Source organism: Echiichthys vipera (assembly GCF_963691815.1).
Source record: "Echiichthys vipera genome assembly, chromosome: 14".
NCBI classification, from domain to species: Eukaryota; Metazoa; Chordata; class Actinopteri; order Perciformes; family Trachinidae; genus Echiichthys; species Echiichthys vipera.
This window is the reverse complement of record NC_139839.1, coordinates 9,921,059-10,065,192: the sequence shown is the minus strand read 5'-3', so window position 1 is coordinate 10,065,192 and position 144,134 is coordinate 9,921,059. Positions and strand designations below refer to the sequence as shown.

Genomic DNA, 144,134 nt, shown 5'->3' with positions numbered 1-144,134 from the left:
TCTTTTCATAATGTCTTAGTAAAAACACCTGGCATAGGAAACATCTAAACACTTTGGAGATTTTGGAAATTGTAATTTCTGTCTTCTGTCCTTTAGTTTATGTGTCATTTAATTTCTGTCGTATTAGTTGATTGGCCATAAGCAGCAAATGTCAGCACCTTTATATGTTTTTAAAACAACTAACAAAGCTAAAAAAGAGTCCAAATCGCTGCCTGAATTGAGAACATTGTGGTGCCGCACAATGTCTAAATACCCCATTACATGTAAAAGTTCTGCATTCAAATTATTAGCTATACTCACAGTATAAAAAGTCAAAGTCTGTGCAGAAAAACAACTAGAGTATTGGATTATTAGTAATGTAAAAGCAGAATTATGGAGGTGGAGCTCGTTTTAATTTACGTACTGTGGGAGATAGATATAGTTAAAAGTATTTTCAATCATGAAATGAAGTATAAAGTGGCATACAATGATAATACCCAAGTAAAATCCAAGTATTTAAGTAAATGTACTTCGTTACATAAGTATCACAAATTGGAGTGTCCTGACCAGCCTTAGTAGCAGTGTTTGAGCTGAAGTATCTTTGCACATAGTGCTGCTTACATTATTTCGTTAACCCCATGTAGTGACTTGGTATAACAGACAACTGCTGACAACTCCCCGGCCTGTGCTTCACTTCTCACTGATTAAATTGCCACCAAGTGGTCATGAGTTGCTACCATCATTGCAGTCCAATCAATGTGAGCCTTATTGTCACTGGCTTGTTTGTGATATTTTGACAGGTTTCCTGGGTTGTAATATTGGAAGGAAGGAACGTAGAATCTTAAAATCATCAAATTATTGGTCTTTTTGTGGGCCTGTGTATGTGAATCGATATGGCCTCGAAGATATTACATATTTTGTTGTTCTACTGTGTCGCCATGCAAACAGTGCGGCTTCAGTTGGTGCTTAATCTTTCTGTGCATGAAACAAAGGTATTCAAAGTAGTTTATATAGCTTTGCATTGCAGAGCCTCTTAGAAATGATTAGCTCCTTTCAATCCACATTGTGCTGCCCTGAAAACATTAACTCTATATAGACTGGTGGGTTTTTTTCTTTGTTTTTTCACATGTTTTTGTTCCTCTTGTCAGTTTTACTTACCATATTTGAAAGATAGCATTTTTTTTTAAACATGAATATTTAATTTGTTGAACTATTCACTTGCACTACGTGTCTCTTTCAGTAAGTAACATGCAGTAAAAAAAAAAAAAGTCACTGTTTAGTTTTGGCTTGTGTCTCTTTCCAGTGAACTGAAGAACACCAAAACAATACAGAGAAATCCCCCGTTTCACACTGGTTTTCACCGTTCCGCCATTAAGACGGACTGACCAATGAGGTGTCGCCTTTTCCCCAAAGTGCCCGCCTCCCGCCTCATCTGATTGGTCGACACGGTCCTCTATTACCTTTCATCCGCTTGCTTTCCCCTCTCACCAGGGAATAAGGTAAAGCTAACTGCGAGCGAAGGAAAAGGAAAAGCTCATTACCGGGGCACGGTGAGACACGTTAGTCCAGAAAAAAAACAATTGTATCCGTTAGTTTATGTGTTTCATTAAATTGACTCGAGAAGAGGAAACACACCTGAGAGAAACAAGGACTACAAGGTGAAAACAGCGAAGTGAATCAACAGGTACGTGAAGGGGACTTTGAAAGCAGCAGGTGCATTTTAGTATCGCTGTTGGTTTCGGGTGTCAACTGTCAACCTGTAGCTTAGTATTTCTAGTAAAAAAGAAGCTTTATGGATATGTTTTATATTAAACTTCTCTTTATTTGTGTAGGTTTTAAAAGTTGTAAAGCTTCTAGTCCTTTAATAAGCTGTTCCAGGTCTATTCAGAGCAAACGGTAACGTTGGGTAACACATACCCCCTATTAGTAGGTAGTGGTTAATTGTATTTTTGAACATAGTATTGCTACTGAATTATCTGTAATATCATGTTCTGACTTAGTGGACATATTAAAATATATATAGAATATATATTATACTCTATATATAATATATATATATATATATATTTAAGACTGTCTTTATTCTCGTTTTAGAAATTCAGGCTGTTGTTTGGCTTCCTCATCTTTAACACTGCTTTTTATTTTATTTTATATCTTAGAATTATCTTTACCTATACACGTTCAGGTGTTCATACTAGTTTATAATGGATTACGTTTTAGGTATACTAAACGTATCTATTTTCCCCTTATATTTATATATTTACCTTGTATTTTTGTATTTATTGTGCTATTTTTTGTTGAACTAGGACCTTTCATTGTGTCCTGAATGACAAGTATTATTATTGTTATTATTATTATTATCATGATTAGGGCTTGCAGACTTCAGACTAACATCACATTTGGCTCTGACAAATGAATTGATGATGATGAAAATGATGGTTAACTGCAGCCCAATCATGAATAGTGTGCAGTGGAGCCAAACAACAACCCCAAACTACTGTTATCACCACATTTAATTGCCATTTTCATACTTTCTGTGTCGCACATTACTTATACGATGCCTGTAGTTTGACAGTATTGTGAAAACAACATCGTATTGTCCTTCCTTAACCTTATCTCCATGCCTCAAATTAATACCTGCCCCTAAATTATGCACAGGAGGGCTTTCTACCTAATGACTGGATTATGTTTTATTTAAAGTGGGAACAAAAGGAGCTGTGGCAGCGTTGCTTTGAGGGGAAACAGGACACTGTTGTTTTGTGCTGTAGCTGAAACTGAAGCACTCATGCAGTGCATTGGTCAGATGGTGGGAGCAGGAGGAGCACAGTGGATTCTCTGTGTGCCGCTGCTGGATGCCTTGCTCAGGCCGCTGACCCCTGACCCGGGTCGACTCCGCTGCACCCACAGAGGGTGACCTGGAGGCTGCAAAGAGACCCTTACAGAGATGTTTGTGCAGAGTAGATATGCATGTTGGTTTAATGCAACAGATACTCATGTCCACACCAAGGCAAGAGAACCCAAAAGCATGCATCCATCTTCTACAACAGGTGCCCACATCAACACCTGTTGGACTGAAACTCATCTAATGTTGCACTACTTGGATATCATGCATCGATAGATGGTTGTACTTGTCAACTCAGAGCGACACATGATAACTTGACACAAAGCCAACACATGCAAACACGTGGCAATGCATATATTTGGTGATTGTTGCATGCAGGTAGTTGTGTGGTAAGATTTTGTGATGTGTGTGTTTGCAGGAAGATGAAAGGAAGCCGGACACAAAAGATAGAAGCAAATAGAAGGGCAGGGCTATAAAATAGAGTAGGATCACGAAGCTGTGGGCCATACACATTAACCTACCCCGGGTGTTGAAAGATGAGCTGTTTCTCTCTTTCCCTTGTCCTCTAAGGTAGCAAGAAATGTGTTAACAGTTGTTAATGGTGGACTGCAGAAAAAGCAGTTAGAATTGCATAGTATAGCAGTCGTTTTAGGAGGTTTTTAGACTCAAATTAGCACTAGCTTAGAGTTCAGACTTCATGTGGTGTGTGGTCGTTTGACTTCACGAGGCTGCTCGTGCTTTTAACAGTGGAACATTTCTCTTGGTGTGTGTAGTTTTTTACTCGGATGTTTACATTCTTTCAGTGACCTTTCACTAGGGTTGCAAAGGGGCGGAAAATTTCCGGTAAATTTCCGGAAAGTTTCCGGTAAATTTCCATGGTAAGTTAAGCTCGGGAATTTTGGAAATATTCCATATTGGAAACTTAGGAGAACTAACTGGGAATATATTATTTCCAAGCATAAATATAAACAGAAGTCATAAGAAAAACTCCATGCAAAATGTTTTCAACAGATATTTCAACAGATTTATTTGTAATACAGTGGAATAGAACACGTTTCAATAACTTGTTTCATGGATGAACAAAAACAGAAATGTTGAGTTTAATAATACCATCCCCTAACCCCACTCCCCCCCCAAAAAAAATGCCCCCCATCCAGAAATCTCCACAAAGTCCCATTCAAAAGGTTAAATGAAAAATGCCACTTTTCCTCCAAAATGTCTCTTTAAACATGCAAATCTTCCTTCAAGCAATCCTCTTTTCTCTTTTTTGCTCAGTCAATAGACTCTTCCTGGACCTCATCATCATCCAACAACATGTCCACTTCCTCAATATCCAACTCTGAGTCTTCCTCTTCAGTGTCACTTTCCAGCCTTGTTGAGGATGGCTCTGTGTCAGGCTCAAACAGCCGTAGGTTTGCCCGAATGCCAACCAGCTTTTCCACTCTCACATTTGTGAGCCTGTTGCGAACCTTTGTGTGGGTGTTCCCAAACAGTGACCAGTTGCGCTCGGAGGCGGCTGATGATGGTGGGATTTGGAGGATGATGGAGGCTACAGGTGCAAGGGCCTCAGATTCACATAGTCCCTTCCACCAGGTGGCTGCAGATATGTGCTGGCATGACTGCCATATTCCATCCCCTTTCCAAAGGCCTTGCTTTGTTCGATACTTTGCCAAACTGCCTAGAACTTTGCCTTTATCGAGACCCAAGCGGTCAGACATGGCTGTAATGACCGCATAGGCACCGTTGATCTCTTCCCCAGAAAGTATGCCCTTGTCATATTTGGGGTCCAGCATGTATGCTGCTGCATGCACTGGCTTCATGCAGAACTCCCTCCGCTTTTCCAATGACTTGACCACAGCCGTTTCCTTTGCTTTCAGCAGTAGGGAAGTGGGCAAAACTGTCTGGATTTCCTCCTTGAGCTCTGCAAAAAGGCACTGGACATCCGATAAGATGGCACCATCCCCCTCTATCTTTGCTATTGCTGCTGCAATAGGTTTGAGGATTTTCTGACTGCTAGATACCCTTTCCCAGAACACATCATCCAAGATGACCTTCTTGATGTCACTGTCGATGCCTGCAGACTGGGAGTGGGCTAGTGTCATCCATAAAATCAAAGAATCCTTTGATGCCAGAGGGACCAAGAGCTGATGAGTGGGTATCTGACTCTGATGCAGCTGAAACAGATTCATTTTCCCCTTGAGTGGAGCTCCTGGCTGCTGCATGTGTTGGGCCTTGAGGAAATTTCTTGCACTTTGCAATGTGCTGTTGCATTTTTGTGGCATTCTTCACGTAGGTCTTATCACAATACTTACACATATATACAGACTTCCCTTGTACATTAGCTGGTGTAAAATGTCTCCACACATCAGATGGCGCACGTGGCATTTTTCTGTAAAATAACACAAGAGCTTGTAAGAATGCTAATGCAATGCAAGAGATTGTAGTAATACAATGCAATATGATAAACAGATATAAATAGTAAGGCTAGCTAAACAACTGGAATGATCTTCAAAACAAAACAGCCAAATGAGGTAGCTAGCATCTGTTTTATGCTATAGCCTACTAGCTATTGCTTATTTAGCATCTAACTTATCAGATTGCTATCTACCAGATTAATACAGTGTATGTGATATTTGCAATTTAAACATTTAATGAATATATTTCCCCATAATATCATCAAAACTTACCTCACTTGTTAAGTCCACAGGCTCAAATGTGTGCCTTCAATACTCTTTGTCCTTCAGGCTCTAAAGTGTGGTCCATGTGTTCATGTGATGGAGGCATGCACAGTGCCAGTAGGGGGTCTCAATAGCCATGCAGCAAGCATGTGCTCTGTGCATGTGATTAAGGAATGGCATGGATATTCAAGTGTATTTGAATGGCATCTGTTTTTTTTAGTCAATATTAGGCTAAAATATACTTTGCTCAACTATATTTAAGTTCCCTAAGAAGAGCCAACCTTCAATTTTGAAAATTCCCAGTTTATTCCCATTAATTCCCGTTAATTCCCATGGAAAGTTTCCATCTTTGAAAATTCCGGGAATTTTGCAACCCTACCTTTCACACAGCCCACCTCTACAAGGATGAACTAACTGGTTTGGCTACGTAAGTAAGGTTAGATGAAGCTTAGATGGGTTCAGATTGATTCTGCCGCAATAAGGCACCTCATGGAGGCACTAGCTAAAAATAATAACAAACTAAAAACGTGTGAATATGTTGCTGAAAGGTGGAAATGGTAGGGTTACACAACACTTTTAAGAAGAAATAAAAGAGCAAACAAAAATGAAGCCGATAAAAGGTGGAGAAAAAAATAAATGACCTCGGCTAATGCTGCTGTAATTAAATCATTATCACTCTCTCTGAAATGTAATCAAGATGTCAGAGTGAGATAATAGTCAAGGATGTAGCAGGGAGGTGACAGAGCTATAAATCAGTTAACTGGTTGTTGTTTGTACTATTTTCACCTGAAGTTGTTTACATTTGCCTATAATGGAAGTGTGAACTTGTAGTTCCACCTCTTCATTTGTACCTGCATGACGAGGCTTTCACTGGCATTGTTGGTTTCAGGAAAGTAAATGCGTTAAGGAAATGTGAGTGACTCATTCTAAGGGACGGGGAATTCAGAGGTTTAATCAGGTACAAGAGAGAATTCCTAATGACTAACAGCATGATTTAAAAATAAATCAGCTGATGTAATCAAGAACCCCAGGGACAAGGACTCATTTTAGCCCTAAAGAATGAGGTTGCGCTTCTAAGGTAGAGCTACAAAGTGGAAACTACTCGGCTGGCCACAGTCCATCACCCCCGATATTATCAAGGGTTTAATGGGTAATAAAGTTAACACATTAGAGATAAGCGCAGGACATTATTTCATGCAGAAGTACCTTTTATGTTTCAGAAGTTTGGTACATGATGGGGACGCTATTACTTAATAATTCAACTGTATAGCATGGAGGCTAGTTAGCACAAGGTGTGGCATTCTGATTTGTGAAAGTCATCATGACATCATGATCTGTTTTCAAACTAATGCGCCAGGAAAGGTTGATAAGATGATTGATGCATGTTTTAGTGCATGGTTGTATACAGGTAGGTATGCTTAGGTTGTATGACATCATTGCAGGAAGGTCTCTTTAAGCGCTGATAAGAAGATCAGAGCACCAAAGAGGAAGAGAATGGCTTATTTAAGATGCCATATTCAAGTTAAATTTTCCCCCACAGGATTAATAAGTAATAGGAGGGAAAATCTCAGATTGTTGTCGCAACTAACAGGCATGACGTGAAAGGAAATATTAATAGGCAAATACATTGATGTTGAATAGTTAATCATAATTATGATAAAGATTGCTGGCTAGATACAACATAAGTTGGCATGGCAGTCATTTAACTCCCTCTGGCTTTCTTCTTTTATAAAACTGCTTGGCTAAAAGTAGCTTTAATGCTGATCAATAATACAGTTTGAGCTCTTTATTGTAGTATATGCTGTATCCATTTTTGGCTAACTTGCTAATAATGACAGAGCTTAGAAGTGGAATTTCTTCTTGAAGCTGTGACTAAAAAGTGTGAGATTCAGGATTGGCTGCTATAACTGCTCTAATCATCTAATTTTTATTACAATCACACACAATTATAATGCGACTGCTGTTTCTATTCACTCAGCAGAGCAGACGGACAGAGTTAGCATCTGGTTAGTGAACATAGTTGAGCATTTTGCAGCTAAAGAGACAGATATTTCCCTCAGGAGTGTGTGAAGAGCAAAACAGAGAGTAAGAAGTGTGAATATTGGCCTATGGGGAAAACACCCGCCTGCATAATTTAATGAACACGGTTGTGACGCCATCACAGTGACAAAATCTGGCTGCATTTTTTTTTGTATTATTATTGTCAAAATCTGGCTGCGTACACACAGCCAGACAGACATATAAACATCCAGAAGTGTTATCTCACGGCAGTGTATGTCTCCAGGACCACATTTTGCCATGATGACACAGACACAGACTTACAAGGTGAAATAAATACCAGCGTTGCTGTCTTGGCTGGTAATAATTCAGACATTCACAGCCTTTCGAGCTCTCTTTCACCACCTTTTGTCCAGTTTCTTCTATTCAGTTGTTACTTCTGAGCTTTTTTTTTCTGCAAGCAGGGCCGGGAGGCTTTTCTTTTTTTTTTTTTTACCTGGGTTTGACCGCTGACCGGTCTGTAGTTGTGAGTTATTGTCAGATCCTCCTTCCTTTGTCAGGGGAACAGAGAGGCCTGTTCAGGTCCTATAGAGCAGATGGACGAGAAGGAGACAAATGGCTGACAGAGGTTATCGCCGCTGGCTAATACGAGATCCCCTGAGGGCAAACTGGAAAGTGTGTATGGTTATTTGTGTCTGTCTGCCTATTCTGGTTATCTGACAGGACCACACCTACGCTATTGTATGGCCCTATACGAACTTCATTGGGATATGGCAGTGTCATATTTCACGTGGGTTTGTGTGTGAGTAACCTATTTGTTTAGGCAGCTTTTACAAATACATCCTTCTCCTTTTCTCTACTTCTTTGGGAAATATCTATAGACATAAAATACAGATGTTAATATAGTCATAGAGTACGAAAAGGTGCCATGTGGTGTTTTATTTCAAACAAACAAAAGTAATATTTACATTCAGCATTACCTTACCATGTATCCTTGAGGCCTAACAAACGTGCTGAATGTGTTCCCTTACTTCTGAAACATTTAATAAAAAAAAAAAAATTTAAAAACTGCAGTGTTTTAATCATCTTCTTCTCCCGTACATCTGCTGACACATTGCTGTATATTTTAGTGCATTCTCATCACATGTTGATCAGTGGAATTGTGTGAAACCATTGAGAGAGACTTACATGGTACCTGTTTTATTATTGCATATAAAAAGTAATGTTTTCAAATTAATTAATGTGACTTTTGAGTTTCTCCGTAATGGCAGAAGAATAGTCAGATTCCGCGGATGTAGGAGCCTACCATTGGCCGTCTATTTCTGATGGCATTCTCCTTCCCTTCTGCTATCTTCAGTCCAAAGTCGGATTGTTTTTTCCTCTATATCAGAATGATAGGCAGTGCAGCCAGACTTTTCTCTAGCAATAACCAAGCGCTGTGGAGATCGATAATGTCAACTGCAGAAAGTCCAACTGGAAAAAAAACCCTAATTCAATGAATTCAAGCCACATTGCTTGACTGTAATGCAAAAACACCACTACTCTGATCTCAGATCATAACTTAAAGTTTTAAAATGTCGATAGTGAGGGGCGGCCGGTGGCACAGTGGTAAGAGCAGTCGCCCCGTGTAAAGAGACACCCACAGCGGCGTCTGGTTTGACTCCAACCTGTGGCCCCTTGCTGCTTTGCTACCCCTCTCTCTCTCTCTCTCTCTCTCACCCCATACCCTGTCTGTCCTATATAATAAAAGGCTTGAAAACTGCCAAAAAAATAATCTTTAAAAAAAAATCACTGGTGCAATAAAAAAAACGGCCAAGGCAGAGAGAAAGAGAAAGACCTTTTCTAACAATGTTGCTGTTTCACTGCAGTTTTGGACTACAGAGCAACCCTTCATACTTTGTCTGTTTGAGAATTTGTGTGTGTACTGTACCTCCATAATACACTGCGCTGTCAGGTGTACTGGAGAGCCTTCTCAGGTTTCATAGCCCCTGATGAAAAGGTGTGGGTGAGGGGTTGTCAGCGATACTTAAGCGGGCCACAGACACAGTAATATGGCTGTGATATAGACTAATAAAAGAGGCATTTACAGCTGTCTGACATGGCTGGAAGTAGAGGCTTGTGGGTTTTTTTTTATGGATGTCTGTGTGTGTCCAGTCAGTGAGAGCTGGGACGACCTCGACACCTGGGTTGTGACGCAGTTCTATTTTAAGTCCAGTTGCTGAAATAAAACTCAAAAAAGCTTAAAAAATGAATGTCAGTGAAAAGCAGTGGGTCAGTTTATTTGATGAAATGACACAACTCTAAGTAATTCACAGCTGAAATGATAATTAGCAACTATTTGATAATCAACACATGTTTTCAATGTTTTTTCAAGCAAAAATTAGAAAAAAAGTCAAATATTCTCTAGTTACAGCCTCTAAAATGATGATGGATTTGTTGCATTTCTTTGTTTTCATATCATTGTGAACTGAATATCTCTAGGCTCTGGACAAAACAAGACATTTGACGAATCTGAGAAGTTGCAGTGGGCATTTTTTTCTTATCTTTATATTAAATAGACGATTAATTGAAAAACTTATCAGCAGATAATTCAAATCTGAAAAAAATTGTTTGTTGCAGCCCTGAAGTAATTTCAAACATGTTGTTGCTAGAAAGAGAGAAGAAGGTAAAACCAATGTTTATGTATATTCTTCACTTCAAGTGGATTAACATCATACAGTAGGAAGGAGTAACGTTCCCCCCAATAGTCACACCAATGCTTCCTTCGGCAGCACCACATCTGACTACCACACCATTTTTTTCTCCCAGGTTACAAAGTCCAGAGTGTGTTGCACTGTTTTCTGGTGAAGTTTAATCTCTGTGTGATTTATTTTACTGCCTAAAACCCCCCTTCCTCCTCTGACACCCCCCCCCCCCCCCCCTCCCCTGCTCCGAGGTAGGAAACCTGCACTGCCAGCAGTTAAAGGAGCCCATTGTGATCAGCTCCCCCAAAATTTACCACGGTTGCAGACTCAGTGCTGGGAAACACAATAAAGATTAGAAATCACTTGACTCCTGAGTGTGATGATCACTACTATTAGGTTGCTGTATATGTTTCAAAAGCAGGACAATTAAAAGTTCACACAGTGCTTCGTCTCTGCAGAGGCGTTGATATAATGGGCCTGCTACTGTCTATAGCCTGAGGTGTAGGTGGGAATCTGTAATTATCATCACATTAGACACACATTTGTTCTTTCAATAGAGCTCCAACATATGTTCTGTAGTCAAATATCCTAAAATGGAAGTTGAGATGAGTGCAAAATCACGATCCACGTGTTAATAGTGCTGCGGGTTAACAGGGAGCTCCTGTATTTCGGATAAAATAATCATTTACTTTTTCTTTGTTACATTATTTCCATTATATTGCTTTCTGCAGCATAAAGCAAACTTCTCAGAGGAAAAGCGCTTAGCCAGGATTACTCAGTTTGAGAGACTTATCAGCCTGTTCTGGGGGAAATTGTTGGCTGTGTTACACTGATCATCTGCTTCATAATGGCCTGAAGAGTGGCTTAATGCACACTCAGTGTCCACCTGGTTCTGATTAATTAAATGTGAAAAGCTGTTGGTGAAGCTTTAATGCCAGAGAGATTTTTTTTCCTGTCTATGGCAAAGCTGTTGTTATTTAGTGGTGTGATTTTGAAAATGTAGCAGCACTAGATTGTACGGTATGTGGGCATGGAAAAGTCATTGAGGAACATGTTGAAAGCTGAGCTCTTTGCACTCACAGTTTTTCTTTTCTAGCGCTCAACTGTCAATAAATCAAATTTATTCTAGTTTCACTTTACAGAAAAAATCCCCTGTAAACTTCATGTGGAGGTTGAGCGAGTGAGAAGCAGGAGAGAGGAGATAAATTCCTTGCTAGTCAGATGTTTGGCTCAAAGAGAGCCAGCTTACTCAAACTTTCCCTTTGTTTTTATGGGGCCCAAATTAAGACGTTTTATAGTTATGATGGGTAATACAAAGGCTGTTCATTTAGTAAGAACAGCTGCTCGGGGTCATCCAGTGCAATTTAAATGATCTTGTTCCTTTTCCCTTGATAACGTTTGGATAGTATTTGTTTGATGTAGGTTTTTAGGCTCAGTTTATCGGTTTATTTTTTTGTCTGTTTGTCTGTCAGCAGGATTACAGAAAAACTACTGGCCCGGTTTTCATGAAACTTAGTGTAATGCTGTGGTATGGACCAGGGAAGAACCCATTACAATTAAGAATGGATCTGAATCACAGGGCAGCTACAGTAGTTATTTTACTTTTGTTAACATTAGGGCATATGTTCTGCATGCATGTGTTCCAGAAGATCCTGACTGGGAAAAATTACACTACATTAACATTGAGAGAGAGGACAATCCTTGGCAGAGGTCTGCGCTGTCTGAGTGTCCTTCTAGTTTTTGTATTTATGGAAGCCAAAGACACAGTCTGCCTAAAACTAAGAATTACTCGTTTTCAACTGAGCCATAAATTGAGCTAAATCCAACAAACTCCACTTCAGTGAGGGTATGTCACTAGCTTTGCACATAAATTAAACAGCTCAGGCCATCAAATGGCACGTTTGGCTAAATTTGATACATGAGGGATGTGATCAAGCCATCTGTTATTTTGTGTGCTTTTTCCATGTCAAATGGTGCCTCACAAGGTGGGAAGCAAAAACATTAGCTGTGTTCTGCTCCGGTCCAATCACTTAATTTATTGAAATTCCCCGATGTCTCGGGATTCAGTCTGTATGAACAAGCAAATGATTAGACAAATAGAGAACGTAGAGAAAGTGATCTCTGGCCAATAACTGTGATACTGTGAAAGCAGTAAGTTGATTTGACCCAGTTCTTTTGTTTGTTTTACAGTGATGATTCACGAGATAATAAACTGAGTAGATAAAAGCAAGGTAAATATGTCCCTCAGTATTTCTTTAAGACTGTAAATTGGCAAAGTAGATCAGGAACTCATCTTTCTCTACAGGAGAGCTATCGGTACTCCCCTCACCTGCTTAAACTTTGTCTGAGGAATGAGTTGGAGAGAGACGTGTAAATAAAGGAGAAAGAGACTGAATGACATCTGATTCTAGGCTGCCAAGGCCAATACATTATTGAACTTTCAAGAACAGTAATATGAGACAAAATGCACGACACCCGTCACCCACAAGTCACCCTTATCTTCATCTGCTTGATGATGAATCATCACTTCCGCTTGGATTAATGTGCTCAGTCTATCATAGTGGGTGCTCCTGATAATTTGTTCACTATGCAAACAAAAATGTGGAGAATGTTGGCCACTTTAAATTAATCTAATTTCACCTGACAGTTGTATTCTGTTCTCAGCTAGATTAAAAATGTACTTTCTCAAGAATATGTCTTGGCACAGATCTGTTGTTGGCATCTTGGGGTCAGTGGGGGAAGTGAATATTAACCGTCCGCCCTCACACAGTGTCTCTGTCTGCCTGGCGGGTTATTTTGCAATTCAAATCTCTGGCGCAACACTGAGCAAATGTTTCGTTGTTGTCCTGCTGCTGCTGCTCTACAAGGAAGCGTATCGTGTATCTGGACTGTCCTTTTCATGCTTGTTAAAGCATCCTGGCAGGTATAAAAAGGAGGGATTAAAGAAATGTCTGTTCACTTTCATCACGCCTTGTTAGATCGTGGACAGTGACCCAGTTTTTCACACCTTCAATCCAGTTTATCCTCATAACTCTTTTTGTTTTTGGCCGTTCCTTCCTTCCAGCAAAATGGAATTTAGCCATCATTAATTATAGTAGTCACACCTGATCTTTCCGTACTGTGACATCGCAAACTATCTTCTGTGGAAAAGGCCTATTGAAATAAAACAATCCAGTGTAAGCCGCAGCATTATCCATGCATGGAGTCAATATAAGATAACCTAGTTTCCAGCATATATCCACCCACCATCTCGTGAGCAAGACTAATCAGGGAGAAAGTAAATGAAAACACCTGTAAGGGTGTGCCTATCAAAAGCAAAGAGTGTGGTAGATGTGCTGTCACTTTGCTTGATGCCTAAATCTTGCAGTTCTTTGGTAGCGGTGGGTTTGTGCATTTGCTGTTGGAGATAGGAATGTGTTTTTTCTTTCAAAAACGAGTCCCTGTATAGCTTCTATTACATTCTGTGGTCTAAAAATGTGCTTTCATAGACTGTAATTGCCTCATATTAGATGGGTCTAATACGGCCATATGAGGAATCCTGTTGTCTTGGTGCTCAGCAGGTCATTTGGTACTGTAACCTGACTTTGGAAACTCCAGGAGGTCGAATGACTCGGAGTGGAAAACACCCCCTTCTAATTATGTGTCTCAAAGTGAATAACATAGTGTGTTGCTCTAAAGATATAGGATTTGTGTGACTGCCTGCTGAAAGAGGGATATAGCTTTGTGTGTATTCCCATGAAAGATGTTTGTGTACAGTATAACAATCCAATATACTGATACACAGTCATATTAGTGTCAGGGTATATGTTTTCCGATATGCAAACCTTATTTTATAGAACATATAATGCATAAAATGATACTCAAACCCATTTATTGTATATTTATTTATTCTAAAGGTATGGTATTATTTAAATGGTCAGCAATGGTGACTGAAACTGGACCTGAATGTTTATTTAGCTATTTCTTTTTCTTTTTAATCTTTATTTTCTCAGTCTTAGTTTCTAGACTTGGTTGACAATGTAATGCACTGCATGTATAGTGTTCTGTATAATAATGATAAATATCCTTTAATAAAGTTATTACTTGTAGAAAGCAGCCTTCTGAGTACATTTACATGGTCATATCAGTGCAAAATCGGTGCACTGTCCACAAAGGAAAGGTCTGTTTTCATCCCAGTTCAAAAATCCACTATATTGGTGGCAGTATCGATATAATCAGTGAATTTTCCCCTCTAAAATGGGGCCAGATCGCAATATCTTAATAACCCAAGGCTAGACATAGCACTTCTACCCGTTGCAGCTAAATGGATGAAATATCAGCAGAAGACTTAGTGAAGTTTGATGAATTGAACAGTTAAGGCATACTCACTCAGTGTTATTGCATAACAGTTACTGGCAATTCATGCACTCATGATTGGTGTTTAGGCAACTGCAAAAATTTCCCTTGGCGTGTTATTATTCTGGCACTTCTTCCCTTACATATTCCCCTCACTGCAGGATTACATATCGAACATCATTATGCAATGGGTACAGGAACTAAAACTTGGTCCTTGCGATATAATACAGCCTCATGGTGAGAAATTATCAGGATGTTTTAGTGAATGTGACGCCCAAGCATTCAAGGTTTTATTTTGACAAAGCAAGACATTTGAAGATGTCACCTTCAGATGAATCTATAATGAAAATAACGAACAGTTGTAGAAAAATATATAACTTTCCTTTTCAACATGTCACCCTGTTGCTTTATTGAAAGTGACCCCACAGGTTTATATTTCTGTGTGATCTTCCTGTATGCACAGTTCTTTGTTCTACCAGGAAGTGTCCTGCAGGCTATCCTCTTATTGTTTTATCTTCACCTGCCATCTGCACAGGGAAATAAATTACTGGTGAGGCCATTGCACAGATGAGTATCTGTTATATAAGTGATGTTTGAATGGTGAACTCAATACGTTTTGAGCACAAATGACTATCCTAAGAGCGGATATGCTTTGTGTTGTGTTGTGTGTGTGTGTGTGTGAACAATCCTTGGTACATAGGAATAAAGATGTCATTACATAATAGGTAGGGGTGGAAAGGTTCACAAAATCCACTGTTCATATCACGGTTTTGGGGTCTCGGTTTTCGGTTCAGTTTGGTTGTTCTTTTCTATTTCTTTTAGATTCTAAAAATACTATATATCAGATCTAAAGCCTAATAATTAGATACATTTTTTAAATCAGATATTCTTAAGGACATGCCATCATGCAAAAACTGAAATAATGAGGCTGCTTGTCACTGGATTCCTGTAACTATCTTAATTTAAAGTGAAGTGAGGTTTTAAAACAGTAGCAGAGACATTGCTACATTTACACGTTTATATATTTATTTAGCAAAAAGGTAAACAAATTGTTTGCCTTCTAGGTAAGAATATTAAAAAAAAATAGGTTTTCTTTCACTAAAATACGCACAAACAGCAATCACTGAACTGACTGAATAAAGGCTACATCAGGGCTTTTCAATTCATTTGGAATTGAGGCCGGCTGACGAAAATTATCCAAAATGAGGGGCCGGAAAAAAATATGAGCATCACATTAATGGATATTGTAAAAAATGCAGCGACATAGGAGTACAGAGTCTTTATTTTATCAATGTAAATAGTAGTCATGACCTCAAAGTGCAACAAGCTTGTCAAAAAAACAGTGACATCCTTGTTAAATGAACATACCTTTTAACCAGGGGTTTACACTCAATTATTGGACTAATGTACAAGTTTGAGGCTCTTTTACTTTTACTTAAGTATTTTATTTACAGGCTACTTTATTCTTCTGCTCCACTACAAATCATTGGAAATATTCTACTTTTTACTCCAATACATTTATTTGATTACATCAGTTACTAGTTACTGTACCAGGCTTACAAGCACATATGAAAAATGAACGTAACATACAGTAAATGCAGAGTAGCATGATTTTTCTGAAAATGCCCCATCAATTTATCCTCTTTACACACTGATATGGCTGCAGAGTAAACACAGGCTTCCCAGTGACAGGAACAAAAACTTCTCCGTCCATTCTCTGGTGAACTGGCGGTTTTCTGTGACAACCTTTCTTTTTTTCAGAGTAGAAAGAGACATTGATGTGGTGTTTTAACCACAGATTTAACCAGACAGGAACGATTGAGAACAAGAACAGAGCGGAGCCTAGCGAGCTGTTGCCAAGAGGATTCAGAAACCCCCAAAGAAGAAGAGCGTAGCGGGAGCGTGAGTAGAGTTGTGGCCGAGCACCTACAGGGAGCGCATGGAGCAAGTCTCCCAGCGCTCAGGTATTTGACGCGCTGAGATGGATACGAGAAAGGACAGCGGTCATGAAGGCTTACGCTACGTTGCACCTCATTAACTGAACAGGTAAACACGTGTCCCGAACCGTGACAAGCGTACCAAACGAGACAGATTTTTTAAATAAACCGTTCCACCCCTATAGGTATTTGCCTAAAGTAACATGAGGACATAATATTCTCTGCGGCCCAAGGTGTCTTTTGTGAGGTAAACAGAGCATTACATAAGTAGCTGAAAGTTTTAACATTTGAATAAGATTTAAATATATAGTTTTTTTTGTCAACAAATTAAAATGACATTCAAATTTCAAATCAATATTGAAATTCTGCACAGCTTTTTTGCATGTCTGTTCATTCTGTTAAAACCTGGTATTTCTGCACAGTTGCAGATCAAGGTTAGGCTACATTGATATTATAAGTATTATAATAGTTGTAGAATTCAATTCCAGTGATGGCTGCGTAAGGTTGTTTCTGATTTGGGTAATGCAAATATTTCCAATAACACCAGAATATTGCAAAGTCAGAATTTCTTGGAAAAAATCCATATTTGTTGGGTTTTGCTCTCCCGCTGGCTGTACACAAAGCAAAGGCAAGTTTGTTTATATACAGTGGTACATTTCAGCTACAAGGCAAATAAAAGGGCTACACATAATACATTGAAAAGCTATTTAAAAATGAATTAAAAACAATACTTTAACCGAATAGGAAATGAAAAAATCAGCTAAAATAGAACAAGACATATCACTATAAAATACAAGAATCGAAATGTGTAGTGTGAGAAATCAATAACAATCTTATTGATTTGATAAAAATATCAATTTAATCAGATGAATCTCTTTATTCAAATTGAGGATTAACTTATTTTTTAGGTTGATAATGTTCAAAGCTTCATTCAAAAATCTTTTTATAGAAGCTTTATAAAAATGACATTTAGTTCAGCCCGAGTTCAAACAGTAAAAAACTGACAATACAGCACCCTTCTCATGAGATAGAAGTCACTGTGAGATTAATGGGGTATATTACAAGAACAATATGTACCATAAAGTTAGTGTCTCTATGGGAAGTCTTGACCTCTTGTGCTAAAGGTCATGTGCTCCTGGAGAAATCATGCGGTGTCATGGCTGCCGCAGTACCAGCTCAGGGGCCACCATGGGTGAATTCCTGCGTCTGTTGTGTGCCTGTGACCAGCTGGTCGGACCACAGCTCATTACGTAACAGGACAGAGATGGTTACTGCAGCTTGGCAGGGCACAGACGGCTATAGGCAAAAGATGACACAGGCTGAGCCAACTGGTCGGGACACTCCGATGATTAAGTTACTGTGGTGCTCTCTGGGACGAAGTAGTGAATTCGTGTCTCCACCATTCTGGTTTGTTAGACACTACTGTGGGTATTCACATTTTTATTTTCTGATATTTTATAGACTTAACAACTATTTAAGTATTGAGAAAATAACATACACAACTATGCAGAGGTAGTGGGGAGAAGTTTACAGATGTTGCCCAACGAAAAAAACAGGGCTGAGTATTAGGTGAAGACAAACCAAGCTTTATATTATCTGTCCTGCTTAGACAGCAGACAGTTTGTCTGTTGAGAGATGAGGCCTGAGCTATAGGAGACACTGGGGACCCAAGAACAATAGATGTTTTTTTTTGAAGGATAACATTTTTCCGTACTGATGGAGTCATTGAAACTTTTCCACCTTTGAACAGGAACTGGGTCAATTGTTATTGTGTTTTTTTTTCCTGTGGTGTTTGTCCTCGGCTTCCTGCTGGGCCGTCTCGTCTTTCTCACTTTCAGTGTTTTACTCCTTTCATACAGTCCTCGCACTGGCTCTTTTGTCACTGTGGCTCCCTTATTATTGGTGGTATCTGAATAAAGTATTTTTTTGCTTTGTAGAGACGTCAGATGCTGCCACTGCTTTGAGCCAGCGAAACGTATGATCCTTGAACCTTGAGGTCGGGTGTGTTAGTGTTAGTCATCTCTCTGCTGACATCAGAAGTCACCACCTGGCATTAAGAAAAGTTTGTTGGCTCCTGCGCAAATGGATGGTATTTCTTCTACAAAAGGTGCAAGACACATTGTTGCATAACTTTTATTGTGGGTGACATGGCACTTGGACAGCATTCACTTTGGTATCCAGTTCCCAGTAGTTCAATTGCTTCCATAATTGTCCTTCTTATGATCATTCCACATCGGACTTCGACCCAGATCAGTATGTTCTCAGATTTGATTACAAGACTGAACAAGATATGCTGCAGTAATGATGAATTTGCACGCCCCCATTTTCAGACCAAACACACCTACACAAAACTCCCATCCCCTGCAGCCTTGTACTATTCTAGTGCGGAGGAATTCCTACAGTATCCACCTAAACCCACCATGACTAGATCATATTGCAGCCTCCGGGGGGTCCTTAATACAAAAGTAATTGTCTTTTCAGAAGCCACTTGAAAGTAATAAGAAGTGTATCACTCGCAGAGGCCTGTGTTCAGTTTTAAAGCCTGAAGCTGCCAGGCATGATGCAGTTCCTGGTTAATGGTTGACCAAGGAGGATACAGTGTGCCCTTTTTTTATTAGTATTAATACACTCTCATTGACCTTGTTGCATTTTGTGTGCATGGGTATGTGTCATTGTGTAAGGATGAATTGTTCTAGTAGCTGCAGAGCTGCAAATACAGAAGAATAGGGCTGGGGGATATGATAATGTTATTGCTAAAACGATATAAAAATGTCCAAGGTGATGTCTTTTAGACGTTGTTTTGTTAGTCTAGAACACAAAGATATTCAGTTTAATATGATCTAAAACGGAAGAGAGCAGGAATACTCCAACAGCATTTTCTGCCATTTTTGACTGAAAAATTGTTTTAACAATCAATAGAATAGATTAAATAGTTGGCGACTATTTTACTGTCTAATCGTTACAGCTCTATTGTCTCTCAGACATCAGTGGCCAAACTGTGGTACAGCAATATTTGAATTTACACAGGAGTATACTTTACCATGTGGTTATTACATATAGACTATTTATTTATTGAATTACCAGAAAACATGCTATATCCCAATATATAATACATTATTGACATTTGAAATCGGGATTGAAGATTTTTGCCACATCACGCAGCCCAGCAGAAGATGCAAGTGTTGTAGTTAAAATGTCACTTGCATGCTTTTAGTTTTCAGTAGTATTTAGGTGTATGCAACTTTAAGTGAAAACATCAACATCAAATCAAGTCTATATGTTAATATAGTCAAGTAATTATTTAGGCCAGATCAAGGCAGGAATTCAGAGCTTATTAGAGTGTGACAGCTTGTCTTGGTCAGCTCGAGATTTTAGACACCAGTGTGAGCACTGCCCAGCAACACATAGCCACAGTTTCTCTCCCCTGCACACACTAAGGCATGCTGAACCTCTGTGTCTTTTTCTGTTTGACGCACACATACAAGACAAATTGCACTGCAGGCGTTGGTGATAACACTACATGGCAACACGTCTTTCCCTTTCCCGCTAATAGATGCTTAGCTCCGTTGGTGCTCAACGCACAGCCACTTCCACCTTTTCAAAAACGGCTTCCTCCCTGTTTCTGTTTGATCGGGGACAATAGGAATGATGTCTTTCAGGTCCTGTGGGACACTTGAGTCCAAAAGTGAAGTAATTGTGTGTAATACTGCCTTCATCCATGTTATACTCCCACATTTTAAAAGATCTCTGAGTTGAAGATCCACCAGGTAAAAATTTTAAGTATGTTTGTGTGGATGTTAAGGGCACCTCAAGCACTATACAGTACATTGTGAGTAAGTAAAGAATACAGTGGTTCACCTTTTTACACTGGCCTTCATGGGACAAAAGGTCAGTGGAACGATTTTAATCCTATACAGCGTGTCGCTTAAATCATTGTCGTAAGCAAGAGTGGTGCCTCTTGACTAAGACTTATGAGCATAGTTTTGTTTTTTGTTTCCCTGTGTGACGGTAGTGCTACCCTCAAGTATGATTTTATTGAAAGGATACTTTAAGTCAGGATATTTGATCTATGACTGATATTTGTTCATCTTACCTTGTGAGTTCTCCAAAAGTATTCAAAGTTGAATCAACTCAAACAGTCGTATGCCTCTGAGCTTATCAATGCTTGCAACACGAAGGAGTAATGGTGGAGAGGATGAAACAGTCAAAGAAAGTTAAATTGCGGCTTCATTACACAGTTAAAAATGACAAAAGTGACATTGTAATGTCTTTGTGTGGAAAGTGTGGAAACTGATGATCTTTCTACGCAACATGGGCTTCAATACCAAGAGTTCCATCTATTTGACCCACTATGCACAAGTGCCACTGCTACCAAACAGCACTTCTGTTACCCAAGACTCAAAGATAACTAGAACTTTGTTCCGCACATAAAGTTTATCAGGAATCAATAAGGGAATCAATGACTGAAAAGTAGTATCAATACCGGCAATGGTGTCAAGAAAACTAATCTATTACAATAAAGTCTGGCCCTAACCAGACCAGTCTAAAATATCTTAGTGAAACTGGTTTGTCACACTTACAGTGAATGTATTGCAGCCATTATTAAAGTCGTTAATTAAACCCGTGGTTTTCCTGCTTGAATGTGTCACACACACACACATTTTTCACCATCATCACTTTTATCAACAGACTTAACAGTGCAAGCAGGGCTAACAAGCTTATTGGTTTTGGCTTGCTATTTGGTTGGCTGGCTACCATGGCATCGGCCTTTAAAGTCCCCGAATTTCCTGCTTGTGTCTTTTCCCCCCTCTCTCTCTGTCTCTCTCTATCTCTCTCATCTGTGTCTTCCCTGTTTCTTAATTCATTATTGTGGTTCTGCTGCATCTTTTTATCATACTGTACTTCCTGTGTCTGTATTCTCTATCTGTCTATCCATCTACTTCTAAGTTTTCCTTCTCAGACGCCTGGTGGTCCAGTCTCGTGGCTGCGTGGTGAAGGTCACGCTGGAACACATAATCACCAATGAAAGACAAAAAAAAAAAAACTGAAAGAATTTAACACCCCCCTCCCATCCTTCATTCCTCCCCTCTCCATCAGTCTCACCCTGTTCTCTCTCTTAGACATTAGTTTTATGAATCCAGCCTTCTTTACAAAAATATGTATCCTTGCCTGACTCCCTCCCAGACCTTGTTGGACTTATATGGTCTTTAAATTCTTAGGGTTCTTAAGGCATACTCTCTCCACCCTGCCACCATGATATAGTACTTAGCTCAGTTGCCGGGCAGAAAGGGGTCATGAGCTTATCCTTGTTTATATGTCTCTTTTTAATGTTGACTGCCTGTTATGGAGCTCTCTTGTGTGGAAAATCACTTGATAAATGCTATACATTGTTTCAAAGCTAAACTTTAATCGGCTGTTCATTCATTTTACATTTTCTATTGTTTTTTTAGAGTATTTACTAAAGATGCACCGATCCGATATGTGGATCGAATATCGGCTCCGATATTGACGAATTAGCTGGATCTGATATCGGATGAATGAGGCCGATCCAGCATTCAGATCCAGTCATTTCTTTTTTTATTTATATCATACACAGCAATAAAGTTACAGCAATCTTGTCAGTTAAATTATTATTCATTATTCATTCAACAGTAGTATCGGCTCGGTATCGGGTATCGGCGGATACGCTCAGCCCAGGCATCGGTATCTGGATTGGTGCATCTCTAGTATTTACAGTCCCCTCCACTCAAAAATGTGTTTTTCTTATGTTTATGCCTCAAACATTGACTATACTGACTTGTGCAAAGTTTTTCACTAGAGAGGTGCTTTCACATTCTTTTTTGAGGAGGGGTTGTCTGAGCTAATAGAGGCCAATGCTCAACCACTAGTATGATGATTACAACATGAAATAAACGCAAAGTTTCTACAATAAATTACAGTGATGTTCACCTTTATCAGCCTAACTGCAAACTTGATTACTAGAGGTTTCTGCAGTTTGTAAATTATTATCTGTGTAACTTCTTTATAACTGTCATTAACGTGGTTTTAAAGAATAGTAGAACACAGGGGAGACTAATAGGAATAAGAGAGAAAATGAGGGTGATGGTGGGGGATAGTTAGTCTTTGTGACAGTTTTTTTTGTGTTTTTTTCGGGTGGAGGCTGGGAGGTCACCCATCCACCCACCAGCCCCACCACCACTACCCCCTCCCCTCCTCCGTCCTCCCTCTTGCCTTGGCTAGTCTCCATGCGCCGGGCTCAGGGCCTTGGGAATGAATGGCGCCCGGCCTCTGCTCCGTCTTTGAAGCCAGCCAGGAATGCGAGGCCTCTTTTTTTTTTTTCTTCTCCCCTCTCTCTCTGTTGTTCAGGCGGCCGGCAGCACTAGCAGCTATCTGCGGCAGTGAAATATTCCCTCCGCTGCGCTCATTGTGCACCGGAGAGCCGGACGTCATCGGCTGGCCAATCAGTGGCTCCTGCTAGGCAGCCTCGGGTCTCGGTGGGGGGAGAAGGGACTCACTAGAAGTCTTCCCTCTAATATCTAGCTCTCCGGGTTACTTGGTCTGATCCCTCTTTTAGAGGAAGATGTTCTGAAAGAGAAATAAGGACGGAAATCATTCTGCATATCCTTATTTATTATGAAACTAAGGACACGTTTCTTTGGCCGATGGAAATCAGAAAGGTCAGCAACTTAGACTCAAAGTTTGGGTGAGTTTTTCTATTACTTTCTTGCTAACAGTGCACTAAACTTTCATTCGCACCAGTCTGCAAGTGGTTGATCTCTGAGTAGTTCCCATTCTGCCTTGCTGCTGTGACTGTTGATCCAGCCTTCCAACTTGTGTTCGGCTTTCCTGCTGTCATTGTTCAGTTCTCTTGTCTCTTGTTGTTGTGGTTTGCGTGTGAGGGTATTTGTCTGGGCCGGTCACCCTCTGCCTCACCCTCCCTCCCTCCCTCCCTCTCTCCTCTCTGTACATTTTGTCACTGCCTGTCCCCTCCATCACTTCCACTTGAGCGCTCCCCTGTTTGGGAGCCTCTCTCTCTGTGTTCGCAGGGGGAAGAGGAGAGCTGGAAAACTCACACACACACACACACACACACACACACAGACACACCACAGATCAGAAGGCCCTTCATAAACACATGGAATCCCTCTTAATACTGTATGAAAGGCTCTTGGGAGGTGGGTTTTGTGTATGCAAAACGACCACCTAGGATCATCTTTGATTCAGGTTTTTAAGCTTGACCGACAAACATTGAAATACTTGGAAATTGTTTCTATTTGGAATTGGTTATAAAGGAGTTTTCCCTTTTCAAGTTTAAGTTGCTAATGTGGTCATTTACCCTTAGGATTTTTATATTTGTTGGATGTTTGTCAGGATAACACAACATTATTTGCACTTCCATCAGTGGTGAGGTACAAGCTTCATACTGCCATACTGTCAGAGTTGATTTGTTGGTTGACTTGTCTTTGTTTTATTGCCAACATTGAACTTTGTGTGTATGCATGACAGGTATGTAGCTTCATCTTGATGACAAAGTCCTGGCAAGGCTTCCAGGTCATGGGAGAGAGAAGCCTACACTTACTCTGTCATTAGAGTCCACCGTAAAACCTAAACCTATCATTAACTTGCCGGGGCTGGTTTCTGTACTGAAGATGAGTCTTTGGATAGCTGATGATGGCAGCAGGTTTTTATGTGTTACACAATTATAGGATTGTAATCCTTATAAGTTATCGAATGCTGTGTACGTTTACAGTGAATAAGGAAACATGAAAAATGTACAAGAGGGGTTTTATCAGAAACTCCATAGACTTCAGTCAGTGGGAAGTTAATTGGTGTCCGGTCATCCAAAGATTCATTCCAGCCAAAACAAATGGCCTGTAGATTATGAGTGCTGCAGCAGACTCAGTTTGAAAGGCCCAAAGATTATTGATCAAGTCGTATTTGTTATTTGTTGTTTGTTATAGCTTTACTGTCTCTCAGTTGGAAATAAATTGACAATCTCAAAAACGCTATAAAGGTCTCAGTCATATTGCTTGTGTAGTTAAGTGAAAGTTTCATCTGGCCCAAATTGTTACATTTAAAGCAGTTATTTGGCAAGAATTGGATAAAGCAAATTCCTCTGTCTCAAGAACAATAAGGGGAAAGGGTAGAAAAGTATTTACAGGTCACAGTCCTGTATAACAAGGCATTATATATTGGTCACATGACTAATCCTCACAGATTTCTGTAGCTCCATAGGGAATTCCTGACATTTTTCATGTGTGTGCTGCAACGTGCGCCGCCAACCTCAAGGCCCTTAATTAGGGGCCTCATTGATGCAAATCGGCAGACAGACCTCTTCAGCAGGTGGTTAAATGTACTGACCTACAAAACAAAACTGCAGTAAACTGTGATGGCTGTGAAAAATAAGCAATCTGAGAAATTGGATTTTTTCACTATTTTCAGACATTTTACAGACTAGATGCTTTATCATTAGTTGCTCACTAATTTGGCCCAGTCTTGTTTTACATTATATTGTACTAATATTTTTCTTTCAGTTTCAAACAGCCTTAAAACTGTAAAATTGAAAAATAAAAATACCAGTAACATGACCTTGTCACAATCCACAATCCCTTGGTGTTGCCAGGTACCAACACCTCCACTCTGCTGGGAAAACTTCGGTCAAGGGGTACAGTAAATGATTTGTCTTTACAACTTATAACAGATGGAGCATAATTTCTCACGAGAGGAATTTGACCTAGAAATGCCAGACAGATTTTTCACTGGTGACTTACTGTTTTCTGGCATTTTAATAGACTCTGAGCAGAAAGCACCCTGCAAAAAAAAAAACTTTTTGCAGGACAACTGATGCAGAATATTCTTCTATGCATACAGTGTAGTTGAGGTATGAATGCATTTTATTTGATGTGGGGGTGTAGGTGTGTGTGCCATCAACCTAGCGGACATGCCAATTGACACTGAAACAAGCATGCGTGTTTTGCGTGCAGTTAAAACAGCTATGCAATGGGATGTTTGTGGAGACCAAACAAAGTAATTTGTTATATTGAGTATCGGTTATTCACTACATGTTTACCATTGCTGTTTGAACACACATTTTGTCAAACCATTTCACTCTTGAGCAATAGTTTTTCACAGACGAAGTGAGTTCAGCAGTCAAGATTTCAGGCTGATAACCAGTTTTTGCATATTTGTGTTTTCTCCCCCAGGAGCTACTGAGCAGACTGTTTCCAAAGGCTTTGAAGAAACAAAAAAGAGGCAGGAAAATGACCTAATAAGCGAGGAGCGTGACAGACAACCTGGTGCAAATGTGTTTGTGGTAACTGCCCAGTTTCACCCACAAGGAAGGCACATGCATCATCGCACATACCTATACGGCACATTTACAAATCCTGCCCTTCCCTTCCTGCCATCCGCCCCAGTCCTCCATGGATTCCTACAACTTTCACTTTGAGAGAATGAGCAACGTGGACCTGCATCCTCTGAGCCTGCCTGTCAGCCGGCTCTCCCCAGCCAAGTCCAACAGTAGCATCGCCGACCAACTTACCCATCACCAACACGGCAAAGGAGACTCTGCCTATAGCTCCTTCTCCGGCGGGTCCACTGCCCCAGACTACCCTTCTCCCTTTCTCCCTGACGACCTACAGTCCAGCTCCTTCAGCCACTATGCTGATCTTAAGTATGTAAAGTCTATTTACCATCCGACCCAGGTTCTGCAGTCTGACTCAAAGACCATGGACCAGCTCTATCGCTCTGTGGAAGCTATCTCACAGCAGTTTCGCAACAATACCAGCACCAGTGTAAACCACCACAATCACAATGGCAATGACAGTTTGCATAACAACAACAAAGCGCTCTATAAAAAAGAGATGCCTTTGCGGGCTCCATCCCAAGGTGCTTACCCTGTTGTCCGTCCTCCTCCAGTCCCAGTACGCTTGGATAGTTTCATAGCCACAAAAAACTTGGAAAACAGTAGGGTCCACCATCAAGGTACTGAGTTTAAACCGCAGCAGCCACAGCCTCAACAACAGCCGAGACCTCACAATCGACTCCATGTTCTAAATGCCCCAAAACCTGAGACAGCTAGCCCAGATACATGCAAATCAAGCTTCAATCCTGACCCAGTGTATTCAGTTTGGAAGGGATCTCAACAGCAACAGCCACAGGCCCAGCAGCCACCAAGCTACCGCCCCCAGCTCCAGCCTCATGATCAGATCAGGGTGGCATTAAACCCAGAATACCTTATCAATGCAGATAACAAAGCATCAGAGCAGCAGAAGTCAACAAACATCCGAAGCGGGTCACCTCCCCAGCCTGAGCACCTGAAACCCAAACAGCCCTTGAGCAGTGGTGGATGTAATGGAGACCATCGCAACAAGCCCAGTGGTAGCAGTAGCCATTTTGAGAGTCAGCGCAAAAGGGCGCACTCGGCTCATGATTTGCTTGGTTCAGAGCCAAGCCGAGCTGCCAGTCCCTGGAATGCTGGCCAGAGTTTTATCAACAGCAGCATTCAGCATAAGGGCCAGTTCTACTTTGTCACGGGAGTGTGTAAGCTGTCTGAATCTGGTATGAGGACACATTCTGCATCTGTGTGTGGGTCTGAGGCTGGGAGTGATTGCTCCACTGCGTTGGAGACACACCGGCTAAGAGAAAAAGAAAGATGCCACAGCACAATGGACAATTTGTTTAGACCTCACCAAGAGACCTCTCGCTCTTCTGTTGGTGTCATTCCAAATGAGAGAGAGGCTTTCACTTCCCAGAGCAAGGAACTGTCCTCCAGAAGCCAGGATCAGGAGAATCACAGACTATCGTTCATTTCAACGCAGTCCTCTCGAAGCTTCGACGCTTTGGAAGAACTTGACATGTTGCAGAGTCGAGATTTTGGTCGCCACACTGCCAACAACCCTATATTCTATTGTGGACCTGACAGAAATGGCCAACCACATTCAACCAAACAAACAAAGGAGGTCACCTCGCTGATAAACAATGAACAGCTTAACCACCACAAGAGAGAGGAGCAGGCAAAGAGAGGGAAACGGCAGCCCTTGGGAGATGTAGCCAGCGAAAGGATAAACAAAGAAACAACCCCGCTTCTGTACCACCTCACCGGAGCCAACAGGGTAGCGTTACAGCCTAAAAAGGATGCTGATTTCAGTATAAAAGGCAAGGAAGCAATCCCAAACAAAACAAGTCACGAAGGCGTGTCTGTTGCCAACAAGGAGAGACCTCCAAAAAGTGACACGGGCAAGAATGATAGAGGGGAAGTTATCTCCGTTGCCTGTAACACCCTGGACGACTCATTTAAAAAGTACTACAAAGAGAAGCTGAAGGATGCCCAGTCAAAAGTCTTAAGGGAGACCTCATTTAAAAGGAGGGACCTGCAGCTGTCATGGCCACACCGAATCAGGCAAAGACCTGAGCTGAGGTCTGCGGTGAGTCACACCTTCTCCTCATCACAGGACTCTGAGACTTCCACAGATACACTCACTCCCTCTGTGACCTCTGAGGAGACGGAGAGGGGGAGCATAAAAGAAGAAGTCAGGGAGAGTCCGGAGGAGATGGACAATGAGACTGAAAAGGAAAACGGGAGACCAGCGAATGTGGCCCAGCCCCAGGTAGCACGCATCGGAGGCAGGAAACGATTGACTCAACAGCAGAAGAAGATGTGCTTCTCTGAACCGGAGAAACTCAACCAGATCGGTGCTACCCCCATCCACTCTGCATGCCGTTCCTTTGGCAATGAAAGTGACAGCCTGTTTGCAGTTGAATGCGAGGGAGAGGAACGTGTGCAGCAAGGAGAGCAGGGACTGGTTGCAGCACGGAGGAAGATGTTTGAGACAAGAGGCAGAGCCCTTTCCGCCTCTAGCGCTTCAAAGACAAACTTAAAACACTTGCAACAAAAGGCCCTGGTGGAGTACATGGAGCGTAAGACAGGCCAGAAAGTGGCTGAGCCACAGCAAGCAGTGCCTCAGTTACCATCTCCATCCAGACAGAGGCACTCTCTGGGGGAAAAACCCTTTGACTGGGGTCCCAGGCCTCTATCAGGAAATCATGAAGTCAAAACCTCCAAGAAGAAACTCCACAGGCCCCACTCGGCAGGCCGCATCCTTGATTCCTCCACCAGTTCTATCAGGTACGAAAGAGAAGCAAAGTCAAAGAGCAAGAAAGTTTGTTTGATGCTTTTTTTGTTGTTCAAATCATTTCAGTATGTTTTTGTATTTCTCACAAAACAGGTATGCCCAGTTCTTCTCAGCTCAGTCTTGTTCAGGCCAATATGCCAGTCAGTCAAATCAACCCAGATGGAGGGAGAGCCAAGGTCCATCTCAGGGGAAGTCTGCATCAGTGGAGAGTCTCTTGGACCAGCCCGAACCACCTACTTTCTTCAGGAACAGATCCACATCCACACCACATGCTTTTCAGGTAAGTCTGTTCAAAGTAAGACACTTAAAAAATTCAATGGATATTATATTAACTGTCTGATAAGCTTTCCATCACAAGTATATGAACTTAGAATTGGAAAACAAGATATTTATTAACCCTCGTTTGGCTTTCACTGTAGTACCTCACACTCATTTTGCATGCTTTCATATTACATTCAGAAGAAAGAAATATAAAGAGTGTACCGATTCAAGTGTAATTCATGTGTTGCCTTTTGCCTTCTGGGTCTATAGGCACTCGACTATAAGGAGGATCCATTACCAGTTAAAACTATGGAAACCTGGAGGTATGTAACAACACTGCAGACAATTTCTTATTGTTTTTAGGTCAGAAGAGTATTAGGTTAGTGAGTGTGTGCTGTGGCACAGACTATAAACCTCCCCTTGATTCATTGTGGCACCAGAAAGGCAACACCCACCTGCTCCAGAAAACCAGCATTCCTTTTAAGAGATTTATGTATGGGCTGTAAAAGAATCATTGACTCACATTGACTATTTTCAAAGAGTTGGCCTATTTCTCAAAAATAACATGTATATTGCAATTTGTGTGAGAATATCAAATTATTATTACCAGTCTTTGAAATAAAAAGTTCCAGAGCCCCTGTATGACTCAGATGTGCTTGTTAATGTCTTGATTTAGTAGTATTAGTTTTCATTCAAAGTTCTAATGTAATCATAGTTTGTATGAATCAATGGCTTATGTTACACATTTACACTGATTGTCAATGTTAGTCCCCAGATAAAAGCTGTTGAGGACACCTTAATTAAGCCAGCCCCTGAGGGCCAGCAGCGTGTCCGTGTGGTCGCACAGAGGGGGAAGTCCATGGAAGAGCTTGGTGCATCAAAATTAACAAGACCATCAGCCCTGAGTAAAAGTTCTGAGCAGCTAGATCAACTGTGGAGGGATTCGACTGGACAAGGAGGACAGGACAGAGACAAGAGGACTGTTTCATTCTTTGCAGAAGTCAGAGAAGCCCAGGGGCAGGAACGAGGGAAGAAGAAACAAAACGTAACGGAGCAAGCGGGACAAGAACCAGAGAAGAATACTCAGGGACAAACGCAAAACCAAACCCAGAAAAGGTCTTTGTTGAAGCAGAACTCAGAACCCGGGGAGGACGCCTCAGTAGGAACAAGGAACTCAAGCAGATCCACCTCCCCGGCCTCCCACTCCTCTTCGCGGGCCAGGGTTCGCTCTGGATCTCCTGGTTCTCACGGCCCGGTCACAGATGAGTTCAGGGTCAGTAGACCGCCCAGCGAGACTTCATCTGACCCACCTTCCCCCAGATGTCTAGAGACCAGTGAGAGGGAGATCAAGTCCACCTCGTCCACCCCCACCCAAACAAAGCTTCCTTGTGAAAGCAGGCCTAGCTCCAGGTAAGATTAGACTGACTGATTAGATCTGTGTCAATGCAGCATTTGTATCCTCTGTAAAATTATTTGACTAAATGAACGTGCCACTTTCTTCCTCAACTTCCTGACATTCACTGCTAGTCAACATTTCAATACATCACCCTTTAGCTAACTAGACTAAAACAAACTGATGCAAGGTGTGATTCTTAACCATCATTTTTTTAACTTCTGGTAGAGCGAGGACTTCTCCGTCTGTGGCTGGATCAGAGAGAGAGCAGTCGGTGGACGAGCCTAGCCTTGACGCCCTACAGCTTGATTCCAACCATGAAGTGACTCTGAGCTGCGGCGTCACCACAGACCCATCGTTGTGGATTCTCCCTCCAGAGGAAGAGATCAAAGAGGAAGCCCAGACTTTACCGCTGAAAGACAATGTTTTTGACGACGAGTCCACCAGCTCGGCCCCCCCAGCGCAGACAAGTAAAACCTCTGTGTCTCCCAGCACCTCTGTCTCTGACACAGACATCAGTCAGCAGGGGGAGGAGGAGAAAAATCCACAAACGGAAGATGAGAAGTCTGGAGAAAACCAGGTGATGGAGGAGAGGGGCACACCCGAGGGAGAGACAGAGAGCCTGGAGAGGCCCGCTGAGAGACCTCAATGGGAAGAACTGGTTGAAGTGGTGGTCAAGGCCGATCAATCACTGGCCAGAGTGCTCTACCCACTGGCCAATCGTAAGACGGCATTGATGCTGATGGAGCAGCTGCTGTCAGAGGACACGCTGTTGATGGAGGAGCACTACAAGAAGAAACAGGAGCAGAAAGGAGCTGCAGAAAGGTAAACATTAATATCCTGGAACATTTTCAGGTTAAACCCAGCTCTGGTAGTCATTAATAAATTCCCAGTAGTTTATCCTATTGAGAGCATTTAACTGCGAAAACAGCAAATTCCTGAGAACACTTGTGAAATTGTGAATATGATCAAAAAAGTATGATTATAGAAACTGGCATAGAAATGTGAGCTAACTAGCTTTGCTGCATACATTTCCCAAATCTGTGTGTTTTCATCCTTTTATGTGACTGCATGACACTTTATCCTGTATATACACAGCTGTGATGTAGATTGAAATAATAATCCATCACATACTAGTTTAGAGTTGAAATGGTGTTGAGAGTGCCAAGTTAAATAGGATTCCTGGTTTAATGTTTCTCTATGAAACTTAATCCTGGTTTCTCGTTACCGCAAAAGTGAGCGGCACCAGTCCTGTTTTACCTAACCCACCTGGCTATCTGCTTACTACGATACATACACTCACATTTCTGCTTGTGTAAGCACACTTTAGATATATAGAAAATGTGCTAATGTGTTTCAGAGTTTTGTAATTTCTAAATCAGAGTATAAGCGAAGAAAACATACAGTATGGGGCACATTTTAGGGTGCAAGAAAGCTAGCTTGACATGAAGGTGTGTTTATTTTTTCCAGTGCTGAAATGGTCCAAGGGGCTGAACCACCTCCTTGTCCTTCTGCCCCTGACAGCCTGAAACCTCAGGGTAGAGACCTGCAGAGCAAAGCTGACTACACTGAGACAAAGGTAATTATTAATTTTAAAAAAAGTAGGTGGATTTTGTCCAAAGCACCCCAGAGTACCTTATATTTTGCTGTGTAGCCAAAAGCGTATGTTTTTAGTGCTAACAAGACAATGTGTGTCGATGTAGCATGTACTGTACATTAAAAAGAACAAGAAAGCAGACAGGACAGCAGAACAAACAGGACTTTTAACTACACACTGTGAACTGTGGTTTCTTTTTAAAAATACAAGCTGTGGTGATTCATATTGATGCCATCTGGTTGCCATTTGGCCTTAAGTGGACATATTTCAGACTGAGATGCCTCTTGTCACATGATGTACTGTCTGCCTCTTATCAGTATCTCCCACTTGCCTAATGTTTGGCTTAGCAGATAGCCTCCCCCTGCTTTCTGACTGCCTCTCACATTCACTCTTGATACAGTAGGCCTTTATCCTATGACAGTAAATATGACATATATTTTTAGTAAGTATTAAAGAAAATTAAAGTCATTTTTCTCCACAGTTTTTCCCTATTTATCTCTGGTGTCTTTGGCAACACATTCCAAATGCCATGCCAATAAATCTCTCTGAAATCTCTCACTCATCACCTCCTCTGCTTGAATTAACAGCGTCTGTTAGCATCCTATATCGAGGAAAGTCTGCATTCGCTGGAAGAGACGCGTGGTGCCCTGCAGACAGAGATTCAGGACAATGTGGCCCACGGGGAGGCCCTGGAGGTGCTGGTCCGTGAGCGCTGTCTGCCCGTCGAGCTGGAGAGGTACAATCTGTTCATAGGAGACCTGGAGAGGGTGGTCAACCTGCTGCTGTGCCTCTCTGCCCGGCTGGCCAGGGTGCAGAACGCCCTGAGCACCGTGGACCAATACACGGATGCTGAGGAGAAGGTGAGCAACCAAAACCTTCTTTTGATAAACTATGATAAACGGCTTGCAAAAATGTTCCCTGCGTGAGCTGATCATTAACTTGGTTTGTTTATATGTCAAAGTCTGTCTAATAGTAATACACTTGCCACTAGGGACTGCTTCAGAAATTCTCCTTGTTGGTGCATTCAATGACCCTCCAAAATCCAAGATATCTGCAGCTAAAGAGAGAAACTATTTTAATGCAACCAAATTCACAAACACCTTTTCACAACATCTGTTTTTGCTTTTTGTCTTTGATTTCTGTCAGTATGGCTTACGAGTGCTGTGTTGTTAGCAAGCCAGTGCACTCCATATATTAGGCTCCCATTTACAGTCTTTCCCCCTGAAGTTGTTAACACGTGCACACTAATACATGTGAGAAAAAACACAGTCAGGGAGTGTTTATGTTATACCTTATGCATGTCATGATTAACTGCAGCTCATTTAGAGCTTTGGGGCGAAATTGACAACCACAAGTGTTAGAAATTGTGTGGCTGCTCCCATGCCCTCAGCGATACTCTCATTCTGTTTACTTTAGAACTGCAAACACATGCCACTTGGGAAACGTTTAAGGGCGACTTTAATGGAGTCAAGGTTTCTCACTGTGTGGAATTCTGAAAATGTTATCTGTTTAATTTCTTTTTAGCTTATCTTTGTTTTAGCCAAATGCTTTATCAAACATTTGAAGATTTTTTTTATGTACTGCACTTTTGGGTTTGATATATTGAGAAATAATTACTTACATTCCATCATGCTGCATCTAAAGGTAGCAACCATTCATTAAAATATGTTTAGTGTCAGACATTCAGGTCTTTCTTTTAAATATCATGAGTCGTGTCACAGGATCTGACTTGAGCTCTGTGCCTCGCTTTGTTTTCCCTCTGAATATCCTGTTTCATTATGCGTCCCAGTATTTTACAGCATCAATTTATGTTTGCATGGATGCATTAGATTCCTAGATTTATCCCTGAAAGGGTTCTTTGTCAGTTTGTCCATCTGTAAAAGCCAGGCTGAAAACGTGCTGCATACTGAGGGCTTGTTAGAGGCTCATTTGTTTTCTTGCTGTTATCAGCAACACTGGTATTTACACTGACTCACCGAAACTCCAGCCCGGTTTCGATGACATTTGTATCTACCCTGCCCTCTGTTGACACAAGGAAACACTGCACCTCCTGCCCTGTGGCTGTTTGGAACATGATCATACAACTTTTACAGCTCTCTCCTATATCGAACAACATATTAACTTTAAAATAAAAAACAAATTGATTAATTTTCAGGATTAACAGGATATTTCGTTGTGCATTTGATTTTTAAGCATGGGTAATGTCTGCAAAGCATGAATTCAACACCAGAGTAAGGTTAGAATTTCAATAACAGAGACAGAAAATGTAACTTTTTGACTGTATCAGGTATAATTCAAGTTCTTAATTCTCTGTCTCTGCACTCAGCAATCTCTGGACAGTCGCCACCGTCTGCTGTGCAAACAGAGGGAGGACGCCAAAGATCTGAAGGATAACCTGGACCGGAGAGAAAACCTGGTGTCCACCTTCCTGTCACGTCAGCTGTCTGCTGAACAGCTGCAGGACTACCGGCGCTTCGTCCAGACCAAGGCCTCGCTGCTCATCCGGCAGAAGGACCTGGAGGAGAAGCAGAGGCTGGGAGAGGAGCAGCTGGAGGCTCTTTCCAACAGCCTGCATCTGTGAAGGGAGGATCAGATTCTTCCTTTTAATTTTTTTCTTGACTTGCCCTGAAGGAGGATGGCTTATTCAAACGTACATCTAGGGAGTTTTGGCTGTACTTTTCACATGGATTATAAATGGTCCAACTGATATCCCCAACCCTTTAACCCCCTCTAATGACTTTTTGTCCTTTTAAAAGAGTTTTACAAGGCTACTGGTGAACCCATCATGCCTCCTGCTGCTCTCCTCTCATACTGCACAGGCTGCACATAAGATGAGCAATAAAGACTGTTGAGGCTGTCGCAGTCTGCACAATCTGCAGTGTGCACCTGAAGACTTTTCCAAATGTCTCACACATGTTTCCATAGACTTTGAACAGAGGGGCAAGCTGTTTTTCTGTGTGCCTTGATGTTGGTTTTGCTGTGGAACGTTTCCAATTAGAGCTGCTATGTGGAAACGTTGCGTCCTGGTTAGCAATTCAGCAGCTGTCCTTCACTTTTTCAATAAGATGGTAGTGCTACAGCCCTGCATCTGCACCTGTGGAAACCTATTATAAGCTTTAAGATTGTATTTTAACCTGTGCGAAGGCTTCGGTGAAAGGGCGTAGCCTGTGGGGGGGAGGCGCGGTGTACTGTATCATGTCAGTAAAATGTACAATAGGTGTAGTAGATTTAATCTTTATGTTTTGTAAATGTTCTTATTGTTAAATGCGTTTCAAATTAAGGCACTAAAAACCAAAAAGGGGTGAATAAAAAAAAGCACTTTGTAATGATACATAAATGCACAAGTCAGATTAAAGTAATTTCAAGTGAAAGCCTTACTCCATCCATTTAAACAATATTTCTATTCTATTTTTTTTGTTTAGTCATCATAGGAATGTTGAAAAAAGGTACATGAGCACACTCAACAACATTAAGGATTGTGTACAAATACTTTTCCAGCTAATTTCATACTTAATGTTATTAAGTCTTGGTAATTTCATGCTGGAACAGTTCCTCATAAGGAGGTGCTAAACCTCTTTAAAGCAGATTATAATTAAGCAACAATGAGTATTTTCTCCCAATGTCCCTTTGTCGCATAAGTGACACGTGATACTTGAAACACTTTTTTTTATTAAAGAGGAAAGTCCACAATCTTCACTTCAGGTGTCTTAAACTAATTTTGTATTCTCTACCTCCACTGTGTAGCCCCTTTTAGACATATGTAACCTTTATTTAAATGTACACAGTAGTTTAAAAAAATGCTATTCGTATTAGTCCTGAATGAAAACACAAACCCTGATGAATCAAACCCTTTTTTTTTTTTTTAAGAAACTCACATTTTAAGAACCGCATCTGTGTTGCTACATTGATATTTGTCATTAGTTTTTATAGTTGTATTCATTTCTTTTTACCCAATCTTCAACCAGACACAACGTAGTCTCGGAGAGTTGTTTTAAGAGTGACGTGAGTTGTCCCTCTACATCATAATATGTGCAGCGTGTTTGGATGTATTCTTGAAATCATGAATGTCTTAATTTCACGTGCATGTACGTATGTAGAGATTAGTTGTTGAGCAGAAAGACAGAACTCCTCCTGGTGTTTGCCGTTTTAAGTTTTCAACAAAGTTCCCATAAAGTCATAAAGTGATCAAAATGTCAGGTAATTATACTGGTTGTCTGTACTGAAAAAAAGTGATCCAATGTATGGGTTGAGTGTTGAGTGTATATGATATTTATGTAGCCTAATAATGATCACAAAGAAGTAGAGCATCATAAGCAGCCTCTACCCATAAAAACATTTAATTCAAAATGCGAAAAAACAACCCTGAAAACTGTTAAACTTTAAAAGATATTTTCAGTTTCTTTTTGCAAACAGTTTCTCCACCACCCCCGAAACATTTCTCTGGAGATTTACGACCCTGTCCGTTTCAGTTTGCTAAACAAATGTATGTTTGTTTTGGCCTTTGTGCTGACGCAAGGGCTGAAGGGTTAGAAAGACTCTCATGTTGTTCCCCGCAGCCTGCTGGAATTCCTTAAGTATGCAACGTTTTGGGGAAAGAGAGACGTGCGGGGGAGAGGATGAGGAAAACGCTCCCACAGAGGAGGAGCTGCACATGGATAAATACTCATTTTTTGTACTTGCTATGTGTACATACTAACAAACAATAAATTGTTTCTCAATTTAATCATAGTCATTTAATCAAAGCAATGTTTTGTTGAGGCCACGTGAAAATGGGCCTGTTTTTGAAGTAGGATTATATTTGTTTAGTTTGTTTCAATTCCTGGAAGCGTGTGACATTGATACGAACAGAATCTGTTTTAAAGCCAAGAAGGAAAGACGTATTTCAGTGAGTCCCCGCTGGTGGGATGACAGCAGAGACATTTCTAAATCCACTTTTTCTGCTCTATTTCACAACTGTTTTCTGTTGAGAGTTTGATTTGCATTTCTTGTGCCTGTTTGGAGTTGTAAATTCCACGATGTTTGTAATATTGTGAATAAATTAAGCTCTCCCTCTCCCTTTAGTGTACCACAGTTCTTTTTTTCTCATCTTTAGTCAAAACACTTCATTAACCAGGAACAGTAACAAATAATTGATAAAGGAAATAAGAACTACAAGTACTTGCTACTTGAAATATTTATGCAAAGAGTGATTTAAGTTTTGTGCTACTACTTCCGCATTTAAGCTGTGAGAACAGGTAACTGGACATTTTAACACGTTATTTCTCATAATTTTGTTAAATACTGTCAGTGGTCAGTCTTTCCTGGATTGGTTGTTCCTCACGGAGCTCGTCTCTGCCCTCTGCAGCCACATCAACACACTGCTGCTGAGGCTCCAGTGTGTACTGTCACTGAACTGAACTGAGTAAGAATGCTGGTGCCCTCACCCGCACTGATTGTTACCATTGGACAGAGCCAGGCAAGCTGTTTCCCTCTGTCTCTCTGTCTTTATGCAAAGCTAAGCAGCTTCTGTACATATGAAATATGAGGTAAATTAAAGATTAAGGGAATAGTTTGGGAAATATTCTTAATTGCCAAAATTTAGATGAGAAGACAAATCAGACAGAGCTAGGCTAGCTGCCAGGCTAGCTATTTCCTCCTGCTTCCAGTCTTTTTGCTAATCTAACCAGCTGATGACTGTAGCTCGATATTTTCCATAAAGATATGAGTGCTATCCATCTTCTCTCGCAAGAAAACAAATAAGTGTTTTCCCCAAAATGTCTATTCATTTAAGAAAAACATCACATTTTGGGGACTAAATGATGCATTGACGGGGTTACATTTTCAGCAGTCTTCCTCCTCTCTTCCATGCCTCTCTGCCCTCATTTGTTCACCCTCACCCTGGAATGCCGTCCAGTTTGTTTGTCAACAATAACAAATGCTTATCTGAGACTGAGAAAAAGAAAGAATTTCAAGTTTGCATATGGCAGATGAATCCCCATGAGGCCAGTCTGAGACACCAGACAGCACTTAGTGTACTTTACGAAGTAAAAAACACTTTTAATAAGATTCCCACTGAACGCAACACAACTCAGGGAATTCTCAACAAGTAATGTCTTTGCCAGACACTAATTGCATGGTAATTAGGTTCTTAGTCATTACAGTGTAAGTGATGGAGTGTTTGGTGGTAGTACGCTGCAGACGATGAACAGCAGGAATGGTCTGAACAATGCAGCAGTAGTTCTGTCACAGTGCTGCTGGGTAATGAGGAGCGTTTCTGCTGATAATCACTGACTGTGTTTTAAGGGTGAGGCAGAGAAACAGAGAATGGTGGATGAAACACTTGTTGGAAAGCACAGGTACTGTAGGGGCATGCAGTGTGGTTTTATTTGCTACATGCCACCAACTAACAGTTAAATTGACCATGATTTACAGGGAGGTTTGTTGATCATGTTGATGACTCAGTTATTACTCTGCCAGGTGCTCAGATAAGTGGCTCCAAAGCTCACTTTTCAACTTGAACTCTGAACTTTTCCGCCCGCAGGAATGTCAGCAAACCTTCACCTCAGGCAGTCATTACACAGCTCAGTTGTGAAAACTAACAAAGCCTTGTTCTCAAGCCAAAATACTGTACTGGTTTTAAATCACCAAGATGTATCACCTCTCCATTACAGTAGATGTTTTTGTTGGAGGGCTGCTCTAATTAAGCTACTTTAAGACCGGTTCATAACCACCTGACACACATGGGATAATGGTTTACAATGAAAATGCATTCCAGACTCCTCATTATGGGGTCTCTATCTCCTCCAATTTTATGACAAGCCATAATAATTAAAAACCCAGGTTCATGTGGAGCTTTCTTCACCAGAATGTGGCTGGCGGACCTAATTTATGTTCCGTTGTTAATTTTACTTTACAAATATGCACAGAGATGACAGATTTACACTGGATTTTTTCCAGTACTTGAGTAAAAGGAGAAGACAAGTTAAATACAATCCTACTCAACATCATCAGATGGTAATTAAAGTCATAGATCACTTGATTAGCCTACCCTTTAAAGGGATAGTTGGACTTTTTTCCTTATTCGCTTTATCGTTAAGAGAGATTTATGAGAATGTTGTGATGTTATGTACTAGTTACTGACAAGGGCTACTGTGCACTAAACGCAGTAATAATCTACTTTATAAGTCATTATACATATATATACAAGACATAACTCACCAAACCCTGTCTTTTAAACTAGCCCTACCCATCATAGCTAGCTAGCCGTTAACTGAAGTGTTGACGGTTGTGCAGTATGCCGGTAACTAGCTAATTCTAGTATCTACCATAGATATGAAGCAATAGACAGGAGCTGGATAGCGGTTAGAGGCTGGAAACGGGGAACCGACGGGAGTGTACCCATGTTCCCCTGGTCGCATAAGCCTATATGCCTTTGCTGATTTAATTCAGCATTTTGTTAGGGTTAGGGTCTACGGTTAGGGGGTAGTGTTAGAGTGTAAATAGGCCTATTTGCCATGGAATTCGGCTCTATTTGTGAAAAAAATAACAGACCGGGGAACAAAGGACCCCTTCTGTGAAAAGAGTCCAATCTGACCTTTTCTTAAAAAGGGGTCCGACGTTTCATACAAAGCGGGGAACACAGGACCTGGGGAACATAGGACCCGGGGATGACTACGAACCAGCTAGCCCATCTCTCTCGAAAGGTAACTTCATGGTTCTAGTATCTACCCTAAATATGAAGCTACAGTCTAGAACTACTTAGTTTAGCTTAGCATAGCAGGGACTAGAAACAGGGTACGAGCCAGTGTGGTATCAATCATCTCATCTAACGCTCAGCAAGAAAGTCAATTTCCAAAAATCATAATCAAACTATTCCTTTGAATCTCCATTTATCTTCTCTTATCTTAAAAAAACAACCCACTCTTCACTTCCATATTCTCCTTTTAACAAACTCTTTTTTTATAGAGGATTTGAGCACTATCTCCACCACTCTGGGTCTTGTTCCTGACCTTGATGACCTTTCTCCTCACAGCAGCAGAAGAAAAGAACATTTGCTTAATAAAACCCTGAGGCTCGGAAATGAAACATCGTCTTGACGCACAGACATTGCAAGCTGATGCATGAGGAAGTGACATTATGAGACACGAGAGGAATAAACAGAGGGAGATAGCTCGAGGTGGGGACAAGACGGACAGTCCGAGAATGAGGCTGACCACAGGACACGTGCCATTTCTTAACCCTGCTTCTTTTATGTCTCAAACAAGCTGCGACTAAAGATGTCATCTTGACACAGTCAAAGCCTTTTCTTCCTTTCTTGTCAACCATGACCAGGAACCATGATAGACAGGAAACAAGGCAGCATTAACACCCACATGCAAACACACCGTCATTCCCAGTCAGCTGCTCATATGGCTGAATCACCGCTGTCTCAACAAGTCAGATGATGGATCCAAGCCACATTTTAGAGAAGTTTTGCCACATGCGGGAACTGTAATGATTTATAAAGCTCCTGCGTACCTCTTTTATGAATGACACTCCCTTTGGTTTTTCTAGTAAAACGTATTGTAATCGGTTAAAGCCAGTGTTTGTTTTCTTCCAACAATTTTGGGGGGTTGTTGCTTCTACTAAATACTTCACAGTGTTTAATAATTAATCTGTGATCAAGTGAAGTGAAGAAGCAAGTCCTCTAAATCCTCCTCAGAGGCCCAGATTTTTTGTTATTTTTTATTATTAATGTATCTTGTTGCTTCTGGAGGTTTGATTCACCCACGAATCAGCACTTCCTCAATTTTTCAGTTTGGGGCATGTTTGCTGCTGTAAATCAAGAAGATGACCACTTCATTACTGATGCTCATCTCAGTTACTCAGAGGTGAAAACACACAAGTCCAGTCTTGATCTCTTTTGCCACATTAGTAAGAGAATTTATTTTTCATAGGTTGATTTCCTGTAAGTACTGATTCACTTTGATCAAACACAGATTAAGTTAGAGGAAGTATTTCTGAAGAGAAAATACAGTACATGTAAAGATCATATTACGGTTATGGAAGAAAAAAAAGAAGAGACATTTATTCCTCATGTTATGGAGTTCAGTTCATTCGAAATCACAATGTGACGCAACCTTACAGGAAGAGGAAGTGCTGGGTGTAGTTTTTTTTTTTAACTGAAATGCTAGTGGAAAAATAAACAAAAGACTCTTAAAAATAGGAATTCATAACTATCAATAATTAAACAGAAAATAAACATTATATCTGTTAGAAAAGCAGACTGAAGATGAAGCTGACGCCTGTGATGAGACCACAGACGCTGAGGAATCAGACAACTCACAGGACCCACAGGAATATTCTCTAAATCACACCTGTAAACTCTACCGTACTACACATTTCATACAGGTAACATCCCAAACTTGAGCACTTATATCTCTAACTCACAATCATCCATGCAGATAATAACTTTTATGTCAGAAAAAATATAAGAAAGGAGTCATCTATTCTTTTTTGTCACTATTTAAGACTTGAAGGCTTTAAAATCAGAACTATGTCAGTTCCTCTGGTTTTTGTCTTATATCCTCATGAATGTAAGACCAAAAAGTTTACATAAAAACATCTGATAGGACTCTGTTTCTGAAGCCGCCGCTGCTGCTGCTGTCTTCTCGTTCCTCACTGGGGTCATCGCTCAGGGAGTAAAGCCCTGCCCTCTGCTTGTGCTTCTTCTTGCTGCCCGTCACGTGTGGCTGGAAGAGACGGCTTATTGAGTGCAGGCCCTTGGGGAGATCCGGGAGCAGGTCCAGTTCTTCCTTCTCATGCGGGACCCTGTCCTGTGCCTGCTGGGCTTTGGGTTCGCCAAGCATCTCTCTCACTGTCTCAGAAACGCCTTTTTGCAGATAGTGGTGGGCCTTCTTCCCGTAGTTGTCCCTGATGCTTGGATCGGCCCCGCACTCCCCCACCAGCATGGCCACGATGTACTCCTGGTCATGTAAAGCGGCAATGTGCAAAGGAGTGTAGCCGCCATGTGTTTTTGCATTAATGTCAATGTCAACTCCTCCTTGCTTGGATAGGTCGATAATCTTCAAAAGCATTTCACTGTTTCCACATTTGGCTGCCCAGTGCAGAGCAGTGAACCCTGACATGAAGTCCCTCTTCTCTGCCAACTGGTTGTCTCTCAGCAGCAGGCCGTAAACTTGGCTCCATTGGCCAGCGGCACACTTGACCAGCCATTCGTGCTCCGATTGCTCCAGGGGAACCAAGGAGGGGCCCCTTGTCTCTCTGGGCTCCTCTGATGCCTTGGTGCTCTTCACTGACCTTCTCAGCTGTGGTGAGCTGATGCTGTCGCCCGTCTCCACTGAAGGGGGCCTTCTCTTGTTCCTGAAGGAGTCCAGTTTGGGGCTTTCAGGAGGGTCATCTGGGTCCACCCTCAGTTTATGGATCTCCACCTTGGTGGCGCTGGGTGGCATCCTCAGAGGTAATGCGTACGGTTTGCACTGAATGCGGCTGGGTTCATTTACTGCACCTCTCCTTGAACTGTTATCTCCATTTGTGTCCTGCGTTTGGATCTCGAAATTCAGCATTCTTTTAACTCGAGCATCCTTGTATTTGCTTCTCTGCAAAGCCAGCTGTATAGGGGAAAGTAATTCCGTAGGATTTTCAACACTTTCACTGGCTTGATCAGGTTCAGGAACAGCTGATCTCTCCTCTCCCGCATCATCCCAGCTCCCAGTTTCCTCACTCCGCGCAGGTGGGCGCTGCTGCTCACCTGTCAGCGGGATCTCTTTATTCTCAGTCTCTTCCACGCGGCTCTCTGCAGTCTGGGCACCGTCCAGCAAATGCTGATACATTTTTTTGACGACAACGTACCGGACTCCCTCAATGTCTTTGACAACGGCGACATTATTGACAAAAGTCTTGAAAAGCTCCCTGTTCCGTTCTTTCTCTTCGGGATCGCGGCAGTCTATTAAACCTTTGAACTTACCCACCAAGTCGGACTTCTTCACTTTGCCCCCCTCCGCTATCAGCACAAACAGGACGGATTCTTGCGTCAAAGCCATTATTAAAACTGTAAAGGCTCACCGCGGATGGAGGTTAAAACGTCCAACGCCACAGAGCTTCGCAGTATCCCTGTTACCTTTGTCCCAGTGACAGTACAGAAGTAGCCCTCACCTGGCCGCTCACCTCTTCTCTCCTCCCCACCTGGAGGAGTCCTTTTCCGGGGAGAAGCGCAGACGTGGAAACAATTTGAATAATATATGCATATTTTTTTTTCCTACAGGAAAAGTGGCTGCGACTTCTGCTTTTCAACTGAAGATAATGCATGAAGTTAATTTGTCACAATAAAAGTACCCTATAAATAGACTACTCTCACCAGTAGCTAGGGAAAGGTTTTTCTTTATGTCTTTTTAAAAATAGGACTATATTTCAACAACCTCAGTACTCCAAAAGACCTAGATCTACTATTAATAATCACATTTCAATTGAGAAAATAGGTCTATTAACAAATTTGAAATGGCCAAGAAAATGACATTGCATTTATTTACATATATATTATTTGATACTCAGGCTATACTTAAAGGCTATGCATAGCTATTACTTAATAAACCATAATAAAAGAACATCTGCACTACTAGGCCTTCTACTACTAATAAAAAATAACACACAATAACAGTAGACATGCTATTTCTTCTCTCTTTTGTGAAACACACACACACATAGAAGAAAGACATAATTTGTAATAAATTGTGTGTAGATCAGATTTAATCATGGTCACAATTTATAAAGTCTGAGCAGAACCTTTTTAACAAATAGCCTAACCACATTTAAGGGTTATCAAAAACGTTTTTTAGGCCAATCCATGTCCTAATAAAGGTTTATAAATGTTTAATGTAAACTGCCAGCATAAAGCTGACAATAGTGGCCGACAAGTCCCAGGGCATAGGCATGCACAGTATAATCCACACAACTCAGATACAGGTTTTATAACTGGAGTTAAAGGTTGACTATGGTAAATGAGCAGAGCACCGCCATCTAATTTCTCAAGATTGTAGTCACAACAACAAAATATAATTAAAAGCAGTCGTGTTGCCATGTTTGTCAGACCCGGCCCAGTAGCCTACAGGAGACAGTTACTGTTAGCTGTTACAGCTGAGTTAACATTAAAGTTAGCTTACTGATCAAGGAGAAACGTAGCCATTTCGGCGTGTGTTTTAATGCCGTTTAACTCCTTTATTTTAGTCCATCGAGTGACTGCTTGGCCTATATTGACTCTCGTCTTTGCCCGTCTCTGTTCACTCAGCTGCTGGGACAAATAAGCAGCTGCAGGATTGGCAAACTCCATTTTACCCAGTGCCAGCCTACAGTAGCTGCACCCAACAACAGACAACACTGGCAACCTGCAATGCCGGCTGCTATTGGCTGGTAAAATGTAAATATAAAGTAATCTGTCTAACCCGTCAAAAATAATTATTAATTCAGACAAAATATATATATTTTTTATGGAAAAGCAATAGTTTAATTCCGTACCCTTCAAGACGCCCTGTGTATTTTTCAAAAATATATATAGCTTTTAATAAATATTCTACATATTCAACCTTTAATTAGTCACACTATTGGCACAATATCAGATGTATTGCTCTGATTGGCTGAGTAGTAGACTAAATCAATCTTCAAAACACACACACACACACACACACACACACACACTAGACTGAAGTGATGATTTGCCGTTTTATTATCTCCCCCGCTAAAACACATATTTGTGCTCGCTCCTGTCCTGACTTGCAAAGTGTGCAGCGTGACATTCCTGGACCCGAGTGGGAGTTCCCGAGAAGTGGCCATATTGGAAATTATGTATGTGTCCCGCTCAAAGATGTAACCCGAACGTCAAGATAGTTCCCTTCCTACGTTAACGTACGGACAAACGTTGGCCGTTAAACCTCTGGAAAAAACGACTTTAAATTCACTTTATTCAAAATATATCTATGTTTATTTAAAAGAAAGTCTTGATGAATCATAAAAAACAGAAACCAATTCAAAATATTTAGCGACTTCGCCTTATTGAACGAGATAGGAGCGACATGGCAGTGAGTCCTCTTGTCGCCTGAGATGGTCGCCTCCCTGCCCAGTTACCAGCCCTTCTCCGTCTTGTGTCCCTCTCTTCCTACATCTGTCAGCAGCTCGGCTCGGTAGTTTAGCAGGCTAGTAGCACGGAGAGACGAGGGCTGCTCCCTTTCGCCTCTGCTCAGTCTGCCCACAACACCATACATTCCGCACCATGGCTGCCACGGACGTTGACGTATTTTCGGTGAGTATAAGCTTACGGGGGTTACTTGTTTTTGTTTTTGTTCGTTGCAACCGAGAACAAATGCAACCACGGGAATATTTATCAGTAAAAGTGTGTGTGTGTGTGTGTGTGTGTGTGTGTGTAAGCTGCTGTGTAGCTAAGCCTCCCCCGCTTTTGAAGCCTGAAATGTGGGCTCTACCTCCGAGATGGTGGAAGTGATTTCTGTGATGGTGACTGGGGGTTTGTTTCAGGTTAATTATGACAAATTAAGATGACGCTGCTATGTGTTTTACCATTTTGTGGTATCGTGTCTTGTGACGTTTATTTTCATGATTGCCTTTCCACCTCATTCAACGTTATGCGTTGATGTGCTTATGGGTGTGTGTGTGTGTAGCAGCGGATGGCACCATTAAACTGTTGACGTTATCAGAAGTGGCTGTAAACACAAAGCATTTAGCGAGCTTACTATATCATGTTTTTGACAGTGGAATGAAGTAACTAAGTACTTTTACTCAAGTACTGTACTTGAGTACAATTTTGAGGTACTTGTCAATTTGTATGCTACTTTATACTTGTACTCCACTGCATTTCAGAGCAAATATTGTACTTTTTACCCCACTACATTTATTTGGTAACTTTAGTTACTGGTTTCTTCACAGATTCAGATTATTGATACAAACTATTATCAACAAATAATATAGGATACCTTGTTATAGATTATTCTACACAGAAATCTATAAATTAATTCAAATTAGCCCAACCTTTATCAGGTGCAACATTAGGTATTGACTTTAATATCTCAATAATTATAATCTAACATTATATTATACTCTTTTATATAATATAAGCCAATTCTGCATCATGAGTACTTTAACTTTTTGTACTTTTAGAACATTTTGATGCAAATACTTTTTTACTTACTTACTTTAAGTAACATTTTGAATACAGGACTTTTACTTGTAACAGAGTATTTCTACAGTGTGGTATTATTACTTTTACTGAAGTAAAAGCTCTGAGTAGTTTTCCACCACTGGTTCTTGAATTGATTGACCAGCTAGCGTTAGCAGATATAAAAACTATAAAGTCTATTGATACTCTTACCTTACAGACCCACTTGGGGCCTCTATAACAGAGCTGATCAGCAGGGGGTCCGGGACCCCTGGGAGGGGTCCTCCAAGTTGCTCCAGGGGTCCGCCAAAATATTGTGTGGTCACTTTTTGAAAGTTTTTTCTTCTTCTTGCAATCATGAAAATATGCACAAACATGAATCCAACATATTATTAACAAATTAATAACCTGATAACAGAAACTACAGAGGGATGAGCCTTGTTCCCAACAGTGTGTTAACATGGTTTTATTTTAACTTCCTGTTCAGGGGTGTAAAATTTGACTTGTGCTTCACTTTCATGGCTCATAATGTTATATTTACACAAACGGCCATGTTAGTTTTACCAACCAGATGCTAAACAAGCTCTTGCTACATTGCTATAATGGCCCGTGTGTCTCTATACAGCACACTATCAGAGGGGGGTGGAATGCATCCGGCATTCTTTTCGTAGTGACAAGCCCTGTTGTCAGTCAAGTATAACCCAGTAGGTACAGTATGGTGATGCAATACAGGCTAAAGAAAAAGGCAATTAAAAAGTAAGCTCTCAAGCATGTCAAGAATTCACACAGTCACACAACAAAGCATTTGGAAAGCCAATATTGTAGTGACGAGGCGAATACACAGGAGGGGATTTAAATACTGTGATTAACTTTTTGGCAGATGCTTGAAGAGATCTTTGCGGTGGTGAATTGGACAGTAAGCAGCACTGAGTTTCAGGGATAAAGAGATTAAGAACACACTCCAGGCCACTCCTACCATTTTGTGGTGCAACACATGTCTGCGAAGAAAGGAAAGGATCCAAAAAGAAGGTGCATAGGATATTGCACACTTGGCATTTCCTAAATTAGGAAGGCGTCCAAGAGGGGGTGCAGACTGGCAAAGCTATTGCAGGCTTGCGATTTCTAAAATGTCTCTTTTGGAATACAATATAAGAAAATTGATTAATGAAAAAATGCTTGGATTGCAGTGAAACTGGCCAGGGGAACAACAGTGTTAGCAGCAGCAGTTGCCTGACTGTCTGTCTGACTTCCTGTCTAACTTTCTGAACTAAGTGAGACCATATTGAACAAACTGACAGACTCGCCTGGCAGTTTGTGTAAAGGGCACGCTGTTAATTATGTGCAGCTATTCATAGGAATGTGTGGTTGGGTTCATTGCTGGCCCATGTCAATCCCATCCAATGGACATAGTTGCTTTGGGATAACTTTCTAGGCCAGGACCAAATGAGCGGATCAATATACAACTATCCATGTATATGTTTCACTCACTCAACTCAACTCAACTCATTGATTGCATTAGAGTGTGTAGCATATAGCAAAGGATGCTGTTGATTTAAATGCTTATGTAATGAAATGCCCTACAACATATCTAGCATGTTGCTTACTGACCCTGAAGAGTATCGTCTCTCCCGTGAGGCTTGCATGCATAAAATGAAATTAGCTTCGTAAAGCGCTTAAAGGCAAGTGGCAGGGAATGAGGAATTATGGGGCTTGGTATGGTTGCTTGCACTTTAAAACTGTAGCTTTGCAGAGGGTGATGAACACAAGATCTACAGTATGTTCTGTATTCAGTCTATATTTGTTCACATTCTACGACTTGTAACCCACTGCCTTCAAACCTTAGCCTGTGCCTTCTCAATGTTGTTCAGCTGTGTGTTGCTCACGACAAATAGTACACACTTGGAGTATACCGACTGTTGTGTGTCAGCAGCGATGTTCGCTGTATATAGACTGTACAGGCGAGAACTGCCTAGAGGCGAGCTTGTCAAATCCGTTGTTGTAGATGTATCATGACAGCCAAGCTGTGGCCTCTATGGTGATGAGTCAATATCCATCTATAGGTCTGGATTTCTCAAAGACCTGTTTGGAGCCCAAGCTGTGATGCTCTAAGATTTGCAAATAATGTTGACAAAAGCGGAATGAAGATTTTTATGGCAGTGCCGTTTGTTTCGAGGTTGAAATACTATCGTGTTTTTTTCTTTTTTGTTTAAACAAAGAAAGGAAATTTCACCATAAAATGTAGTCCACATTGAACAGCTGTTGACAGGATGGCATGGAGATGCCATAGCTGCTCCATAGCCTCACACGTTTAATACTTGCAGCTCGCAGTGAATCCATCAGCAGTCATGTGTGTTGTTGAAAGTGCCCTAATTCTAATGTGTATTTCCTACACATGGGATATTTGTACCAGCTGCAACAGCGACGCTGGTATTGTTTCAACTTGTCATTCTGTGTTTGTGTATATGTGTATCATCGTGGTATAATGTGGTCATGGAGACGGCTACTGTAGCAAGAACTAACACAGAGGTGTTTTTGAGTATTTTGCCGGGTGAATATGTCTGTCTGTCTGTCTGTGGACAGATGTTGTTACTGCGATAACATCCCAACTGTGCAAGATATGTTCTCAAAACTTTACAGGTGTAATTTAGACCAAATTGAAGGCCGAGTTAAAAAATGGGTGTGGTCCGAGCAAGGCACAACATTGACAAAAAATATTTTGTTCGGATACTATTTTTCTTCCTCAGTTCAGTGATGGTGAGGAAACTGTATGAAAAGCCCTATGTAGATGAGTGAGCTGTACATCTGTCTCTTAAAATGGTTCCTGTCTCCCCCCACATTTGTCTCACTCATTTCTTTTGTCTTTCCTGTTGGGCATGGGGTTGAGTGATGCGGCTGAGCAGTAATGTGGCCATGCCGTTGTTGTTCATGAGTTTGAGACTAGAGAGAGCGAGGGAATTTGACGAGATAATAAACAGAAAACTTGTTTTTATCTTTCTGCTTGTGAATTCCTGATGGCACTCATGACACATCAGTTTTACCATTACAACATCACTGCGAGCACGTAGCAGCAAGAGAACGGCTATTGCAGTACATAAGGGTAAAACCTTAAGGTGTGGTTAGAACTGTCAATATTGCAAAAACATCTTATCCAAGTATTTTCTTTGTTTAATGACAGGGAGGCGGGAGGTGACACACATCATGCTTGCACATGAGACATACATAGTCACACACAATCTCACACTTGCACATTAAACTACGATTAAAACAGAACCTTACAATGAAAGGGAGGTTTTATATGAGCAACTTTAAAAGAAGATGCTGATTTTGAAAGTCTGAAATTCAAAGAGAAATGTAGCAAAACTTCACATTTGAGAAGATGGAACCAGCTTGATAAATAAATGATTGATTATTTGAATAGTTTGTGATACAATTTCTTTTTTAAGATTGTTTTTTGGCAGTTTTCAAGCCTTTTTATTAGATAGGACAGTAAATGGGGTGAGAGAGAGGGGGAGATATGCAGCCAAACCGCAGGTCAGAGTCAAACCCGCGGCCACTTCCTCGAGGACCTTCAGCCTTTTTACATGGGGCGACTGCTCTAACCACTGTGCCACCAGTTGCCCAGTGTTTGTGATACATTTTTGTGCACCTAATAACTGATTAATCATTTAGTCATCATTTCACAAGTCATGTCACTTAACTCCCCCATGCCCGGACACATAAATTCTTTAGAAACCTGACCCAGTATGTATAGAGAATGCCGTAAAAATAATGAATTTAAATAATACATACAGGAAGTGGAAAAGTCCCAGTGAATTGATCGAAGGGAAAAAAAAATTGTCAAGTATGGTTACTATCTAGCAGTTGATCTGACCTCCTTCAAATTTAATGTGAAAACAATACATTTAAGGGAAACTACGCAAAGTGCACCTCTAGTTATTGTAAATATTTGAAGCCTTTTCAAAGGCCTTCCCTTTGTGTCTTTCCCCACACACAAGCCTCAGCTGCAGCAGTACTGTGTGTTTTGGTCCGTCAGGTTGCTGCTGTTTGTCAGGTGAGCTCACTGAGGCACACAAGCTGCAAGTCAGACACAAGTCAGGTGGGAATGGAGGGCAGAAGCCGAGGGGTAAGCTGAGGAGGGAATATCAAGACAGCAGGAAGTCTGCAGCAGGAGAGAATGACTGATGGGAGAATTTCAGGTCATACTGTTCTCAGGAGTGATGGGTAAAACAGACATGTCATGTCAAGTTGGACCTGCGTTGCATATTTATTTAACATTTTGGTACGTTTACCGCAGATTATGTCTTATGAGCTTACTTGCTTACTCTATTCACTCATTTTTGTTATATTTAGAATGCTATTGGTTGCATTGCAGTTTAAAGACGAGTGCTGAAACAATTAGTTTAGATCAGGGGTTTTCAAACTGTGGGGGCATGGATGTGTGTGTGTGTGTGTGTGTGGGGGGGGGGGGTGAAGATGGGGAAGTGCTGGGAGAAAGGGAGGTGCACGATTGTTCAAACCCTGGTTTAGATTTAAAATGTTCTAGTCATTGATAAAGAAAAAATGTGGGAATTTGCTCTGGATATATTATGTGTTATGTATTTTGTTGCTTTTTCATTATTTGTCATTCTCAATCATTTAGTCAGCATCGTAATGGAAAGATGAATCTACAATGAAAATAATCCAATGAAAATAGTCATTAAATTTAGTCCCTGACTGAACGGTCCACAGTAACAGCTGACACGGAATAATTCATTAAGACCATTGGTACACATGCACGCACGCACGCACGCACGCACGCACGCACGCACGCACGCACGCACGCACGCACGCACGCACACTATTTAGCATAGTAAAATGCATACCATATTATGACCATAATAACTGGTCTGAATGAATTAAATTTGGTCACAGCGTAATGTTTGCTCTGTATACCTGGATATGTGCTTGACTGGAAAACTTAGAAAAGGCATGTTGTCATATGCACTGTGAAACACATTTTCATCTTAATTTGACTCGTCATAGTAGGAAAAGCAAAGGTGTTTTAATAACATTAAAGAGGCTATGTTCTATTTATTCCAAGTAAGCCATGAAAGTGTGACAGCGAGCCAGCATGCATAACACCAAGGCCCTAAAAGTGAAAAGACTGTGAAAAAGCCCTGTTGCTGACAGAAGAATAAGTGGTTTCCATCAGTCAGCTACACACACACAACACACATTGTGAGCTAGCTTATATGGTTTGTGCCTCATTTCACTTTGAGCCACCTGGGGCCCCACTGAGAAGCCATTTCCTGTTGGCCTGGTGATACAGTGGCCTGAGAACGGACTGTGTATTCCTCACCCTGAGACAGTTAACCAGAAGCATTTCATTCCTGTCATACTTAACGCTGCTGCTCTTCCTGAACTAGCTTGTGTGGGTGGAATTCCCTAAGCACTCTTGTCTGCTAGTGATGCATCCTTTGCTGATGGGTGTTGTTATACTGTAGACGTTAAATGTAAATGTTATAGGAGCTAAGGCACTTAGGTTTATCTTTAGCTGTGATGCATGGTTCATGTAAGCTACCTTCAAAAGATGGATAAGTCTATAGTGATCTATGCCATCTTTCAGCCAAGGTACAAAGAAGAAAATGACCATAAACGGAGTTGTTTTCACATTACAATAATCACATACTGTATTATGTATGAATATAGACTTTCATGCAAGCTCACTGTTTCATTTCCCTGCCTCTTCTGCTTTACTATACTTCAAAGACAAATAGCGTACTTTGTACTTCACATTTTTTGACAACGTATTTTTTTGAAGACTAAGATTTTTCATATAAAACATATGATTCACTTCTTCTTCCGCTTCTACAAGTATTATCTCCTTTTGTTTTTTAAACAACCCTGCCAGTGCAGCCAAAATATTGCAACCTGCCTTTCAAGGCAAATCAACTTGTTTCAAGTGTTTTCTAAAATAAATCTTTCCTAATTCTAATAACCAAATTCTGCATGATTCATTCTTGTTTCAAGCTACAGGCACTCATTTCTAAAATAATGTTGAACAAGGGGATTTTAATAAATAAAAAAAAACAATGAAATCTTACTGCACTGACACTTTTTTTCACTTGTCTCAACAAAACCTTTGTTAGGGCTCTAACAGCTTCATGCCTATATTTAATAGATTGAGAGAAGCCATTGCAGGACAATGAGTACTTCTACTTTTAACAGTACCTTTTGAAATATTGTAAGTATGCTTTGCTGATAATACTACTTTACTTCTTGTAATTAAGTATTGTATTAGTTTTACATTGTTGTAGTGCTACTTTTAGGCTACATCAGAAAAGGCTCTAAGTTTCTTCACCACTGAGTCCAGTACACACTCAGAAGATAAAGATAATACTGCTGTCAGGTCTGCATGCTCTTTGTAGCCCTCAGTCACAGACCCATCTGCCTCTTATGATTTGCACACTCTCACACAAAGAGTACGCACTACTGACAGCTAAGTGTGGTTCAGTGTAGGAGGTCAACCTAGAATTATCTCATGAGTCAAGATGTTTGTTATTTTTCTGAATCTGATAGTTGCACCAATGTGGTTTGGTACGTTTAGAGTGATATACACAGAGGTCCTAGAACTTCGACTGACTTTGGCCATGGTCCACTGGAGGCTCACATGAGTTTCCAGAAGCAAGCTTGTGTGAAAGTATAAATTTCCAGACTTGTGGTGTTAGACAAAAAAAATCCCCACTCGCACAAAAAATCTTGTCAAAGTGCCCTTGACGAAGATGCCTAATCACCAACTGTGTGAAGTCAAGCAGCTACCCCCACATAGAAACTAGAAACAAAACAGGGTGTTGATGGAAAATGAGCATGCAGGCCTTTATTTATCCTTCCTTGGATAAATAAAGGCTAAAATACTGTAAATCGTTGACTTCTCCTATTTTAAACACAACAGTGGAATCCAAATATTAATTGCACCGGTTCCCTTCCAGTTCCAATACCAGAGGTAACACCCTCCCCCTCCAGCAATCTATTCAAATATCTCTACAAGCTTCATTCAGCAAATTGAATACCATGAGAAGCATTAATGTTGTTTGACAAGATCTGACTTAACAAAAAATGGCCACAGCATGTTCCTCGTCCCTGTTAACCTGCTTCTGAGTTACATCACAAACATTACTACTTTCATTTGAAAGAGGCTTTTGTTCAAAGCAACTATCAGTAATTGCATCAGACTCAAAAGAAATAAGAGCTAGATGTAGTTAAAAATTGGAAGTGCGCCCTTCTATTTCAAGTTTGTTGGTGTGGCTATGCAGCTACCTGACTTGACATAAATCACATCCCATGTAGAAACACTTAGAGCATATTTACAGCTTGTATAAATATATATTTTTCATTTAACATGGGTGTTACTATAATGTAATTTACTTTGTAGTGTGCTTCAGCTCAGTATTGCCTAGCTCAGCGCTCGTCAGATTACTCCAGTGGTGTTGCCTGACACATTAAGCCCCATTTCACACACACGCACACGCACACGCACACGCACACGCACACGCACACGCACACGCACACGCACACACAGCTAATCCTTTATTGTGGAGTTCAGTCAGGTTTATAACTCATCTACCGCGTATGCAGAGCTCCCCTCCATCTCTTAGTTCAGTACAGTCGGTTGCGTCTAGCAGAGCTCTCAGGCTGCCTGTGCTCTGTGACATCACCCTTCAGGTATGCAGTCCTTCGTGGCTGAGCCAGACGAGCTCGGGTGGCCCCATTCATCTCAAGGTGCTGTGTGTCTGTTCCTCTACAGCTCTAACACACTATCTATTGTCACTGACTGTCTCGCCTTCAGATGGGTTAGATAAGAGCTTAGAGGTGAAAACGCTTACAACCCAGTAGTTTTGCCTGTCTTTCTTTGGTGGGTTGTATCAGTAATCTTTGTGCTTTTCGTTCCACGATGTTCTCGCCTAAATGCACATTGATTATAGAGTGGTAGTGCACGGTCTTCCTTTCCTTTAGCAGTGGTGATTGAGTTTTGAGTACAAATTTGAGTAGTGCAGCTTGTTGCAGCTATCTGTCTGTGGTGACCAATAGAAAGTAGTAGCTTTGAGATGTTTATGTTGTTGTACTTATTCCAAAGAACTGCTAGTCTACATCCTGCAACTCCAAATGACTTCTATTCCCAAATGAGGATATTCTCATTTTCCACACTCTGTACTATATCGATGAATGAGTTCATCTCTCTGGTTTCTTCTTATAAAGTGATTTTTTTTTTCTCTGTGTGAAAGTGTCTCAAATTCCTCATGCTTATGAAGGATTATTCTCAAAGCTCATCCTCACGACAGGCAGGATGAGTTTTACATCTGCAGAATGCATCCAGGATCTTTACATTGCAACGCTTCATCTTCTGCTATTCCTACCTCTGACTAATGTCTTTTCCATGTGTGTTTTCCTTACGTGCAATCAGACTTTTAATGTTTTGTTTTGTTTGTCCCTCAGAATGAAGAGAAGCGAAACCTGAGTTTGGGCGGACATGTTGGATTTGACAGCCTCCCTGACCAACTGGTCAGTAAATCGGTGACACAGGGATTTTGTTTTAACATTCTTTGTGTAGGTGAGTACCAAACAACTGTCTGAGCAATGTGTGTGACAGAAAGTGTTTAATACTGCCTTATTAATTGAGTTGTTTTCCTCCAAAAAATAATACCTTCAATAACACAACAGTGGCATTTCGTTGTTTTTCCTGACATGAAAGAAATGCACAACTGTATTGCTGCAATAAAAACTCTAAAGCGGATGAATTATTCCCTGATCACTGACTCATCTCTCTCTTATTCCTGCCGCCCACAGGGGAGACTGGTATCGGCAAGTCAACATTAATGAATACGCTCTTCAACACCATGTTTGAGAACGAAGAGGCAAGCCATTATCAGAATGGTGTGTATCTGCGACCGCGAACATACGACCTGCAAGAAAGCAACGTCCACCTCAAACTGACGATCGTCGACACTGTCGGCTTCGGTGATCAGATCAACAAAGAGGATAGGTGAGGATGGCGAAATGATAAGTGATGATGTTAAGACAGTGACATGATAAGATGGTTGACACTGATGTGCATTGTCAAAAGATGTCCAGATGTCCAGATGCCAGGATGCGAATAACGTGGTTAAACAGCATTTCAGCTACTATATTTCAGTGTGAAGCTTAAAGTATCAAAAATAAAACAACCTGTGAGCTATATATATTATTATATATATATATATATATATATATATATGACACTATTGGATTGTCACTGATGCGTAAATATGTATGCTGCACCTATTGTATTGTCATATGAGTCAAATACCATTCATTTGGTTCTCAAAAAACAAACTTTTTTTTTCTCGTGACTGTTGCAATGACAGATTTTCTTGTCAATCCTTATTGATACCCTCCTTTCTCTTTTCAAGATGAAAACAATAAGTTACATGTTGCCTTGGGATAAAATGACAGAAACAGACATAAATAAGTAAAAGTCCAGGTTTGGGTTTTCTCTGTAGGATGGGAAAAAGACGAGGTGGGACAGCAATAAAGAGGAAATAGCTGATTTTTTTTCTCAATATGCAGCTGTGGAATGGAGTGTTCTTGTTGTGACCTAGTCACCGAGCAGCACTCTCACGCCCTTTGATAGCAGCTTTCTCTGTAGGCCGTATAAACCAACATGCTGAAGGACGGACCCTGCAGCGGACTGTAAATGCACACTGGGAGAGCCTCAAAAGGTCAGAGTTGGTGCATTCCTGAGAGAAAATGGAAGATGGATGTGAAGGGAGAGGACAGATGACTGTAAACAGGCTGCTGGCTGAGGATATAGAATATATTGTTTGGACTTATGTCTCACTCTGGGCTGTAGGATGGTAAATAGACTGCATTTATATAGGGCTTTTCGAGTCTTAGCGACCACTTAAAGGGCTTTACAACACGTTGGCATTCATCCTTCACACCACATTCCTACACTGGTGCCAGAGGCTACCATGCAAGGTACTACCTGCTGCTACCTGCTACCAGTATAGCCTGCTGTTCAATTAAGTCTGGTTACCAATTAAGAACTAGAACAAACAGCTGGCTATCAAACTTAAAGATCTGTCTCCTTATAGCCCTCAAACTATGCATTTTGGGCTTGTCCTGTGTAGGTGGTACTTTTACTGTAGCAGGCTCTTGTAGACCTGATAGTGTGGACCACACTTCAGTCACTTAAGCACTGGGGGTCCCTGTGACTGATGTGATGGCCATTTCGGGGGTGCTTCAGATGCATAATGTTGCTCAAATCTACAATGTTTTTTTAAAAGGTTTTTTACATTTGCTTATGAGATTTGCCATGGAGAGCCAGAAGAAATGTGAAATCAGAGGTGATTCAAGCGGCAACCAGTGACACTCCAGTGGTTGTGTTGTGACCAAATATAGCAACATGACCTAGGAAATGCACATCTGTTTAAGAACCACATCAAAAAACATGAACCCTGAGAGAAACCCTGACCAGTCTAAGCAGACTGGGCTTCTTCCAGGAACGATTCTGAACGAGTCAGGTGCTAAAACTGTGTTTCAGACAGAGAGATTTTTTTGACATAAGATCTGATGGGCTGATGGTTCATATAGTCTCCTCTAGCAATGCCAGTCATACACAATGTTGTTTTATTCAGTATTTTTCTGAATTTGACATAATTTTCTGGTCTAGTTTGTTCAGCACATACAAAACAGTCATGAGCAAACACTACAAGACTTTGATATTTTCATACCACACATTCCTAATTTCTTTAATTTACTGGTGGCATTGAAGGCTGAAAAGGCCATTAGCACTCTTTGAGAGAGGACAGGATGTTTTGCAGCCTCTCGGATTTATTTTAACTCTTATAAACTGAGTACAAATTTCATGGAGCGCTAAGCTGTACAGCTCTAAGCTCAGATCTTGGCATAGAATCAGATCATACAGTTACTGTTAACATAACTGTCTTGGTTCGTTTCCCCAGTGAAGTCCACATGTCCGTTCATACTCATTACAAATGCATACATAAGAAGAAAACTCTTTATGCTTTTACCCACAGACATAATCCTTTTTTTATAAACATAAGTTTTTCTTTGGCTTCCTCCACAGTTACAAGCCCATCGTTGACTACATCGACACTCAGTTTGAAAACTATCTCCAGGAAGAGCTGAAGATCAAACGATCGCTGTTTAATTACCACGACACCAGGATCCACATCTGCCTTTATTTCATCGCCCCAACAGGACACTCCCTCAAGTCCCTGGACCTCGTCACTATGAAAAAACTGGACAGCAAGGTACACACAACTGACTGGGTTTCCCCTTTGGCAAAAAGCACACTCGCACACTCTTTTCTCTTTGTCTGTGAGTAACTATTAGTGTTGCTGAAATCTGACCTGCCTTTCACTGTGACTAGTGTGCATTTCACTGGGACATGAAGATCCCTGATCTTTTTGTTGGGGTGTAGACTCTCTGTGTGCCAAAAGAATAAGAAAGTGAAATGTAGTGAATGTGCAAGCTTTCATTTTGTCATACCGGATTTCAAGAAAAGTTCACAAGACCAGCCCTATATGAGCTTTCACACTTGAAAGCCAACAAGTTGTATGTTTTTTGTAAGAAGAATATTTGATTTGCTGCGTTGAGGTCCATCACCCTTTCTGAATTCCCATACATAGTATAAAACTATTCTTAAAGTACTAAAAGTCTTACTTTTACTCATTTCTGGGTTTGACATATTTGCAGTTTTCAGGTCAGTCATACAGCAGTCAATATTCATCTTGCAGAGCCACATTGATTTGTTGCCTTTTGATTACTCTTGTGTGAGTATTACTACACAGATTATTGGTCAGTGGATCCATGTTTTGCCATACATCCGATGAGTGCAGCTCAGCGTGAAAGAAGGGGGGTGTGAGTTGTAGTGGGGGAGGACAGCGTGAGAGAGGGCAAGCAAGCATGTATTTGTTGAGATCATATTATTTATAGTTTAATTTTGTGGAAATCTTTTTCTTTAGCAGTGGATTTTCTTGGTTGCAGGTTGAGCATCTGTAGCTACTTTTGCCAAAGAAATATGCAGGCATTACAACATATCATACATAAATGGTATTGATAGAGAATTGTTTGAGAACACACTTGATGTTTTGGAAAACGGCTCAGTGATAAATACAGCTAAAACTGTTTAGTGGTTTTTGATCTTAAATCTTGGTTTTAATGTGTGGGAAGTGTTTAGTTTCAAGAAGGGAAAATATCTTCAAAACATTTCAAAGCACATGTTCAGAAAGCCAAGAAGAGAAGAAACGACAGAGAAAGAGGCAGTTAAAATGCAAGTGAAAGATTTGTGTGTCTTTTTGAAGTCTTGGATATATAAAAACACTTAAACTGAGAAGGCTGTGGGTATGTAGATGGCAAATGCCATTCATGTCTTTTAGTTCAATCTTTGCCTGTACGATTTTGAGGGATGTGTATATGCTTGTTAACATCCTTTTAGTTTTGTTACATCAGTCAAATTGATTTTCAGCTTGATGTATACATATAATTACAGATAGCACTGCTGTATGAATGATGAAGTGGCAGCATCAGCCCTGCTTGTGTCTGGTGATGCAATGATAATGAATCCAGAACAAAGCAGATGGTCAGCTTGTGACTAAAACCTGATGGCTTACCCCTGCCAACTATCAACGCAGGGCTGCGCATCTCTGCCAAATGTCTCCTGGTACTGTTCAAAACAATGAGCAGATACTTCAGCCAACTGTCATGGGGCAGTTCATAGATTTATGTGGACTTATTTATTAACTTTTCATAGTTCTTGATTATGTTTACATTCACTAAACATAAATGTTGATTTAATATTTCACTTTATCGGAGAACACTGTTCAACAGGGAGGATTCACATGGAAAGGGCCAAGTTCCAAATGCAGCACTCTGCTTGCTGTGAGGTGACAGCGCTGACCACTGGGACGCTGTGCTGTCTTTACCAGCCAACAGAGTGATCAAAACCTGGCACCCTTACACTTGCCAACTATCTTCGGATGCCATCCAAACCACCACAGCCAACTCTTTGTACCCTCTGCTTTGAAGCAAGACATGGTAGCTTACCTGAGCTAAATATATTTATTTTATCCAAGTATAGAAACCACAACTAAGCAGTTAACATGTGCTAAATGTGTTTCGATACTCCCCTGAGTCAAAGCAAAGGAGCTCTCCTCAACCGTACCCTCTTTCTTGTGAACCTCCAGTCCGTTAGGGACATTTTGGTTTCCCACAGACCTTTTTTTATTTGCATGGTGTCAGAAAGTGTTGAAAGTGTAAAATAACAGCGGTGTTGGTGGCAGGCACTTTTATTCAAAAATGATTTACAACATTGGGCTCAGTTTTTAGCGGGAGTGAGTGGCCACAGTGAACACCACTCTGACCTCAGTGGCTCTGTCGCATCAATCTTTCCACTATGAGAAATATGGCCGCTGTTATATCTGAAAGCAAGCCAATGTTCAGTGACGATGGTGTGGATGTGACGCTGTTTTGTTTTACAGGCCTGATGTACTTGTTTATGCAGTGGTTGCTTTGTAGATGGAATAATAATGTGTTACATGCAGCTATTTGCAGCAGCTACTCTCCCCATGCTCTTAGCCTTTGCACATTTCTATAGGCTCTTGATGGCTACAGGTTGACCACAAAAAGCTTTGCTTTTACAAGCCTTTGTTCTTTTTAATGAACCGATTCCCTGTTTAGTATGTATAATGTCAAAATACTGAACTGAACTAATACCCTTCATATATATAAAAACAAAAACCCCAGCTAATCTTCACATTTAAGCAGCTGGGGCTGGTGGCTGTTTATTCATTTCTGACCAGTCATTTTAGCACTAAAATACATGAATAACAGTCTAAAAACTGTTACATTCTGATTACAATAAACACATTGCCATGAGAGTCATTTCAAAAGGTGGCTCCATCTTCATCAGAGTAGAATCAAGGACCTCAGTCACATTCATGATGTGTGTGAGTATGAACTTTTATCTGGAGACTACAGATAAATAAACAGAGCTGTCCCTTCTGCCAGATAGCCGTACCACAGACAAAACCAGGGAAGCAAACCAGAAACCCCGTTCCTTGGGTTGTAGAGTTTGCTGTCAAGGCAAAACAATGGTGTTTTTCTTGTCAATGCGGTACGAATCACCCCTCCCTACAGAGGATGGTTGAGGGTCCTAGAGTGATTGTGGTTTATGGTGGATGAATGCAGGAAAAGAGATAAGGGCCTGAAGGAGGAGTCCTTTTGTTTTAAATGTTTATTTCTTTAATATAAAGAAACCATTACCAGTTAATTGTAATTGTTTGGCATACTTATTAGTGGTGCCAGTTTGCCAAAACGTGAACAAATATAGGCTAAAATGAGTTGCAGCCCACAGCTAACTATCTGATTCCATGATACAATTGTACTTTCTGTTTCCCAAATTATGTGAACTTTAATTCCAAAATATTAGAGATGAGCAGCTGATTATCCTCTGATGATTATTCTTGCTTCCATTACTGTAATATGATCCATTAATAATTACTTTTTTTGATGCAGCAAGGTAAATATTTTCGATATTAAAAAGGCTCAGAAAGTTCTTGCATTGTTATAATATCCCTTGAACACTCTCCACTATCTATTCATATATGTGAATTTGACCTGTGTAACGAAACTACAAATAAAAGCCAGAAATATCAGGCTATGTGAATTTTCTTTCATCACTGATTATTTTACATGCAAACTGCTTTGATGTGGTTACACCTGGTGCTCCTAGATGTTCAGAACAAACACAGAACTATTTGGGAATACTATTTGGCCAGCTGGGAAAACCCGGTTGTGGGAAGTGAACAAATATGTTGCCTCCCTCCTCACTGATGCTGCTGTCAGCACTGGCTTGCGATTAGTGAACTTGGTTTGTTAACTAAGGGTTAAAACACAAAACTGGCTGCCCTGCTGTAAATTAATGAACCACTAAAGTATGATGAGCTTGTTATTTTACTCCTAACAAGCTCTGGCTCTAGCTGTGAGGCACACTACGAAATTGATGAATGAATCTGTGGGGATCCTCCTCGTCCTCCCAGTTAGTGATTGGGGTAATGCAGCCGTACAGAGGAATGCAGACAAACTGTGTGTTTATTTCTGCACATCTGCTGCTGATTGGAGATGGAGCCTAGTTTGTTTTCATAATCACTGTTTATTTTATGTATCTGTTTGGTTTCTGACTCAGCTCATTCACCGTACAGTGCTGTGTGCCTTCTCAGCCATATTTAGTAATGTACTTTTTTTAATTAGGTCTTCAGTATATTCATCTGCTGGATTCACAGTGTCTGTTCATGATCTGCTGACATAAATGAATTGCTGTAATCTGCAATTCACTGAAAACATTGTGTTGATTCTCTGTGAATCTGCTCTCATCATATTGAGCTTGACAGGTACATTTCGTCCTGTCATGAAGATGCATGTCAACCCAGCCAAAGAAAAACACATTACATAATGAATTCCGCATTTAAACACAAAGCAGCTTTCAATACAGGAATGCATATATTTCTGGCAGACTCAACAACAAAAACAAAGACAGTGCTCTACACATTCAATAACTTTGTTTATTAATCCCTCCTCTCTTTTTCTCATCCTTTCCACAGGTCAACATAATTCCCATCATTGCCAAAGCTGACACAATCTCCAAGAGTGAGCTCCATAAATTCAAAATAAAGATTATGAGCGAGCTGGTGAGCAACGGTGTTCAGATCTATCAGTTCCCAACTGACGACGAAGCCGTCAGTGAGATCAATTCGTCCATGAACGTAAGTCGTACTGTGACATGTGTCACACAATCAGTCCTTCTATCTCTGTTTTTTTTTGCCTTTGTTCCTTAGCATTGTTCTTTAGAGCTGTGACACAAAATCATCTTTAAAAGGGCTTTTGTTTTGAAGATATAGGTAACAAACACCGCCAATTTTCTTTTGTCAAATGAACTATCGTAAATACTGAAAAGATTATGCATGTAGCATAACTGAAAATGCGCTTTTGCCTTTTTTCTCAGGCATCAAGCTCAAATACATTTTTAATTCTGATTTTACAATGAGGATGATTTATAATCGCACTGTGCCCAAAACACCCACACATACAAATGCACAAACAGTACATCCTAAGGACTGAATTTGGCTTTCCCAGACTGAATCCTTGTACAGTATCTCCATCTATTCATAGTCGGTTACATCAGCACCCACACTCACCAGCTTGTTCCTCTGAACTGCAACCAGCCAGCTGGTTTCAACTCACCACCTAATTTTTGAGGTTGCGTATCGGGCATGTTTTCCCCAAGATGACTCCCTGTCGATCCTAACGAGGCATAGTAGATCTGAGAGCAATAAGAAAGTATGTGTGTGGGTTTTTATCACTTCAGCAAAAAGGGCCTCTCAGCCCCGACTTAGCCACATGTTAAACTTAAAACACAGCTCTGGTGCAGCTCATTTGTCAACATGGTTACACTTCTCTCTGGTGTGGTCTGGTTGTGAAAGATAAGAGTCAACAGCCACATTTTATTCATTTATCCGTTTTGTTGTTTTATTTGTACATGTTTGTGTCTCGTGAAATTTAGTTGTGAAGTGGTTTCTGTGCTGTAAAGAATATCGACAAATAAACTAGGAAAGAAGCGCTTTAAGAAAGTGTTACCCAGAAGAAAGAGGGGGCTGGGACCATGTTAATGGCTCCTGTACATCTATGACCTCTTGTCCTTTTTAACACACTTTTCCTGCGCAGGCCCATCTGCCCTTTGCTGTGGTTGGAAGCGTGGAAGAGGTCAAAGTGGGGAACAAAACAGTGAGGGCAAGACAGTACCCCTGGGGTGTCGTGCAAGGTGAGAACCATTCACAAGCAAGTTAATCGGGGTGTGTGGGGGTTTTGTGTTTCTCAAGCAAATGCAACAGTGACTGCGTGAAGGGGTCAGTGGATGTTTAACTCCTTTACGTGGGCAATAGGACATCTATGGGGGAAAAGCGTTACTTCTAAAAAACACCTATAAATAGTTCCATTTAAAAACAATGAATTCCATAAAGTGCAGTTGGGTATTACGCAACCACATCCTGCTAGTCACTGTTTTTGCTGATCTCTATCCAATTTCACTCATGACTTCCCTTGCCTCAAATGAAGCAACAGAGAGCCCTTCAACATTAGTTGCCTGTGTCTTTGTCCTTGCATGATGACATGTCTGACAGCATCACACCATTCACAAATACAAAACTAAACAAATTTGTAGTTATAAATAGTTGTAACTTGTATTAAGTTGCGTGGTTGCAGGTAAATAGGTAAATGAGGTGAATTGAGACACGTAGTAATGTGGGAGGAGTTCTTTATTACGAGATATGGGCACTCATTTGAATGCCTCACAACCAGTGAAGGCACACAGTCAGTTCTTGAATGGGGCCACAGTCTTTAGTATGCCATAACATGAGTGTGCATGCATAGGGGTTATTCAGGGATGTTATTGACTAAATGCATTTGAAAGTGGTCATGGGCGTATCATTTTTTAGGAAGTACATGACTCAGTGTCTTTCCAGCCCCTGCAGCTATGTTGTGGTCACTCCGCCCTGCCACATGGTGTTCTTGTGGACGTTTTCACCAAATGAATGGCCACCCCAAAGCAGTAGGTGTGGATAATGGAGAATAAAAACTAGAGCTGCAACAATTAAGATAAGACGAGATAAAAACCTTTATTGATTCCCAGCGTGGAAGTTTGGTTGTTGCACCAGCACAAGGACAGCAATAGGTATATATATATATATATATATAGAAAGAGCAAGTAATAAATAATAAGAGCTGTGTAAAAACTATAATATATATGTAATAAGATAAAAATATAATCAAAATCAAAACTATACACAAGCGTTTGAAGAGAAAAATAACATGGTTAAGTGATTGTGATTAACCGAAAGAAGATAAATCTATTTTGATAACTGATTGATTATTATAAATTATTTTTAAGCAAAATTGCCAAACATTTGCTGGCTTTTCCTTCTCAATTTGAAGACATCATATTGAACTGTGGGAACTTTGATATTTCACAGATACATTTTTCAAGACAAATTAATCAAAAATGAAATGGTTGGTTACAGTCTTTTTTGTTCTTTTAAACAATATAGGTATTGAGATTTGACTTTGTTCTCCACAACCAAAGATACAACACAATGAATACAAACGGCATCAGACTCCACACTACTGAACCAGAGACGAAACAGAACACGCAGGAGAACTGAGTAAACACATAAACAATTAACTTCCACCTTTTTACTTTGCATATATCACTTGTGTTATATATGTATAAGTATAATACTGTTGTATCATAGACACAAAGTAAATCATGTAATTCATCAATTAAAAGGATCAGTTTAGGATCTCTTTACACCGCATGCTGGTTGTTTTGCACTTATAGATAATCGGCATGCAGCAAACGGCAACAGCTGAGAGGAGAAATCAATGCCTCTATCAGTATCCATGGTGAAAGAGGTTTTCCTGCTCACGTCAGAATGGCGAGTGCGCCCCCCAGTTAAGCCTGTTTATTTATACTCTCCCTCGCCCTGCAAGTGTGACTTCATAGAGAGTGACACTGCGAAATGAAGGGCAAGTGGGTAGAGATTGTTTTGGGAAATTGCCAGTGTGCATCTGTGTGTGCATATACTGTATGCCTGTGTGTCTGTGTGTCTGTGTGCATGCGTTGCCCTTAGAGACATCACCAGGGATCTTTGCTTCCCACAGCTCATCCCTCTGTGCTTGTCAATGCGAGTAAACATTTTAATTTAATAAAGTCACACAGAGTTGTGTTGTGAGAATATTACTGCTCAGATGGGAGTTATCTTCTCAGAGAAGCCCTCCCTCCCTCCAGCTCTCTCCCTCCCTCTAGCTCTCTACCTCCCTCCTGCTCTCTACCACTTCCATCCTTTCCTCGGTTAACTGCTGTTTTGTCCTCACCCCTCCTTCTTTCCTCTCCCCATTATCCCCTGACCACTCTCATTCCCTGCCTGCTCTGAGTCTCCTGGTTGAAGGATTCCTTAGGACCTCATCAATTGCCAAGAATAGTCCTGTCCAGTAACATACAGCATAGTGCCATCTGCAAAAGGTTATTTCCACATTACTGAAAACTAATTACTTTGAGATTTATCTCCATCGCAATTATTCTTTCATTCATCAGCAGCAATTAACAGGTGGTTGATATTAGCTGAAAACAGGACTTGAGGCTAATATTTATACAACACGATGCCGATTGTAGAATGTCATAAATGCATGATTGTCAAGAGGAAAAGTAATGTAATGTAATGCATGTACAATATTTGATACTAATGTAAACAATAGTCGCCCGCCCCCCTACTTTAAATGAAAATAAGATTGGAACCAGCTGTCAGCTTAATATCAATATTGAACACCATATCTGTCATTATAACAGACAACAAATTTCTTTTGTAATAATTCGTTTAAAAAAATTCTGATGATGCAAAAGTATTTGTTGATATGTGGTAGTTACCTGGTCGTAACACTGGTTCTATGAGTATGTGCTGACCCCTTGAATATAAAACCGGCTGACGTGTTTTATGTGCAGGACCAAAAGAATGTTTGTGTGTCTTTTTCCTTCCATAGTGCCTGATTAATAAACATGAAAACCGTGAAACTGTGATATTTCCACAGACAATAATCGTGAAATCAAAATCTCATATAGTGACATCCCTATTGGTGGACTGTGTTCATGTTCCGTTATAGAGGCAGTTAATAAGAAATAAGAATAGAAATAACGCTGCTATGTTTCCATGAAGTATGTTTTCTCTAGAAACTCACGTCAACATTTGTTTGTTTCTGTTTCATCTTATTATCTTATCAGCCTTGTATATCTCTGCCAGTGCCTAACAACAAAAATCTGGTCTGATGGGATGTATTACAAGACAACTACTTAGTTTTTAGTCAGGCCTGCTTGCAAACTGATGGCTCACCATTCATACAACACACTTTGTCACAGTATCCGAGGACAAGGGCAGAAGAGGACAGAACTCTCAGTGTTTTACCCCTCTTGGCCGACTGAAAGGAGGGGCTGTGTCAATGGAAACAGTTTGCGGATGCCAAATGTCATATACATGGGTTATGGTAACCTCTCAAAGAGCCATGGGAAATTTCCATAGACTTGAAGGAAGACAGAGGAAGGGCTGTCTACTGGACTAGGCCTAATTGAAGGGATCTCTCTCTCTCTCTCTCTCTCTCTCTCTCTCTCTCTCTCTCTCTCTCTCTCTCTCTCTCTCTCTCTCTCTCTCTCTCTCTCTGTCTCTGTCTCTGTCTCTGTCTCTGTCTCTCTCTCTGTCTCTGTTTGATCTTGATGCTCTGTTATCTCTGAACTCCAGACATCTGTGACATATAGCAGACCCCCACCAGCCCACCATATTTCTTCTTTGCAAGCTACTGTGTGTTTGTTCAACTGTGCACGCATGTTGTAGCGGCGTTTGTATGCAAACGTGGATGTTATCACACACTGACTTAGCATTAGATTTTTTTTTTAGTTAGTTTGTTATGTGGCTTTTGGTCAACTTGCTTTTTAACTGATAACAATCCATGAGATTTGGTATAAAATATCCATGCATTTCCTTTAGAGCTACCAAGACATCAGAATTTACACTTATAAAGTGAAATATTTTGACATCTACCGAATTATTTGGTGTAATTGTTCCCAGATGTATCCTTATGACATTAGAGACCCTTTTGGATGGCCATAGAATTTGGTACACTCATATTTCCTGTAAAAGTTGCTCAAAACTGCCAGATATGGTAACATTAATCACTATATAGCTTTATAGTTTATGATCATCCTGGGACACATGTATCATTTTCATGTATTTTCATTTTGCACATTTGTCTATTTCCATATTTTTTAGCTCACTGCGGATTTATTGCAGCCATGTCTCTGTTCTCTATTTGAATGTTTCTGTTCTCATGCTGGCGTGTCTGCAGAGCCCTGTGCTCTGATATCTTGAGGGCTCAGTGCTGCAGTCAGTCAGAGGATTGGCCCTCATTCAGCCCTCAGCAGGGGGCTGGTACAGAGAGACTTTTAGATGCCAGATGAACATGCAATTTCAGTAGCCTGGATGCAGCCCCAGAGAACAACTCATGTCTGTTTTTAACTTGTATACTCCCTCTAATGATGTGTGGTCAACCAGCAAATTTAAGTAAACATAAGAGTGAGTGATTCAGACAGCTGCGTGAGTGTCACTATTTCAATCTTTTTGAAATGTATTTATGGTCCAAAAGCGTTTAAGTAGAAGAAGGTGAGTTAGTGCTTATTCTCTTGCTTATTTGTCCTAATGAAGGAACGTCTTATTTCCTTTGGTGGGTTGTGCACTGCAGGCTGCTTTTCCAGTATTTTCCATTAGGAGAAGCTAAATACCATGCTAATTGGGCTTTTTTAATGTCGTTTTTGCAGTCCTTGCATCCTCAGAGCTCACAGCTTGTGGTGGTATTTAAACACAACGTGCTTCCCATTCCCCACCACTACTACCTGGGGGTTCATGGCACATGTTCTCCTCCAGCCCCTAAAATGCCAAATGCAGAGTGCACGTGCCTAGATCTGAGACAACAGAAAACCTCTTCATAGCATCTTTCTGAGGTTGATCACATAAAATTCCTAAAGGGAAAGTTATTTTTATTTTTCCTCTGACAACACTTATCCATTCTAACAAGTGACTCTGCTTTTAGTATCCGGCTGATGTATAAAGTTATACAATGCACCACAGCTGCTTTGGTTGTGCTCCAGGTTGTTAGTACTTTGACACTTCAGTGTGGTCTCATTTAAGGATTAAGGAGCATATCAAATAACTAGAAGTTTTCGAAGTTTCCACCTAGACTATGAAGGTATTGTCAGGTCTGTAAATTGTGGGAAATAACGTCAAGAGGGTAAAACTTTATTGTCAAAGGGATGAGTGATATTGCTTGATGAGAACAATGCAGAATGGGAGAGTCAGCAGAAAGGATTCTGGGGATGTCTACACGGGGATGCAGGAGTCAGTAATGTTAATTATAAAATGGCTTTTGTTTGACATTACACACATAAACTAAACGCAGTAATCTTTAGTTTATGTGTGTAATCATGCACACATAAACACATAATTCATGCCAGTAATCACTAAGGCATGAAACTAAAGTGAAGTTGTTAAAGTCGCTCCAGTAGAAAAAGATTAACATGACAAATATCTCCAATGATCAATTCCTGTTTGTTGGCAACATGTGATAGATTTGATTAGATTTAATGGATTCCAAATGGGATTAATCCAGTTGTATTTGCTCAGACTACTTCACATTCCTGTAGAGATGTGGTATGATTTCCTGCTTTTGAGAGAGAGAGATGGAGAGGAAGGGAGGGTAACAGGGTGACCGATGGGGTGTTAAAATAAGCAGTGAAAAAGACAGCCAGGCACAGAATGAAAGTGAGAAGAAAAGACTCAACAAAACAACATGTGACTGCTCAATTGGAGATCTGGCACTGACAACCAAAAACTATTTTTTAAAAGCCATAGCAGACTCTTTAATCGTGTGTAGGAAATAACTAAGTTGGTTACCTGAACTTCAACTGGTCCCCTAATTCTAGTGTGTGTTTTCCATTTAGTCGAGAACGAGAGCCACTGCGACTTTGTAAAACTCAGAGAGATGCTGATCAGGGTCAACATGGAGGATCTGAGGGAGCAGACCCACGCCCGCCACTACGAGCTGTACCGACGCTGTAAGCTGGAGGAGATGGGCTTCAAAGATACAGATCCCGACAGCCAGCCATTCAGGTAGAGAGTGCATGGAAAGTGAAAACACACACTTATCCAAAAACACAAAATCCAAAACCACAGATACTCAAGTGTCAGTCTTAACAACAGAGAGTGCCTCGATTGTTAAGACACAATACCAGATCTATTCCTGTCTTCTCTCCAGTCTTCAAGAGACATATGAGGCCAAGAGGAAAGAGTTCTTAGGGGACCTGCAGCGAAAAGAGGAAGAAATGCGACAAATGTTTGTCAACAAAGTAAAAGAGACAGAAGCAGAACTGAAGGAAAAGGAGAGAGAGGTGAGTCTCAACTGAAGTTATTTGATTTTAAATGATCGCTGATGCTGTCACATGTCCACATTGCCTTTTATCTTTGATGCTCAGTATACACAAAGACATCCTGTGCAGCATTACAATTTTACCTCATTTCAGTCAGTATAAGTATTTGATAATACACAACAAGGGTTCCTCATATATGAAATAATTGATGAAGTGGAGGTGAGGAACGACGTTCAAATATCCATTTTTTTTAAAGTTTGTTTGCATTCAGTTTATCCCATTGTCAGGTCATGAGCTTAACTTTCCAAAGTACCAATTGAAATCTCTTGTCTCTCGTCTGTCCCCCTTTCTGTCCATCACCACCCTCTCTTCCTCCCACCCAGCTGCATGACAAGTTCGAGCAGCTGAAGCGGATGCACCAGGAGGAGAAGAGGAAGGTGGAGGAGAAGCGGAGAGACCTGGAGGAGGAGATGAACGCCTTCAACAGGAAGAAGGTGGCAGCCGAGACGCTCTCCTTATCTCAGCCTCTCAAGAAGGACAAGGACAAGAAAAAGTAAGCCAACCCCTCCTTTTTATCACTCACTCGCCTCATTCTTCTCTTCATAGCGGGAAGCTGCATCTTCCAACCCTGCTCCTTTCTTTAACTAATCATGTTGTCTTTTCATTCTGTGCCTTAAATCCTTTTTGTACACTAGCTCCTCTTGCTTCTCTCATCCCTTCTCTTTTTGCTCTCTAAACCCTGTAACAAGTCTTTAAGCAGGAGATGTGTATTCTGCCAAGTCCTGTGGCAAAGTGTCACATTAATTAGCCTTTGATCTGAATGTGTTGTGCGATTGTCGACCTATCTCCAAAACACAAGCATTTCAGCTATTATAAAGGCCTGGCATGTGTTAAGGAAACTTCCTCCCCTTTTTGTCCTGCCCAAGCTTAACATTTCCTGTCCTTTCACTCTTTCCTTTTGCCTCGCTCTAATTATTCAGGATATACAGGGAGGAGGCAGTGAAGCAATTGGAAGCTTGGCTTATAAATAAGAGATGCAGAATTCAGCTCACACAGGGCAAATCTGGTTTTAGTAGGGGTATACTGATTGAGTATAAAATGTATATAATGGCAAAGGTATAAAAACAATACAGGCCTTTCGTGTTTTCGCTCATTAACTGCACATCATGTATATGTCACTGTACTACATTTATAAGGCATACTTTTTATATGTATTCTTTACCTTCCAGACTGCTATTGGTTTCTTTTCATTTGAGTACAGTAGAACAGTTGACTTTCACACCTGTTATCCAGTAACCCATACACATCATCTTTTTTTCATTGTGCAGTGATGCAGTCATTTTACAGAAGGCGTTTTTTTTTTTTTTAAATGTCCTTCCTGGAAGGTACATTCAAGCAATCTCCTGCTTGTTCTGGTTTTGCTTTACCAACAATGCACACTATGTGGCCAAAAATATGTGGATGGACCTTTTTGTTTTTGGGATAGTGCAAGTTTGGTTCCCAAGAACTTGATTGGCTTGCACTGACCTCAACCCCATCTGAAATCTACAATGTTTTATACTGATAGTACCTCAAGCTAAACGGCTGCCTGGGAGGTTGGAAACTACCTGAAAATGTATGCTAAGCTTTGGACATTGATATATGCAGTGAACTATGCATGGTTTGAAGTTACTGAAGGCCCAGACGTACTCTCTAAGGCTTGAAATCTGACAATTTATGTGAAGACACTTGGCTCCATCTTGTGGCTGCTCACACACTCTGCTGTCAGTGCAGTGAGGAAACTGATCTTCCATTTTGTGGTTGTGTGAAGGACATCCCACCGATCATCAGTTTACCTCTTATAAGATGAATTTAGCTTCTAAAGATTTGCTACACATGAGGAAACATGTTGATATTGAAACACTGTTTATTCCACACAAAATGTGGCATTTCGAGGGAACATTCATGTAGACCTCCCCCTGTTGACAGATTAACTGCATCAGAGTGAATGGAGTTGCTCAAACCCTTCCTTTCTATTCACTAACACTTTTACCTTTAGCACCTTCAGCTTATTTTCTGTAGACATTCCCACAAAGTACTTGTTTATTCATTCAATTTATTTTGTTTATTGTTTGTCATTGTTTTTCAGTTAATTTATGGCCGCTGCATACCCTCCCACATACGACCATGGATTTGTTCTCCATCACCATAGCAACGACAACACCACCGTTTATTTTGTTTGTTTGTTTTTCTTTTGACATTCCATCTTGACATTGTGCAAATGGACCAAAGACACTGAGGATGATGATGATCATGATGAAGCCACAGGGAAGAAAAGAGTGAGAGATGGTGAGAGATAATGAGGAAAATGTTCACTCGCCAACAGTGGCCATCTCATTTATTCAGGATGTTTCATTCTATGCTTTTTGGATACTATATATATATATATATATATATATATATATATATATATATATATATATATATGCATTTTGTTTTTCTATGTTGAAGATTTCTGTTGTTATTTGTGTTTTTCCATCAACTTTTCACACAGAATTGAGAGGTTCAAACCTTTTGGTACTGCAGTGTAACACCAGTTCATTTGAAACCGCTTAATATACTGTATACTTAAAGGATTTAGGATGTGCTTGATTTTATACGACTGACATTTAAATTACTAATTGAAGCTATCAGTGAAATCAAACCTTTCTTAAAGTTTTTATTTAATACCTGAGCGGTTTGAAATGTCCAGGTGTGGTGTGCCTGTTATCCTTTTTATAAACAATTTATATTAAGTTCATTTCACAGTAGAATAAATCCCTGAGCCCAAATAATACATTGAAATAGCATTATGTCAAGCAATAAAACTAAGTACCTGTATACTGTATTACTGCATATACATAGGTACTGACAATCTAAAGCTTAGTCTTAACTCTTAATAAAAACTTATGCAATATTCTGGTGCTGTTCCATATTAACTCAATAAGTGTTTGTGAATATTTTCTAGAGCTTACCCAGCTTAATATGCAAAATGTACTAATTTTTTAATATGATATTATTGTAAGACGCACATATGACGGTGTACATTGTCCACAAATGATGTAACTTTATTGTAAACCATGAGTGACCGCCTTGATGTGAGTGTTGCGACAGCGGACACCCACACAAGCATGAAGCCAGTATATAAATACACACACACAGGATTCAGGAAAACATACAAGCCTCAGCTCGCTGTAGGAGAGTTTACACTCAGAGAGAGAAAAGAGCAGCTGTATTTACTCTGTCCTTGGAAATAAATGCAAACCCCTCTCCCCATTTTGACGTGTCTCTGCCATGATTTGTTTGACGATATTCAGCCGGAAGGGAGATGAAAGTGAAACACAGGTGAAGATGCAGAGGCTGTTGGCCTCAATGGTAACCCCAACAGCTGTCATCTCGAGATGCAGCGTTTCCTGTTCCGTGCTCCCACACTGAAGAGCTGAGACATGTTTGCTCAGTCTGCACATAATCCTCCCTGCTTTCACCCCCGTGCTGCTGACCTCAGCTGTGGGTTTGTGTGTTCAACCGTATGCTTGTGGGTGGGTGAGTGTTGACACAAACTACGGCTTGTTGTCGTACTGTCTAAAGGTCTTCAGGTTCATACTTGTGCTTTCTGCCAATGCATGTTTAAATGCTTTAATGTTCAAAAAACATAATTTTTCTCACACAGTCCGTCTGAATATACCTGCTCATAAAACGCTCCATTTTAGCACCCGTTTTATTTCCGGGTCTTCCACATCTGCATTCACCGCTTTACTGCACCATCATTGCAGAATAGCTGTAACTGTCCTGTAACAGTTTGACTTTCTGATTATGGGCTGTGTATTTCTCTGTGGATTGAGCGTTTTGATGCTTTCACAGTATTTATACAGCACCTCGGCTTGCTTTATAATCAAAAAAGACAATCTCGGACCTTTAAAAACCTTTTACCTTTTAGAAACGGATCATATAGTAACATAGATTAGATAATATAGGCTGTGACTAGTTAAAGTAATGCTTGATTAAATATTAGTTATTGGTGAAAATCAATAAATGGGGGCAGATTAAGATTTAGATTAAGTTTTACATTGATATGTGACATGTTAAATAAGTGTGCTATGGAGACTTTAATTTAAAGACCCTTAAATTAATATATTTTATCTTTATAATTGCAATCTAGACAAACATTCCTTATTTTTTTACAAGAACTTGTTAGTAAATTTGAATTTAGAATATTATGTTTAACGCCTGCGTAAAACAATTATTTTCATTAACAATCTACGAATTATTATCTATTAATTGCTGGGTCAGTAAATCTTCAGAAAACAGATGTTTTGTCTAAAGATCATATAAAAAGTTGATCCGTTTTACTGTATTGTTTATTTTACGACACACAATGTGTGTGTTTGCCTGCGATTCATTGAAAAGAGACAGGGAGTCACGGCACAGTATTGCGATCTTCCCAGAGTAATGGTTTTATCTTTACTGTGAAGGCTCTGCCAGCACTATTATTATTCTGTCCACCACCTGCAGGGGTCACTGGATCTCCTCCAGCAGCACAATCTGTTCACAGTTCTTTGTTCTCTCTGTGCTAACAAAGCTGAGTGATAAAGGCTCTCTTGCATACTGTTCTACATTCAGTTGACTTGACGGTGCAAACTGAGACTGTGTACACATCTTTTAGACTTGAGGTACAGTGCTGTAAGGAGCAGTGTTTTGAAAGGCTTACCGGGTGAATTGGGACGTGACATTTGTAAGGCTGAGATGTTTGTTAGTAGTAATTCATTTTATTAGTATAGCATACTTTAAAATACAACAAAATCTAAAGGCCACCAAACTGCTGACTAGACAGACACAATAACTCGCCTATAGAAAGTTATTGCATTGTCAATGTAGGTAGGTATGGTGTGTTTTGGGTGGTATGCTGTGTGTGGTTTTCACCAAGTATAGCGCTTGGAGATCAGCCCAAAAAGTTCAATTTTGGTTTCATCTGACCATATAATCTTTTGCCGCATGGCATCAGAATCTCCAATATGTTGTTTGTTTTTTTTTACAACACTCAGCGTGACATTTTTTCAGGCTTCTTTCTTGCCACCCTGCCATACATGTATAACTTGTGTTCACATGCACAGATCTACCAACCTCTGCCATTAAGACTTGTAACTCCTTCAATGTCACCAGGGGCCTCTCGGTAGCTTCCTTGATTAATCTTTTCTTGGCTCGGTAACACAATTCGGGGGGCGGCCCAATCTAGGCAAGGTCTGGGTGGTGCCATATGCCTTCCACTTCTGGACAATACTCTGAACGGTACTCAGCGGGAAAGTTAAAGCCTTTGAAATCCCTTTATATCCTTCTCCTAACTTGTGCCTATCCACAACTTTATCCCGTAGCTCTTTTGAAAGCACCTTTCCGACCATAGTGAATTTTTTGTGTTACCATGAACTACTAGGAGTGAAATCCTCAAGGAACAGCTGATTAATGATGAAGTAATCAATCCACCACAATTGACGTCAGGTGGAGGCCAATTAACTTGGTGTGTAGTCTGGAAGGTGATTGGTTATACCTGAGAATGTTTATAATGGTAGGTTCACTTGAATGTTGTAAGGCAAAATGTGTAAAAAGTAATGCTGGAAAATATATATTTTTTATGCATTATCATTTCTGGCTGCAAAACAAAAAAGTGACTGTTTCAAAAGGGTATTAAAACTTTCTTTAGGCACTCTATACTGGGGTGTGGTTTAGCTCATTCCCACAAGCAAATGGGGGTGGGGGTCTAATTTTTATACTAAGTACTTTAATACTAAAATATCAAGCTTACCATTTTGACTTGCCAATCATTTCAAATTGATGTACTGTATATCAATTTACTTAGTAATGGCAAACATTTAATTTTCTAATTTAAACTTATAGAGACAATGTTGATTAAAAGTATGTAATAACCACTCTTTTTCTTTATAATCATAGCATAGCTATGTTTGATGTTTGATATCCCGCAGTGTCTAGTAATTCCATGTAGGAATGCCAAATGTCTGACAGAAAGTCACAATCTAATTTAGTCAGCCATTATTGTAGTAGTCATTCTGACTTTGAGTGCACCGCCAATTCAGCATTGTTCCTTTAACACTACATGTGTGCAAGTTGAGGGCAGCTTCAGTAAATACTAAAAGTTAACCAAAAAGTAAGTGATTTGTGAGCGATCATCTTTTACTCCATGCATTCTTCCTTGTCAAAACCCAGCGTCTACATAACCCACAATGCAACTTTTCTGTCAACAGTTCAGGTGGAGATTAGAGTGTGATATACTACTAGTGACTAAAGGAGCTGCGATCACTTCTTAACTCACCATAAACCTGGCAACTTTCCAATCATAGGAGAGTGACAAATCAGAAAATGGCACTTTAGACTCTTGAAGTCACTTTATTTCTGTGGTTGACCAGACAATAAGATATAGCTGCCTCAGTAAATGAAGGAATATTAAAAAATAAAAATAAAACCTTTACATTGGTCACAGATGTCCAGCTCGACTGGATGAATCAACGCAGACTTTACAGATGAGAAAACAGACCGCATCAAGTTCACATCAAAGCTTCTGTCTGAACACAAAGCAATAACTGCAGCCTCAGTCAGGTCAGTGTCTACAGGCTATGTACAAAATAAAAAACAAATTTATCCCCATACTTCAATAACAATAATGTGACGATTTGGGGTATGATTATTGGTGCTCTCATACAGTATGCTGTAATAACATTATAGAACATTAATGCTGGGTCAGTAATCAGGCAATCTCATGATGTCAAAACAACTATTTTTTTGTCAATCTGCTCTAGTGTTGAACTAATCTCCCAAAGGTGCTTTTGTTTTGTTTGATATGTAACAGTTGCATAAACCAAATCAACACACACTGAAGCATTAATTAAATAAAACCATTTGCAGCATTTAGTCAGGAAATTAAAGCTTTTTTGTAAAATTTAGCTTTTGTAAATAACTGCTAAATAAAACAGACGTTAGTACAAGTAAGATATTAAAATAATAATTAAAAAAAGGTGTGAAAAAATATAATCATTTGCATCTTTTTTTAAAAAAAAAGCTTTTCTTTATCTTAAAGTGCTATGTGGCTCTGGGGGGAACCTGAGCACCAAGATACCTCACAACAAACTAAATCACGATCAACTCTCAAAACAAAAAAAAGCCACTCTTGACTTCAACCACACTCACAAATACACACAACTGCCTTATTATCCTTAACTTCCAACTTGTAAAACAAAATCATTTGTGGTGGATATAAAAGAAATGGCATTAATAACGATAAAAAATAATGAGTAATGAACTCAAATGGAACAGTAACGCTGAACCTAAGAAGCATTAAATGAGGCTCGACGATTCACCACAATTTGTCCTCAACGGCCCAGCTGTCGACACAGAAAACAGGTTCTGGCATTAGGAGAAACTCGGACACTGATGCGTACACACCTCCAGATTCACAGTTGGGTGTGGACAAGTGCATTAAAGAAACTAAAACCATCTTTTTTTAATCTGTTCCTTAATATTATGGCAGGTTAGTAACGTATGGTTTTAAATCAGTCACTTCAGAGTCCTCGGAAACTCACATTTGAGCTCCTAAAATGTGCTGAACTACAGTATACTGGACTTTGTAACATTCTCACTGTGAAATGGGAGGACTGCAAACTTGTGGACGGTGTGAATAAATGTCCAACTAGTTGACGGCGGGGTGCAGTGGTGGGCAGGGCGAGACGTTTTTCTGCTGGGCATCAAACATACCCGCAACGTCGTTTCCCTGCGCCCCCAGGGTCATCTCTTCGTTATACAAACACCTAAAACCGTCGTAATACTCGTCAGAGTCTCCTTGCTCTCCAACGCCGCGCCCCCTCCTGGCCGGCCTGAGGTGCTGCGTGGGGCTCCAGGCTCGCTCCTCGTCCCGGATCTGGGCGCTGTCGAAGATGTAGACGGCGTTGGTCGGCAGGGAGAACTCCAGGCTGTGAAGGTACTCGTCCACCATCTCTTTGCAGTGGATAAACTCGCCGCTATCAACCTGGGAGAGCAGAGACATCACAATGGGTGTGTTGCTACAGCGTCAAATGCTTCAAGCTGGGACTAGATTCACAGTTTTCCTTTCTAAAGAAATGATTAAAGAACCATTTCTGAGATCTTGAAAAGGGTGCAACTACTATTCTGACAAGGGCAGGTTTGTTCACTAGCATTTTATGTTGTACCCTTTTGTGTCAAAGTTAACTAGAATATCTTTTCCTTCCCTCAGTGTGTTATTCTGACCGTGTTGGACCTGTGGAAGCAGCCAATTAACCAAAGTTGGTTTTTGGCAGTATGGAGTATGACCTAAATGTGTGCCTTTTCTTCAAAAGCACCCACCAGTATGAAGGAAAACAATGCCAAGTCTGCACTGCAAAAGGTGCAATTTGGTTATTAAAGAATGGTGACAAAAATATGTAGTGTTCAAATAATGTAATATTTTCTAAATAACCTCACACTTAATTTCTGTGCTGCCATTTCTTGTTATTTATCAACCGACATATTTGCAGATTCCAATATATGTGTAACTAAACTGGCCAATCAAATATCAGCACAAGCCAAAATATGTTTTTGACCTCGGTGTCTTCAGGCAAGTGAAGATACGCAAATGTCACATTCTCTTCACTCAAACCAACAATAATCATGGAGAAACGACCTTTCTAGCAGGCCTGTTCCCTTCTCTTACCTGGGCTTTCTTCAGCAGGTCGGTGAACACGGAGAACCAGTCTGGCGTGACCGCCTCCAGCTCCAAAGTGATGATGGCCAAGGCCAACGTTGAGCCCTTGAACTGCCAAAGCTGGTGGCAGGCCATACAGTGCTGCACCTGCCTGGTCCACAACGCTGCCTGGAAGCCCACGGGCCTCTTCTGATGCCCCGGCTCAGCGGGGAGCGAACTGGGGTCACTTGTTGAGTCAGAGCCGGACCCGATGGACGGAATGAGGTGAGGGTGGCCAGAGATGAGCAGGGCGTGGAACTAGACCGGAGATGAACAGAGAAGTGAAGGGGAACGAGACCAAAACGTTAGCATAATGATGTCAATGTTGCCTCATTGTCCATGCATCTATCACCCACCCCTTACCTCTACTACTTCATAACTCATATCATCAGATATACCCGTGCGTTGAACATCTAACCGTGCACATCATTCGATCCTTTTTACCCAACCTTCATATTCATCCACCCAGGTCATTGCCCCTTTGCATTCTGGGATTCTCTACTCCTCAAGTTTCCATTGCTGCATTAAAAGCTACTGTAAACCAACCGGAAGCTCTGTGCAGGGGGACACTTTAAGCAACAGGTTGAGAATCCCCCCCCCCCTCAGATTTTACTGAGACCCTCTCGTTTGCCTGTGGAATCATTAATCGTGTTCGTATCGCATCGTACGTGCAGTGCTTTCCCGTGTTCCCATCTGTAGGCAGGAACTGTAAATCACAACATGAGTGGGGGATTTCTTCATACTGGTCTCACACCGCGATAAAATGAGTGAAGAAAATCCCAGACTACATTTTGAACAACGCATTCTTCTAATGTTTCTTATTTACATTCAAATGTCTTTCTTTCATTTGTTCGTTCATACATTCATTAATTCATGTTGTGTTTAGCGCATTTGCTGTAGCAAAATAAATAAGCCATGGGGTTTTAAAGAAAGTGGAATTTACTGGGAGGTAGATTCAGAGATGTGGTGCAAAAGTCCAAAAGTAATCCCTGAAACAGTTGCTCCTGAATTCTTTCTTAACTCCCTTCCTCCTCCTCAAGTTTTCCTTCTTCCCTCCATTATGGAACACGGGGAATTCAGGAGGACGTAGCAAACAAGGAAAACTGTGCATTAAGATTCGACGGTCCTGATACGGTCCCGGGCGGTGAAGGATTTGAGCATCACATAGCTGATTCTGCCTTTCAAAGAGTTCAACTGGGATGTTGAAGCATATTGAGAGGTAATGACAAAGCGTCGCTGTAAATCGTCCTATTTATTCATGTCAAAGTGTCATGGTGGAGAGTCTGTGACAAATTGTCGATAGATTTTATTGATTGCTGTTTTATAGACAATGGAGAAGAACACTATTTGGGAAAGGGAATGCAGAGGCATTTCTTCAGGGTCGGGGGAATGTAATTGTGAGATACAGTATAGTTAAAAAGTATTTATTTGAATAGTATAAAAAGAGAAAATGTCTTTATTTTATTATAGTTTTTATTAATACATTATGTCTGTTTATTTTAAAAATGTCTCGGATTTTTTGTATTACCTAGAATTGAAATGCTAGGACAATAATAGATTCACAACAATAACTCCACACGCTGTAAACCTTTGACACCAATATCAGTCAGATCCACAAGCCGTGATATTTCTGGAAAAGTGTTATTTTGTTTTGCAGAAGACACTAAATCAGCCCAAATGTGCCAAACCGCTTGTTGCTGACAGTTTATGGTTTGTTGCTTTAAGAAAACGAATCAATCCTCCACCAATTTCTATAGTCACAGACAAATCTAACTGCTGTTATTTATTTGGTGAGGGAACGTAGGTTGTCCTTTGGTCCTGGGAGGAGAGTATCGACTCGATGGAGGGGTTTTTCTAGGGCAAGTAAATCTAAAAATTACTATCAGTTTTATGTGATAGAAGACTTCGATCAGGAATTATGGCGGCCCTAAAACCGAGTAAGTCATCTCAGTGGAAATCAATGAAAAGTGTGGATCAGTACAATGTGTGTGAAACTATTTCTGTCAAGAAAATGACGGGCTGTATTCACAAAGCATCCTACTGCTGTCCCGAAAGCAGTTTGTTTTGCTTTAAAGCACTTTCATTGTGATCCATAAAGCTGTGCTGCTCGTGTGGCTAAAAACTAACAAGTACTTAGGAAGGGTCTCTTTTACATGTGTAAAGAGTTTACAGTTTAACCTATTAAATTGATGTTAAATGCAATAAACGGATTTTACATACATCTGCTGTATTATGAAATATGAACATATGAGAGCTGCAACAATGAAACAAAAACAGAAAAATAATTGGCAACTATTTTTATGACTAAATAATCATATTTTTTTAAATGCAAAAATGGCAGAAAATGTCGTTTTCAGCATCTAAAATATGAAGATTTCTCTGTTCTATCATATTAAAATAAATACCTTAAGGGTGTCGACTGACAGAATAAGACATTTAAAGATATGACCTTGGACTTTGAGGATCTAGGATGGACATTTTTCACCATTTATCTGACATTTAATAGACCAAGCGATTAATAACCTAGATAATTATCGTTGGTTGCAGCCCTAGAAGATATTGAATGTCACTCAGCATTATGTGAAGCCCACCAGTACCTGCTCAAACTGTTGCCTTGGCGATATGTTTAATCATTACGTCCTGGATGACCTCTTGTTGAAAAGCGTTATGAATACAGCCCTGGGGCCAGCAGCACGTAGGGGAGGAAATTATGTGTGGGTTTGTTGACAGTTCAGTCAGCGCCTACAGTCAGTTAATGATTTGTGATGGTTTAACAACCAATCTATTGTTAACACGCTGTGAGACAATAGTGTGCAAAAACTCAGTAACACAGCATGTTGGTTTTTGAAATGACAAACCTGCTTCAACGTTAGTAACGGTAAACAGTTGACAGCATGTTACAGATTCACTAATAACCTAACTCCTCTACGTTTCTGTTAAGTCTTGTGAGGTTTGATAACCTAAAAGGATCTTGTATCTGCACACACACACTCTCTGGTGAAAGCAGGGTTTGGGTATCCACTGTAAGGCTGCGGGTAAGACTAAGTCATAAGTGCCTTGGCCTGATGTGCAAGACGTCTGTTATTTTGCAAACTCAGTCTTACGTGGAATATACAGCTCTATTCAGACCTTGGGCTGAAATGTGTCTTTGTTGCTTTTTGTCCACATACACAGATTAATTGGCCTGGGTCATAGTGTAACTTTTGCACTGACAGTGATCTATTCTTTAAACAACAGAGTGGAATAGATGTTTACTCAGCATTTAAACGATGATGTGACACTACAGCAGTGATTTGCAGGGTTAGCAATTATTTCAATTAGATCTTTAAAAACAACCGAACAAGTGTAAAAAGACAAAGAAATGTCTGTTTTGTTAAGGCTGAGATCAGGCAACATTAGATTATTAAATGTCATATTATGGAATATCTAACTGTATATCTGTCCACTTTATTCTGATGTATTAAACAAAAATTTAAATTATTTGCATCAGAGAAAGGCATGACTTTATTTCTCCTTTTGGCTACAGTGATGATTAAAAAGAGGGAGGACATGTTCCAACCAGGACTGAACGGAGTTTAGAATAATGGGCACAATGAGTCAAATAAATGCACAATCTCTATTAGGACCAATTCTTTCCTGAGGGGGCAGGTGGGTGTGAGGGTTTGTAAAATACCATCTTGAAAAAAACATCACACAAGCATGATGGTTTAATGTGTGCTTTTGTACTGCAGTGTTTTTAGGTAAAGGCCAGGACCTGATCTGACAAAAGCATTTTAATGGTATGCGAGATGCTCTCCACAGATCAGGTCCAGTTCAAATACATTCACGTTTGACTGTCTTATCTGCTAACTTACTATGTGAATGAAGTCGACTGGTGTCGCCGTGTACAAGTCCCAGTGCAGCTTGTCTAGAATGATCCTCTCCATGCGAAGAATCTCCGCTGTTGAAAAGTTGCATCCGCTCTGCACAACCAGGTCTTGAACAGAACCGATTACCTGTTTAAAACAAACACCAACAAAAGGGAAGCAAATAAACGTATTGTTTTGAAATAGCATTGACGTGGGTGTATGGTTTTTTTTATGTGTATGTTATTTTGGTTTTTGATTAAGATCTTACCTCATCTTCCTCATTGATTTTGGCAGCCAGGACCAATGAGGTAAAACCAATGCATCTCAGGTATTTTGGTTGGGCCTGAAAACAAACAACAAAAATCAACAGATTACAGATCAGTAAGTAAATCTGGGATCATATTTAGGCTGGTATCTTTCAATTGTAGTTGTGTTTTTTAAAAAAAGGGTTTAATAGGACAACTACACTTGTGTTTTTTTAGGTCACACTGAATGGACCGATTTGTATCACTATCATCTCTTTCTCCATGCAGCAAAGGACAAACTAGTAGCTCAGTTTATACCTATCAGCGCTTAAACAAAACCAGAAAGAAGTATGAATATTAGGAACTGTGAAGAAATGTAAGCTGCATTGTTGGCCATAAAAGATCAGGGAGCTAATGATGAAAAGCAAAGAGGTGCTTTGAGAGGCTTTAATTTTAGAGTGTGGCAGCTTAAACACACATTATAAAAGATAAAATTGCACCTAAATGAACTAAATTGCAAATATGATTATTCGCTATGTACTGTGCAGCCCTATTCAGAGTACAATATGAGCTCAAATGCAGATTAAATGTATTGCTTTCACTAAATACAGACCATTAGCTTGGAGATCAATGGACCACAGAAGTAGGAAAAAAAGATGTTACTGTAATATGCAGCCAACTGTGCAGGATGTCAGTAATGAGGGAAATTCTCTTATTTCCATTTATTGGACAAAAGGTTGGAAATCATTATCATATGTTGTAGCCGTCTACCTTGACGGTGGACAGCAGTCGGTTGAGCACACACACTCCCAGTGCAAAGGTCTCTGGACAGAACTGGAACAGCCGGTTCATCTCTCCGAGCCAAAAGATAATTTCTTGGTGTTGGGATGAAGAGATGTCTGTGCCCTGGGTGGTCAAAGGAGACAATTATTGTATTGGCAAATAAATTTAAGACTAGACACAGGGAATTTCTTTAAAAGCAAATACTCAACTGTGTTTTGAATGAATCAAAATGGGCTTTTCCCACAACGCACGCTGTTAAAAAGGCAACAGCAGGACAAACGTAACATTTACATGGTATGACTTTTATATTTCAGCTTTACTAAATTTAAAAAAGGAAGGCCCCACTTGTTTACTACCGTTTATTACAGTTAATCCTGTTCCCTTAGTTTGTGTTCTTACTTCAAATATGGGTTTCTGTATCACAGGGAGTGACCTTTAAAGATGTAAAAGAGAGCTGGATATACTTTCCATACACAAATGAGATCAGCCTGCGTCTTTATTACACCAGTGAATTTGTTTGTGTTAAAACGAAGACATTTCCCATAAATCTTGCTTCCCGTAACCAAAGAATCGTTGACTTCTCATTTCCCTGAGAGGACCCAGATTGATTTTTCTGTTGGCCTCAATCCCTTTTTGTCATCATAGAAAAGCTCAGAAAGCTTTTAGCCCAGTCAGTTTCATCTGTACTATTTAGTTAGTATACCTACATCTTGAAATGACTGTGTTGAGGTTTGAGTTACATTAAAAGAAATTCTACACAAGCTGGAATTGCACAATCCACTTGTCTCACCTGGATGCATCCGTTCTTGAAGACTGGTACCTTCCAGAGGCGAGCCTCCCTGACCAGAGCGGCCTCCAGCAGGCCCACCAACCGGCGGCTCTCCTCAGCTCCTGGGTTCTTCATCGCCACTACAGCACGGGCAAGGCTGCACCCAGGGCACACACACCTGATGAAGAGGGAGGAGGCAACATATTAGAAATCATCATTTAACTTGATTTGCTTTACAGGTCCCATATTGCAAAAGTCAGATTTGCATTTTTTGAATTAATAAAGTATCAAAACACTGAGAAATGCACACTGCCTGTAACCATAAAGCCGTCAGGACCTCTGTACGGTTGTGATGTCACAACTATACTACAGTTAGAAAGTGCCACTTCAGTCTTTCCCTGGCTGCAATGAAGGTGCAGAGATGCTGAGATCAGATGCAGAGGAGATAAAGTGTTTTTTGAACATTAAAGCACGGAAACATGTTCTAGTAGAAAACCCAAAATACAATTGTGAAGTTAAAAATGAGCATTATAGGGGACCTTTAATCATCTTAGATGTAAGATAAGGGCACAGAGCTGTAAATTAATATATCAATAACAATCTATTTCATTTCTTATTTAATGCACGTTTCATGTTCAGTTTCATTTGAAAGATTTGATGAGGATGCAGAACTGCATAACACCGGGGGCTCGGTCTCCTTTTTTTGGAGAGGAACATAAAAATCTTGAGAACACCAGAAAAGTTCAGGACTCATCAAATTTCGCCCAAACAAGAAGAGCAACTTGAACAGCTCCAGCCTGTACTCTGGTAAACAGTTGCCCGGACACACTGCTCTCTGCACACACGGAGCCAAGAATGAAGCAGGATATCGCCGTTTGCTGAACAACAAACGCCATTTTTCAGACTTTACAGGATGCCAGCGCAGGGTTTGAGAAACTAGACTTAGTGCCAAACGTTTCACTAACTGCGGTGGGACTTTGTTGTAATCCTGTGCGGGTGAAACGCTGCGCGCACAGGACGAATCCAGGCGGGATAATGGGCTGCAGCTGCTGCAGCCTCCTGCACAAAAACAACTGGCTTCCTCTTTTTCTGTTTGTTTGTTTTGCTTTTGCTGAAGCGGTCTTACCTCTTGGATTTCAAACTCAGGGTGCTCCCTCGACGATAGGTGCATTTATACGGTTTTTCAATTAGTCCAAATCCACCGAAAGCGACAGACGCGCAAACAACAGTAGGGTGATGTTAGAGAATGCAATCCCGAGGAGGAGAAAGAAAAGGTGTTTCGGGCTGAAAATACGGAAAGCAGCCGCATTATATGACAAAGAGCGACTAAAACAAAAGGCGACAAAGCGCGAAGTACTTCAAATAAGTGGAGCAGTGTCGAAAATAAGCGCAAAAAAAGGCAGGAAGCAAAAAAAAAAAATCAGGGAGGATTGAGAGCAAGCTGTGTTTTGAACGCTTCTGACTCCGCCCCGCGTGACGTCAATCCGCCTATTAAACAAGAAATGTGTTAGTGGGTCAGACATACGGGACCCCTCACACAAAATGGTCGAGCTTTCGCTGGAAATGGAAGGTTTCTCTACTGCGTGAACCCAAGGATGTGTGTGTGTGTGTGTGTGTGTGTGTGTGTGTTCAGGTGCTGAAATATAAGTCTATGTAAATGAATCCTGCTGAGAGCTGGAGACTGCAGGTCCAGCAGCTGCTCTGTGCCTGCTGCATCACAATCATCATCATCTCTCTCTCTCTCTCTCTTGTGCAGGCTGATCCTTGTTATAGATGGTAACTTCTGAAGGGAATTTGAAGCAGACCTATTCCTTGAGATTAGTAGGATAAAAAATAAGTATTGTCTTTGAACAGGAAGTTGTTTTTTTTTGGAAAGAAATTAGGTTGGGGGGGGGGGGGTGATGTGTGCTAAAGTTCCCTCATGGGGGCCAAAGTGCGCCTTAAAGTGCCCTCTTTGAAGCCAAAATGCTTGCTTAAGTTCCCTCTTGGGAGCCAAAACGCGTGCTTAAGTTCCCTCTTCAGTGGCGAGGATGCGCTATACATGCCCTTTTTTTCCTTTTTGCCCCTGCCCTTCAAAAAGTCTGTGCACGCCACTGGTTGAGACATTGGGTTTAGTTTAGTCACCGGTGTGTAAGCTTATTTCCATCAGCTTAATTAGCAGGATCATTAGCGTCACAATGAGACAAATCCTCAAGCTCAGACCTGTCTCTGACAATTGCATTCAGCTGTTCGAACCGGGCTGGTTTTGACCACGACACATCCCATTAGACCTCATAGCGCTTTTTCCACCGATAGGGAACGGGTTCTTGAACTAGTTCCGTTCAGAATGATTTGAACCTTGGTTGAACCATCTGACGAAACCAGCCTTGCGTTTCCACCAGTTTTGCACAGATCCATTGTAATCAAGGATGCGTCAGCAACAGAGGGCGTTGCACAATGCACACCGCTGATGTCGTCATGGTTAAGCCAGTTATTTTCCAAAAACAGCTATTTTCCAGTTCCAGTTTGGAACCATATTTTCCCGTACCAAACCAAGTTATACTTAGTTGAAATGCTCCGGTTCAAAATCTGGTGCAGGAACTCGAATGGAACCTGTTCCCTGTCAATCAAAAAGTGCTATCTGTGGGCGGACCTGTCAGCCCTCAGAGTTAGGTCGCCAGTAAGAGTCACAAGTTTGAGGCCATGCATGATGATGTCTTCAAATATCTTGTTTTGTTCGTCCAACAGTCCAAACCCCCAAAGATATTCAGTTCATATCATAGTGAAATACTCACACAATTAATCTATAATTAAAAACTGTTGGTGATTAATTTTCTGCCGATCGACTAAACGATTAATCAGCTAATCGTTTCAGCTCTACCCTAAAAGGAGAACAATCAACTGGCCAACCAACAGTGCAGAACCAGACGCTCTTGAAGCAACCACGGGTATGTCTAATGCTAATGGTGTAAAAACAGTTAACGACAAATTTAATATATTAATGAATAATTCTTTCTGTCAACACACTTGTCATGGGTGGTGATAATCTCTAGGCAAGATTAGGGTAGCTGAAGCGGCCTGGTTTCCGTTCGTTGTCCGAGTAGCATTTAGCAGTCACATCTGAGCAGGCTTTGGTTGCATGCAGGTAAGCAGTCCATGTGGAGGGCAATGCAATCATGCAATCACAGAACCCATCCACTATTGTCTGTTGAAGATAAAGCTTTTAATTAGCTTTTTGTTACAATTTATCTGCATTCATATGCAGATATGGGTTTATAAAGACGCTGTCTCTTAACTCCAACTCCATTTATTGCGTCTGAAGTTGCTAATTGAACAATGGCTGCTATCAGGAAGAGGGAGTCTTTGCCCCGATATCCGCAGGCTACACCAGAAAGCCCAATATATTAGCTGTTGTCTCCAGAGGCAGATTTGTGAAACAGACAGATATTCTAGAAATGACTCTTTCAGCCTCTGATTCCTGCATGTTGTGCTGTTTTGTCGTGATGTAATCTGTCCCTGTTTTTGCTTGTATATGAAACTTTTCATTTTGCTGCCCATCTTGGACTCCCTGTCAGAGAGGTTCAGGGCCCCACACTCCTGACTTTCACTGTAGTATGATGACCTGCTGCACCCATTTCTTCTGAATATGGGTGTCAAGATGCCGCACACTCAAATAAAATTCAATACCATGTCAACTGACAATGAAACAAAACCTCAAATGTGCTCCACTGTTAAACTAACAACGCAAATGGCAGAGATTGCACCAATGGAGAATGTTGCAATCTTGCAAATGTTGCATGTCTTTATTGCGCAATGGCATTTTCTTAATACAGTAGCTTGTTTTCCTTTTTGCTCCTAAGAATCTGTTGTAGGACCTGGTTATAGGACACACTTGTGATTGAGACCTTTTTCAAAATTGTCCATTTTACCCAGTTAATCCAGTTTTATCCAGTTTTTACATAATAGCTTACTCATTGTCATTGAAATATAAATGGTATATCCTTTACAGGTCATTAAGCTGTGCCAGAGACATGTCAGTGTTGTCCTAGTTTCTCTTTCCCCAGTGGGGTCAACGCTAAAGCAGGTAATGGGTTGCCTCATGCTGCTTTATACTGACAAACCTTGAGAGATTGGACAACTTGGTGTACAAACTGCAGACTGTGCAACAGTACAGCTATTTTATTACAAAGATGTTTCTGCTTCTGTGCTGCCAGGAAACCTCAGGACCAACTCCCAGAAGTGCCAGAGCTTCTCTGTCCATAAGTCACCAAACTTTACCTTACGCCAGTCAGCGTCACACATCAGCTGCAGGCAGAAAGTGTTTGCTTTCCACTCTCAGTCACCTCACACAGATGACTGATAAAATACAAACTTGACCAGTGTTTCTGAGCCGAGGTCACGACTGGACTGATATCTGCATGTTGACAGAGTGTAACAAGCAGTGAACACAGCGGTTGTGCCCTGTATCAGGTCAGGCTGTGTTTGACTTCTTGTTTGTTCTGTGGGATCCGAGTACTTGAGATTAGAATAGTACGTTTTTATGTGTGCGTGTTTACATTCCATCACTCTCAGTCGCACCAGTGGGAATATGACTGAGCAGAAAACTGTTTATATTCATGGTTTTGAGTGTTTAGCCACTCCCTGTTGGTACACAGTTGCAACATAAGCATCTGTATCACTCTGGTCAGGTTGTTTTTTAGGTTGGTTCTGTGTGACTCTGAGACTGAAGCCACAGGTGTCAGGCTAAAAATGAACACAGTGATGGCATTATACAGTGCTTAGTGGGGAAAACTAACACACTTACTGCCAATTAAAGGATAAGGCAGGCAATATACTATATTTTTCTTGCTGTCAACAAATTCCATAAAAACAAAACAACAACAACAGTCTGTCTCTCATTACTTTCCGACTTCCCTATCCTGCTGGCTCAAGCCCATTCGTTCCCACTAAATATGTCAATCTTTAATCACTTTTTATGGGATTCGTTGATGATAAGAAAAATGTAGAATAACCAGACTTATTATATAATTTAAGTCAGAGGTTCTCTTTATGTCCTGCCAAGTAGCCCTTACAAACTTTATTTTTTTTAAACAGTGAAGGCCAAGATATATAGAGAACAAGATAGAGAACACACCAGGAACTCCCTCATCTTTGTCCCTCGGAATAATAGTCTTAGTCAAGTGAAAGAACAACACAAGAGGAATGTATTTGAAATATATAAGACATGTATTAAACTAATTTACAGATTCTAAAAGGTGTACATATAATAACCAAGTCTATATTGCACTGTGTTTGATAGAATAAATCTATGATATATTTCAATATTCAAATATTGACTCTTTGAGCTATGAAGCGTTATGTAAAAAGCAACAACATTTCTTTTACGATATGATAATTCAAATAAATTAATCTAAAAACTTATCGCGGCTTCCAACCTATCGTGCCACTTTAAGTGACCTACACTCAGCTACACTCTTCATCTTGGGACTGTGTTGGATTGTTGTATTTTATAGATCCATGAATAAATCAAATCCGAATCACAATGGATCAGGTGACAGATTAACTTATCCTTTTGTATAATTCCCAATAATAGCATATGATTAAATTTTTGATATAATACATTAGACAATTCTTACTCTATTTGCTGGGGAAGACTTTGAGATGACAGACCTTGAGTTCAGCTTTGGTTCGGTTATAGGTTTTTAATTCATTTTGATTTGCATTTATCAAGTACAAATACCTAAACTTGAAATTCTCTCTTTATTATTATCATTGTAAAATTAATAATTTGGGGGCTTTTCTTGGCTCCTTGGCAGACAAAGTAAGGTATTTTCAGGCATAATTTTGGCGTCTGCGAATATGTGACGCAAACTTCTTGCTTCTTTTATTTTTTGACTTTTAACATACTGAATGGTTGATTTACTAAATGTTCAGAATTACTTAGATTGGTAAAATATGTATCACATTGTGTACATATGTGTTGGCGTCACACGAAAAAGCACCTATTTTCCAAAGAGATAACATGCTGCATAAATATTGCCTCAAGCCCACATTGTCTTAATGAAATGGTAATGATAAAGCCAGTCAGAAAATTCACACATGCAAAATGTAAAATACGAAATGATGAATTGCCCAGAAGGAATATATACAGTAAATGTATAATCATATACAGTGCAACAGTATATTCACGAGGGAGCCAAGTTGGACTACTTGAACAAGAGATGAAAAAAACTCACAGAGCCTCGGGGTAACACCGGCTTCAACTTCTTGGATCCTAAGTATGAAAGGAGTCTTTACATGTTTACCTTGATATCTCAGTGATGGTTTGAGCACAGTCTGCTCTGATCAGTTTAACAAGAATTTACAATGTGTATGCACACCCCCTGTGTCTCCTCTCTACCCCCTTTGCCAAAGAATGCTCAGCACCACACCGTAAATCAATGTCAACCCTGGACCAACTTTGTCCTGTCAGGAAGGTTTTGTGCACTTGGCTGAGCACATTATGTTCCCAAAGTCACATCTGATCTCTGACTTTGATCACTGCCTGTTGGTCCAAACTGAAATGTTTTTTTTTTCTTTTTATCTTCTGAGGCCCCTCTCGAGCATAGTCGCCCCTGCATCGGCTTAGCTAAACTTACGTACAGATTTTTCAGGAATTCACTGTTTGAACATAATGTACAGATCCCTATAGATAACTGCAAAGAAGAACAAACTTTCACACCATGCTTATAGATCACATCCGGCCCTTTAAAATACTCTATGTATCTGACCTTAGAACATGGTGCAGTATTTTAAATGTTTTAAGTGTACTTATTTCCATACATTTTTTTCTTTTTAAATCAATTTGGTATTTTTAGTCATGCTAGCAGGGTGATCAAGGGATGGCAATGTTGGTCTGTCAGTCGGTCCACCACTTTGGTTCAAACTGAAATCTCCATCTCTAGACTGAAACTAATTTTGGCCACTTTCTGCAATCTCATTCTTTCAGTCACTACCCGAAGCTCATGAGGTGAGGGTCAGAATGTAGATGCAGTGCAAAATTGAGAGCTTCGCCTTCCGGCTCAACTCCCTCTTCCCCACAACGGCCCGTTACAATGCCTGCATCACTGCCGATGCTGCACCAAACCGCCTGTCCATCTCACGCTCCATTTTCCTCTGACCCTGAGATACTCGAACTCCTTCACATGGAACAGTTGCCTTTCAGTGAAATGTCTTGACAAATATTGAATGGGTTGCCAGGAAATTTGGTACACAATGTCATGTTCCCCTGGATGAACTTAGTACACTCTGGGATCCCTTTAAGTTTCATAGTGCTGACTTTGTTTTGACTAAAGAAAACTGCAAAACTCAAGACATTCCCATCAGCCCTAGCTGTAGTTTGTGTTGTAATTGCTAAACTATAATTCATAATTATACCTGATAAACATCAGCATGTTGCCGTTGTCATTATGAGCATTTAGCTCAAAGCACTGTTGTATCTATAAGTAAAGCTTCTAGCATGGCTGTAACCTCTTGTTTCAGGCATGCAGGCAGATTGTTAGCCATTTTTATTTTCCTGTCTCCAGTGCTGTCACCATACTCTGTGATTGTAGCAATGGACATAAAGAGCAGCTTGAAGTTTTACAACACGTTTGCAGCTCTTAAAAATAATTGTTTGTGTCTCGCTCCATGACTCCTGCACCTGCAAGAAGCTTATGAAGATCTTGGGGCTGAAAGATCATTTTCATATATATATGTTAGCCTCTTAAATCCATACACAGACACATATCCCTATTATATTTCTGCCCTTACTACAAGACTCAGAAGTTGGAAGTTCCCGATTTCCGATTAAGTGAACGCAGCATAACCAGCAGACCTGGCACTACACTACCGATGGGACTAAACTCCATCCTTTACACTCAACTCTTCTGTCCCTCCTTTGCAGCTTCTCTTCTGGCAGTCAACCGCTGTCAGCAGCCTCACTAATATTGCAGCTTATTTACATCAAGGGAGGGCAATGTCGCCACCGACACTCAGATTGTAATACTCGACAAAGAGACAAGTAGAAGTGCTTTCATCAGTGGGTCATATTTTCAATCAACATTGTTTCAACTCACTCTTTGATAGATAATAATTTAACACACAATTATCTAGATGAAATCTTATGGATCACAACTTTAACATGTTAATCTGATGATTATTCTTTTAATCACATTTATTTTTATATTAATCATTTCATAGGTGCAGAAAAACATCCATCACAAGTTATCAAGTTACTCATTTTGTCATTTTAGTCCAAAATGTCAAGATATACAGTTAACAATGACATAATAGGCATAAAAAAAAGACTCAGATGTCACCTTAAAAACATCAAACGAGTGAGCAGCATATTGAGCAGTTTTCACACGTATCTGTTATCAATACAACAATACAACAACAAAAGTGTGTCAAATGACATCTTGTCAAATCTTTAAAGCATAAAGTGAGACGTGAGCCTGTGGTATTTTTAACCACAATGTTTAATTTGTGTCTATATGGATGGAGTAATATTTTAAATGTTTAGCCTTCATGCATAGCTATTAAGCATCTGCTATACAAATGAAACCATTTAAGCAGATGATTCCTGGCCAAGAGACCTGACTATGTATTCTGCACACATCCATCTTCCCTCCAAAGTGCAGATACAGGAAGAGTGACTGGAAGTCTGGCATCAAATTGCTACTTGAATCATAGAGGCAGATCGTTTCACTTCCTGCCAGCTGACAGCATCATTAACAATAATATCGTGAAAATGTTTTTGGATCTACCCTCTTACCACTGGAGGGAGACAGAGGCCAGATCATAGACGTTAGGCCAGGTGCTGACCATTCAACAGCTCCCCTTAACCCCTGCCATGTTTTATTCTTCATTTTCTTCATCATCCCTGTGATATGAAGATGAAATGGTGAACTGTGCACCCATTCGCTGCTCTTTTTCTCTCCTTTTTTAAAAAAAATCCCATCTTTCTTCTCCTCCTCTGAAGCACCCCACTGTGGTCGGCTCTCAGATCTCACCCCAGTCTGTCTTGAAAAGCTTTATTGGAGAATTTCCACAGGGGCACACTTCAAGTCGTTAGAGTTAGAGAAAAAAGAAAGGGATGAAGAGGTGCGAGCAGGGAGAGCAGCCTGTGGCTTGACCATCATCACATAGTCGGCCTGAATAATACAAAAACACAGTGTTCCTTTCCCCTTGCCTTCATGTCATTATTAAAGGTTGTACGCTGAAGGTGGAAAACATTGAGATAATAACATCGAGGCCGGCTCAATCAATTTCATGGTCTGTTTAATGGAAAAGTGGCAGGTTGTCCTATTACTTTGCACAGTCAGTGTATCTGATGTGGCATAATGGATGGAGATAAAACAGTGAAAGGTTACATCAGCTATCCACATGTCTTATTAAATCCTGCAACAAGGACTTAGAACAAATTAGAATCTAAGCATAAAATAAGCAAGTCCTCGTGGGAAATTTCTGCTCTTTCTTTGGTGATTATTAATTTGATTTCAGCTTAAATGAAAAGAGTTTTTTTTTTTAAATGTCATTTTTCAATAAAAAAATCATTTGGATCTCAGCATAAAATAGGCAAGTCCTCGTAGGGGATTTCTGCTCTTTCTTTGGTGATTATTAATTTGATTTCAGCTTAAAGGAAGATAAATTATAAAATGTAATTTGTTAATTAAAAGCTGAAGATTGTCACAAATCCAAAGTGTCTTGGAGAGTTATTCCATACCACTTTCTTAAATCACCAATACCTAACCACACCAACTTTAATAAGTGGACTGCAGTTTCATAGACTATAGCGCAAGAGCTCTGCATGACCTTGCATACATTTTCAGATCTTATTCCCTGTAATGAGCACTCACCTTCTGCTTTTTCACAGAGTGGAGCAAAGGTCACTCTTTTTTTTCTGGAGGCAAATTTTGGATAGGAGACACAGAAGACAAGAGCGGCTTGTCCCCCTTATCTTTAGGTAACAGGCAGACAAGCACCTTGCCTCTGTGGTTGTCTTCTTTTTATCAATAGGGGGCAGTGTGGTTGCACAGGAACTGTGCTGCTTTCAATATCCTCTGCACAAAAGCTCTTGAGTACAAAGAGAGAGAAATATTATATAATAAAATCATCTTGGAAGCAGAGCAGCGGTCGCTTAGGAATTTCTGGAAACTCAATATTTTTCTGAGTTGGAGTTTCTATCTTGGATTCTTGTGTCGTCTTTTGCCTTTCAAACCCATATTAAAACTGTCTCCATACTGCAGAACCTTTTCATTTTAGTGTTCATTTTAGTGTGGATATTGAGTTTAGTTTGTGCTGGCTGTCTTTCTCTCTTGGTACTTGATTCTGTAATTGGAATATAGACCTTGGCTGTTTACCTCTAGATGTTGTTTGTAACCTTGCCCCGATACTCCCCAAGTGCAGCAAGCACACTTCTTCCTTGGGGTTAGATTGAAGAGCAAAGAGTCAATAAATTATTCTGTAAAAGTTCATTTTGGTTCAGTTTATTTCTTATCAAATATCCACCATCACATGTACTAATTTTTCTTAATAAATCTAGTGAAAAACCCAACAAATATTTGGTTTCAGTTCCTTTTCTAATTGACTGAGCCACACTTGGATACATCTTAACTTTAAAATTAAATTCATCACCAGTCTTATGCAAGTGCTTAAAATGGAATAAGCTAATTTCCATTTAAATCACTTCTCTGTTGTATAGCACCTTAGGTGACGAATTAAATTTAGGCCTAATCAGTATTGAGTGTGGGTTACTTCAGGCATTAAACACATTAAGATTTATGGCATCAGATTACTTGGCTGAAAACACTCAGAGTATAATAATCATTATTGCACATCTGATTGTTCACCATTGTATAAACCACTATGGTAGTAATACCTGCGAGGGCATTCTTTACTTTTATCCTGAGTTCTCTGGAGATTAGAGAGGAAATTCTGCTCATTATGAGAATTATTAGCATTTTTACAATCCGCACTGAACAATGAAATCGTGTGGTCAAAATGACCTGTTGATGTATGAAATCGACATTGTGGGGATGCTGCATAATGTACTTTTCCTCTGTGAAATCGGCAGAATTACAACGTTGAAATATCAAAGTAACCTCTGATCTATTTTCATGAGTTGCAGCTGCTGATTTTTCATGCCGCACCACAACCTTCTCCAGCTGTTTCTCATCTACTCGCTTTGCCTCGCTGTCGACTGCACTCGTTCACGGCCCTGGAAATATGAGACACAGTTTCTTGATTGGTTTCAGAGTTTTGGTGGCTGTTTCTGGAAGTAGAATCTTGTGACTTTCAACCTTGGCAATGTCTGTCTGTCAATCCACAACTTTGATCTTGACTGAAATATCTCATCAACTATTGTATAGATCGCCATGACATTTGGTGTAGCTATCCATGGTGCCCAGAGGCCAAATCCTAATTGCTTAGGTGATCCCCTGACTTTTCCTATAACACCAACATGAGGTTCACATTTGTGGTGAAATGCCTCGACAGCTATTGGATGGATTGCCGTGAAATTCGGTGCACACATTCATGTTCCCCTCAGAATGAATTCTGATAACTTTGTTGATCCCTTACCTTTTCATTAGAACCATCATCAGGTCAATCAGTTGTCGTACACTGGCTCATGACCAAATAGCTGCACAACTGATGCCATTCGCATCAGCCTCAGCTGTACTACCGAACTCGCAGTTTGATTCCCTCTGCACAACGCACAGATCGCATAATTTTCTGGTGATATAAATCAGTTTATGTTGATTTCTAGTATACATCATAAAGATTAGTATATATATATTCACAGGTAGAGTGTCGTACAGTATTGGAATACAGCTTTAGTCATTTTTTTAAATTACAAACTGCATGTTAATTTTTACTAAAGTGGGTTCTACTAAGTGGGTAACTCTTTTGGCTTGTAACCGGAGCGTGAGAGTGGGGCGTGAATGGTGAGAGTGAGGATTTTGGATGTAGCACAGAGCGGATTCTTTCATACGTTGGAGGACCAATTTCATTCTGGTACTTCCCGCACCATGAGTTCCTGCCGGATGATGGCCAACATTTTGCCATCGGCAACAAGGAAAGGGGCGCAGTTCGTCTGATACAATGCAGGGTTCTTTTTGTGGTGAGCAATTTAAGTAGAGTTAGGTGAAATCTCGGCTAGGCGCGGAGTGATATTGAGCGGAGCCGCCAGGAGTGGCTTTGAATGGGGGAGTGAAGGGAATAAACAGCTCCATGAGTGAGGAGTCTTACGTGTTTTTTTGCGATCAGTTGAACCAATTTTTTTCCCCTCAGATTGTTGTATTTGAAGGATTTATAGAGGCCTGAAGATATGAAAGTATCCTGTACTTCTCAAAAAAAGAGCAACACATTTGAGAAATGCCCTTTAATTGTGTTGTGACTGCTCCAATTAATCTTTGGCCCTCTTGGGGCGCCCCGAACTCCGGAATGAGGAACTGAGGAACTGAGGAATTTCTTCCTGGGGCCACATATACAAACAATGAACAACCAGTGCATTGGAAAATGCTTCCACCAAAAATATGCGGCATGCTCTCCTGAGAATGTTAAATTTTTTTTTACTCTTGGTGGGTGTCTGAAGGAATATTCAGTTCTCAAACTACGCAAATGCACAAGCATCCTCCCATCCTCCGCATGTTAAACAACAGATCAAACAGCATCTCAAGGTCTTGTTGCTACAGTTTAATAACCATGACAACCTTTTGGTCATGTGATGTCATTACTTCTTGGACAAAAGTCACCTGGGGGTGGTTGCATCGAAGAGAGCAGCCATTGTGTAGGTGTAGGAAGAGGAAGTGCAGAAGGAGGAGGAGGAGGAGGAGGATGCACAAAATAAACCAACCGTCACATTTCTGTGGAAGCAAAATTCAGGTTTTTCTCCTCAGAGGCATTAAGCAGCAAGAGACATATGAACGGCTGGTTTATTATGCTCACTTTATAATTAGGCTTCGGGCTGCCACCATCATTTCTCATCTCTGTGGAAAAGAAGAGCACCAGTCCTCATCAGAGCAACCTGCCTGGAAGGTGCTCATTAATGAAGTGACGGACACACACACACACACACACACACACACACACACACACACACACACACACACACACACACGCAGAAACTACACTCATGAGCCCTTTCCACTTTATTTACTCCAACAGCTCAAATAATTGTTTTTCATCCCATTTTTAAAAAAATGAGAACAGATTTTTAACAGCTGTGCGATAATGCCTGCCCCAATAATCTGAGCATTACGAAACACGCACACACGCACACACGCGCACACACACACGCACACACGCGCACACACACACACACACACACACACACACACACGCACACACGCACACACGCACACACACACACACACACACACACACACACACACACACACACGCTGTCAAGATGCAAGCTCAACATCTTAATTATCATGTTGAAGTCAGTTTTAAGGAGGCTATCATCTATTTCGTTCTCTTCATCATCTTCAAATTCTCTGAAAAAGAGAGCATGGTTAGTGTAAAGGATGGTATACAAACACCAATCATATTATTATCACTATTACTTATTATTATTATTATTTCATATTATTTTCAGGTATAGAAACACAGCATTGTTTATTCCCTGAATGGAGTTGTTTCCAGGCGGGTTGGTTCTGGTTTACAAGGCTAGCGTCCTCCGTCTCACTTTGGCGCTCCTCTCTCCACCTCTAACCAGCCAGCGACCTGTTTGTAAAACATTCTTAATGCAGAGTTAAACATCACCACTCTGGGATCTGCAGGGGTGGATAGATTTTATATCAGCTATTTTGCTTTATTTTGGTTTATTGTTTTTCTTTGAGTATAGACTGAGATAGTTAGCTTCTAGATTGGTTTGATTTAGTTCTAAAATGCCCCCAAAAGTTTGGAGTAATAAATACTGAAATGGCTGAAATATGCTGTTGCTGCTGTAAACACTTAAATACAAATTACAATATAGCATGAAGCTATTACAGAGTGATAACAATTGGAACGTTTAGAAATGACAATATTATGGTTCATGAAACCAAGTTGTTGATAAGACTATTGACTATTTTTTTCTGGTAATAAGCAATCCAAAATGGCTTTTATTTCTTTCTAGTTATATAACAATTAAAATAGTCAGCAGATGGCAGAAAAAGAAGCAGTTGTTCAACTCCATTGTTTTGTAAGATTTAAAATCAACACATTTAGCGTTGGAGGGGATATTTATTTATTTTATTGTTTGCTTATTACTAACAACATTTCCTCATGCCTGTCAGTATAACTTCCAATATAACACTGTACCTCATCAATGCTACATGATAACGTACTGCAATCAAGTAAAATTTAGAGTATTTAAAATATTCAACTCCACTATAGTTCAGAGGAAAATGATGTACTTTGAACTAACAAACTCCGGATGGTCAACTAATCAAATATAATGCATTTGTATAGACTGAACTGCCCAACAGCATATAAAGTATTTAATATAGTCCCACCCTGAACACCTACAACATTAAATGCCTATTACAATAATTACAACATCTCAGTAATATAATGTATATTAAAGTAAAACGCTGTGAAAAAAGCCTTCTGCATGATTAGAACTTTTCTTTTGATACTTTATGTATATTTTGCTGATTTTGCCTTTACTTTTTGAATACAGGACTTCAGAAAATATTTATATTGGTGTATACTACTTTTACCTTCATAAAGGGTCCAAGTACTTCTTCCACTGCTGGTGATGCACTGTAATCTTGTTTGGTAATTCCCTTCTGTGGTGCAGATTGTTTATGGTTAATAAGATGTTATTTCACATGCCCAAATGATCACACCATATCACACGAGCTTAAATTGACATGTCATTTTATGAAAATTCAAGCACATTAATGTCATTGATTTTTCTGAATTTATGTCATCATTTTATTGCCCCATCAGATGAGGTCCAGTATCCAATTACGGAACAGATTTTTCAGCTGATGCCTCTGAACTGAGTCATAAAACATACATGGTCCAGCGGTGGGATTTTTCATTCTAATATTGATCACCTAAAACATACACCTTCATTATAAACATTTCTATCTTTTATAAAAGGGCTTTCAATTGTGAAATTTGGAAATTAGAGAGTTTATACGGCAGTTTTCACATTTTGCCCCATGCACTTTCAAAAATAACAGCAAAGCACTTTGGGAAGTCTCTAAAGTTTGAGAACAAACAACATGTCCAGCCTTTAATGAGATATCCTGACATTTTTGTTTCTAATATGTGACAGTAGGTTCTATAAACTTCCCATAATACAGTATCAGCAGCGACGTTAGATCTTTCCTGTCTTTCAAACTACACCTCCACAGTTTATTTAGGTACATTTGTGGCTCATTTTAAGCCAATTCATGATCTTTTCCGAGCTTAAACACTTGTGTATCTAGGTAGGCTGTTCTTATGCATTTTTCCTATTAAACAACAAAAAGTAATGCGCAGTAATTTGTGCATTTTCCACTATTTATGTTGTGTATTCCATGTAATGACGTAGTATAAGACTTTCACCTGGGCAAGCAGGTTGCGTTTCCAGGGCTGTTGCAGTTCATGTCCCTGGTAATCTTAACCAAGTGGTTTTCATGCTTAGCCCTAACTGTCCTCTTTTGAAGGCTAAAATCAGTCACGTAAAGGTAATTTTAGTGCCTTGCTGTTGCAGTCCACTTCCGGTCCGTCACCTTCCGGTCGAATTTCATTTCATTTCATCAAATTTATGTGCAGAGCTTCATTGTGTACATGCTGACTTTTACCAAGTGAAACTTCACTGCAGCATCCCGTGAAAGGCATTCATTCATTCTTGTACTCTCATCTCTCACTTATATTTTATCAACTCCAATGTCTTTATAGATGGTGGACCTCAGTCAATGTGTGTGTCATGTGATGGAGTAGAGACAGTGATGATAAAATAGAGGAGAACACAGAGAGAGTTGTGGGACTGAGTGTGAGAAGGGCTAATATGGAGCTAATGGGACATGTGTTCGATGTGGTCACATGGGTTGGGAAATTACCTGTGGTAATTGGGGAACAGGGAAAGCAGCAGACAGACTGTATTACCTTAAGGATTTTAACACATACTAGTGTAGATACACACAGTCAGCCACACACACATAAGACAAGTCAGACCGATAGTGGCAGCTCGGGCAGCTTTGTCTGTGTGTTTGTAAACCTAGTTCAGATTAAAAATCCTAAAAATGGATTGTATGTGTCTTCATGATTTGTTAAGGCCTCAGAGTCCTTCACTGTCTGTATGCATGCATGTGAGGAGGCTCTGAGGAGGTTAAGATAAAGTAGACCTTGATGCTGAGGCCTGTTGAGTTATTACTTTATTCATTAAAGTGAAGATTGAGCTGGTACAGATGAGGTTTTGTGGTCCAGGTCTTGTAGTGCTTGGTGGCTGCAGGGAGTTGTTTGACATCTTCTCTGATTCACCGTCTTTACTCCAAACACTTTTACTTTCTGCCTAAAACTGTTGAGTTAAATCCTGGTAAACACAACCATCCCTCACTTATTTTATGTAACTACAAAGCAGGAGATGGAGGAAAAGGTCGACGGCTATAATGAAAAAGAAGGACTTCTTTGGGACAATGTATATGTATAGCACCTTTCAAGAAGAACGCAATTCAAAGCTTCACAGGAGACAACAACAACAACAACAACAACAACAACAGAGAAATCAATAAAATATAGGAAACAAGGCCACCATTGGGCAGAGTAGAGTATAGTATACAGGTCATCATCACACAGCCTGCATAGAGGCTGTGCCATAATGTGTACATTAGAATTAAAAGACTCCGGCATTACTGTTTAATGGCGCTGAACCAAATTAAACATTTAAAAGGCTTCGCCATCAAAGTGATGTAAAGGGAAATAAATATTAATGAATGAACCAGCACTTGGTTCAAAGGGTTGGAAGCTTGGAAAATTAAAAGGGAGCAAGGGTCTGCATAGAGAAGGATTCTCAGCGGGGAGACCGCATAACTGAAGGGGTTTGATTCCCCCGAGACCACACACTACCAAATGCATGAATTCATGTTACCGTGAGGCATGTTGGTTTAAAGCACAGCTGTTACAATGCACCAAACTGCATAAACTGTATATGTTCACAATCTGTTGCGATCACGTGAGGCATTAAGTCATTAATACATAACAGTCTTTTTTTCCCTCATGTTTCTTTCAACACAGCCTTTCTGTTGCATACATTATTTACATTAGCAAGCCACACTTTCATATATACAGGCTTTAATCCATACTTTAGTCCATAATGTTATCTTTTATTATATCCCGTGTTAGCATTTTTATGGCTTGCCAATCCTTCTGCATTTAACGTAGCCTGAGATGTTATGTTAATAAATGAATACAGTATATTTCAAAGTCATTGCTATGTAACATAACACATGAACAGTCATAATAATTTCCTCCCACAAATCAGGTAAAACTCAGAACAAGAGATAGCGTTAAAATCTTTTTATAAATGTTTGACTAGATTGTATTCAATGCCATGTTTTATTTTGCGATATACCACCTTTTCACATTCGGAATAACAAGACATTTACAGGATGTATAATAGGTTATCAGTGTGTTTTATTTCTGCCCCAGGGTGAAGTATAGGCCACTAAACGAGGTAAAAATAGCAAGGTCAAGAACAACAGGCCACAGCAGCATTACTTGTCTACCTGAATCCAACATTTGCAGCAGCTTTAAGGATGCCTTAGGCAAAGTCGACAACTCATTACGATAAATGACAGGTGCGGGGGCATGAACTCGACCAAATGAGGGGAAGAGGTGATGACTAATGATTCATTTTCCTGACACCAGCTGAAAAGTTACATTTTTATGCGTTCAAGAGCCTTCGATGGTTCATGCAGGAGAAAATAGCGCTAAGTTTTCAGTTACAGGGTGTCAAAAAAGAGTCGCTTTGACGTTAATATTGTTGTCATTATTTTAAACTGTCTGGGTTAGGTAATCTAAACCCTCGTTAATCCCTGTCTATTGTTTCAATCAGCTCGACTCAGTGCAACAGTAGTGAAGAAAAGTGGATTCAACTAAATGCATGCATGAACAGCTTTGATGCATTTGATTCTGCTCATTTATCAGGAACTTGACATTGCTTTATTATATCTGCAAACCAGATCTATGATTCAACACTGCACTCAGAGCACACCCAATTACACACTTGAATGACACATATCATCACCGTTGAAGCGTTAACACAGGTCAACTAACAAAATTCCCCACAAAGATCCTCACAATTTGACACGGATACTGGCAGACACATTTTAACATGTTTGTCAGTGCATAACAGATGCCTGTGATAATAATGCTTGTCGGTCTGTTGGTGGTTGTCCACTTGCATCAGAATTAAAGGACTGGTGTAAAGCGAGCATTAAAATAGCAAGTGTTTCGAGTAGAGCACATCATGATGCATCAGGACAAATTAAGACAAATTATTTAACAGCTTGTGAGATGTCAGTGGACATTCAGCGGTGCTCCACATCAAACCAGCCTCCCGTACACCTCTTAAGTATTTAACTGATTTAAATTTGCAAATCCGTTTTGGTAAAAGTTTAATTCATCTACTGCTTCAAAGTTTCAGGCCCACAAGAGTTAAATATATGCAAATGAACTCACAGTGACTTCCCTGCACATTAACTCACAACGCCCTCCTGCTGGATTTGTCCTCACGCTAACCCCATGTGAGATGAGTGGGAAAATAATCGGGTTGTATTCTCCGGTGACCCGCTATCTGCCTTCTGTCTTAGCTTGAACGGAAAAAGACCTTTCTTGTAGACGTTAAAAATTTCTGTCTCTTTACATGTAGATACGACATCTATAAAACAATTGATGCATTTTGGGGTTAATTATGTGAGAACATTAAGGATTTGTGTTGTAGGGAGTTAAGATTCCTTCCGTGCACTCTGGTATACAGGTTTGACATAATATGACTGGGAAGCTCAAAAGGGGTTGAGCTTTTGCTTAGTGACTAGATGCTCCCAATAATTTGATTTATTAGGAATAGTGTTTTGACATTTGTAATATGTCATAATTTCACTTAATACATCGTTTTTTAAGAACAAATGTATTTAAATAAAATAAGTACCATTTTCACAGACTGTTCATTCCAGGTTAGGCAATCAGACCTGAGATGGTAAATTTTCTGAGGAAAATGTATGACTTATGCTACCATGCCTCCTAAACATTACATTTGCAGACTACAAATTTGTTTTCCCTAAATACATTTTGGTGGCAATATAATAGCTGCTAAATTCCCACTGTACACTACCTGCCCAGCACCTAACAGCAGACAGTTAGCGCCTGGTTGGGGAACTTATAGAGGAGCATTTAGCAGCTAAAGATCCAGATAACTCCCTCAGGAGCAAATGGAGACCAAATGATTATTAGCAGGTGCGACAGCTACACTGGTATTGTTTTCACCTTGAGTCTGTGTTTCTGTGTGTACTTTTTTACTCTGTCTGTGGCCAGAGAGACAGACAGGCATACAGGCTGAATGTGAAGATGGGTGTAGACCGAGCAAATGCGTTGTCACGGTGAAGCAGAGAGCGAGGACCCAAATCGGAAAGGAACCAGAAAACTGGATATTAAAATAAGGATCGGTTTATTCTAAAAAAACAAAACAAACAAAAAACAACTTACACAGGTACAATAAAACAGACAAAACTTCAACCTAACTGACAACAGACCAGGGTATATAAAGACAAGACAATTACAGATAAGACACCGCTGGCAAGGGCAACACAGGTGGAACAAATTAGGACAGGAAGACAGGGAACAAGAGGAGAGAACTTCAAAATAAACCAGCAAACTGAAAAAAAAAAACTAGAAACATGGCATACATAACACAGAACCTGACAGGTGGTCGAAGCGGGGTGGTAGGAAGTAGAGAAGGGGCTATGGACTTCCCCACTCTACGCCCCTGGCCTAATTTGGCATTGTGGGTGGTGTAGTCCCATCGCAAGATTGTCTTTCAGTGGACTTACATTTGTCTATGGACAGAGGACGACTCCAAGTTCGCCAAATCAACTTAGAAGATAATATGAGAATGTTGTTGCCTTCAAGAAATCTCAGACATGAAATAAATGAATCATGCTTTACTTGCTATAAGCTGACACTGTATAGAAAGATGAAACACATTGTCAATTAACATTTTGCTAATAATTTCATTATGAATATTTTGCACTTCGCAGATTTCATTAAAGTCAACACATCGTTAAAGGCTCTGAAAACCCACACAGGTGTTTTCAGTTAATCTGGCTGATTAGACCTCTTCTCAGGACTGCATGGGTGTGTATGCTGTGATTGAGTGACATCTTCCTGATTCTCCTGTTAGCTTTGTCGCACCTTTATGGCGGGACCGATTACACCTATATTATTCTTATTGGTAGATGGAGATTTGTGACCTTGTAAATTCCCATGAAAACTCTGCCCACCTTTAACACAATCAGAGGTCTAATCAGCCGGAATAACTGAAACACCAATGTGGGTGTTCAAAGGCTATAATGAGTAATTTGTGTGACATTATGTTTCTTTTGAAATGCATTGGCTATTTCAAATTAGTATCACAGTTTAAACATAATGTCTACACTGGAATTATGCAGCAATATGGTATTGCTGAAATTGTGGCACGTGGGATGCATTTGTAGGAAAACATGCAAGGTTAAAGTTCAAACTGCAATAGTAACATTAAAAGCAAGAAATGGGACATTGCAGGAGCCTAATGTAGTGTAACCTCCAGAGGAAAAAAAAACAACATGACCAGTGAACATAATTTGAGCTTCATGTGGCAGAATACATTATTCAACAAAGCTGGCTAAACTTCATTTAATGTCAGTGGAAACCTCCTCTGTCCTATGTACGCTTGTTTGATGATTTATTCACATGGCGCTGGGCCTGTTAGCTGTCGACAAATCTGCAATCGTCCATGCGTGGCAATCGGCCCGTGTGGAGATCGTGGGGGGGAAAACGAGAGGTGGAGAATGTGTGGGTGTCTTCATGACCTTGTGAACAGGCATTTGCTCTTGCTATTAGAGCCACAAGTGTTAAGTGGTTAAAAATCGTTTCATCTGCCAAGTCTAAATATTTAATGACCTCAGGAGCGTGATTAAAGCTTTGGTTGTTTCTTTGCTGATGATGGTTAATCATCTAAGATGTCTTTCTTTTGCAGTGTATTTGAGAACTTGGACAATAAGAAGAATTGTAATACAGGGCTTTTAGACAAATTATTACAGTGAAGATTACTCATATTACATTTGGCGCGATAAAATAAATTAGGTTTTCTTAATTATGGGCACATTCCCCATGTTTGGCTGGTTGGTATTATCATCCTCAAGATCAGTGCTCTCTCTCCATCTCATTTTTACTCTGTCTTCCTCCCTGAGCTTACTGTCAGTGTTTAGGATTTTGGAAAAATATCTGCCAACTATCCAGCAAGCGAGCTCCAGCCAGCTCTGGATGTGCTGTGTTTTAAATAGTCCATGATTTAGACTACTCCCTTGCTCTTTCTCTGTGGCCGAGACGTAGCTGTAGAGATGCTGTGTTATTCTAAAAATGCGACCGGGGAGTATTTGGGTTGAAGAAATTCTTCACTGCCATTTAATGAGGCTTTATATCATGACAGAGTTTCCAAAACAAACACGCTCATCCTAATTTGAAAATAAAATTCAAGCACAGGTTGTATAGAACGCTTTCAGTTGATGCATTCATGTTTTAATATTGTTGTAATTAGAATTTAATACACTTTCAGTCAGTATTTGAATGGCATGTTTCTATTTGCTGTTGGGGAAGCGTTTGTTATTGTATTCATGCCATCACTACAATTTTTCCAATTATCTGACAGAGCAATTGAAAAAGGGAAAAAACAAAGAAATTATTTACCCGGGATGAATGATCAATGAGGGGGGAAAAAAGCAATCGTTTTATTGTTTGTCTGCAGTCATTACCTGCCACCACCAGCACATCATTAAAGTCAATGTAAGAGGAGACTAAAGAGTACAGGAAGGTCTCCCACCATATTAACGAAAAGATGGGCACATTTGAATGAATAATGTGAAAAGAAGAAACGTGTGAAGCAGACTGAACAGAACAGACTGTTCATGTGGATGGTATGTCTTGTGTTTGAAGCTGTCACTGCTCTGACAGTGGATGGGACGGCGCAGAAGGCAGAATGAAACTGTTGCTCCGCTTTGGTGCAATGCAAGTGTTTTCTGGTTTGAATCCCTGCTCCTTGTGAGGAAGTGAACGCTCTACCCACTCTGATTACTATTAAGTTGAGCGAGACAAAGATAAAAAGTTGCTCCATGGCTGATCGTTCAAAATTAATGAGGCTTGAGGAAAAAAATGTCCTTGAAACATTATGAATGTCTGTTAACTTAAAGGGGAGAAAATGTTCCACATGAGGGCAGCCTTTGCTACTGTACCGTGACTTATAGAAGTCGTAAGCTGCTAGTCAAGCAGTGCAGCCACTGCCATGATCTCGTCTCATTAAAATGCTGAATGTTCCCAGAAAAATACAAGGCAGACAACAATCCAACATAGGATAGCATAGCTATGCATGGGTCAGTGTAAGCCTATACAGCCTATACATGGGAGGTGCAAATGACAAATGATGGTGCAATGCTTGAATACTCAAAAAGCAATAAAAAAGGACAGAAAGATGCTTCAGTGTTACTTTGTTACAGCTGCCTGAATGCCTGTGTTGTTTGACATGTCCCGCACTCCCTCACCCTATTCTTTCTCTCCTCTCACATAGCCTCTGGTATACTGCTGATTTACCCCCCCGGGAGTCTCCCAAGTCCAGAAGCCACGGTACATGCTTCCTGAAGCCTTCTCCAAATCACAGCCGTCATCCTTCTCCAACCATTCCCATCCACTTCTCACTTCTCTGAATCAATAAACAATCATAAGTGTGTCCTGGTAGCTCAACTGGGAGAGCTACATGTTGTTCCCTCTCCCTTCTCTTTCCGATCTTTATCTGTCCTGTCAAATAAAGGCCCGGAAAAAAAACAAATATTTAAAAAGAAAAAGATATATATTCACACCTCAGTTGATGGTGTTGTCCTTGTTCCTCAATGTCACAGCAGTAATAGGAGTGAACAGCTCTGGATTGAGTTGGAGGTACATGACAGTCCATGATAATAATCCCTGTCGGCGTCCAGCAGTGTGAAAGGTGTTGTTTAGACTGATGGTCACTGAGAGGTAGGATCTCCTGTGGTGCTGAAGGTCTGGTGCTAAAGGCACTCCTGTGTTTATCCAGAAGGGCTTAAAGAGGGCGAGAGGAAGTCAAGGTGGATTCCCAAGTATTTGTAGTCTTCAACCACCTCTATGTCTATGGAGGTACGGGACAGTGTTCCCTCTTTCCCCATCAATCCTGCTGTATACCAACCCATTCATTATCACTTTTTACCAGATTGTCTAATGCTATTACTTTTCTTCCCCAACCATAGAGCTTGCTAAATCCGATATGAACATTAATTCAGTCTAGATATTCTCCTTAGATAAATATCTTATAGTTTCTGTCTCTTTTTTTCATATTTATGCCCTCATGTTTTAAAGTAAACACTTAAATTAGATGAGATATTGCTTCACTGACGACAGTTAAGGCTTCATCACTGTTCACGTTTCGGTTGCATCACAACTGTGTCAGCCCCCTTGGAGCTTTGTAGATTGTAAAATTGCACTTTCCCCTAAATCAATGCAACATAGTCCCGTACGTGAAATAAATGTGGAGTTTGATGTTATTGCCTGAGGAACACAGTTACTTCACAAATGAAAAATATGCTAATTAGCCTACTACAAACACTGCATGAATGCCATTTCTTTCTAAATGAAAATAACTGACAGTCACAAGCATGTGCAAACCCAAGCACTAGGAAATATCCATGTGCACACATATGCAGTAAACAAGTTAAAAGAAGAAGCACCTTCCTATCTGTCAATCACAACAATACTGTGTTATATTAGCGTGTATAAGTAGTGCCTAGCAGGAAGTTCTGCTCTGCGTCCGTGTCCTTTGGAAAACTAATTTGAAGCTTTATCAGCAGCACTTTGAGTTTAAATGTTGGAAGTTTTCCAGTATCTCATATCTACAATTCATATTATCCATTCAACAGCAGGCCTTGGATCCAACTTTATTACAGCAGCAATCATGTTGCTGATGTACTTTTGGGAATTAATTATTGGCTGTGTACAAATGAATCCTTACCAGCTGCAGGGGGCAGCATTTTCTGACAAGACCTTCCTGCTATGGAAGCGACAGATAACAGGGAAAAGTGGCTCAGTGAAAAGGCGTTCCTTACTAATTCAAAGGGAAAAAGGGACCTTGCTGGGGGTGCAATAAAGACCGCAGTGGTGGTACTGGTGGTGTTTTTTTTACGTCATTTAAAGTTGATTTGACAGGGACCATGTGCAATAAACATAAATTTCAATAAATAAAATCTTATGCATTGTATAGAGGTAAATCTAAAAGCCATAGCCTCATTTCAGCCTATTTTTCCCCCCTGTTGGTAAATTTTATTCAATATGAGTCTCATAAAGCCGGTATGATCACTCATCATACCGTTTCTGGGTAATGTAATAAAGTGTATTTAATAAATGACACCCAACTGACACAATTGATCTTTTACGACTTTCAAGTGTACCGGTGAAATCCGTTTCACAAACTGCAAGAATACCTTTGAAATCCAAATTAAAAAACACCTTTATACAATAAAGTGTATGATCTTCTTTAGACCAGGTTGAGGTGATGCCCAGCTAAATAAGCCTATTTGAGGATGAGGATGATTGAGTCATTCATTTATGTAGACCTAATCAATTGTGTGAGTAGGATTCAACATCAAAATCGTGTTTTCCACAAATAATTGACAATAACAATAACTTGAATATATTTTTTAAATTTTGATTTTGTCTTCTTCTTTCTCCTTATCATTTTTTTTGGTTATGTGTGTTATTCTTCACATGTTGTTCTATTTTTGTTGAAATAATGTAGTTTGAAAATGTTTTTAAAAAGTATTGATATTTTAAAAAAAAAATGTATGAATGTGTTTATTTGGACCTGACATAATGCTAAGAATTCAATAAAAATGGCAGTTTTGAATGACCGGAAGAGAAAAACATAGTTATTGTTGTATAACTTTGAAAAAGCACTGCTGACCGGGTGGAAAAGATAAATAAATGGAGCAGGCAGACAACTCAAATGCACATCGTGGGATACTCTTCAGGGCCTGTCACGTAAATGTAACGCACCTCAACAGCACCGCACACTATTTGACCTGTCAATGCTTGGTTTGTTATCAGCTGTCAACCCCAAACACACGCTTCACGTCGCATGTTTTTGTTTCTGTTTAATTTTTTTCTCCCTAACACGCATTTATTCCTCACCGAAAGGACATAGCAACAGCTAACCACATCACTTCCAAGGCAAGTAATTGTTAGCTGCTTGTGTGTGTGACAACAGGTGTGTGAGACTTGGCTCCCAGTTGTTCAGATGTGTGCTTGTGTGCTTGGTAGTAATATCAGAAAGAGCTGCTGCTAAGCTCATTAATTGTTTGTTATCGACCTGTCTGGCTTTTATTTGTGCTCTTCTGGGTTGGCCATTCACCCATGTGCTCTTTTTTACAATCTACCAATTCATAAGCACACCTAAAACTAATTACGCTTACTGTGTCATGTTTGAGTGCACAAGCTAAATGGAGTGCAGCTGACATGAAAAAAGGCCTAATCATTTCAAATAGTTACTCATCTATCTTTGCCTTTGCTAACTTTATTTTGGTGTCTGTTTGGCATGTGTATTATGATTTCATACTTCTCAGTGGTGAAATATGAATGTCTCAGTGTTTTGAGTGTGAATGGGCTGGTTTGGAATAACCTTGGTTGTTGCAATTGTTTTTATTGGTTACTGCTGCCTCTCCAAGCCAGTAGCCAAGGGTGAAGTTTTATGTTGGTATTAGAGATGTAAACCTTACATGTATGTACACAAACCATGATCATAATATTGGCATCACAGCATGGCTTCATACACACTTAATATTTAGCTATGCAACTCACAAGTGACTGTGTATACCGTGTATACCCATTGAGCTCCCTCTCTTTTCTGGTTTACCCTCAGCTGCACTCATTGCTAACCTTGAATTTCTTATTGATGGTCATCGGCTGCTTATCAATGTTGCATAACATTTCATAATTTGAAACCGTCTGCGCCAAGTCATGAATTATGACTTCCTTAGTGATTTAATATGCTTAAGTTGATGATTATCTGCTGCATAACTGATGTGTCTTAAGCTTGGCAGACAATGTGCGTTTTTATTAATCTTGTACATTGAGTTATCAGACACTACGCACTTTAATGAGCCTTCTGCACGGCCTGAAGCTGCAACATTTATGCTCACACTGTATGACACATTTCACTTCACAGGCATTTCCCACAATGACTGGAGATGCTTTGATTGAAAACAGCAACATGGCAGTTTGTGTCTGAACCACATTGTGGATTCTCCATAATAACTGGCACTGAGGAGTGTACCCTGTGCTGTCTGGGGGAGGGGGGCATTTATCATTGTCGCTGTGTCTCTGTGCTGATCTTAGCTGATACCATGTGGCGAGTGATGACATCAGAGACTTGATGCCAGGTACATTATATCAACTCACATGTTCAGCTAATCCCAGTGAGTTGTCTCACTTTGGAATAAGACAGTAATGAAAAATTGTTATAACGTTGCATATCTTAATCATTTACCATTTTGGTGGTCACATCGATTAAAAAAAAAAAAAAAAAAATTAAACAACAAAAAGGTAAATGGTCACGCTGTAATTTGTTCAGCTGTACCAAATCTTCCACAGAATCCAACAAACTCTCTGTTTTCTACACAATTAAACAAAAAAGGTTTCACTCCCCAAGTTCAGAGCTCATTTAACCAAATTAGAGAACACATTACATAAGTAATGAAAAGTAATTGAGCATCCTGTAATTAAAACAAAGACAAACGGGCTTGTCGGCTCCGCTTTTATTCAGCATTTGGTCATATTTGAGTTTTTAATTCCTCCATTTGTCAAATCAAACTCAGTTGATTAAATGCATGTCTTGATGGGTGAATTAAGGATGACTGGCATGTTGACTTGCTACCTAACTCTTGTTTTGTGGCACTTTGTGGCTGTCTTGTTCACGTATTAGAGACCTGCTGGCTCGGCACTTCACTGACCTGGTTTCTGTCTGGCCTCACAGCAGTTTATCTGTGTAAATGACTAACTGACTGCCTCTGGTGCTGATTGGCATTAATCAGTTTAAGTGTCTGCGTGACAGATGTGGCTGGTAGTGTTGGGAAAAATACGGCTAAGTTTTGGTAGCCACGCTCCTACATGCTAATTCGTCCCTCTATGACCTGCGTATCATGAAGCAATTCAGGAACAATTGCTTATGATACTCTAACAGCTTAAATCTGATTGATTACCAGCTTGTGGGAGGGTGGCAGTTAGATATTTATGATTGTGTGAGTTGAACAGCCTGTCAATTTACCAGTGTATCTCTCTCTCTCTGTGGAGCTATGTAGTTGAGGTGTATGTGTGTGTGTTTGTTTTGCCTCTCGAAGAGTGTGAGGAAAATCCAAATGGCATCAACAGCTTCCTTCCCTTAAGATTGTGATGAATTCCCTGCACACTGATTAGGCTGAGCTCGTGTGATTGGCCATTGCTCTGCTCTCACACAACAAGGAACCCTAATAGGCTTGGCTAAATGGCCAGAACCCAGTCTGTCTGTCATAAAATAAACAAGAGTGGTAGAGAGAGCAAGAGAGCGAATGAGTCAATGATAGAGTAAGGTACAGGAGAGATGGAGAGAGCGAGGGAGAGAGTTGTTTCCTGCACTAAATGGCTGTAAATGGTTGTGGAAAATGGTTAACGAGCCTGACCGGCGGCCTGCGCGTGAGCGTGTGCAGGTGCGTGTGCATGTGTGTGTGCATGTGTGTGTGTGTGTGCGCGCGCGCGTGTGTGTGTGTTTGCGCACGCCTGTTTATTTGTTTGACTCCAGTACCCAGCAGTCACAATAATAAAAGGGTTCACCTGTCGATTAAGTCTCCAAACAGGAGCTCCACTGTGCCAGTCACAACTGGACCATAACAACCTCAATGATTACTCCAGGCAACCCTGCGGATTGTAAACTGCCTTCAGATCTGTGCGTGTGTATATATATATATATATATATATATATATATATATGAGAAGGACATACTTACATTTGAATATTAATTTTGATGCTGATTTAGTGTGACAGGCATATACGCCCACAAACACACACACTACCTTCAAGTACGCAGTATTACAAAACCAGTTGTGTCTGCCCCGGATTGCAATTAACCTTCAGAACATGCAGTACAGAGATAATTGTACACTTTACTCGCTACCCTCCATTCTGATTTTTCATCACATTTTGTCTTGTTCTTCTGGGGAGATTTGGGCTGCCTGATTAAATAAATATCACTATACAGTATTTATATTGCAGTTTAATCTGGTAGCACCATAAACCTTTTCATTTCCTTTTGAAAGTGTAACACCAAAAGGCTACTAACTCACCCTGGGGAATCAAACAATTTCTATAATTTATAGCTGGAATAAACATTTTCACACATGCGAGGTCGTTAGCTTTTAGTGATTTTGATTATTAAGCATGTTTTACCTCTTATAGCCTTGTCCTCAGGCTTAATAGCACATATAGGACCATTTTAATTCCTGTAATATACAGGCTTTTCGTTTCTGCATATTGGAGCGTTTAATAACATGTCTCAAGGCAATCCAGTGACACAAAGGTGGTTGATTAAAAGATGAGTTCTGCTAGGATGGAGATGCTGCAGGAAATGACGCATCTCTGTGTTGACAAAAAAACAAAACATCACCTAATGTTGAGCATTAATTACCTTAAGTGTTGCGATTTAATATCATTATTTATTGCAATTTTTGACTTTAAAACAAGACTAGACCATGGACTCGCACTTGGAGAGACATGTACTTTGTTAAATCTCCAAATTTTCAGCATGTTTGTAGTCATAAATGTCATTAAGTCAGCAACTAGGCTATAAAAGTATTCAGGAATGTAGCTGTTTCAAGGTACAAATATGAGACACTTCCTTTTTTTCAGTATTTTTTTTACACAGTTACCAGGAATTCAAATGGTGTAATATCTTGAACAGCCATTTATACGGGAACAGTTTGCATCTGGTATTATTTTGTTTTTTGCCAAAAGAGTAAAGTCCTTTACAGAGATACCTAAGGTATCTAAAGAGGATTCTTCTATGCAGGTTAATGGAAGAATAATAAGGAGGTCATGTTTTGGGCTTTTTCACTTTTGTTAACATTGCCAGAATGGGCATTTGTGCTACATTCATGTATTGTTGGAATAATCGCAAAAATGGGTTCCCAACTGGGAGAATACACACTGCATCAACATTGTGTGATAAGGCATGGCTTTGCAGAGGTCTGCGCTCTCTGAGTGCCCTTCTGGATAACACTGTAGTTGGTGGTTGTAAGTCCAATTCATACTACTTATGTGAGTGGACTGGACCCCACAGGTTTCTCTCTCTCTCTCTCTCTCTCTCTCTCTCTCTCTCTCTCTCTCTCTCTCTCTCTCTCTCTCTCTCTCTCTCTCTCTCTCTCTCTCTCTCTCTCTCTCTCTCTCTCTCTCTCTCTCTCTCTCTCTCTCTCTGTGTGTGTGTGCCCGTGTCCATTTGACTGAACGACGTTTACTGATTGTTTATTCATGCGAAAAACCCAGCTGAGAGAGAATGCATTTTCTGTGTGTGTTTGTCACTGTGTATATATTCACAAGAGGTGGGTAAACATATGCAGGCCTATTTTATTTATGATTTGACATTAATTGTGATGCTGATTTGGTTTGACAGCGGTAGACGCACACACAAACATGTACACATACATGCAGACACCCATAAACAGCTGCATGAACATACTACTTACAAGCCATTTGTGTCCGCCCTAGAAAGCAATTAACCTTGAGCAGAACGAATGGAATTTGGAAGCGGAGTACTGAACGACGCATGCAGAGTAGGGAGTTCCTGCTGTTGCTCATTACTGACGTGCAAGACATGATGCACAGATATGGAACTGTGCCACGTTTGCATAAACATGAAGGCTTTTACTGTCACATTCTGATGGATGCCCCCCGTCAGAGTGTTTTGTTACAGATGGATCTATAAAGTACAAGGGCAATACCTGTGTTTTGTTATTTGCATTTTAAAACGAAATAGATCAATTTTCTGACACATGTGTCTGGTCCCGTGTCAATCTTCAAATGATTCAACAGATTACTGAATAATTTTAACTGGAGAGCGTGGTGTGAAACCATTATCAAGTTAATGAAAGTTGGATGGGCTGGACCGAGGATGAATGGATTGGCTGCTCAGGGAGATGAGACAGAGGGCGGGGCGGTTGTCTGATTTTCGCAATCTTTGAGCTTCAAGTCCCCTTGGGGTACCTGAAGAAAAGTAAAGGGAGGCAGAAGGACAAAGGGGAGACAGGGGAGAAATGTGGCGATTGGGGGATTAAGGGGAGCATGGGCTGCATGACTGACACGGACAAGGAAAGCAGAGTTGAGCTGGTCTAAACAGGGTGGTCTGAACATTGGGTATCAAATGCATGATCTTTTCTCTTAAGCCTGTTGAAATGATTGTAAATGCATAAAGGTTGCTCTGAATGTTCACCTTGCCTGTCAGAAGAGAAGATCAAAATAACAGCCACAGAAATCGTTCTTATGACCTTGGTAGATCTTCTACTTTGGTGCTGACAAGCAAACAAGACAGCCAAAAATGTCTGATGTGAGAAAGGCCTATCATCATACTGGACAATTTGTGCGTGCTTTCCCATTTATTTATTTGTAAAGACAACACATATCAATCAACATTTCAGTAAACGTGCTTGTGTTGCCACTGTTAAGGTGCATCCCAAGGTGTCAAATACGAGCGCTCTGACAGGAACCCTTGACCTCACTTTTCCACGAACTGGGTAGTCTTCTGTCATTACCATTTGAACGTACCAAGTAACGCACCCTACCTACGGGCTCCTGCTCTGGGCGTTAAATATTGCTACTTGTGTGTCGGTATCAAATACAGAGGGCCTTGACAAAACTGTAATATTTAACACCCCAGGAATGAGAACGGGCCGCTATCATTACTATTCTTCATACACTCTCCTCTTTAATAATTGTAACAATTACATTAATTAATAGTGTACAACTAGAGCTAGCATGTAGACTTGGGTGAGAAATTTCCATCCATCATCAAAACTAAATAGCTGACCTCAAGTGCTTTAGACTGGGCCTTCATAGGAGGAAGAACATGACTCTAATTTTTGACTCTCAACCTGTTTCTTCGACAGATGCAATTGTCCACAGGTATGAATGAGGTTCCTAATTGTGTTGACCGAGCAGTTGACCAGCAACATATGCATGGTGGGACCCTGCCTTTCTTCCTGTTCATGCAATGGTATGTCTGCCTTCAAACCTGGAAAAGATTGAGTGACTACAACTTAAAAATATAGGTTGGGCAATGAGTAACACTTTAATCTTTAGATCTACTGTTTAAATGAAGTGAAGCAAGTGCATTCAGAAGAGGATACACTGGCAATTACAGCAGTACTTTGGAACTGAGCATTCATTTAAATGAATATAATTAAATAAATATATTTTTCAGAGGGAGTTAAAGCAATGTTTTCCCAGCCCTCCCTATCAGGCTTAGTCACTTTTAAAGAGCATATAAAAAGCTGCATGCAGTTGACCTACCCTGGTTCTTTTTCTGTTAACACGTGGATCAGACATTGGTGAATGTGTAGGTGATGTTAAGCACCTGAATCAGATAAACAGCTACAGTCGTGACTTGGTTTCTCTAAGATCATTACTATTTGCTTTCTGTTCAGAGTTTTTTCTTAATGCAAAGAAAAATGACGTGCCTCACAATGGTCAAGGACAGCAGAACATACAATTATCTCATACAATATATCTCAATATTATAGACATTAACATCATATTAAATTACTAGAAGTGCTAAATTATTGATAGTTGTTTGTAATGGATTTCCCTTTGTTGGTTGGCTAAAGTCAATCATGGGAGCAAATGTAAAGCAAAACCCTGACACTGGAAATAACATAAATTGATTGCTTTCAGCTTCAGTAATGCAGTGATTACATATTATGGTAAATGATTATGTTTCTCAGAAAGGCATGTGCTGTCTTGCAAAGACGTTCTGTTTCTTACAGGAGTCCAGTACATGGCCACCCACATTCTTTAAAGCATCTAACTGGCTCTGAAGCAGCTGTTTTATTTAGATGGTTTATTATTATGATTGTTTTTATGGTATGCTATCAGTGGGAGGAGGTTTACAGATTATGTGTGTGTTAGCTAAGTAACGCTCGGAGAGAACTAAATCATTACCCCTGTCTTCATATTTACAGTGTGTGGACTACTTGATCATCTTAAGCCTCTACAGTAAAGAGCAGACTGCTGTTTTGAACATTTCAACTTTTTTACTGCCCAGTCAGTCCCTCGTGTGCTGTGTCAACCATGTAACAAGACTTAGGTTTAAACTGAACTTACTGTTACCACGGTTACCCCAGGCTTTACCAAGTCAACCGGGACAAGAATCTTAAATATTATAACGCCAATATCTCTCAAACTAATGTCTGTGTGCCGACGTGTAAATACACCAATACGGGTGAAGTGTTGTCTGGTTTTGATTGTAGCAGTAATATTTAAGTATCACAAATGCAACAAATAGGGATGCAAATGATCAATTAATTAATTAATCGATAGTGTTTTCGATCGATGATCGATTAATTGATCAGTGGTAATTCTTTTGAGAAGCTGAATTATCCTAGGTTTACTGTATAGACCTTTTTTAAATTGAATTCCGTTACTAGGCAACAGCCTCGGTCCTTCCTTGGTTAACTTCCTGTCAGCTGATGTCGCTCACATTCACTGCAACAGAAATCAAACTTGGACACGTTTAGAAAGTTTATGTTTACAACTTTTAAAAGGTCTATACGTAACATACATAAAATGCTATCTTCCTTATGATATAAAGAAAAAATGCAAATCATATTCCTTAATCACTCACTTGAGGGCAGGGAATAACAGCATGGTTGCATATCAAACATATTCTGAATAGAAAATGTCAAAATATTACACAGGCTACTTAACATGAACATAAATTGGGCATTCTTTCATCTGCGACATTGGAAACATTAATAACAGCAGCATAAAAAAAAAATAATTCCTGTGGAGTTGTACTTTAAAATACTTCCGCATATTGTGCATTTGCTGTCTTTGTCGTCATCAACCAACTTCTCTTTTGTTTAGTTGTTGTCGTCAGAGCCCTGCTTCGTTTGTGTTCCTGCGTGTGAGTCAAGTACGTCTGAAGTCAAGTGCGTCCCCGCGTGGACTGGCGGGTAACTACAGGTTCAAACCGCAATCAATTGCAATTAATTTATTTTAATCTAGTCATTGCTTATTGACAATTAATCGATCATAGATTAATTGTTTGCATCCCTAGCAACAAATATTAAAATTGTATTTATTTTAGGGTGCTCATTTTGCTGCTTGCTGTCCCTATTTTGAGTGCTAAAAACTGAAGAATGGTAAAGAATTGGATGCTGATTTCTCAAAATGGTTGCCAATGGCAACTGTTACTGGCAAGCCCTGCTTTTATGACTGCTGGACTGTCGAGTGTCTCTTATCTAAACTAAAAGTCAGTTGAACAGGTGAAGTGATGAAAATGTTGCAGGTAGTTGTTGAGCTAGACCTGAGAATATTACGTTCAAATAGATCAGTTATGTTTTGCCCTGTGCTGTTTTCAAAACACAAGTGCCTGGTGTGTGTACTGTGGAGTGAGCACTGCTCCAGACACTGTAAGCCAGGCACTAAATGAGTGAAAGGTAATGCGTCATCCGAACACTACTATGACAGGGTAGGACAGCACATTGCTTTCCAGAATGAGTGACTAACTTTGTTCGCCCTTTCAGTTACCAGTGTAGAATTTATGATCAACCATAAATTGTTTTTATTTGTTATTATGCATTTGCGTTTGTGTTTTTATTTATTTAAAATTTTTAATGGTTTTTATGCCTGTGAATTGTCTTCATTTGTTTGTATGCATTTAATACACTGCTTTTAATTGTTTTTAATGCACCTTTTCTGGCTTGATAGTGGTTGCTAGCTTCAATCCAGAAGTGTGTGTTTGTGAATCCCATTGGGGCATGTAATGCGATTTTGGGCTCTATAAATAAACTTGACTTGACATTACAAATCGATACATTGTAATATTATATTTTGTGATACTGTATCGATTCTCAAAAACACTATTGCTTTTTAATTAACCCTCTGAGACCTGCAGGGGGTGCCGGCACTGCCGTGGTTAAGAGGCTGCTCTATTTTATGATATAATACATTTCATCAGATTAATTTAAGTCAATTTTTATAGATAAGATTAAGAAATGGCAATACAATGCATGTTTTGGTTATATACTTGACAAATGAGGGTACTTCATCACAATAATGCAATAATCCTGTAAATCCAATTCTGCCATGTAGCACACCTGCTCATTGATTGTCTCAGGCTTTGAGGTACACATTCCCTCCTTCCTGCAACGGCCTAAAACAACTTGAGGCATCGTCATAATGCTTAATATGCACAGTTAGAATAAGCATTCTCTCATCTGAGGCAGGCCATTTCAAAGTGTGAAACATGGACCCAGGGAGAAGCAAAAGTGTCTCTTGCTGTATGCCAAACCCAACCAGCCAGCATAGACACACATATCCCAGGCGTTATACTGCCCTTGTGCAACAGCTTTCCGCTCCTCGACCTGTTCACACAACAATGCTGCAGAAAATGACAGATTAAGTGTCTAGATTGTCATTGAGTGAACTGTGTTAATGATGTTGCGTTAATGGACGGAGGATGTGATGTATTGCTCTGGACAAACTGCTGTTTTACTGTAACCATCATTCAACATTTTCATAATTGACTTCCATCCATCTGGCATTCTAACATCCACATCACGCCTGCTCCATGCACATCTGCGACTTTAGTGAGGATGATAAAGTCTTGGCCTTAGTAAAAGAAGTGAATTAAAAAGAGTGCTCGATTGTGTTTGTGTGCGGTATATTTAGAACGGTTAATCACAATGTCAGTCTGCACTGCCTTTTTTGATTTTTGCTCTGAGTTTAAGTTTTCAACTCGAGCCATTTAGGGAGCTCCTGCTAAAAATGCAACACACAAAAGCAGAAAAACTCAAGTAGCTCTGTAACAAAATTTTTTACTATCATTAAAAACAATTACAGCAAGCCCAATCTAGTAAAACATGGTCTATCTGATCTGGGGCCGTATTCACAAAACATCTGATGACAAAGAGTAGGTCCTAACTTAAAAATAACTCTGATTTTAGGACTCCTAACTTTTTAAGATGAGTGTAATTCACAAAGCGTTTTAGTGGTAAAGTACCTCCTTATTCTATAAAAACGTAGGGATCCTTGAGAGGACTCCTAAGTCACTAAGAGTAAATCAGGAACAAACCTAAAATGGCTGCTACAGTCCACATTTTTCAGAGATTAAGAGAAAGTCATTAATGCCTTCATGAAGATGGCATTATGAACGTGGTAGAGTTGGTCAGGATGGCCATCATATCACCACCGAATAAAAAACACCCAATATCCGAGAGATTGAAGTTGTTACAGCTCTCTGCTGTTTGGCCCTGGTAAAATGCAGCTGTGCAAAGCAAACGATCTTGGCGTCTCTCAACTGTCGGTCAGTAGGATTTTGCAGCAGACCCCATAGAAGTGTTCTATCATACATTCACATTCATTCCCTCATGCCATCCATAGCATCAAGGTCAACCCCACCCTGTAGTCTTAGTTTAGGAATCCCCCAAACCTAAATTCAATGCCTAAATGTCCATAGGACCCCTCCAGGAGCACAGTCCTGTATCAATTTGTATGCTCAACATGTTCCAGGAACAGGAACAAATGCACTGCTTTTGCTTGTGGTCAGCTGTTGATATCCTGCTTTTTATATTCTCATCTCCCATTTTTAGTCTTTCAGTCTCAGTTTTTGAACAGCTCTGCTGCTGAGAACTGGAGAGTGAAAAACGGACAGCATGCTATTTGTAAGTGGCCAGTAAAACATCAGTGGCATGCTAATAACTTCTCTCCTGCCGTTGCAAGTTTGGCAGCTTTACATGCTTATCTCACTTCTGATGTACTATACCCGACATTATGTTACATCTCTGCAGCTACTTCTTTTCGTTTCGCATTGTATCATGGGAGTGAGCCCTGCACATACGATCATCTTTCTCTTCCCGCCACTCTCCACTGCATCAGAGGCGAGTCGTGCTCCCTGCTATGTGTCGTGCCTGTGCGATGTCTCGTCAGTCACCTGGACCTAGGACACCTCCTGACAAGGTCACAGAGGTCTGCCACTCTGAGATTAAAACAGCTCCATCCATCCAGAGAGTTCCCCCTCCAGGCAGCCATTATCATAGCAGATCACCATGCCAAAAAGCTCAAATGGATATGTAGTGCACAGACTGTGACCTTCTAACAGACTGCTGTCATTTTCAGGTCTGTCTGTCTTGTGAAATGGCATTGGATGGCAGTTATAGTGCCGTTTTCCTTTGAGGTGGACTGATGTTGTCCCACATGGTTTTCAGTTTAACACAAACACAGCTGTTAAAACTGGCACAGCTCCCTCATTAGTGCCTACCAGTGTGCACATGTTTGCTTGCGTGAGTTTTGATCGACTCATAACACCGTGGGAGTAAGAGGGCGGTCTGGCTCAGGGACCTCAGAGCACTCTCATCCATCCATCCATTATTTCTGTCTTGAGGTTAAAAATGTCTGTTTGGCATCAAATATTTTGTAGACAAGAAAGAGAAAAATTTCCCATATACTACAGTGCCACTTCACTGTAATTCATCATCTCCTCTCCATAAGAAATGGACAGTGATCTTGCTGCTGCTTATCACCACTTTCTCTGCTGCTTTCACTTTGTGTGTTTATTGTAGATGACAGAGAAGGATTAGAAGTAATAGCAGCTCTTGATGATGGCACGTATGCAGACGATCAGAGTAGAGACTTCCTTGTTAGATTCTTGGACGATGTGCTATAAAGTTGTATATTACCTTTTTAGCAATAAATCCTGTAAATTCTGACCCGGTGTCATCCACTGTAAAAAGCAGCGTCAAGGCCTACTGAGTCATACAAACAAACAAACAGAAGCCATCTGTTTGTTTGTAGTAAGCACACTAATTACTGTGATTACACTAATGTCGCTTAATGGGGTTATGATTTATTGATATTTAAATGTGACATCAAGCACCTTTTTGAAGGGATACACCATTTATTTGGATAAATTAATTATTTGATTAGCTTATGATTGTGTGGTGAGAAAGCTTCGAGTACTTAACCTCTGTTTACAGTTTTTGCTACTGCAAAATAGACTTTTATTATGGCAGACATATTGGCTTGTCATGTAGTGGTAGGGGAAAATAGGTTCCCATAAGACTTGTGATTCTTATCTTTTGCAATTCTGATCTATTTGAAAAAATAATTACTGTACTGTTTTTATTACTGTAATATTATGGATTATCATCACAAGGGCACAATGATCAATGAGTTCATCTTTAATAGAGAATTGCACGTTTTGGATTTATTCACTTTTTGGAAATAAATTGCAAACAAAGTGATCAAATAATTAAGTCATATTGTTGGAGTGTCTTTTTCTGCAGACGTTTAAAGGCAACCAACTGGAGAATTAGCACTATACTAGCAGCTAATTATGTTGATGCGCTCAACTCTTAAATAAGTTATAATCCAATAAAATGTTTATCTTGTTAATTGTCTGTTAAGTTAATATCAAACAGTGAGTTAAAACAATGGTGATTGATCATATGAACCACTAATGAAAGCACTTGTTCTTGCCTTTTTGCAGAGAAATACCATCCGAGGTCCTGTGCGACACTCCCTCGCTAAATGCAAATGCCATGTCAGTAACGGTTGGTCTTTCAAAGTAGAGCTGGTCACTGCTGATTATGCTGCATTCGATTCTACTCGGAAATCGGGAAATTCCAACTTGTGAAGAGTAAAAACTCATCAAACGGAATGTGTTTGACTCAGTTGGAATTCTGAGTCAGGCTCACTCTTAAGCCCAGTTCAGACCAAAGATTCGAGTTGAAAGTTGCAACTACTTGCAACATGCAGGTTTGCAGCTTTCTGAAACCTCTCAGTTCACACCAGTGAGATGAGGCGAGACGATGTATCATCTCCATACTTCAGTGTTTCCCCTACCATTATATTAGGGGAGCACCCCCAGGTACTTACAGTATACTCCTCTACAGGGACTCCAAGTGACAAAGTTGCCCACAACAGTCCTGTATTCATCTTCATCCCCCTTTCCGTGTGAATGGAAACGAAATCAAAGACTTGCCTCTGTTTCTGCAGAAGAACCTAGCCATTGAGACTGTCATATGTTTCCAAGTCATTGCAGTAAAAAAAGCCATGCTCTTCCTTTTTTTGTTAAAGGTGGACCTTCGTCTAGACCAGTTCGCTTAACTGCCAGTTGTGATTCATATTAAAGTAGTGGAGTGAACCGTTTGGCAACCAGTGCATGAGATAAGAGCCTGCAGAGGGCTCTCAGCAATTTACTGACCACAAATTTGAAACTAATTTTGTCCCCACTCAAAGGTGAGTCAAACAAAGTTCTTGTTATAACAGCAGGTGGAACACCACTACAACCATATCCTGCTATTTCAGGAAATGGTCTTAGACATTCTTGAGTGTTTCTGAGTACAGTTCAAAAGTGAATACTGAGATCAGGCAAAATTGCATGTTCCAATAACAAGCAGCTTATGAGCGAAAACAAAACATCAATTTTAACCCGTCGTATCCAATCAACCAGAATAGGAGTGATTTTTGACACCATGGGGATACTCATATTGTATCTGCTGTGTTTCATCACATGTAAACTGATGACATGACATATCAATCTTTTACCACTTTCTTTTCATTAACTTTGCAGCCTCCCTGCCAACCAGCCCTTCTCCCTCTCTTCTTCACCGAGGCTTGTTCCATATTTAGTCAGCATTAGCTCTGAATTGATGAGAGAGTTGGTGAGTGTTTGTCTGCCCTAGAGCAACTCAGGGCCTAGTGGGGGCAGGGACTGGGGTATGGGGAGATTAGGGGATCTAATGTAAGTGTGAGGATAGTGTGTTTGTGTATGTCAGGAGGGTTGCCAAGACTCAGGCAGTAGCGCGCCTGGGGGGGTAAGGAGGATTGGGATGTTTTTTTTGTGCATACACATACTGTGCATACACATACTGTGCACGCACATACACACACACACACACACACACACACACACACACACACACACACACACACACACACACACACACACACACACACACACACACACACACACACACACACACACACACACACACACACTCACAGAGTTCATCTAATTGGCAGAAGACAGCTGCTGCCAACCAGAAAACCCATGTGAAAGTACTCATCGTGCTCTGGCCCACAGGCAGCCACGCCACACTTAACAATTTACCCTCATCGTAATGAGAGCAAATGTGCAGCAAATTCATTTTCCCGTCTAAAGCGTTTTATTTACAAGCCATATAGCAACACAAGAGCTAACAACCTTTGATTGTCATAATCTTCTCATCATAGTTATGGAATATTTTCTGTTATATCAAAGACCAGTTAGACATCGATGTGACATACTTGGTTCTTTAGCAGAGCAAGAGAGATTATAGAGTACTGCTATGGGTCATTTATTTCTATTACATTGTCAAGTTTCTTCTCAAGTTTGAATGCTTTAACACTTGGTCTGCATTGGCAAGGCTCTCTCCCTGTGTGCTCTAAGAGGACCTTGATAGCCAGAAAATATGTTATTTGAAAATCTCAATCATTAAGAAGATCGTAAGTAGACTTAACAAAGATGCAGGATGTGTTTAGGTGTGCAAATTCATGGTGTAATGAATAATTCCAACAGGAAATTTTCTTGCAATGTAACTGTTTGTCTCAAGGTCAGATTGCTCCCGTTGTTGCAGAGAAGTGCCAGTAATGTAGTAAAGACGACTAAAGCTACTTAAAATTCAAACACAAAAACTCAATGCTTCAACACACTTTGATCTTGTGTTATTTATCAGGCTTTCAGTCAGTGACCTTGAGGAAGGTTAGTCAGCTTGAGTGACCCTTTTACCGTGTATACATGACTAATCCTTCCTGTATTCTTGCGCAGATACTGCAACAACAGCCTGAAAACAACCACATATTGTACCCTCCTCCTTTCCAGGGAGATTATATAATTCTAAAATACGTGTCTGGTCATAGAACAGCTATGGTAATTGTGCGGTGTGCTGCTGCAGGGTTTTAATGTGTGCTCTTAAATAAGTAGAAACCATAGTATTGGGGGAAAAAACCCTGAATTCAATTACAAAAATCCATTTTAATGTGTGAATCGAATCAGAATTTTAGTAGATAAGAATCCCTCTTCGTAATCGTTCAATTTTGACCAATGCCATCTTTACAAACCTTTAGTCCCGACATTTTAATGCATTGGACCTTTACACCATTGTTCTTGCATGCACAGACAATGCTTGAAATATCGTTGAGACAACCTTCAGTCTTGCATTTGGAGAGCTGTGTTGGGTTTGTGTGGAAGGATCCCAGAGCAGAGAGAAGTGTGAGTGAAAGATGATGAGGGGACAGATGGCTTGGTTGTTTATGGAGCTCAGCAATGTGTCATAAGTTATGCACTCACTACAATGATTCTTTCACTGATCTGAAATAAACTCTCACTGATGCAGGACACATATGCTGTCTTAGACACTGCTGCCCCCCCTACCCCTGATGTCTCCTAATTTCTTCTCTGCCCAGTAGATGGAAGCAAAGTCACACAGACATAAAAAAACAAGTTGGGTGTGAATTTCTCTAAATGGTGAGTGGCACGCAGGAGTTCCTCTGCCCAGGTCCTTTCAACTCTCTTCAGTTGAATTTCCATAAAGGCAGAAAGAGACCTAGTGCTTCTTACAGCGGGGGCTTTGCGAGAGCTTCATTCTAAAGTGACAGATACACAGTTTCAGATCCAAGCCACCAGCACCCCGACAGGGAGAGCAGGAGTTGAGAGAAAAATAGTAATGGAGAGAGGAAAGTAAGCAAGTCATTGGCATCAAGAAAGTACAGTTTTGATTTTCAAATGCAGTTTACAGAAGACCCTAAGGGCCAGAACTTAACAAATTAAATTAAAGCATATTTTCGACTCTAGGTACATCTCTTTCTCTCAACTGCCCCTTGATCAAACTTTGAACCTGCAGTTTTTAAGCCTCTGATGTATGTAATACTGCCTCTTTCGTGCTCTGCCTCCTGCTACATCTCCCTCTCTAATTAATGCTCAGCTATGTGAACCCAGGATTAGATCGGGCCAGGGAAATCAATGGCTGACAGTACAGAAAAAAGTGGAAGAGAGCAATAAGCATGCTGTCACATTCTAATCAGACTAGGCGAGGATCGTAAGTAATAGCAACAGCAGTAACAGTAACCCTTTTGAGGTCGGTGTCGGTCACATGCATGCATGGGCAGTATATGTAATGTGTGTTCATCCCCATGTGTAAGCAAGTGTCAAGGGTAGCTTATAAAAGAAGCCTGTGTGATGTCTGTGGGAGAGGTTGTACCCTGAAGTTCCCACAGAAGGACCAACTGATCCTTGGCAGTCTTGGAGGCATGCACAGCTATGCAAGACTGCAACCTCAGCGGCAGCAGTCGTGGGAATGGGAGCTACCCCGCAGCGTGTTTTTCACTAACAGGCCTCAAATTGAAAACGTCACACTCTACTCCCTTACATGATTTCACCAGGGTGTTGAATCCTGCAAATGTGTGAAAAGATTATTCAGGAAGGCGGTGGAAAGATTCTTTTTTAAAGAAATCTTGCCCTTACCAAAAACCGTACTCTTGAACCGTAATGACAAAAACATTGAGGCAGCTCCCAATACATATTAGCGTTCATCTCTGGGGCACAAGGTAGCGTTCCAGTGATCTTGCATTGATGGCTCTTGTATACAGCAGAACTGAGCTGTGTTTAAGCTCTCTGGCTGTGCCTCAACAATAGATGTAATATACTGAACAGTGGGAAAGTGAATTGAGTTAAATTAGATTGTTTTATATTATTTGGAGCTGGTGATGTTTGGTAAATTTTCAGTAAGCACACCATCTCCCCAGATGTTTATGCATATACCCTCTTTGTCAAAACACTAAATGCTCAGGCAGTATAAATGTTTTCACTGGATAATTAATAGGTAAAGACATTCAGCACAAGTCACAAAGTGTTTGAACACTCAAACCTACACTGTGTTTCCACTTTATTAGGTACATTGAGCTATGCAATACAACAGCCTAATTCTCCAAGCTTTTCAGATTGGAGACTTGAGAAGGTAGACTTTGCCTACAGATGATCTATCTATGTTATAAACTGACTCACTGCATATCACATTGTCCTATTCATGAACCAACCACTGCAGTTGCTACTTGAATTTCAGCCAACAAATGCTACAAAGTACAACACATGGGTTTTTCCAATTATTTTTTTTAGTTGTATTTGTTCCTGTGTCTGGCTGAACGTCCTCTGTTTCTCTTGACTGTGCATTCATTGCTGCCAACTCAGTTCCTACGGAGAGGCTCCTGAGAGGAGCCACTGCTATTACAATTAGCTTTCTAGGCGGTGTCCTTCTATTTATCGTTTGGTTTAATGCAAACCAATACACATAGTAAGGCTCCTCAGGACACAAGGCCCCAAGGCAGAACATTCTGCTGGAAAGATACCAGTGCACTTTTACATCCACAATTTACATTGATTTTGGAAAGGTTTACAAAGCAAATGCTGTATTTTAAATCCAAGGAAGTTGTTTAGAGAGATGGAAAGTTTAGGTCAGGTAGCTAAAAGCAAAAGGAAATGCCCTCCGTCATGGTGTTTACTGGAATAGCACGAGCCTTGGGAGCTTATTTAGTTTATGAAAGCACAAAAGAGCTGAATGTACTGATTAGAACACAAAAAAACCTTACATCTCTCACATTAACAGCTGGCAGACCATTGCTTATGTCTTCTGATTTTGGAACAGGCAACGCAATTTGTCTCAGGTTAATGCATTTCTACTAAATGAGAAAGGCAGTATACATGAGTAATGCCTGTGATTAAGACAGTGGCAATGTTCATGACTACAGTGACTCAATTCAGCAGACATACTGTTACACTAAAGCATGATGCAACAGCAAGCTTGTATTTACGGACTCCTCTAGCTGCGAGCTCCAGTACTACTGCAGATAATTTGTCCACTGAGTGATGACACATTCGTGTGTAGTTGTTTTCTGCAGACAAACTGCCCAAGTTGTCTTAAGCCCTATTCGGACAGGATTAGTTTAATGTGGGGAAGTCCTTTTTAACAGAGGTTTTAGTCCTGCCGAATTCGCCATCTCCGTAATTATTCTGGAGAATGTCAGTAAAAAACATGGTGGTTTTTACCTTCTGTAAAACAGTCTGGATAATTCAGGTAAAACTAATCCCATCCAGATACGGCCCTCTGTAAAACATACCTGTACGTTGATATTCCGTCATATCCCGTCAATACGTAGTTTCCACATTTCTTCTGAGCATGGAGGCGCTTGAAGAAGCACTCATCATTTTTTTAGATAATCCATTCTGTCCTTTAGTTTTGTGATATCAGGAAGCTACTAGCCCACACATGGCTACAGGGAGGTGACGGCAGTGCGCAAATCAAGTAACCCCTCTCACCTCTGGTAGAACACAGGGGTTTCTTAATTTATATTACGGATGTCCTGAGTTAGAACTATTTTACTCCACGTCCCTACATTGAACTAATCACGTCCGAATAGGGCTTAACACTGTTTGCAATGGATGCTGTGAGTATGGGAGTATGAGAGAGAATGCATGTTCCAGTTTTTAAGAGTGGATGAGTTGCTGTGTGAACTGTCCGTCCACTGCAGGTGCTGCTGTGCCGTCCACAGCTCAAAAGGAAGGTAGGAGAAAAACAATAGTAAAAAATGTGAAAGGTAAAAAAAACAAACCCCAAACATACTGAAAGAAGTAGATGGAATAACTAAATAATTCATCAGTGCTCTTGGGTATTATTTTCTTCTGTGCATGTAAAATACAGAACTAAGCAAGAATAGCACACAACAGTACATTTGTTATAAAGAATTACCATACGGGCAAGACTGAACTATGTGTTTCTTAGAGCCATGATTCTACAGGCTTTCATTCAAATAAACAACGCAACAGTTGATTTTGATATGTGGCATAACTTCAACCAGAGACAAGTAACTAATTAGTAAAATCTAACTCTGGACCTTATGTGAGCCCCCACCATCGACCCTCAAGTTCAGCCGTCTCTAGACTAGAGAGATGTTGGACGGATAATAACAATAAAAGCAGAGGAAGACAAATTGAGAATTGAGCTAGTGTGGGAATATAGGAAACTAGATGCATGGAGACATGAAACAAAAATTGAGGGAGAAAATGGAATTGCACACAGCTGACACGCAGACACAGTTAAAACGCAACTTGCTAGTTCTTAAGCTCTCCAGTAAGCTTCTCCAATAAAAGGCATGTGTGGCTGCACGTGTCACCCTCAGGAGTCTTATCTCCTTTTTAATTATTCTTTTGAAATCTGTTTTTTAATGGTTTAAATTATTGCGTATATATTAATGATGAGTATTAAGTGGTCATTGATTTGCATTATCTGTTAACGGTTAAAAAGTTGATTATTAATTACCTGACTGGAATACCACATAGAGATTATTTTATATGAAATAACATAGCGTTTAACATCCCATGACCTATTATTACATTTGTATGTCAGTTTGTGATTTGTGAGGACTAATAGGCAGTGCAACATCAGATGAAGCACAAACCAGGTGCACCGGACAGGAAATAGTGTTTACAGGGGTGGTTCTGATGGTGGTTCTGGCCGACGGTGAGATCAACATCTCTCCATATTCTAGACACAAAAAAAGAAAAAAAGAAAATAGGAACACATTAGGGCAATTGCGAGGAAGAGCAAAAATAAATGCATTTAAATAATCTGATTTGAATAAATATAGCTACAGGAGGTGTTTATACAGGCACATAGGAAGAAGTTTTAAGTAGGGGGGGCTGCCAACTGATGAATGAATGAGTGACCCTGTATTTTTTTCTGCTGCTGTACCCTAGCACATCACACACTACTAGGCTGCTTACCGGTTGCCAAATGCTACATGTAAATAACACATAAATATGTTGTGGCTGCATAGGATTGTTTCCAATTCGTGTTATTCAAACATATCATACGCATAAAAGATTATTGAAAAAAGACCGATGTAATCATTCCCAACATGCACAACACATTTTCTTCCACAAAATATTCAGATTCAATCCACATTTGTTGGCGTTCAGCCTTTCAAAAAAAGCCATTAACAACACTTAACACACAAAGGGAGGCATGCATGCATGCACCTAACAAGGAGGTCTAGCAGCAGCACCATGAATCAAATTTATATAGTGGATCTCCATTGCTCATTAGTACCAATATGGCACTGCTCTCAAGCCTGGTGTAGCCAGTGTTGCAGCAGCCGCTCTGCGAGCAGTTGGCATTGTACGTGTTCAATGTAACCTCTCAACAAACATGTTCACGGGAAGTGAAGATGATGTCATCAGTACTGGTTACAAACGGGATTGAATAAAGTGGTTTCAGTAGATCGTCCTAAGTGTTATAATCTGACAACCTGACAGACCATCCTTAGATCTTCCCGTCATTGTGAAAAATATTACCAGATTTACGGTACAGCCATGTCAGCATATTTAAAGACAAAACCAGGACTGTCCCTGATTAAATAATGTGTTTGTTGACATACACTTATACAATTTTGTCACCTAAACAATTAGTTGATTAGTTGACAGATCAGTAAAACAGAGTTGCTCCACAAATACATTTCCTAGACGTTACACCTGGAGGCCACTACCCCCCTTCACGAGCTACTGTGTTTATAAGATGTTTTTCATGCCAAACAGAAATTGAATTTTTTTTTTTTAATTATCAGCTCTTAATAAAGTCAGACTAAAATGGAAAATAAAATACTACAATGTTAGGGTGAAAAACGATGCTTGAATATAGAAGTTAATAAAAGTGAAGGAAGAAGTAAGGAAGTTAAAACACAGAGAGGAAATGAAACAAATAATAGAGAAGAGATTCATGGAAGGACATTAAAGAGGAGTGAGAAGCCGAATATTGGAAAGGTGCACCATAGAAACATGAGGTGAAGAGTCGGAACTTGATTGAGGTTCTGAGATTGAGCATTGCACAATGTAGAGGATGAAGCTGGGTTAGATAAGCAGTGCACGCCTTAAAAATAATATGAATAAATCATATGTTATTTTTGCAGTGGCAGATTCACTCTTTAGGAAGTTCTTCGTAATTCAATTAAGCATTGCATTAGTGCAATGGAGGTAACTAACAGTGTGTCTATTTCCTTGAAATATTTATTTGAGTTGTATTGTAATCAGTGAAGCCCCTTGTGAGTATGTGAAGATTGATGCATTCAAATGAAATCAATGACCCCTAAAGATCCTGTCTATATTCCATTCTGTATTGGATCTCTGCCAATTCTGCCTCCTGAATAAAGCTCAATTTTCTCTCTCCAGCTCCTCTCTCTCTTTACCTCTTACCCTTGCCTTCACACTCTTGCTCCTCAATCTCAGACTCTGTTCGGAGGCTGCCTTTTCTCTCTGCTAACTTACTTCACACTCACTTTAATTGTACACTCATCAGATAGATTGTCAAGGAAGCAATGGGCAGATAAAAAGACTTGAGCTCCACTCTCTGTGGGAAACGGAGTCCCCAGCAGCTTTCAATCTCTTTCTCAAGACAGACCAATAAACTTCACACCCAGGAATCAAATTTGACCAAGCCAAGAAAGAAAAACAATTCAAGATAGGTGGGCTGAGGAATCTCAACGTTTTAATTTTGTGATTTTTGACAACACACATCTATCCTTTTGATGAAAGATGCAATAGTGAGTATTGTAATAGTGACTAATGCAAAATTCATATATGTATCCAACCAATTTGGGTACTCACTTGAATTAATTAATTTAGACTTTATAGCAAAGTAGATTTTCACTGCTCAGCTTATGCAAACACGCTGACAGGGTCAAAGTCATTCCGGCGTGAGTTTTATTACAGCCAGTGAGTGAGGTTACTAATTTCACAGTAGTATTATGGGCCATATACTGTAGCCTCTGGGCTTCGCAAAACTGGTGCAATGATTACATATTCAACCAGCCACAGCAGTACTGTATTCTAGAGGAAAAAAACAGACAGTTCTTAAGGTCAATTTGCTGTGGCTACATATGAAGTAAGTTGCTGTTTTTGGCTTGCAGTGCTACTGAACAAAACCCTCCAAAATCCACCTAATGTAGTGCAATTCACTGCGTCTATTACTTTTATGGTCTATGAAACTAAACTAATAAAATGCTCATTTGGAGTATTAGAAATGAGTCACCTTACCCTTGTGATTTCCTGCTGAATCAGCTCTCCCTTCATCAACTGAAGACACACCTCTTTACATCTCTTGCCAACCTGCAATCAATCCTCTGGTCAACTAGAAGACAACTGAGCCTGGATTACATCCACCCCAGCACAGGCATATTTGAAAAACCTGATTATATTAGAATTTTGAAATTAATGAAGGGATGAATTAAGATATATAACAATCAACAAAACACACAACTACAATATATAGCCTAACTAAATTAATCGATAAAAACCAACTAGCCATCAATAACAGAAAGAAAAAAAAATAATTGTATATATATATTACCACAGCAAAATAACCAACCAAATAAAACTAGCCAGCTTCACGCAAAAACCCAAACAACTAATCGAACCAAGAAAACAAATAACCAACCAACCAAACAAATAAATAAATAACCAGCCAAACAACCAAATACTAAAATAACCAAGCAACTATCCAACTAAGCACAAAATAATCAATGTCCAGTCAACAATTCAAATAACCAAATCAACAATGAAATGACCAATGGCAACCAACAACCAATGTTACACATTTTCTTTTCAAGGAAAGACACCAGTCAAATCTTTCATGAAATTTCATGCTGTAGGTTGTGAATAGACCTGATAAATGTTGTGGGGTATCTGGGGAGACATCCAGAAGAAGTGTGACATCTGACTGGGCTGGACCAGTCCCAACCTGGTCAGTTGCGTACACGAACTAATGAAGCCTCTTGGATGAGAGGTGAAACGTCTTCCTAGACAAATAACCAAGTCCAGTTGCCTTTGACCGAAATTGCTTTGGGTATAACGATGACTTGGACAAATGAGAATATTCACAGGCGTGGGGAGACATGTGATTTTTTCTTTATTTTCGTGGAGGAATTCTACTTTTGCCTCCTTTTCATGGTCAGGAGCTACTGAAGGTCTTCAGGGTCTTGCCCAAGGGCACTTCACTCACTGGACAGTGACTATCATGTTGGACAGATTGCTAGCATATACTGAAAATAATGTCAATACAGACATTTATTAAAGATTGTGGTGGAGTGGAGCCAGGAGCCAAAGAGGGACTGGCGGATTAAATGTTTATGGCGTAAACAAGCATGAGGTGATTAGTTACATTTGCTAGAGACTGGTGCCAATTATCTTGGTGAAAGCGAAAGTCCCTGTGATTACGGCCAAGAAAAAGTCACCTCACGCTCCTTCTGAGTCAGCATTACTGCCACTGAGATGTCCTCACACCTTGGCCAACTACCAATCAATGCATACTTCCATCATTGTTTGACCAGCGTGACAGTTTAATCACCGAGCTCTGGTTTCAATAAAGATCCTCCTTTTAATGGTGCATCGATCAGCTCTTTTGGACTGATTCAGTGAAAGAGACATTGTCAACCAAGTGAGATACTGTGCTATTCCTATTCCTTGATGCAAATCAGTATTCTCAAGTTTATCTCTTAATATGAAGAGGAAATATTCCTCCTACAATAATCCTGAATGAATATATATATATATATATATATATATATATATATATATATATATATATATATACATGATGTGTTTCTCAAGAAATTGAGCAAATGTGCTGTTGTTCTTAAAATTGTGACTTGTAATGGATTTTGTAGTCACTGACAAACTGCTGATGTCCTGGCGTTAGTGGCGTTAAATCAGAAAAACGGTGACATGTATGTGTTGTTCTAGAGGGCAGTGATAAACTCGTGTGTTGTGGTTTAATTTGGTTCCAAACCCCTGAATGACAGCACACATCTCTGATGTTCAGCGATGTACAAGGAAACAAAATGGCAGTTCAATCTGATTATCAGGCTTCTATGAAGTGACTTCAACAATAGTCTTACCTTTATTGTTATTTTTTAGTATCCATTCCAAAATGTTTCAACATTCTCAGACATTTGGTGTCATGATTATCTGTGCGGCATGGCTTGTTGATTTTTATTTTATTCATTTTGCATTATCAAATTTAATTAGGTGTGGATTAGGTGTGTTTACCTAATCCTACATTATTAATTGTCCTTATGACTCGTTTTTTGTAATATGCATAATGAATGTAGGGTGCTTTTTAAAGGTTAACCCATACCTTCCCACAGTAAGTCAGATATGGTAATACAAGTGAACTCTATATTTGAGAATGTGCCTTCTTCATTCACACAGTCTAAAGTGCCTCACACCCAAAGTTGTGTGATGGGCTTCCTAATTAATTGGACCCATAAACACTATAATTGGTGAGATGTCACTGCCATGTGAGGCTAGCAGACCCTAACAATTTTCCCCGTAGTGACAATGAAATCTCCATTAAGGGTACATCAGTATTGCTCACTCTACAACCCTCAGTTACTGCTGAGTCTAATGACCATTAGACTCCAGTGCAGGACAGACTAGGATAGCTGCCCCAGCCGATGATAGTTTAATCAAATACTGCTTGTTTTTTTTTTGCTTTTCTCTGCATGTACACACATTAATGTCATGATAGGGTGATGTGTTCTTGTATCCCTTGTCCTTTGTTAGTTATGGTTAGTAGATTAAGGGTGAAGCATGATAACGACATGGCCAAATTAACCTCGGGCCCACGACGTTCTGGGATTCCAACCATGGAACTAGATCGGCGATCATACTGTATAGTGCTACAACTATGGGTGGATACTGTAGTTACTTATCTGTCTTGTCTCTTCATTTTATTGCCTCTGTGCCAGTCTGGCTTACTGGATGTACAGTTCGGATATAAAGCCTGACATCTAGCACTGATTAGGCATTCTCTTCCCCTTCCACTATTTACTTTGCAAGTGTTGTGGCTACCTGATCGCTACCAGAAACCCAAACCACTCTACACATAGATGATAAATCCATAAATACTGTGTATAGATGGTTAAGGTTAGGCTTTGAATGGTTAGGGTTAGGGTACCCCATTGGTCAGGGGATAAGTTAAAAATGGACCAGGTTTCATGTATGGATCAGATAGTGACAAAGGCACCGACGCTGCATCTAGGGCTAAACCTTGACCAAGACGATTATGATTGGTTTAAAGAAATATAAGTAACCCAGAGATTTTTGTCCTCCCATCCAAGAAGCTTAACTTGTCAGACAAAGTGTTTTGCATTTACCTCGACGCTAAAAACGACTGTGAAGTGTGCCAAGTTTTTCCTTTCTGTGTAGGTTATGGAGGACGTGTGTGTGTGTGTGTGTGTGTGTGTGTGTGTGTGTGTGTGTGTGTGTGTGTGTGTGTGTGTGTGTGTGTGTGTGTGTGTGTGTGTGTGTGTGTGTGTGTGTGTGTGTGTGTGTGTGTGTGTGTGTGTGTGTGTGTGTGTGTGTGTGTGTGTGTGTGTGTGTGTGTGTGTGTGTGTGTGTGTGTGTGTGTGTGCGTGTGCACGCGGTTGGTGTGTATTTGTGTGCATTGCTTTAAGAATCACAAATTATCATTCACCAGGAGCACTGACATGTTGTGATATGGTTGATTTATCGGCCGTAGCTGTGATAAATGCTTAAAGGCACAAAGTCGTTAAGATGGTGCAAGTGTGATAGGAAGAAAGGATGGAAAACAATGACAAAGTTATTAGAGATGGATAGCCTGTTTCCAACCTTCCTGTGACTTCCGATGACTTACGTGGAGTTCTCACAGCTTGGGACCCCTGGCGACATGAATCTGAATTAAAATGAAGCAGAAAGACTCACATTAGTGCATACCACAGCGGTTTTAAAATGCTACCGCCTCTTCAAAATAATGCCTCCATATTGAATAAAGTGTCTCTTGTCAATGTTTTTTTTATTTTACATGGTGATATCAAAATCATTATTATTTTGGCAAAGCATCACAGAGACTGAGGAGAGCTCCAGCTTTAATCTGACTGTGTCGTTCCGATGCATCTGACGTGGACATGGGTAGGAGTGAAAGTCGAAGTAAAATAATGACTTGCCTGTATAACCACTTTCTCAGTGAAAAATAAGTGTTATTATTTGTATACACCTGACTACAGGTGCCTTGACCTAGATCTTGCCATTGTTACTGGTGGTTGCTTGTAATGTTAATGATGCAGAAGTTAGCCTTTCTCGGGAGCGTGTCAGCTGCTGTTAGAAGTTTATGTAAACAAGTTAAGTGTCTCACCAGTGTGTTCTATTAAAGTGATATATTCTACAATTACATTGTTACCGTGAGATGAAATCCCCCATACTTATCTTGCAAGTTTAAGACCATAGACAACTGACCACTCCCTTTTCTCTTTATCATGAACTAGCTATTTCCTACTCCCTCTCACGGATGTTAAGCTACCTATCAAATTAGAGTTAATGTACTTGACAATATTAAATCTATCCATCATAATCCAACAGTCCATTCCTGGGAATAATGTAGACTTTTTCTCACTGGAGTATACAGTCTAATCATAAAGAACATAGTGATAGGGATTCTTCAGAGAGGCAGAGAATTCGAATTGGGCTGATGCCATCTTTCATCTCACCCTCTCATTTCTTGTCTCAGCCTCCCCATGCCCCCGCTCCCTCCTGCTCCTACACTCTCATCTCTGACCCCCTCCCCTATACACCCCCTCCCCTGTTCCTGCTTACCCTTGCCCTCTCCCCGGGGGTAATGAGTTTAATTAAAACACTCAAACTCCGCAGAGGGGAGAACAAGAGTCGGGTGAGATGGAAAAAAGTGCCCAGGCAAAATTGCTTGCTTCTCTCTCATGCCTTTTATTTCACACACGATTGTATTTTTCTGTTGGGTTAAACTACTCAGAATCCTCTGTGACTCATAACCACGAGGTTAATCACAGCAGCACAGCATCCAACCTCTATGTCCGTCAGTCTGTCGGCAAGTCACTGAACCCCCAGGACCTCTGCAATCAGCTGATGTTCCTGATTCTCCTTTTGTCCCCTCCGGTGTATATTTTAACGTATTCAAGTTTATAATTTCTAAAATACTGAAAACCTTTAACATAGTCCTTCTGTCTTAACGTTGTCGTGGTGGTACTTTTGAATTTTGTCATAGTTTGTCAAAGGAGTGTTGGTTTTACTTAACTTGTTTGGTTTTGCCCTTTTTACTGTCATTGACCTTTTCCGTTGTCCTCGTTTTGCTTTTTTAAAAAAAGAAAAAAATCTGCCACCTCTATACAAATATGCCACACCACTGTTTTTATCTGATGTGTGGGTTCAAGTTGCAAAATTGCAAAGTAATCTATGACCTCTATCTTCAGTATGTTTTTTTTTATATTGTGGGGTGATGTAAAGAACTTTGCATCATTGTTAATAAGTTAATTTCAAGTTTTTAAGCTAGTTTCATGTGTAATTACAGTGAAGCCAAGGTTTTATGTTTATTAATTGATGTATATTTAAACAGATATATTATTTATTTCAGTAGGCCTCCTTTTAGATTCTAAAAAACAAATTTTCCAAGCTCCTTTCATGGATCATGGCCAGATGCGACAGGTTTTAGATTCTCTGGGAAAATATAGTATTTATGATTGCTTCTATCAAAATCTATATATGCATATTTATTTGCTTTTGATTCTTTTACAATAACTTTTTAAGTTTAGACTTGGGTTTGCTGAAGACAGTTCAGCATAAGACATGTAACTAACATGTTTTGGAAAAGTTTGGTCATGTGACCCCCTGTGCCTGTGGCTAATGAAGCAGATTTTTAAGTTCTCTCTTGCAAAGGTCTTGGATGACCTGCCACCTCCATGTCTATCTGACATTTTCGAGCCATACTGTACTGTACACCAAACTGGACTGTTTCTTGATGTGCGCTATCTGGGTGTCCCAATTTATGGGAGATATTTGAGGAACAGCACTTTCCACCAACATCATTTAAGGACTAAATGAGGGACAGCCTTTTGGAAGAATGGTGCATCCAGAGTTCCAGAAAGTTGGAGAATCTATGTCAAGGAGCATTAAAGTTACTCAATCGTCTCTACTGTATGTGCGTATACACTGTAGTATGCTTACGCCAATGTTATATATGGAGAGTTAATAAACTAAGGGTGCTTTCACACTTGGCCCAGATGATCAGAGCCAGGTTTTTGCGTGGTTGTCCCCCTCCCACCTCCCCCACGGCCCAGGCCCGGCCTGCACTCACATTACTTGAAAAGATCCGAGCCTGCGCTGGATTGCTTCTTGCTTATGTCATCACCCCTCTGAGTTTTTGTTTTGACCAACTGTTTTTGAATATTTTCAACTGACAAAATCTTAACACTCTCATCAAACCACCGCAAACCCTTCGGCGGCATCTTTTTTAAATGTTCGTTGCGGGGAACAGTTGTATATAAATAGTCTCAGGAACGCTGTCAATGCAATTGTGCTTAACTAAAGCCCACCTCTCTCAACCAATCTGTGTCCGGGATGTGTACCACGCGTATGCATGGCCAGTTGTAGTCACACTGGTCAAACAAACTAGACTTTAGCCGTGAAACATGCTTGGCCATGGGCACGGTACGAATGGTAAGTGTGAGTAGACTCTCAATCAAAATAGAACATAGCAGTTTGTACCAAAAGTTTCTCATTCACCCCACGCCTTCAGATTTTATCATCCTGGTACAGGTTTAAAGTGGCAACTACAAACCTTTTGACTACTATCACTCAAGACACTGGAGTGTCTACACTACACTGTCGAATTGGACACGGAAGGAGGATGTCCCAAACTGCTGATTTTCATATTTTTCTATGTATTCTTCTCTGCCTTGAGGCTCTCTACTGGAATACATCCTTTTGACAAGATCCCCGCTCTGTTTCTCTCTGCTGTAAGCTCCATGTCTAACAGCGTAAAGCTGTTCCTTCTTAACGATACACAACACGTGTCAAAATACAAATACAAGCACACATGCGCCCTACGTTTGTACATTAAGTGTTAAAAGCCCAAACAGACACGTGCTAATGTGACTACATGACTTGTTTCTAAGCAGGTACCTATATTGTATCTGTAATGCATATTCACACAAACACGCACTCACTGTCACGTGAATCAGCATGTGAGTTCGGAGACACAGGGGAAGAGAAATGCAAATGCTGCTCTCTTCAAGTCAGTGACATAGCATCCATGGGGAGATGAATGTGTGGTCGTGAGAGAAAGAGGGAGATAGTGAAAGGTGGCGCTGATTCACTATGTATTCCCTGTGTCTCCCCTGCCCAAACTCGCATCACTGTGAAAGAACATTCTTGTCAGGCAGCAAAAATAGATGACAGTCTCAGGAGGATGTGGCGTCTCCAACAAGCCCTTCTCTGTTTACTTGTGTTTCTCATTTCTCTTCCCCTCTATCTCTCTTTTCCTGTGTTACGTGCCTGCATCTCAGCCGTCCTCGAAGACGGACGTCTATGCCGCATATTTCCCTTTTTCTGAATTCCCCCTTTAGCCTCCTTGTCTCTCTAAGTCCCATGCTGCTTTTCTTGCATAGTCAGGTTGCAAGTCGTGTGAGAGCAGGATTTGTGGCAGCACATGCGCGCTGGCGAGACACTGTTACTGACCTGATTGCTGAGAGGGAGAGAGGCAGAAAGAGATGGAGATAAAGCTAACACGATGTGAGAATACTTTTTCAGAAATTTCGAGTTGCGTTTGGTTTCCTATAGTGTTTTGATCCAGATAAATTATATTTATACAAAAAATACTACGCACTATTTATGTCACTGTCATTGTTGATTTGATATCATAAGGAGGAAAACATTAAATCGCAATGATGTTTAGGGTAACACAATAAAGTCCAGGACTTACTTCCATCATGGTTGTTGATGCAAGGATAGAGAAGATGCAGCAGTACGCGGAGCGTCAAACTGTGTAAAGATTCATGACTTCAAGAAAAGCACATGCACATTTTTTTTGTCTGATTTAAAAAGCCACTCATATACCAGATTCTGCTTTATAAATCTTACTCATTAGACATAAATAGACATAGAAACGGCCTTAAGTATCCATTTTCATACTGATAATTGTGCTTGCTCCACTACTTATTGGACCTGTCAAGGAGCAGAACTGCATATAAGAAATTCAATATCACTCAACCCTAGTGACTGAATCTTTTAGACTACTGCCTTAAAGAAGCTTGATTTCCTTTGCCTCCTCTTTTACACAATCAAGAAAGCCTCTCTTTTGTCTCCAGAGGAGGTGTAATGACAGAAACGGGGTAGGGAATTGATAGATATTCTTAACTTGTACACATCAGGTATTAAAGTACTGTAGCAGTTGTTTCTTGAAAATACTGGCCAATTCAGCTTCTGGGAATATGTATTGTCGACTCCTTAATGCATCTATAAAAGATATTGCAGCCCAAACATTTAGCCAGCAAGTTAAGTTTTAATATAGCGGCTATATCAGCTGTACTCCAGAAGTAACTTTAATTGTTTTCATTCCTCACAACACCACCACGGCTTCTTCTCTCTTCATTTCGTTGCTCCTCTATTTGACCAATTTCCAGTCTCTCATTCAATCCCACATCCATAATTTAGTACTAATAATTTGAGTGGCTTCCACTACTCCATTTTGTCCCTGAGCTAGCCTTTATCTTTTCTTATTGCAAAAAAAGAAAGACAAGTCCAATCCTTGATATTTCCTTTTTCTTTTTGTATGGAGCCTGCAGCAAAAAAATCAGACGAAGGTGGTGGGATTCAGGCCAAACTCATTTGGGATATATGTGATACCAGAGGCAGTGGCATTAAATATCGTACTGTCTCAAGGCACTTACCTTCTATTACCCTGCCATCTTCTCTCTAAATCTGTCACTTTTTCTGTCCACATTGTCTCCTTGCTCTCTCTCTTTAACTCCCCCTACCTTTTTTTCTCTACCATTTAGTTTTCTTGGTTTCTCCTCTTCCTGTCTCTTCCTGGCATTGACATAAGAAGATATGTGAGTCTGTTTGAAAAACTGCAGTTCCTTGAATGGCCACTCGAGGCTTGCACCAAAAGTGAGCCAATCTTCAAATACACAATGCTAAAATACTCAACTTTACAGCAGATACAAACATGTTTACTGTGTGGTACAAGAAAAACGTTTTTTCTACAGCTATTTTCCCTGTTTATGACAACTGATCATCACAGGTCACATATTACTCAACATGCTTCAGCACACCATTAAGTGTTTGTATGTGCTCTATGTGCTGTGTATGTGCTTGCGTGCAACAAAGGCGTGCTTTTCCACTTTATGATGCAGGTATGTGAGTGTTCATGTGTGTATTGCTCCACAGAGCAGGGGTTTGTTAGTTTAGTCAGCCTACCTGCTCACCTGTGGTGCCATATATCTCAGCTTCTTAATCTGATTTGACTGCATTCCTCCACCCTCTGACTCTGCCAACAGCCCTCAGTGTGATTTTGTTGTCTGCCACAAAGTAATGAAAACACATAAAGCTCTCATTACCTGCCAGTGGCTGTGTAGACCTGTACGCTCAAAGACACAGACACGAACACACACAAACACACACACACACACACACACACACACACACACACACACACACACACACACACACACACACACACACACACACACACACACACACACACACACACACACACACACACACACACACACACACACACACACACACACACACACACACACACACACACAGGAGAGAAGACACAGATGAGGAACATGCTCTCACACACTGTCTGTGGTGCAGTTTCGCATACATATAGATTATAGCTTCTGTATATACTTACAATGATATGTCATTGTCAGTGCATCTATGTTTCAAGAGCAGATATTGGTGTCATTGATTTTAAAGACACATACACATCACATATTAATGCAGCGTGTTTTTATCCTATGTTGTACTGCCACAAACGATCGTTGTTTCAATATAGAAATGTTACATGACTTTTTAATGGAATAGGTTAATGTTAATCTCATCAATGCTTGGGACCATTTTTTCGTAATTTTTTCTTTTAGCAGTTATGTTTCTTATTGATTATCTACTGTAATTTTGTTGACCAATCATTTAATCTATCAAGTGTCAGAAAATTGCCAGACACAAGTTCCCAGCGCCAAAGATGACTCCTTTTTTGAGTACTTATTTTGTCCAAGCAATTTGAAAATGACAGGTAAGTTTATGAAAAAAAAGAAAGTTTTTTTCACTTTAGTGAGTCTTGAACGATTTTTTCCATTTCATTATTTTAAGTTTGAACAAACAACCAGTTTCATTGTGCAAAGTGGAACGTTTCCAGTGCAGAGTTCTTTTATCATGGATTTGAACTATCTACGTTCCTTTTACATGCATGCTTTTTGTCGAGCTGTCTGGCTTTTAGCCATAAGATTATACTTTTGGAAACGCAAAATGTGACAATATTAGTGCAGATTTCTAGCCTTCACAAGGAAATTATATAACACACAGACAACCATCGAGGCAGAGTGAAGCCCCATTCTTTATTACCTCTGAACCTTTTCTACTTACGTCATCCCAATATGGCCTTGCTCAATAATGTCACTAATATGATTCTGTAAAGGGCCCACTGGAGCAGAGAGGGTGTGGTTAAACTTAAATCACTCAGAAAAGAAGGCAGAGGAGCTCAGGGAGAGAAATTTGATTTATTGGAGAGATAAAAAGTAACAAGAGTGGGAGAGTCGATAGAAAAGGAGAGACAATAAAAGTAGTGTTGTGGTTGTGTTTTTTTTAGCCATGCAGGTGGCATGGCTCGAGGGATGGCATTTTCATTCTCTTCAGCTGTTACGTTTTCACACGGTTCACCCCTTTAAACTGAACAACTAGGAAATGGATTGCCATGAATTTATACAGGCATTCATGGTCACCCGAGGATGAATCCTCCTGACTTTAGTGGAATATCTAATCAGCTATCAAGATTTGCATGCAATTTGATACACATATCCGTGGTGCCGAGAGGAGGATTTCTGACTTTTCCTCTCATACAACCTTGACATTTGTGGTGTTTAGTGAAGCTAATCAACAACAATTGGATGGACTGCCATTCAATTTTTTACACACATTTGTATCCCCCTCAGAATGAACTGAAAACACTTGGTGATCTCGTAACTTTTCATCTTGTGCCATCATCCCTACACATTTTTTCTGTCCATTACTTACTCATGCTCACAGGACAGCATTTCTTTCAAATCATTATTTTGCAAAAAATCTCTGACATTACACAGGAAGTTCGTCTCATTCTAATGGTGTTGAAGAAGGGGCACAAGGTAGAAGAGGGGATTTGAATTGCAATTTCCTATGACGATGTTCATTGAATTTATTTCTGTCTTTTATTTTTTTCATCTCAGACTTTCCTGACCATTCCTTCTAATCAGAAACCCCCCTTTGTGTCTACCATCATCAAATGCTCATTTAACTTACATCTGGCTGTATTCCAGCTGCCTTCAATCAACTACAATCACTCTACCAATGCCCCATGTGGTGTACATGCTCTTTCTCTCTGTCCAAAACATTTCCATGTCACCCTCTTTCATCTCCGTCCTTCTTGCCTTTTGAAGCATCCACCACCAGATGCTCCTCTCTACCTGTGCTGATCTGGAGATCTGCCAAAGGTTTGTGCTCTGAGTTACTGCTTTGTTTCACAGCGCACCATCTAAACTAGGCTTTACCATCTATGACGACATCACACAATATATCCTGCTACTACCATGGCTTTGACACTCTACTTTTTCTCTCCCCTGACACCAAGATTGAACTTGCGCTCTACTCTTCTTTAAATGTGCAGCTGGATATCTGCCCAGCATCGCAACCTCAATCTAGACAAGACAGCCGTTTCTTCATCCGGAAAAAGAAACCGCTCTGTGCAAGACCTTTCCATCACGAGTGACAAGACCCTTGCCCAATCTGCCAAAACACTAAGCACAACAACAGACTGTCAGTCGAAGGTCAAACAACAGTTACAGCCTGATCCTGTAGGTTCGAACTCTACAAGGTTTTCTTAACATCAACTCTGTCCAGCCATTTCTTTAGCCTTGAATTCCCCGCTGAGTTCACCCCCTGAAATAGTCCCTTGCTTTTTCAAAATGTGGGTTTGTAGTATATTGAGTGAAGAGGTTGTTTGGTAAATGGAAAGTGACAGGGTTCATAGTGAAGATGGAAACTACATCGCAGTTAAGGCTCCAATTATTTTGATTATTTACTAATCTATTGATATTTTCCTATTCATAAGAATAAGGAATAGGAATATGTTCCCAAAGGCCGAGTTCAGCTTTGGTGAACTATCACATGCAATGCCATCGACAAACAGAAAGCTGTCTTGACAGTGCTGACCTTTCAGGGAAAGTCAACAATAGAGGAAGCTGTCTACCTGTATTACATCACTGACTTGTATTTAACCACCTCTGTCCAGTAATAACAGATCCACATCCACAACGGAGCAATGGTTTGCAGGCAGTTATGACAAATTAGTTGATATAGACAAAAGTGTATTTTTGTCACTGTGAGGGCCTGATCCATTCTGGACACCCAATGGTTGAGCTAAGGCATTGACTTTGAATAGTGATAAGACCTGAACAATTTTGGTTTCCGATATCGAATGGGTAGTGACAGTCTGACTAACAATCGAGTTTTGCTATTGAGCGAAAGAGTTTGCCAACTGACCGCTTTCTTTTTTAACCTCTTTAATAACTTTTTATAGAATGAAATGGTTAAAAAAAATGGCAGGAGGAAGTGAACAAAACAGAAGCATATGGAGCTATTGTGACTTACCAGCGCTAGCCAGACCAGGCCGGCTAGGGAGTATATGGGTAGTTCGCCCTACTTGCCAACTAGCCCTGCAAGTTGTCGGTAATCCACACTTTTGAGAACCTGCAACCAATGTTTTACCTGATGAATGACTTAAATGATTCATTGATTAACTGACTAATCATTTCAACATTAATCTAAAGTGGTAGCAAACTACATATTGCGGTACAGTTCATCATGTGAATTTTTGAAGTGGCATACAATTTCTGCATTTGTGTAGTTTTAACAGGTCAGGTGCAGCTGAGTCTCTATAGTGTAAATACTGTTATAAATATATAGTAGCTTGTTTGTTTGTGCCTCAAGTGCATGAGTAATTTGTATGCCCCTCTGAATATTTAGTGCATTTATTGGTAAACATGAATGAGCAACATCTA

At 40.2% G+C, this 144,134-nt stretch overlaps 4 protein-coding genes across 4 annotated transcripts; 2 read left to right on the top strand and 2 right to left on the bottom strand.

Moving 5' to 3' along the window:
* Positions 1-25,875: 25,875 nt before the first annotated feature.
* shroom1 (shroom family member 1) lies at positions 25,876-34,546 on the top strand (the record flags this gene model as incomplete). The annotated part of the gene is made up of 8 exons (XM_083926555.1): positions 25,876-28,580; positions 28,681-28,867; positions 29,119-29,171; positions 29,617-30,258; positions 30,470-31,066; positions 31,712-31,820; positions 32,426-32,698; positions 34,165-34,546. The coding sequence occupies 8 exons, from the start codon at positions 25,876-25,878 to the stop codon at positions 34,417-34,419; spliced, it is 4,821 nt and encodes a 1,606-aa protein (XP_083782681.1). The 3' UTR covers positions 34,420-34,546.
* Positions 34,547-41,407: 6,861 nt separating this feature from the next.
* Positions 41,408-43,054, bottom strand: sowahaa (sosondowah ankyrin repeat domain family member Aa; the record flags this gene model as incomplete). Its single annotated transcript, XM_083927227.1, has 1 exon — positions 41,408-43,054. The coding sequence occupies exon 1, from the start codon at positions 42,857-42,859 to the stop codon at positions 41,408-41,410; it is 1,452 nt and encodes a 483-aa protein (XP_083783353.1). The 5' UTR covers positions 42,860-43,054.
* Positions 43,055-44,979: 1,925 nt separating this feature from the next.
* septin8a (septin 8a) lies at positions 44,980-72,325 on the top strand. The gene is made up of 10 exons (XM_083926677.1): positions 44,980-45,108; positions 54,448-54,562; positions 54,799-54,994; positions 57,080-57,266; positions 61,617-61,778; positions 62,737-62,833; positions 68,606-68,774; positions 68,920-69,052; positions 69,415-69,584; positions 71,160-72,325. Exons 1-10 carry the CDS (start codon positions 45,079-45,081, stop codon positions 71,161-71,163), a joined length of 1,263 nt encoding a protein of 420 aa, XP_083782803.1. The 5' UTR covers positions 44,980-45,078; the 3' UTR covers positions 71,164-72,325.
* Positions 72,326-75,431: 3,106 nt separating this feature from the next.
* Positions 75,432-84,786, bottom strand: ccni2 (cyclin I family, member 2). Its single transcript, XM_083926678.1, has 7 exons — positions 84,561-84,786; positions 83,456-83,612; positions 82,654-82,788; positions 81,906-81,980; positions 81,644-81,784; positions 77,760-78,047; positions 75,432-77,078 (listed from the first exon to the last, which is right to left on the bottom strand). Exons 2-7 carry the CDS (start codon positions 83,567-83,569, stop codon positions 76,743-76,745), a joined length of 1,089 nt encoding a protein of 362 aa, XP_083782804.1. The 5' UTR covers positions 83,570-83,612; positions 84,561-84,786; the 3' UTR covers positions 75,432-76,742.
* Positions 84,787-144,134: the final 59,348 nt, after the last annotated feature.

Coding starts and splice junctions, on each gene's coding strand:
- septin8a (XM_083926677.1), top strand. CDS start 45,079: ATGGCTGCCACGGACGTTGACGTATTTTCG. Junction 61,779..62,736: donor AGATCAATTCGTCCATGAAC/GTAAGTCGTACT, acceptor TTTCCTGCGCAG/GCCCATCTGCCCTTTGCTGT. Junction 62,834..68,605: donor CCCCTGGGGTGTCGTGCAAG/GTGAGAACCATT, acceptor TTTTCCATTTAG/TCGAGAACGAGAGCCACTGC.
- ccni2 (XM_083926678.1), bottom strand. CDS start 83,569: ATGAAGAACCCAGGAGCTGAGGAGAGCCGCCGGTTGGTGGGCCTGCTG. Junction 81,981..82,653: donor GACTGCTGTCCACCGTCAAG/GTAGACGGCTAC, acceptor GTTTGTTTTCAG/GCCCAACCAAAATACCTGAG. Junction 81,785..81,905: donor AAATCAATGAGGAAGATGAG/GTAAGATCTTAA, acceptor TGTTTTAAACAG/GTAATCGGTTCTGTTCAAGA.